Source organism: Stegodyphus dumicola, chromosome X2 (genome assembly GCF_044657685.1).
Source record: "Stegodyphus dumicola isolate Sdum_Otavi_A_Nest chromosome X2, ASM4465768v1".
In the NCBI taxonomy this organism is placed as follows: domain Eukaryota; kingdom Metazoa; phylum Arthropoda; class Arachnida; order Araneae; family Eresidae; genus Stegodyphus; species Stegodyphus dumicola.
In genome coordinates, this window is record NC_140781.1 from 105,631,375 (window position 1) to 105,775,553 (window position 144,179).

At 32.8% G+C, this 144,179-nt stretch overlaps 2 protein-coding genes and 1 long non-coding RNA gene across 5 annotated transcripts; all 3 read right to left on the reverse strand.

Annotated features, from left to right (window-relative positions):
- Positions 1 to 1,022: 1,022 nt before the first annotated feature.
- On the reverse strand, positions 1,023 to 9,983 carry LOC146992867 (uncharacterized). The gene is made up of 3 exons (XR_015039219.1): positions 9,228 to 9,983; positions 8,176 to 8,723; positions 1,023 to 1,432 (listed from the first exon to the last, which is right to left on the reverse strand). It is a non-coding gene; the product is annotated as an uncharacterized LOC146992867 (long non-coding RNA).
- A 523-nt stretch (positions 9,984 to 10,506) lies between these two features.
- On the reverse strand, positions 10,507 to 74,305 carry LOC118192896 (uncharacterized). Of its 3 annotated transcripts, XM_085809951.1 has the most exons (8): positions 73,903 to 74,305; positions 69,973 to 70,075; positions 66,032 to 66,134; positions 11,519 to 12,217; positions 11,083 to 11,442; positions 10,903 to 10,960; positions 10,715 to 10,793; positions 10,507 to 10,614 (listed from the first exon to the last, which is right to left on the reverse strand). In XM_085809951.1, exons 3-6 carry the CDS (start codon positions 66,057 to 66,059, stop codon positions 10,956 to 10,958), a joined length of 1,092 nt encoding a protein of 363 aa, XP_085666077.1. In that variant the 5' UTR covers positions 66,060 to 66,134; positions 69,973 to 70,075; positions 73,903 to 74,305; the 3' UTR covers positions 10,507 to 10,614; positions 10,715 to 10,793; positions 10,903 to 10,955. The 3 variants fall into 3 exon arrangements, with proteins under 3 accessions (XP_085666077.1, XP_085666076.1, XP_085666075.1); XM_085809950.1 differs by lacking the exons at positions 69,973 to 70,075; positions 73,903 to 74,305 and adding an exon at positions 62,063 to 62,165; XM_085809949.1 differs by lacking the exons at positions 69,973 to 70,075; positions 73,903 to 74,305 and having other exon boundaries at positions 66,032 to 66,344.
- Positions 74,306 to 116,893: 42,588 nt separating this feature from the next.
- Positions 116,894 to 126,645, reverse strand: LOC146992868 (uncharacterized). Its single transcript, XM_085808817.1, has 2 exons — positions 117,442 to 126,645; positions 116,894 to 117,282 (listed from the first exon to the last, which is right to left on the reverse strand). The coding sequence occupies exon 1, from the start codon at positions 126,643 to 126,645 to the stop codon at positions 124,897 to 124,899; it is 1,749 nt and encodes a 582-aa protein (XP_085664943.1). The 3' UTR covers positions 116,894 to 117,282; positions 117,442 to 124,896.
- Positions 126,646 to 144,179: the final 17,534 nt, after the last annotated feature.

Consider the following 144,179-nt stretch of genomic DNA (forward strand, 5'->3'; position numbering starts at 1 on the left):
TAGATACACTATTTTACTTTTAAATATGTCAAGAAACTTGTAGTGATCATCCAGCTAATTCAGTTTGCTTTTAAAAAAGTGTGCATTGAAATAAATAAATAAAAAAAAAACAAGAATTTAAAGAAAAAAGAACAAGAGCTTTTCATTATTAAAAACTGTTATGACCTAGAAGAAATCTAATCATATCCTTTGACATTACCATCCATGCACACCAATCACATAATCATCCAGCTAGTTGGAGAAAATGGTTTTAGGTAATGAATGTATTTTGCTTTTTTAATTCCCCTGATATGAAACTCAGCCAGATCAGGTTCATGAATTTAATTGTAAAATACGGGTATTGAGAAGCAACTGTCATTGGTGAAGGGCTTGGGCATACTTTAGATGACAGTAGGAATCTGCCCCATAGTTATCCCTATGGGATGGATGGATAGAGGACTAATGTCAATTTCAAAAATATGTCTCTGCAGTAATATTTTATTAAATTAATTATGTGAGGTTTGTTTGGTGCATTATGAAAAATGAGCACTATTTATGAACAACTTAAGATACTTAACAGTAAATTATCATCACATACATCACAAAAAAGAAAAGTATCTCTTTGAGTGCGCATATAGTGAGCTTGGATATATATATATATACTATAAAAGTATATTTTATTTAGTATTATAATATATTATTCTTTTTCATATTTTTATGTTAAATGATAATTCTTAAATAGATAAAAATGAATGAATTTATAAAAACAATCATCTCAACCTTTATAATAAATGACACCTAAAGGTTTCCTCAAAATTTAATACAGTTATTCCCATACATGTTGATTTGGCATCCATAGTTGTTATGGCCAATCTATTATAATGCAAATAACAGAAGAAAAAAAATACAAAATGCATTTTAAATGAGAACAGGCCACATCATAATAATCAAAATAGTTTGTACTAAAATTCCAATCATAAGCAAAAATATACAAGTATAAAGTAAAAAATAAAAAAATATATTGTTCTGACATCAAATACAAAACTGCTTACTTTGCTTATAGTACTTAACATTTCATTCAGGGTTAAATTAAAACATCAAAATTCTCAACATTAGAGATACAGAAAATATATTAAAAAAATGTATATGATATAGTATACAATCTCAGCATGCACAATTTATCAATTAAATTTGACTTCCTTTATACGTATTTTTCAAATCATGAGAAACAGTTTTTGGCTGATTTTTGTGATGAAACATTAGAAGATGTTTTCCAAGAAGGGATGCTTTAAGGCAAACTGGCTTGCATTCATCACGTGGAAAAATCATGACGACGCTTATGCAGGCAGTCCATTCACCAGGATTCAAGCTATTAGTGTTCAGCTTCTCACCAGCTTGTCCACTGGCACACAACAGCCTCTTGTAATACATTATCTGCAGACATGAAATCCTTCTGTATTTATATGAAAAGAAAAAGTTATACATTCAATATTAATTACAAAACCCATTTTCATACATGCCTACTGACAAATTATAAGTAATCCGCAACTCATGATGAGTATTGTTCCAATAGTTCCATCATAAGTTCATACTGATGTAACTCAGGGTCTTAATAAAATTATACCTTGGTATGTTTTATTATATTGTTATGAATAAGGCTTCTGTTTCACATGAAAATGGTTTAAGGAGGTATAAACTTATGTGACATTTATAAACAATTTATTTGCATACATTCACATGAATTTTATAAAATTAATACATATACATCCCTTTCATTAGTTGATAAGAACAAAAATATATACAAAATTCTTTTAGTTAAAATAATGGATAAGTAACTGTTACTTATTTGAAAGAATTACATATTGTAAAATACAACTTAGTGAAAAATTATTATTCAGGTATGATCAGAATCCTATAAAAACAATGCACGTATGCATAAGCTGTTTATATTTTTCGGTAAAATAAACATTTGATCTGGACAACTGCATACTTTTATTTCAAGATGCTTTTTTAGTTAGGACTACCTAATATACACTAATGTTTGTGAAAATCACAACCATGAAGGAATTATGCACTTTGAACCAAACTTACATGAAATGTAAAGTGAGTTAAGACATACAAATGATTAGAATTACAAAGGGATTATGCATGCATGAAATGAGAAATGGCAGTTGTAAAGGACTGTAAAGTTGTGCTGAAATCTGTTTATCATCCTCCGTCTGCAGTGAACATTTAATTTGTGCTCAGTATGCCTCGTCAACAGCAGAGGATGCCATACCAACAAGTTTGAACGAGGCCACATCGTCTGTATGCAAGAGGGTGGAGTTTCATATCGAACAATCACAGCCCGCACGCAGCACAATGCCACAACAGTGATGCATGTTTGGAAGAAATGGACAGCGAGAACCAAACAAGGTGAAATCCTGGCAATGGGTCACACAACAGCACAGGACGACAAACACCTCATCTGCATGGCTGTGATGGATTGTAGAGCATCCTCTCGTATGTTAGTACAATATTGGAGCACCGTTACAAGTGTTCGTCGCTGTCTGCTGCAACATGAACTACATGCAAGGGTTCCTCTACGCAGGATTGCCCTGTCGCTGAGTAACAAATGCCTTCGACTTCAGTGAGCACTGCAACTCAGTGCGTGGCGTGCTCTGTGGCAACAAGTTGCTTTCTCCAACAAATCTTGCTATAATCTGGAGTATAATGATGACAGAGTATGCATTATTTGATGCATTTCAGGCACTATATTTTAGGGAAAAAAAATGCCTGTGCACAAGCCTTCTTTAAGGTACAACAGGTTTTGCATCTTCCTCAGATATGTTGCTCAATCAGCATGCCTAGGATTTCATCGGTCAGCGACTCGCACGTACAGCTAGTGGGCCACACACTGAAACTGAACTTTCACATCAAGTCAAAGCCATTCCCCAGGATTACATTCAGAACCTATACGATTCAATGCCACGATGTGTACAGGCTCTCGCTCAGCATGACAGAAACCCAAAATACTGATTTTCCAACTTTCGTTTTTTTTTTTTTTTTTTTTTTTTGTTTGTTTGTAAATGTGGTCGTTTACTTGTATCACTATCAGTAATATGCGGAATAAATTTCATTCATTTCCGACAATTCCTTCATGGTGTTGCATTTTTCACAAACATTAGTGTGTCTACAGCTTCCAGTGCCTGCTCAGCATCCTCTCGTATGTTACTGAAGATAAATGACTAACTGAAGACAATTTTTAATCTCTATTGAAATGCCCGTAATGATTCATTGCTAAGCACAGAATCTTAAATAACACTTGTAACTCCTAGCAATGCCTCATTCTGCCTCTAGTCCACCATCAGAAAACTCCATCAACCTGCTGAGGAGGAAGCTCCACGTTTATAAAATCATTGCCATCATCTTCAATGGCAGAATTACAGAGGTTCTGGGAATCCCATATTATCTTTAAATTCTTTCAAAGCTTTTCTCAAGCCTTTTCTTGTACAATGCAATCATAAAATGCTTGTTGAAATTCTACTCAGTATCAACTGTAATCTCCAAATGCGGCTTTATGAATTTGTGTCCATCATCTATACAAATTACACTGACCAAAAAAAAAAAAAAAAAAAAAAAAAAAAAGCATTATCTAATTTTTAAAATTACATTATCTTTCGGCTATGCCGAACTGGATGACGAAAGGGGCAATTCTCAGAACCCGCACATTTCCAGGAAACCCGTTTAGCTAGGTTACCATTTTCACTTACTACAAAGACAACGCCAAACAATAATCGATTATCGCTCAGATTGGGACCACGTGATCCTTCAGAAGCAGAACTTTCATCTGATTGGTTCATTTCTACCCTGGACAGAGTTTCAGCTGAAACATTTTTGGCAAGGTTTGAAGAAATATCACATAGCCGCTACATTGTTTCTGTAGCTAGGTGGGATTCTTTTTTTTTCTAAGAATCCTCCCATTTAAACCAGTGCTACCAAAAACTTGTTTCTCAGGAAAGTCCCGTCTAGCAGGGACTGTTGATAGAAGTAAACAACCGCTTTAATCAACACTCACTAATAATATAGTAAAAAACAATGACCAAAATTAGCCTCAATCCACTATGTCTAATCCGTTTTCAAAACACATGTTTCACTTTTGTGATAAGAGGAGATTGGAATGTGGAAATAAACATGAGCTCAGCATTAAGAGCGTATAGGTAGTGATCACTTTAGGTTTTCTACAAATGACATTCAGTGGATGAGTTGAATGTTGCCTTTTTTTACCTCCGAGATAGCTAAATGGTGTTACTAGGTGGCTTAAAGTACAGTCAAAAGTCTTTAATCTGGAATGATCTATAATCCGGACCTCAAAGCTACAAACTTTCTGCACATGTTTAAACGCATGCGCATATGCGTTTAATGTATAATGGAAGGTATAAGCTAAGCTAAAATTATCTATTTCAGTTAATGTTGCAGATCGCGTCGTTCCTTATTCTTCTAATTGGATCCGGCTTATTATTTTTTGCAGACTGTTAGAGCAATTTTATAAAAAGGAAGCTTGAACTTCGATTATGTCAAAAAGAGTTTCCGATTCTGGAGATATCAAAGGATTTACAAGCGAAAGCATGTTTTGATGTCCATGAAACAAAAAGTGGAATTGCTGCAAAAAATGGTTAAAGGCATGAAGAAAGTGACAGAGAGGTGATTTGTTTCTCTAACCATTCCGAAATCTGTTTATCAATTTCGCGCTGCTCTGCGGGAGAGGAGGGGGAGCGTTGCAGCGCACAATGAACTGGAAGTTGATCTGTCAGCACTATCCTCATCTTCAGGGCAGATGTTTTTATTTTATTCGGCTTATAATTCCTCACTAAATGCAGTATTTCATCTCGATGTACTCCGTCTTTGATATGATTTAAATCAAATTCATCATTATAGATATCACGAATACACATGAAATAGTTTTCTGGTTGCAATTTTCTAATTTGAACTATGCGTAATGTATGCTTTACACATGTGCACGTTGAAAGAAAAGTTTATTAAAGTAAACAAATAAATATTAAACTTTTTTTTGTAAATTTTGATACCCTTTAGATCATAATTGCTCTTTATTTCATATTTTTAATTTTATAATTTCTCCATGCCATCTAAAAAGATTTAAACTGATGAGCTATAATACAAAAAAACCGATAATCTGAAATCGCTGAAGAGTCCAAATTAAAGACTTTTGACTGTTTATGATAACCAAATGAGCACCACAGCATTTAATGGGTTAATATATGACATAATTACACAGATTGGAATTTGCTAGCAAGTTTGCCCTTGAAACAGAAAAGAAAATTAAAAATCCTGCTCCAGAGGACATTCCAGCTGGCAACTTTATGAAATTTATATACTACTGTTACGAAATAATTTGATCCAGTTTTGTGAAATTAACAAAATATATGGCATTAATGAACTATACAATCATCTGATGCATATTTTAACTTTGAATGTCAAATCAGAATAGGGATTTTTTTTTTTTTTTTTTTTTCACTGTGGCTCATTCTTACCTTTAGTCATAAAGATGGCTATTATGATGCATGTTGCTTTATCGAAGACCTGCCAATGATGGATTACTATATTCCTGCCCCACTTTACAGTGCTGAAATTTATTAAAAATATTTCCCTCATTTTCCACTTTTTTCAATAAATTAATTAGAATGAGCTTTCCTATAGTTTAAAATGTATTTGTTGATGTCGTAATCATTGTCTTACTTACAAAGACAAAATCCCATAAATACATACAAAGGTTACATTGAACCTTTCTTCTTGTAATTTTTTACCTTAATGCCAACTTAACACAAGAACTGTTGAAACACAGTGAAGCAAACTCAAACTGACATTCATTCTATGATTTCAGCTGCACACTCAACTTCTCGCCTACGACTCTGCAGTTGTGCAATTCTAAGATGTTTCTTCAAGTAAAAAATTGGTCGATGTGTACATGGATACCGAGGATGTGTAATTCTTAAAAACGCACCAAGCAGTCGGTGATTTTTCATTGTTTTTCTTGAAGTCCTGTTTTAGATATTTTTGCATGTTTACAGAATTAATTCAAATTTGTAACCGGCGATATGATGAGTCAGTGATTTTCTAAAACACACGAAAACAATCGATTTGGCGACTTGGCAATTTTTTTAAAACTCGCCAATCTGGACCGTAATATCTAGTTTTACCATATTGCTGTTGTGAAAAGACATGTTTGAAGATGAATACAAGTTTAACAATTTAAAAATACTGTAATCCTAAAAACAAATCATATGGACCATGGTAGACAAAAAAATAAGAAAGGCACTGCAAAAGCATATGGTTAGACATGGCCAGAATCTCATAAAAAATAGCAGACATTAGCTTCTTGGCAAAACATACTTTGGCTCAACTTCGATGTTAATGTTTCTGGTTAAGTAGAAGCAACATTAAAACTGGTTTGCAGTAAATGCTGCCAAATGAACACATAACTGAAATATTTGCTGATATTAAGAAAAATATTAATTTGTTCAGCTAGACATTTAGCACCAATGCTTATCTAATAATAACAACAAAATTATAAATTTGTTCACAGAATGTAATAAGAAATTTGTGTAAATAAGTGCATAAGCAGCAACAACAACAACAACAACAAAAGGCACATCAATATCACTGCCACACCATACAATTATGTTTGAATAAGAAAACAGAGTTATGCGCACAGCATTGAAAGAATACCTTTGAAGTACACCATATTCATTTCTTACCCTGAATCGAGCAGAACCATGTAATTATTTAATCTGCAACTACATTTTGAAATTTAATAATACACACAAATTATATACATTTAATACACATTTTGTACCGAAATTAAATAATTACAAATATAGTTATTACTAACCTATACATGCAGAAATTCAGGGAAAAAAGATCGCCAGATCGCATTTACCAGTTTGCTTTAAAAAAATGAATTAACATAAATAATTACAATTGAAAACCTATTCATTTAAGCAAATAATGGATTATAAATTTTAATTTTACCTTACAATCAAGAATGAGAATAGCAACATCACACCCAACAGGCAAGAGAACATTAACTGGGCTGAATAACAAAACAACCATCACAGCAAAAGCTACTGCTTCTTGCTGCAATTTTTAATTTCGCTACAAATAACAGAATAATACTAGAATTGCTTACAATAAGTGTACATAGAATGTTAGGCTTTTGGTATTAATATTACACACTCTAGCTCGGCTGAAGTTAATATGTTAATGTTTCTGGCTAAGCATGTTCAACTAGATGCATTATTAAAGCTGATTTCGGCTCATTTCGGATACCCGGCTCTTGGCTGAATTTGGCCGCCATCTTGGATTTCAGAAATGCGCGAAAAAGCGCATTTCGAAATCCAAGATGGCGGCCAAATATTGTTTTCCCTATCCGAGGGAAGTGGACAGGGAAAACAATTCTGAACAACCAAAAGGAAAAATTGAACTTACCCTTGTTCATGTTGACATGATGACGCCTGACATTCCCTATTTCTTCAATGTTGTACAACATAGTTAATGTTATATTACTAAGCATGATATGATAACTTCCTAATTGTAATTCAGTCTAAAGTAATAGAACAAGAAATTTTAATTAACGTGTACTTTAACGAGTGAAATGTTTTGCATGAAACGCTATAGAGCGTAGAAGTACTTAGGCTCAAACTGTAAACAATCGATTTAAAAGAAAGCTTCCAACCTAAAAATTTGACTTGCATGTAATTTCGGCATTATATTATTTGGCATTTAAATTAATAATGAATTTATATTTAAATTAATTATGTTATGCAGGTAAGTGTATGATAGTTAAACATGATATATATGGACGAGAAATGAAAAATTAGAACATTTATTAAGCTATTTGTAATATATGCTAAGTTCTTTTTAAGAAACTTATTTTTCAGTATATAGCACTCATTTTTTTTTTATTAATTAATCAATTTGAACATATATTTTCTATTTTTCCCTGTGTTAGAATTTCAACTCTTTTAATTAATAAATTTAAACATATATTTTTTAAGTTTTGTTTCAATATGTAAGAATTTCACCTTTTTTAATTAATCAATTTAAACATACATTTCTTAACTTATGTTTCAATATGCTAGAATTTCATATTTTTTAATTTATCAATGTAAACATATATTGCAAAATGAAGGTACTTACCCCTAGATGATATTGCTTGTACAATCTTTGTCTTCTTAAATTATGTTATTTATATTTATATAAAAATTTCACTTTTTAACAAGAAAATTTTTATCCAGGTTATCACAGTTTCACCTTTTCACAAGAATATTTTTATCCAGGTTCTCACAGTTTCATCTTTTCACAAGAAAATTTTTATCTTGTTTCTCACAGTTTTGCAAGAAAATATGTATCCAGTTTCTCACAGTCAACAAGTTCACAAGTAACTGTGTATATGATAACCAGGGCTGGAAAGGGGGCATATGTCCGTGGGCACATCATCCAAGGGAAGCCAAAATGATGTTACGAATTTTTAGAGTTGAATGTTTTCCATTTTTGGCCAGTAGTCGGGAGGGGCACAAAATCTTCAGTTGTCCCTGGGCGCTGAAAACAGTAACTATGGCTCTGCCGATAACTTATAAAATTTCATTTTTTCACAAGAAAAACTGTTATAGATTCATTCCTTGTTAAAATCCAATGCTTCGTTTCACTGAAGTCCACTCTTATAGATCGAGGCCTGTTCATCAGATCTGAAAAAGAATAATTTTTACAAGCATTTTGAAATTAGAAATGATTCCATTTCCACATCACCTTAAGACTTACACGTACTTAAAAAAAGAAAAATCTTTTCTTCTGCTTTTTGACTATTCATTTTAATTGAAGCATTACCAAATTTTGTAAATTAGAGTTTTTATAATTATATTTAAATCAGTTATTTATAAAAAATATTTATGCGGGTATTATCATATAATTTCGTTTAAAAAATAGGCACTATCTATTTTCACATTACTTGACGTTACATGCAGGTTAAAGTGATTTTTAATTAAATCTAAATTTGATAAAAAAATTAGAAACAGTAAGAAATGTGATTAATGATATTAGTGAAACAAAATAGTTACAAATAATCCCAATTTTTAAGCTAGTATGTGTAAGACTAGGAGATAGGAATCCTGATGCGTTTTTTTTTACGAGGTTTCGCTAGGAGCCATAATCCTCTAATTTTAATGTGCACACATATATTTTATATTACTTACCATTCAGCACCATATTTTGCATTTTTCAGCAGTATTACTTGGCAGTTCACTATTTGGAGTTTTTGTAGAGAAAATATCCATGTTATATATGTTCAGAATACGAGATAAATAAACAAGATTTTAAATTTCATGATCGTTGAGATTTCCTGCAGTGGCAGCAGTTGCTCAGTTCCTTCGCTTTCAGGTGTGGCCCACATCGGTCGTTTCAACTCGGATGTGTTTCTTGAAAGAAAAACCTGGCTATACCCCCAGGTACTGGGTTTGTCATCCGAGTTGATTTCTCTATCTGCTTCTTCCCTCGTCTAAATGGCAGCAAAATGTTATTTTTGAAGTCCCTAAACAAAATATCCATATTATGCATATTCAAAATACAAGATAAGTAAACAAGATTTTAAATTTCATGATTGTCGAGATTTCCTGCGGTGGCAGCAGTTGCTCAGTTCCTTCGCTTTCAGGTGTGGCCCACATCAGTCGTTTCAACTCGGATGTGTTTCTTGAAAGAAAAACCTGGCTATACCCCCAGGCACTGGGTTTGTCATCCGAGTTGATTTCTCCATCTGCTTCTTCCCTCGTCTAAGTGGCAGCAAAATGTTGTTTTTGAAGTCCCTAAACAAAATATCCATATTATGCATATTCAAAATACAAGATAACTAAACAAGGTTACGATAATGAAAACATAGTTAGCGTATATATAAACACTTTTATTAAATGTTTTAATATTTTTCTAAAAGTGTTCTTTCTGTTGTTTAGTTTTAATCTTTTGTTAACTACATACTCTTTTTAACTAGAAAATAATAATTGAACATAGTACAAAAATACACAATTACCACAAAAGGGTGGCAAGTTTAAGAAATTAATAATGTAAGATTGAATCCTTATATTTAAAATAATAAATAAACGGTAAAATTAAAATAATAAACGTAGTATGAAAATACATAATTAAAATAAACAGGCTGGAAACATTAAAAGTAATGAATTCACCTGTATATTTTCTGATTGAAGATTCATTTATCATTTCTGCAATATTCTTTACCTGAAAGGGGTGATAAATTATCCTTAACAATAAAATGTTTTCTGGTAAGAAGTAGGCTGGAAACCTTTAAATTAATCAACTCACCTCTATGTTTGTCAATTTATCTGCCAAAATTAGTTTTCTTCTTTCTTTTATTTATTTTTTTTTGGATTACCTAATTTGCAATAAAGTTTTTTTTACTGAAAAATAAGTAGGTAAACTTATACTAATAATAACTAAATAAATTTTACAGTTGCTTTTACTGAAGGAGTAGTATTAAAATAAAGTGAAGCACTAATTTGAAACATAAGCTGTGAATGGTTAAAATTTTGTCTTACCTCTGTCATAGTATTTCATGACATTTTGGATCTGCAGCTGTGAAAGAAAGTTTATTTTAATGAAGGAATAACAAAATATATAAAGAATAGCTCTCATGTCAAAATAAAAGTTGAGAATAACTGAAATACACATTTACCTCTTTATGTAAAAGATATGCAACATTTTCGCAACATTTCCATCCTTTTGTTTTCTGGACTCTGTTTTTTGGTTGAATTCTAAAAGGAAATAAAAAAAAACAATTTCATGTAGTGAAAAACAAAAAGGTATTAAATCAAAATTTATGGACCATCTGAACATTTACACAAATTATAGTAAACAATTTACTTGTATGCTTTTCTTATCATTTATTCCAGTTTTAAAACTTGGCCTGTGTTCCCTTACTCTGAAAAATAAGCACATAGATTATAATGGTATGTAATTTAATATTTAAATGCAATTTTTGTATGTATATATATGTAAATAAATAAATTATGTCAAAAATAAAGTTATATTTGTTGGTTTTACCCCATTTATCATCATCTTCCTGAATGAATGGTATATCATCATCTTGTCGGGCAGATTTCTTTGGAGGCATCAGGTCCTCAATTCCTTCGCTTTCTGATGTTGGTTCGTCCAACATTTTAAGTTCAAGGCCGACTTTTCCATGGCCTGGATACACAGCTTTAATGTCCTGTAGAAACTGAGCAAGTCTTTCTCCATCATAAGTAAAGGGCTTCAAGCGGAACCGCCTGTAATAATGTACAGCCATGTACTGCGTGCAAATATCATCTGTTCTCTTGCTCTTTATAGACCTCTTAAAAAGTTTGTTTTCACCCTCAAGATCATTTATAGTGTTCTGTTTATCATCGGGATCTACGAATACGCCTGTAAATAAAGGATTAATGAATGTTAAGGATGAAAAAAAAAATGTCACTCATTAAAAAAAAAGACACATATTTACCTTTCTTGTGATTGGTAGTTTTATGTGTTGCTGCCGGAAATAAATTTTCTATCCTTTTATATTGTGGAGCAGAGTCAGTGTATATGAAGGTGGTTTCTGGGTGAACATGACGTTTAATGCAAGGCCACAAATGGCTTTTGCTTTTTCCTTTAACCTTGAAAAATAATCCTTCTTTGTCTTCTCGACAGTAGATGCCTAAAACTACGATGGTCATATTTTTGGTTACCCTGCCGCGGTTGTACTTGCGGCGGGTCAAAAATGTTTCATCAATTAATATAGATTTTCCTTTACCACCTAACATTCTGCTATGATGAGAGGCAAAAATTTCGCATACCTCACGAGAATATGATAAAAAGTCAACAATAGTCTCATTTGCAATTACTGGTAATTTTTGCTTTTCCCTCCATAGCTTTAGCTGCTGATTTATGTAGCTGAAACTGTGATCTGGAGCAAAGTACACAGTTATGACTAAAGCTTCCCTTATTGGGATTTTTGTACCTTCGAAAAATGTGTTTTCAATGGGGTTAATCATGCCAGAGCAGTTGTTGCGATTTCTCAGGCTGCAGACCCAACGCCATCCCAGCTTTGATTCCTTTCTCTTGTTGCTTCTCATCGGTGCCTGGCACTTGGGGCAAGGTGGTGCCTCATCCTCTCTGGGAAGAAGTCCAGCATCGGTGGCAAACTCGAGTGCAGCTGCCTCTGTATTAATTAAATGCATGTCAGTAATTAAACAGAAATATTTCAGTTTTTCATGCAAAGAAGCCATATTCAAAAAAGTCAGTACAGTGACAGAAATAGATTAATGAAATTTATTGTTAGAAATTTCAGAAATTTGGCAATTATGCAAAAGTCAAAACTATCAGAAATAAAAAAGTTTAATAAAGATGAAAAGTAATTATAAGTTTAATTAAACAATATTAGTTCATTATAGGAAGATAGAGAAGTGAAAAGTTCAAACTAGAAAGTAGTGTTACAAAAAAAATAATAATAATAATAATAATAGTTTAACGTACATAACATTTATGCAGATACTGTGATAAAACAACGGTACCTACAGCTATGAAATTTTGAATATGTACGTCACCACCCGAATATGGGCATCTGAAAACTAAAATTTGTAATTTGTTTTATTAACTATTTAACATTTTGTAAAGCATTTATGTGTTTTTGATTAAGAAACTCGACGATTTCTAAGCGAGCAATGGCAACACTGTTCGGCGCAAGACTGTCTATCGGAAATTCTAAAGATATGCTCTTCTTTTAAATGTTTTGTCATATTGCTGCTTAAGAGAGAAGACAGTTGGGATGTACAAAATTTAAAGACCGCATGTCTGTTGATTTTGAAAATTCATTTCCAATGAATTTAACAATTGTTTTCAGTTGGCGAGAGGTATACATCTCTGTTGTACACTATTATTGGTAACCTTTAATTGTTGGTTATTTGTTACATTTTTTTGTCTTTCATATTGCCCTGGCTGCATTGGAAATTTCGTGGTTTTCCTCGTGTGTATACGAGCCAGTACAATTACACTAATGAATCATATCACTTAAATAATGTGAATAATTATAGAATTATTATATAAGTGTAGAATAATTGGGTTGGTTGTTATGTTCACGAGTTGTGTGTAAATGCGTGGCTTTGTGTGATTATGTAATTAATTAATGAAGATTTCAGCAGCGGCCTGGCGGTAAAGTGCGTGAGCACTGGTAGTTCTGTCCGAAGTTCGAATCCCGCTAATGCGCCGGTTGATTGTTATGTTCACGAGTTGTGTGTAAATGCGTGGCTTTGTGTGATTATGTCATTAATTAATGAAGGGTTTAGCAGCGGCCTGGCGGAAAAGTGTGTGAGCACTGGTAGTTCATCTCATTACACATATACTAGCTACGCATATATACATTATAGACAGTGGTGTAACTAGAATTCTTGGTCCCGTATGCAAAATAATTTCCTGGGTCCCTAAACCAATAAATTTAATGTGCTTAAAAATAAAAATTAAACTAAAGAAAAAAACGTGAAAAGTAAAAAAAAAATCAAGGATTCCTGGAGCCTATGTTTTCATGATTTTTATCACATCTGGATTAATTGTTAAAAAATAAAAGCACGTTCTTAGGGAACCATTTGAAAGTTATGTAATATGAAGAAAGAATAAAAAGGAAAATATTTCCCCTTTGCTAACTGGTGAAATGCAAATTTGCTTTAGTCTGGGTATTTGTAATAAATAAGAACTTTTATGATGTAAATGATACATTTGTTAAATATAAAACATATTTATCATAAACTTCATAAAGAAAACTATTTGAATATACAATTTTAGTTGAAAATATGTAATATTTTTGCTGTCCTTTTAAAAATCCTTTTGGTACACTAAACTACTTGAATACATCATTTTTATAAAAAAAACATGAATGCTAAAGATTTTTCCTGTTTCTTTTTAATTTTCCCTCAGCCCGTACTGCTGTTCTTCTCTAATCCCCCCCTCAATAAGTGTAATTATAACACTGGTGACCGAAATTCATCATAAAGACAAAAATCTTTTTTATTAAAATTTGCGTCTCCTAACCTTCATTTCCGCAAAATTATTTATCAATACCTGGACGTCCATTTTCACAGCCATTTCAACTTCAACGCTCAATAGTGATAGGTTTAACAACCAATCTTGTATCATAGTGTTTCTTAAATATGTTTTTATTATTGAAAATGACCTCTCTCTCGTGGCTTTGGTTACAGATAATGAATGATAAATACAATATAAGTTAATTGCACTCCCGATTAACTGCTTGTCATGTCATAGTATTTTACCGTTGCTAATTTAGTTAAATCCTTATCGGATTTCAAATTTTGGATATCTGTTCTGAAAGTATTTATAAATAATAGAAGTTGTACTTCCAGTACATTAGCAAAGTCTTATTTATATTTTTTCTGTATTTTTGAAACATTATTAATAATTTCCGTATTTGTTAACAATGACAAATACGGAAATTTAAGTTTAAAAAATGAAAACATCATTGCGATTTTTGTTATTCCAGTCATTCTGTATTTTAACTGAGTATTTAAAATGTCGAGAGCAGCATAAAAAACTGTTACTTTAAAAGACATTTCGGAATTTTCAAGCCTGTTATCCTCACATAACTCATCAATATTTTCTTGTCTTTATTTTCTTCTATTTTTCAAATTTAGTTTCTATGTCCCATTTATTTTATATACAAAAATTTGTATATAAATGTATTTGTATTTTTGTGAATATACAAAAATTGTATATTGAAAACTCTGCTTCTTTCATAATGTCTTCAAACTTCTTTCTCATATCTTGAATATTAATAGAAACGCTTTTTACATGTTGGTGAGCTCCATTCAAGTTGATTGATTTTCGATTTTCGAGTCGATTGATTGATTATAGATCCTGCAGATACAGCGCAGGACGTGTTTCTTTTTAATTTTTGGCATTTTGCCAGAAATGTTTAATAATTTGTAGTTAAGCTCATCGACACAACGTATATTTCAAGATGAGAACTCACACTCTGTCACATGGATTTTAAAAGTAGTACACATAAATACTTGTTTTATACTTTCCTAAACAAGTATAACGTTTCTTCATAATTAGTTAAAATAAAGTTGTATGAAACAAGTTTTGCGTACTTTGCAGAGAAATGCGCAAAACTTCATTTAATGAAAATAGGTTTGTGGTGGATCAAAAAGCAAAAATCAGATAGGAAATGCAGATATATTTTAGGAGCATTGATATTTATGATTATTGTTATCTGCTTTATTTGCATCTTGAAAAACTATTAATGTCTCGGAAATTAATGACCTCATATTTCCAGTTTTTACGCTGCTTATAAATTAAGCAGTATCAATTTTTTTTATCTATCTATCATTAATTTATTAAAGACAAAAATATAAAAAAATAAATATAATGTATGGGAACATATATTAACGGAAGCTATTTATGTCTTAGAAAAGTTATGCAGTGGTTCTGAAATGAAAGATAGTAATGTACAAAGGGATTATATGAGTGAAAATCGCTTCATTTATTATTAAAACGTATTAAATAAATTTTTTAATTTGCGAAAATTATTGAAATATTGCAATAACGGGGGAGAATTCTTTTCTGAAATATTCCATTCGTTTGTGTGGTGAAAATAGCAATGTAATTCGCGCTCTTTCAAATGTTGAAATGCAACTTAAAACTATTAGGTCCAACACTGCCATTGATATGCTTAATTTTTTCAGTAATTAATTTATCGAAATTTATGAAGTAGTATATACTTTTAGTTGTGTGATACCATTTTTATTATCATTATTATATTATTATTGACGGTTTCACGTACTGAAGGCTGTAGAAAGTAAATTAAAAGCAAAAGTAAAGTAAATTGTAAAATTTAATTTCAAATAACAATTAGAAAGGCGTTCTTGCCCTTCGGCTTAATAGTGTAAATAACAGAGAAAAAATATATCTGCCTTTAACTTTGCCATTTTGTAATGTCAATCGTAATTCTAAATCCAAACTTTTTCTGTCCCTAACCACAGCAGTACTTTTGAAACCACTATGAAGCAACAGAACTCTAATAAATCTCAGACTTCTGATAATTATAGTGTGATTAACAGTTCAACCTCAATATTACAATACAATATAGAGAAAGCACCAATTCAGACACTTCAATATGAAATTCAAAACCTACGAAATTAATGCACAAATGCTACCCTAAACATTAAAACATAATGTGACATGTTCATGTAAAATAAATAACTAGTAAAGCTCCAATATAAAGCAACATGTGAAAAGGGATGTACAAATTATAACATTCAAGTATTTCTAGTGGAAATAAAGTTGATATAAAACAAGAATTATCAGCCACAGATGTCTTTTTGCTCTGCATTATTCATCTGTTCTTTTTCTTTCACGATATCATGTTCTGCATTCCAAGAGTGCACAAAAATGATCACAAATTACACTAAAAGGGGAAAAAAGGAATCATTAGATTTTAACTACTTTGATATTAAAGAATAATTATACACAAAGAGAAATATCTAATATTGTTTCTTAATATATAAAACTTCAAGAGTCGCCTTCTTTGTTTTAAACTCCAGCAATGTGCTACATTGTTACTAAAAGCATGACTGCAATCAATAGAAAAGCTGATTTTCCTAATACGACAGAAGTACAGTAAGCGAAAGGGGTTTTTAATATATGGGTACAACATGAATAATGAAAGAAAAAAAAATTAGACAGTTATTACGGATACACAGAATAAAAGGGATAATGATCTTCGAGAAGAGTAAATATTTGCAGTGCTGGTAGAAAGATGGCACCAAAAGACAAAGACCAGGTAATTTTAAATCACAAATAAACAAAATAAACTTTACTGCTAGCTTTGAAGCAGGTGTTATATATTAGACTATCTTAATTCACACACAATTATTGGTATAACAGATCAAAATAGAGTAATCAAACTCGCAATACATTAATATTAAAAGAGCTATACATATATAGATTTTTTTTAAAAAAAAAGGGCACAAAAACACCTCTCTAAAACCAGACTTGGAAGAACATCTTGGAATCAAAAGTCGTATACCATAAAAGAAATATTTCATTCAGAATTTTAACGTAAGAACCATTTCTAATTTTAAGTTCTCTACTTAGGTACTCTCATCCATGAGAGAGGACAGCTTAGTCCGATATACCAGAAATTATCTTGAAATATTACCAAGTGATTTTAATGTAATTATAGAAATATTTCACTCAGGGAAAGAACATATTGTCTAGCTGCCAGGGTTCGAGCCCAGCTTTAATATAGCAAGCTAAAACACATCAAATGCCATTGAATGATACAGCATTTTGAAATGTTTCAAAAAATTTAAATGCTATTTCGTGGAAGAGCTATTGCAATTACCTACATACTAAAATTTTGACCAAAAATTCAAGAAAACTAAGATACTCCTTTTTCTTTCGAAGGAATCAAAGTCATATACTAATGTAGGGATGCTCAACCTATTGTACTATGAAACCTACACATAGGAATGAAATTTTGTCAGCTATGTGAGATGTCCAATACCGAGAAATTCCGTAAATTGTAGAATAGAACCTGCGTCTGAAAACAGACAAAAGGTAGAACACTATTCAAATACTTTACCTTTAGCCTTGAAGCAGGTGTTCTATATTAAACTGTGTTAATTCACATACAGAATTAGTAATATAATAGCTCAAAATATTTTAAGAACCAAACACGCATTAAATAAACATTAAAAAATCTATATACATTTATTAGTGTTATGAGGGTTTATTCTGAAATATTATCAGGTCACTTTCAAAGAAATGATAGAACTTTTCACTCAGGGAAGGGACATTCTGTCTGGCTGCCCGGGTTCCATCCCAGCTTCTGTTACAAAAGTTTCTTAGAAGAATTTTAAAAATCCAGAAACAAAACTTATGAAGAAATTATTGAACATACCTGGTTCTATGATTTAGCCATTCTTACAGACATAGTAACTAAATCTTAAATTTGAGGGAGGGGGCGAGAGAACTAAACTAGAGTCTTTGAATTAAAGGGTATTATAAATTCATTTTAAATCAAAATTAATTTTGTGAAAATATTACACAAATATGAGGAATATACATTTTTACCATAATGTAATGTATGTTTTGCCCCTTTGAAAATCTGGAGAACTAAGGGGTGAAATATAAGAAAACTGATAGAATCATTTGGAAAATCTCATCAAGCTTAAATTAGTTTCTAAATTAATTGTTTTGAGTGTATTTAAAATTAGGCTAACTACTTCATTCACTTCAAACTCATTACATAATACTAGTATTTAAGAAAAATGGTAAAAGATTGCAAATATGTTAAATAACAATTCTATTGATCTAGAAATGGAAATAACTGATTTTCATCCTAATTAAGATCAACAATATCACAAAAAGCCATTTGAATAGTCCTAGAACAGAAACATCATCAACAGTTAAAATTTTAAAAAGATAAATTCCTGCTTCCAATCTACTTAAAAATGTGAAAGAGGATTTTCAACAATGAACTTGTTAAAATCAATGTTTAGATACAGGATAACAAATCAACATCCCAACGACTGCAAGGATTTAGCCATAACATCGCATGTATCAGAGGCAAAAAAAAACTCGCAGAAGAAATGCAGTGTTAAATTTCACATTAAAATACGATTTCCCTGTATTTAACTTTCATCTTGCTGAATTTTTTGTAAATAATACAAAGAGTATACCTTTTCTTTAACATATTATACCACACATTTTTATACTTTGTGTAATGTATTTATTACTGAAATATTAAAAGTGCACTAGATACTTGTGCTCGCCAAAATTTTATAAACTGAAAATTGGCTCCCTTTAAGTTAAAGTTGCACATAACTGCACTAAGGGAAGGAATGCAATTTTATTTCTTTGTCTGTATTTTCTTTGTCTGTTGTTTCATTTTCATATAAAAAGAGTTAAAAATAGGGTTATCTAATTTTGTTATCTAGGTAACAAAATTTAAACACACATTTTCAGTAAAAATTACAGAATAAAAGATTTTGTTTCCCTGAAGATGCAACACCTCGCTATTCCAGGTATAGTACAGACTGCATACTGTCAGAAAGAAATTCCTTTCTTAAACAGGGAATCCATATACTTTAATCTGTTTTTACACAAGTACTGTTTATGTCCAGGAGTAAAATAATTTATAGTTAATCCATCTAAATTTTTATTATTTCCCGTCATCTGTATAGACTGTTTATTTATCACGACTAAACTACCAATCTGCATTCTAGATACCTCATATGATTCTTCAAGTCACGTTTCGTTCAGGCCTTTTAATTTTTAATATGGAAATTCTTCCTTTTTGAATTGCGTTATATACCAGGCTCTGTTTTATTTCAAATAAAATTTAAGAAGTAAACATTATTTGCCGATAGCTTTGAGGGAACGCTTTGATGATTAAAAATGTCTTATTGCTACATAATCTCTCTCCAAAAATTCAAAATATTTTAAAACGCCGCAAACTCTTCCAAGCCCGCATCTGTTAACATAATTAGTACCTAATTTACCTGCTGAAATCTACATGTGTGTGCAAATTAAATGCCCATCACTTGAAACTGTACGTTGCTAAAAACGAAGGATCAAATATTTCGAATCATAAATTCGTCACAATCAAGAATAACGCCATAATAAAAAAAAAACTGAATGATTTTTTTTTAAAGTACAAATTTGGTAAATTACTTTAGAAGTTCCAAAAACTCTTGATTTGGAATATTATTTTTCGTCCTATCTAACGGTACAAAAATCGTAATTCTGCACTGTTTAGAACAAGGATATGAGAGAAAATACATTACCCAACATTGTAAAATGCAGCACCAAGCAGGACAGGCCTAAAAATTACGCAAATTTCAAGGTAGACGCACCTCACCGAATTATGCGAATGATGTGAAATGTGCAGCTCTCCAACGCAGGTTGAAAAAGATATAAGGGAAGGAACCTGCAGAATGTTCAACTTTAGTGCCGTTATTTCTGCTAGGGAAATCATCGTACAAAATCTGTTCTTATCTTAGGGGACGCGTCTAATAGCAGAGAATGCCAGAATGGGTAGAACTCAGTACGCGTTATTTCGTTTAACTTTCTGTAATCAATACACGGCCTAGGATCCCTACCTGGTGCTTCAACAAGGATCATGGGTGAAGTATACTCAGAGGGTCCTGGTTCAATAATCTTGTATTTTAACATTTTTTCAATCTCGACTTTCAAGAAATCAAGAATTTCGTTCTGTCGATTTGTCATTCTATAAGGCTTATGCTGTACGCGTTTATCACTAATTAGTTCGATATCATGTTCGACTAAATTTGTTTTCCCTGGAATATTCGAAAATATAGCAGAAAACTTTACCAACAACTTTCCCAACTGCAGGATTTGTTCATCACTAAGTCTTTCTTTAAGATTATCTTTTGCTATTATTTCATTAAAATCAAACACATTGGGGTCGGTTAACATATAAGGAAAATCCTCCTCTAATTCCGAGGGTTCAATTATCTCCTCGTTGTCAAGGAGCACCATATTCAAAAGTTCAGGTCTCTTATGATAAGGTTTTAACATATTGATGTGATACACTTTATTCCCTTCCTGATTCCCTTCAAAACTAACCACATAGTTTGTTTCTGATAATCTTTTCTCTATTTTTCCCGGCCCTTTCCATTGAGGAGCGAGTTTATGGGGTTGGTTCACTGCTAATACTAATACAGAATCTCCTTGCTGGAATTCCCTTTTCACGGCATTTTTGTCATACCATTTCTTCCTTTTGTCTCTCACCTCTTCCATTTTCTCTGTAGCTAATTCTCTACTTTTCTTTAACCTATTGATTAATTCGAAAACATATTCTATTACGGTATCTTCTTTTTCCTGGGGATCTAACCATTTCTCATACAATAATGCGACAGGTGTTCTGAGGTTGGTCCGTACACTAATTCAGCTGGACTAAATCCTGTACTATCATGCGTTACTGTCCGCAGGGCAAAGAGAGCAGCAGGTAATTGTACTTCCCAATTTGGGGCAGCTTCAATACATAATACCTTTAAGACCCTTTTTATTGACCTATGGAACCGTTCTACAGGATTGCTCTGAGGGTGGTAAATCGAACTTCTGGAAATTTTTATACCAAACCTCTTCAAAAATTCAACGGTTAAGCGACTCATGAAAGATTTTCCTTGATCAGTTTGAACCTCCCTTGGAAAACCCATCCGACTAAATACCTGCAAGAGTGCACTTACAACAGATTTCGACGTTATATCCGGTACCGGGACGGCGTCAGGATATTTAGATGCTAAGCACATAACTGTAATAAGATATTTATTACCTTCAGTAGATGTAGGCATAGGCCCGCAAGCATCTACATTAACCTTACTAAAGACTTCAGATATCACAGGTACTATTACCAACGGTGCTTTCTTTTTGTCACTTGCTTTTCCTACACGTTGACAGGAGTCGCATGTTTTAACGAATTCCTCAATGTCTTTATAACAATTTGGCCAGAAAAAATGTCTTAGTAACCGGTCTTTTCTTTTCAGAACTCCTAAGTGACCTGAAGTTCCTTCATGACAAATTGCTTTAATTTTCTCTCTGAGGTTTTCTGGAACAACAATTAAATGTTCTTCTCCTCCTAACTTATTTACCTTCTTTTTTACTAAAACCCCATTTTTAATCCCATAACTTGTTTTACTTCCGCTTTTTACTAGTTCTAATAAAGGCGCAAGTTCTTTACTTTTTTGTTGTTCATCAATAAAAGTACTTGAGTCTATTTGAATCGCAGGACTTGTGGGGACACAAAGGTTGACAGGAGGTAATATCTCTCTGTTTTCAGACCTCTCATGAGCATCGTCCTCCTCTTCCAATTCTAACTCATTCCGCTCAGAATTTTGATTCGTCTCACTTAAATTTTCCGCTTCCTTAAATTGTCGTGCTTGAGATCGAGTAACGACCGCATTAACATTACCGACATACGACGAATAATTTTTCTCAATTCCTCTGAGAAGAGCCGCTGTCTGGTTGCCTAATATATATCGTCCTTGGTCTAAGTGGTCTCCTATAACAGCTGCTTTGGTGGTTACTGTACCCAAATCGCATTCAATATCTACTTCAGCAACATGTAAACAAGTCATATGATCATCCAACAAATGTCGAACCCACACGTGTTCTCCCTTCATTAGATCTATGTCTACATATTTCTGACAAATAATATCTACCGTTGCTCCTGTATCTCTTAGAATAGGTACTTCAAAACCATTTACTCTTCCATTTAACGTATAGGGATCTAACAGATTCTTCTCTGATCTCCCGCTTATCCGATACAAATCTGCCTTTTTAGTTTTAAAATTAGGGCACTGAGGACGTAAATGGTCAAAAGATCCACATTCATAGCACTGGAGTCTTTTTCTCCTATCAAAATTCGAGTCTGACTTTTTCCCAACATTGCGTGCATCATCATCTTTTTTAAATTGTGTACCTTGAGGGTTTTTTCTATTTTTGAAAACGTTACCAGTGGACTGAAAAACACCCATTTGTCTACCTGATATTTTCGTTTTCATTTCACCCAATTTCGTTTTCCCAACCATCGTCTTTTTCGCATCTTCAAATTCCTCTATTTTACCCACCAACTGTTTTGGTGAAGTGATCGTGGCCCATTCATCTATAAAATGTTCCTTAAACTCATTAGGCGTGCGCCTTTTAATCTGATCTACCAACATTAAATCCTTGAGTTGGTCAAATGTTTCGATTTTTAATCCCTTGAGCCACCCATCTAAAAATGTTTTAATTTCGTGATAAAAATCGTACCACGTAGAATCCGGATTTTTTTTAGTCTTAACAAGAAGTTGCCGAAACTTCTCCGCACTTAACTTAAATCTTTTAAGTAGTAATTCTTTAATATGTTGGTAATCTCTAGCCTGTTCTTCAGGCTCCCTAGCAATTATATTATTTACCTCAACCGGAAGGACACCAATGAGATATGACACCCATTGATCCGTGGGCAATTTTAGAACTTTAGCTTGCCTCTCAAAAAGTTCTAAGAATAAACTGATATCATCAGTTTTTAAATTAAACTTGGGCATTAGTTTCTGAAAATTCTGATTAAATACCGTTTCACCTCCAGGTTTAGCAGATTCAGTGTTCTGTTTTGCTTTAAGGCATTCTAGTTCTAACTGTTGCTTTTCAATTTCTTTATTTTGTTGTAGTATCTGAAATTCCCTCTCCCTAGCTTCCTGTTCTAACTGTAATTCTTTCGCTTTTGTTTGCTTCTCTAAGTTTTCCTTTTCTATCCTATCAGTCATAATACTTTCTAACAAATTTTTAACAAATTCTTCCTCATAATTTTTACTATTCGTTATTAAATGTTTTAAATCTATCACTTTCATATCTTCTAAAGCTATTTCCCCAAGTTCTGAAGCGACAAGGAATAGATCCCTTTTCTTAGCTTTCCCCAAAAATGCCATTTTTACAAAAGTAATTGCTCAAAACAAATAAGAACTCAAATAGTTATTCACAAGTAATACACATAAAAATATATCAGAGATATAAAAAACACTTTCTTCTTTCTTACAAAATTAGGCAAATAAAAATAAAAGGTTAATAAAAGCATTAATCATTTCCATTCAAACATAAAACGAATAAACAACCTTACTGAATACTTCGTATAAAAAATTAATAACAAATTCTTTTCATTTAGTACAGCCAGACAGAAAAAAAACCAGAGTGGCGCCAATAAATATAAACACCTTTAATTAACTATCGTTTCAGATACTTCCGTTAGCAACCACATGGCCAACGCAAATACTACGTAAATTCGATAGGCGCAGGTTTAAATCAGAACACTATTAGAACTTTTCTTTACTGCTCAAAGCTTTAAAATGTAAAATGAAATGATAAAATTTAACATTCTACTTCTCAGAAAATACGCATCCTATTAAAATACAGCACTGGTGTGCTTTCATGAGAAAACAAAAGTAACAAGTTTTTAATATATTCAACAACTTATTTCTTTCATAAGAATTTAACATAAATTTTCTTCTAATGACTTAGAAATGAAAATTGCAATATTGCACTGATGTGCTTTCACATATACACAAAATAAACAGTTCAGATTCTATCACACCAATTTATAGCGAAACGTTAAACATAAATACACTGATGTGCTGTTTATTTATGGGAATGGATTTTCGCCATTATCATACAAAGGAAAATATCTCGTTAGATATATAAATGCAACACTTTGATTGTTTTAAAAAAAAACTCTTATGCACTGACGTGCTATAAAATGCACTGATGTGCCACGTGTTAATGGGAAAATGTTTTCCCGAATATACCACAAAAGGAAAATATCTTGTTAGATATATAAACCAAACACATTGAGTGTTTAAAACTCTTATGCACTGATGTGCTACTTCTGCTTTGGGAATTGATTTCCCGAATAAATAATAAATAACTATATTATACACTTCAGGCCTGGAAATGAATATTGTGGAGAACACATACCTGGTCTCTTGTCACACATATCTCGGTTGGAACCTCCAATTTTTATTTTCTTTTCGTCTGTGACGTCGTGGATGCTTCAGTGGGAGTAGAATACCCAGTAATTTGTCAAACGAAAATTTTTCGTTTTCAATAACCTCTGTGTCACTTTCTTCACTATCGGAAGCGAATTATAATGAGGAGGAATTTGATTTAAATCATATCAAAGACGGAGTACATCGAGATAAAATACTCATTTAGTAAGGAATTATAAGACAAATAAAATAGAAACATCTGCCCTGAAGATAAGGATAGTGCTGACAGATTAACTTCCAATTCATTGCGCGCCGTGTCGTTTCCCTTCCCCCGCAGAGCAGCGTGAAATTGATAAACATATTTCGGAATGATTAGATAATCAAAGGATATGCCTTTATCCATTTTTTGCAGCAATTCCACTTTTGGTTTAATGGACTTCGAAACATACTTTCGCTTTGTAGATCCTTTACATATTAGTAAATATATATCGGAAATTCTATTTGACATAATCGAAAGTTCAAGCTTACTTTTATGAAATTGCTGTAACGGTCTGCAAAAAATAATAAGCCGCATCCAATTCGAAGATTAAGGAACAACGCAATCTGCAACATTACCTGAATTAGATAATTTCAGCTTAACTTATACCGTCCGTTATACATTAAACGCGCTTGCGTAAACGTATTATGCGCATACGCACACGCATATTCGCAGCCGTAAAAATCTTACGCGCATGCCCAGAAAGTGTGTAGATTTGAGGTCCGGATTACAGATTATTCCGTATTATGGGTGTCCGAATTAACGACTTTTGACTGTATATAAAATTACATAATTAGTACAGCATTTTTTACATTGCTATCTATTCTGTTTCTTTGATATTTGCTATTTTTTAAACATTTCTCAGTTTATAAATATAGATCATTAATTGTAACATAATTTTTCTGAATATATAAAGCTATGATTGAACATATTATAAGTGTTAGAATGTTGTGATTTGAAATATTTATCTTCAATGAATATGAAAGCGTATAAATATCATTAATTTCAATAAACATAAGGGTATGCCTCTGCGTAAGGCAAAAAAATATCTACGTAATGCTCTACTTAGTTAGAGTCAGCATTGCGATATATGTTTTAAAAATTCCTCACTGTCACCTCAAAAATATGTATTGATATTTATAATTATAAAAACACATAATTTCTAGACCTCTCACCAGAAAACGTTGAGGCATTATTTCCAATTCAATCAGTTCTTATGATTCAGAGAACGTAAAGAGATAATATAAAAATCAGCTCTGTGCTTCAAATCCCTAATGCATTATTTATGGAACTCCTAAATGTATTCTTTTCATGTGGTATCTATTGTCATGACTTTGAGCACACATGTTTGGGACAAGAATATTTGCATCTGATAAATGTTTGTTAATATAAATATTCATTTTAAATTGAATTTTCAGAATATATTTTCATATGTGAAATTTTCAGAAATTTTTATACATGGAACATACCGTCATCCACATTAAGAAACCTTATAATGTATTTTGCTTATATCATTTAATGACTATTATCTAAAAATATGTCGCATTACTTAGCATTCCTCACTGCATAACTTTTCTTCTGTTTTATCTTCTCAGAAACAAAATAAATCATTATATTTTAATGCTTTTCTGCATAAATTATTTTCTTTTATTTAGTCCCAGAAATAAAATAAACCAACTTAATTTAATGTTTTTTTCTGAAATTATTTAAAGTAGTCTTTTAGATATTTTCAGTAACAATTTGGATATAAAAGTTCAGCTGAACTTTGGGAAGTGGCCATTACATGTTTTGCTATGCTTTTGTACACTAATGCCTACATTTAATAATTTTATTGCATCGAATCTACTGTCTCTTATTTTAGATTACAAGTGAATCATTTCTTATGGGATTCACGATTAGGCCTTTTCAACACTAGATTTTTTTTCCACTTGTTGTAATCTCAACTATTTCTACATGTTAGGTTAGGTTATTTAACTATGGCAAAGCCTTGAGGGCTATCTGCCTAAGGGGAGGGATGCCTTTGTGGAGGACTTTCTAAGGAAAACTGGCTTGTATACACGTTACACATGGGTAAAACCATGAAAACGGCCATGCAGCCAACCCATTTGCGGGATTCGAACCTTGGACCGAACTACCAGTGTTCAGCGACTTTACCGCTCGGCCGCTGGTGGGCCCCTATTTCTAAATAATGTCATCTAATGTGACCGTACAGATTCTAGTGCCAGCTCTCATGAGGTTTCAGGTGGTTTTTAGACGTCTTTTATTTCCTTTCAGAGGCAGATGTAAATGCTCCAAGTCCTTATATGCATCATAAGAGAGTGATTTTTTATTACTGAAAAACAGCTAAAACAGAAGCAAAATGCATGGTCTTTTTCTTCACTATGATTAATTAATTATGATCTCCATTGTTCAAGTCCCTGATGCAATGATTTGGTGAATATTTTCTAAAATAAAATAATTATCCCCTTTCTCTAGCAGATCTTTCAGTTCTTTGGCATCACTTACAGAAGGATTCTATCTTATCACATCAATGTTGAAGTACATTACTCAATTTCTTTTATGAAGAGAAAAATGCTAAAGCAATGCAATTATTGCTCTCATTATTACTAATGTCAAAATTACTAGGATAACACGTCCTGATTTTGGTGGGACAATCCTGCTTTTTGGAGGACTATCCCGTGCCCCACAGATTTTTAAAAATGTCCCGCTTTTTTAGAAAACATCTGCATTTCTTATTTTAAATGTACTGTTAAAATATATTACCTATTATTTATTAATTATTATAGTAAATATAAAGAAATAAAAAATACATAAATAAAAAAAACACATAAAATGTATGCAGAGTACACTAAAATAGGCGATGTAACGAGTTAGATTTACTCGGTGGTGTTCGATCATTGTCGTTACGTCTCGTCAAGGAATATCTATTGTTAATGGAGGAACAGCTAGCATTAGCTCAAGGGCTATTTGCTTTCCACACTATAAACCACAATCAAAGTTTCAGATCAATTGATTGTACATCGTGTATGATCAAAACATTGTACGACAAAAAATTTGCAGAAGCAACGACAAAAACTGAAGCAATTATTTGTAATGTTTTTTGACTATATTCGTTTTCACAATTGCAGAAACAATTAGATTTTAAATGCACATTTATATCCATATATTATGATGCTTCCTACCACAAAAATTTAAAATTATTTTCCACAATTGTTAAACTTTTTGATCTAGAAACAGAAATTAAAATTAGAATATTAGATTTTATTTCACTGCCGGGTGAAACTTCAGAAATAATTTTTGATTCAATAAGTACTATTTTAAAAAATAATAATTTGAACTATAAAATTATTGCCTATTATGAGGATAACACTAATGCAAATTTTGGTGGAAAAGCTAGAAGAAGCATCAATAACGTTTTTATGAACTTAACGAACATTTGAACCACAAAATTATTAGAGTAGCTTGTTGGAAAGAAGGAACGGAAGACACTCAGATGTATCCCCAGGGGTGTTCTCTATCAAAATTTGGATGGCTGCAGCATTAACGCAGTGGAATTATACCTGTATGACCAACAGTTTAATTCGCATATTCCACCACATGATGAAATGATGCTTGGTACTGAATTTGGAAAGAAATGAAGGACAGAAGATATGCTTCTAGTTCCATATAATTTGATATTAGTCTAACACTGACATACAGTGTGTTCATTTTAAAGCAGGTAAGAAACAAAATCATTATTTCAGTCTTGTATCTCTATTATTACAGTTGTTTTAAAGGGAGAATCAAGTAATAGAAAATAAAATAAAAAATAGAAATGCAAAACTCAAGTAATGATTTTTTTAAATGATCTGTCTTATAATAAATGCACTGTGTTATGAATAACACAACATATTGCATTACACATTACTCATATCTCATCACAAGCAACTTCAGTCCCGTCTTCCCTAGGATACTATGTTCAGCTGTTTCTTTGTAATATACATGTCAACAACCTTATATTTATGTTAGAAGATAGGGATGTAAATGTATTGATGTATGCTGAAAATTTGGTGACATGGTCTTCCATCCTCAAAAAAGGTACACAGAAATAGTTAATTAAATGATGTCATGAAGACTTGAGTACTTGGTGCCAATTAAATAACATGCATAGAAACAGAAAAGCCTGCCTGTATAACTTTAATATTGTGTCACAAGCCTTTTGACTTGGAGTTTTATATAATAATATCCATGTGCCTCAATACTAAACTTTTAACTAAATGGGAATTGTCTTAAATAGAAATTTGTCTTGGAAGTAATGGATTGGATGAATTATCATTGAAATAATTGTTTCTAAACTTTTAACTACATGGTAATTGTCTTAAATAGGAATTGGTCTTGGAATTAATGGGTGTAGGAATTAATGTTAAAGATAAATAATTTTTTCAATGTCATTAAACAACAGGAGTAAGGTGGGGATTTGCGACTTCCACTTTATTTACAACTTACAAACCTACTTACTGTTATGAAATATTCCAGCACTCAATTAATAACTGCCTTTGAGGATTTGAAGAACAAATTGGAACAAATGCAAAATCAGATTCTTCGCCTTGACTGGCATTGAAAAAAACAACCCTAAGAGTTACTTTTATACTGAACTGGACAACTGTACATGTCTCATGAGATACAAATTTCCAACTCAAGTTTCAACAACATTCTTAGACTTTCATAGATGTCTCAGATAAACTTTGAGCCACGAAGCTTAAAATTCAGCAGGGTTTTGTTTAATTTACATTGAGGGAAAAACAAGGATTTTAATGATTTACTAGACTGGTGCCCTTGTGAAGATACAATAGTTGTGTTTTGATTAGCAGTGGAATATCATTGCTGGGCTGTCCACATGAGTAAGACTGGAATTTTTAATAGTCTTGATTATCTCTGCCATTCTGGCTTTATGGATAGTGATCACTTCCTTCTTTGTCCTGCTCTAACAAAGAATTCTCTACTTAAACATAATTGGGAAGCTCGAAATAACATGAGACTTTTTTCACACTATTTTAAACTTTAGTAATTTAAATTTAGCATTTTAAACTTTAGTAATTTAAATTCTGGCTTGGATATTGAATTCTAATTTTATGCTTGTATGCTATATTTTAATATTGTTTTATCACCTAAGGACAAATTTTCAAAGGTTTTTCTTTTTAAGTATATAGTTTACGAAATTTAACTCATAATATCCTAAAATATGATTTCAACTAACAAGGAATAAATAACATTTTTATGACTTGAGTATCAAGTATAATAACTGAAATTCAAATATTTCTTATTCGTAACATATTTTACTTGTATTCACTATCAAACATGCCAAACTTGAATAACACTGAATCTTGAACAATCTTAATATCCAGTACTGTAAGCCTGAATACAGATGATACTGTAAGCAGCTTCTGTTTTATTACTTGATAAATACAAAGTTCTAAGATTGAATACGAGGAAAAAAAAAAAAAAAAAAAGATTAAAAACCTAGGAATTGAAATACCACAACATATAAGGTAGAGTTAAATAAGCACGTAACTAAAAAAATAAGAAAACTGTAGCATGTTTTTCTTTAGTACTACTACTTTAATACACTTTACTACCTGTTACAACAAGTTTGATTGTTATGGCATTTGGATTTACAAAGTAGATCAGCTGATTTGCACAAACAGATGTTCGTAGTACACTTTTTTTAACAGCTGCATTTTCTAAGTCCTTGTACCCCAACTAAAGATTTTTTTTTTTTTTTTTTTTACTATTTTACATACACTTACTTCTTCTATACCAACTTCTTCAATGTTAAAAAAATTTTTCTTTACAAAAAATAAACTGCTTTCCTGTTTACGATTTTAATTTACCGAACTTACTATCAAAAACATAAAAACTCATCATCTTAAATATCTCTAATAACAGTTATTATTGATTTTGGATCCAATTTTGATCTATCAATATCAGGTACTTTTATTTTAACATTTTTCCAAAAGTATTTGTCCAAATGTAGGTTTCGGAAAGTTTTTAGTAGACACAGTCTTCATCTTTTTTGCCTGCTTCTGAAGTCCTTCCTTAACTGTCTCTCGAAACACTTTCACATTGTGAGTTTTCTTGATAATTGCACCCGTTGTGTCAGAGCATATATCTGGTTCTTTCATTTCAATTCAAACTTTAGTATCTGCTTCCATTGTTATGTCTGATTATTTTTCATATGCATTATTATTATCTTGCAATTCTAAATCAACTGTTGATTCGAGATTAGTTTTCCCATTTTCTGTATTAATCACACATTCATTAGTAATACATACTTATAACTTTTTTCTAAATCCTGTTCAGTGGTCATGTTACTAATCAAATTATGTGGCAAAACTGAGTTAGCAAGTCCTAGCTTCATAAGACAACTTTGCAGGACATCACAGGATAGCTTCATTAAGATGAACATTTGAATCCTTCCTGATATGCTTTGTTTTTTATTTTTAAACAAATTTTAATCCTTCTGACCAATTTCCTATCTTATTTGTTTCCAACATGTTCTCAACATCTTGGTTCACCCGTTTGACAGAACTTTGTGACTGACTGTGTCTCGGTTTTCGGTGAGCTATTTTTATATCACTCCACATTTCACATAAACTGTTTATGATTTGATTTGGTTGCAAAATTCCCTCCTATTATCAGAGTGAAGAATGCTCAGGGCTCCAAAAGCTATGAAAATATCCAGAAAGTGATATGCTACTTCAACAATTCTTTTACTGTGTAAACATCGGAGTAGGACAAATTGTGTAAGATGATCTTGATGCACTCAAATGAATTTCATATCATGATCAGTATTGGACTGCATATCTATTAGGTTGACTTGGCATCGAGAATTCATTTCACTATGCACAACTGATTTAATTACAATCCCATCTTTCACAGTTTTTTGTTTCTTCTGATATGGTTCGCATAGTGTTAAATATGTGAAAATAGGTTCTACTGTTACATTCTTGTACTTACGATTCAGTTCATGCAAGTTCTTTCACCATGGCCAATTGCAATATGAGTGCTGTGTTGAAGACTTCATCAGTTGTAACATAATATAGGATTTTTGCAAATAGTGATATTATAAGTTTGTCCTTTCCTCCAATTAGAATATGACAGCATTTCAACACCTTCTGTAATGAACTGTTTGTTTCTCCATCACATATTTCTCACTTGTTAAATAAAAGCAGTTATCAGGCTTATTTTTTACAAATTCAGACAAAATGTCATAATCTTTTTCCGCATTACATCACTCATTTCCCATCAGCAAAATAAAAAAAGCAAAGTATGTAAAAATGGACACAAACTTCAGGGAAAGTGCAGAATCACCCCTGCTTAGTGCATTTCTCAAAATCGCCAACTTGAAAATAACAAGTCTAAGAATTGCACAAACTCAGTGTCCATGTACACAACGACCTATTTTTGCTTAAAATAACATCAGAGAATTACACAAACTTGGCACTACGCACTCCCTTGACTTTGTCCATATGAACACCGATAAGTGGACGATTCTGCACTTGCGCCCAAACTTCTTCTTTTTTAGATCGTAGCTGCTTACACTTGTTTAAATTATGTCCAAGTTAGACTGCGAATGGTGCAAATAAGGAGAGGCAGGAACAGAAAAGTGTCATGACGGAATTTGTGTGCGGAGGCTTATTCAAGGTTGATTTAAATCCCTCGTTTCAGGATTTTACCAGAAGGCATTGGTAACTCTTCGGTTTTACCTCAAAGGCTGAAGTAAAATCATATTAAAGCATACTTCGAGCTTTTAACAAGCTACTTTGGTAAAAGCTAGGTTTTACTGGTAAAACCTAGGATTTACCAGACTTTAGGATCTTACAGTAACATATCTCCATTCATACTGCGTATAATATTTTACTCGTAAAATGTATACGATTCTCTTATATTCTTATATATATTGATTCAAATAATGAATAAAACTTAAATGCAATAATGAAAAACAAGTGCAAATAATTTTTTAAAAAGTACGTAGCTTTTTCATATTTATTAAATTATAAAATGAAGAAATATAATTTTTTTACAACTTTTATTTATTAAATTATAAAATGAACAAATATCATTATTTCACAATTCACAAAATTACACATATATACAATAGTTAATATATATTATTAGTAATCTTCCTTTTACTTACTGTTTATTCCTAACCTACTTTTTTTTTTCTTTATTACAGATACTTTAATAATCCCATTAAAATATTCTCGTGCTTTCATGAAAAGCAGTATTCAGCAGAATTACTAGATTTTATTTTAAATTATATTTTATTTTAAATGATGTTATGATCATCAGTTATGTTATGATCATGTTATCAAAAACAGCAGTAATATTAAAGAATATGAAGATCTAATAATTTTTAAATCTTCATATTATTTAAAATTCTATTCATACTTAAAAATTATTAGAACACTGCTCGTATTTTGTTATACTTCTAACTCGGAAAAAAAAAAAAAAAATCTTCCGGATTCTACAATTCTGAAGTTTTAGTTACATGCTCCATTACATAACGCATTTGTAATCTAAGTTTGTTTTATTTGGTTACTAATGCTATATGTAATCATGTTATATGTAATCATGTCGAAACATTTATCAATACGTAATGGATGTATTTACCAAATAATTTTTTGCCATCGGTGTTTGTTTACATCATGATATTAAGGATTTTCTATAAACTAAACTTCTCGAAATTCACATAAAAATGTGAAAACAGCCAATTATAGTAACCCAGACAAATAGTTTGTGACGTATTGTTGCCACCAGTCACGTGAGACTCGCTAACTTCCGTAAACCGTCAGCGTTTGTAGTCACATAATTGTAACGGACTTATTCCTCAGTTAAGTCGTTGCCATTCACAGTTCTTTAAAATAGGCGTTAAAATGAATTATAGTACTCGTAGTGTGATCTCTAGTCGAGAGCATCATAGATCTTTCTAGTAGAGAGTTCAGGAGCGTTCGTTACAACAGGTTCAATCCCAGCAGCAATTGTGGAACGCTCCACTGCGCGACATCATGGTTTGGGGGCCAACTGCTTACGATTCCAGGTCACCTCTAGTTCGTATTCAAGGCACTATGACGGCCCAATGATACGTGGATCATGTGCTGCGGCTGCTGACACTTCTGTACCTTCAGGGAGTGGCCAATGCCCTCTCTCAGCAGAACAACGCCCGACCACACACTGCTCGCATGAGTCAACGTATTCTGAAAGGTATCTTTTTGTTGGTCAAATTGCGCTTTGCGACGCTGCAAAACGGGCTCACAGGCCACAGAACAACCCTCTTTTCGGCCTGTGTTATTGAAGTAAATCCACTTTTCATCACAAGTGACGATCCGGTCCAGAATTTTGTCCTTGCGTTGATATTCGAGCAGATTAGTGCAGGCCCGAACACGTATATCCTTATCTTTTTTAGACAGTTCATGTGGCACCCAGCGATTGAACTTATACGTCAAGTTTATGCGACGTATAGCGCGGCTAATGGATATGGGACTAACGTCTGACTCCTTAGCAAGCTCTCGATGAGTTCTATACTGATTTTCTTCTACAAGTTCTCGCAAGCGGGCCTCATCAACGTCAGTAGACCTGCCAGAGCGCTCTGCTTTTGAACCCAGTCCTTGTTTTTGAACTTTCGGTTCCAAACCTTCACAGTGTCATATGTTACGACATTAGTACCTAAATCTGTAGCACATGATTTGGTGACATTTTGTAGCTGACTTTTAGAAACAGAATTGGAAGTAAATGATGGTTCTAATCTGGTAACGTGATAGTTCTATTTCAGACACATTGTACTTAATAGTAACGATAATTTTTTACAAATTTCACAACACAGTGTATAAGCTAGTTCTCCCGCCTTATTAGCATGCCTTCGCGGTGTAGTGGTCAGCACGCTGGGAGCGTATTCCAGAGATCCGTGGTTCGATTACCGGCGAAGGTGTTGCTCATTTTTAACTTCTCTTGCTCCCAAAACATACCTAATATCTCTACAGTGGCGCCCGAACTAAAAGGGTGGTTGATGATGATTCTCCACACCCAGGATTTGGCGATTGGGTCCCCTAAAACCCCAGACGCCCTTTAAAAGGGAGAGTATATAAAGAATTTCTCCTGCCTTCGTAGTGTAGTGGTCAGCACACTCGGCGAGTATTCTAGAGGTCTGTGGTTTGATTCCCGGCCAAGGTGCTTGCTAATTTTTCCCTTGTTCTGCTTCCAAAAAATACCTAATATCTCTATGAGTGTTCTAAAACAAATTTCTTTTTTTCAAATGCCAAAAACCGTTTGACAAAATATGATTAAACACGCCAGCGTATTATGTTTGTGAAGACGATATTTGCGATGCCGGGAAAGTTTCGTTAAAACCCAATATATATGTATATTATTATGATTCCCCTTAAAAAGTCGGGATCTGTCCATGGAATCAGCAATAATTCTTCTGCTTTACTCTACTATTTAGTTTTTATTTACACTGCTGTACCTTTATTTATAATCTGGTAGCTTATATTCAAATCTAAAAATGCTTGCTTAATTGCCAATTATTACCACAATAGCCCACTTTTGCATTCTAAATTTCATTTCGAATTTCCCAGGAGAAAATTTCCTTTATTTTGCTTTGTTATTCTCCCTCCTTTCAGCATGCCTTCGTGATGTAACGGTTAGCACACTCGTTTCGTATTCGAAAGGACGAGGGTATTTCTCATTTCCCATATCCTCTTGCTCGAAAATAACCTAATGACTCTACAGTGGCCCCGACCTAAAAGATGGTGGATGAAGATTCTTCGATCAGGATTTGGCGATTGGGATCCGTAAGGTATTTTCCCCCCTCCTTTCTGCATGCTTTCGTGGTGTAATGGTAGTACACTCGGTGCGTATTCGAGAGGTCTAGGTTCGAGTCCCGGCGAAGGCATTGCTAATTTTTCACATCTCCCATATCAAAGAAATCCTGACAATCTACAACTGAATTGAATTATTTATATAAATATAAAAAAGAGGGATTGTCATTGATTAGAATGAAGACATAAAATTATTTCTGAAAACATTTTTTAGAAATTTGATATTTAGCTTTAAATATAAGTAACCTAATCTGAAGAGAAGGTGAAAATGTAATAAATTGATAAAAGAACTAATTTTGTAGGGGGGGGAATTCTCGTAGTAGAAATGAAAGAAGTAATATACGTTTTAATCTTACAACAACAACAACAAAAAAAAAAAAAAAAAAAAAAACTGAGATATGTAAATTTAACGAGTTATCTTTTGATTTTCATTTTCTAATCAGTGAAAAATTAACATTAATAAAATTTAAGCTATCCAAATGAAGAAGCTTATAATTTAGTATTTAAATACATAAATGATATAGAAATAAAAATTTCATCACAACTTTCTAGCTTTAAAAACCAGTTATTTGAACAGTAAGACTGCTTTAAATCTTTTGAAGATAATTCTCTAATTACAGCCTAGTTCAGTCATAATGAAATTTGAAGCTGAAATAAGGCTAATATTCCCAGTTACTGTTGCTGATGGTAAGAGAAGCTTCTATAATCTTAAAATAATAAAAAATTATGAAACATCTTCATCTATTCTCTGTATAGAATATGTATTAAGCTATCGAATTCCTTCTGGAAAAAATATTGATGATTTTGTTCTATAAAGGTAAGGAGAATTAAATTATATACAGTCAAAAGTCTTTAATCTGGACTCGTCGGGACTTCGGCGATTCCGGATTATCGATTTTTCCAGATTATAGATCATCAGTTTAAATCTGGTAAGATGGCATGCAGAAGTTATAAAATTAAAAATATGAAACCGTAATTTATGAAATAAAGAACAATTATGATCTAAAGGATATCAAAATTTACCAAAAAAAAAAAAAAAAAAGCTTAATATTTATTATTTTCTTTTTTTAAACATTTCTTTCAATGTAAGTTGTTTAAGTTGCTTTGTTTTATGTGATAATACTTTCTCTTTAATTCTATAAACAGACATAATTTCTTCTTTAGATACAAAGTTCCGCTGGTCAAGTCCTATAATTGCTGTGTCGAGAATACCGACTAATTTGTCAAACGAAATGTTTTCGTTTTCAATAACCTCTGTGTCACTTTCTTCACTATCGGAAGCGAATTATAATGAGGAGGAATTTGATTTAAATCATATCAAAGACGGAGTACATCGAGATAAAATACTACATTTAGTAAGGAATTATAAGACAAATAAAATAAAAACATCTGCCCTGAAGATAAGGATAGTGCTGACAGATCAACTTCTAATTCATTGCGCGCCGTGTCGTTTCCCTTCCCCCGCAGAGCAGCGTGAAATTGATAAACATATTTCGGAATGATTAGATAATCAAAGGATATGCCTTTATCCATTTTTTGCAGCAATTCCACTTTTGGTTTAATGGACTTCGAAACATACTTTCGCTTTGTAGATCCTTTACATATTAGTAAATATATATCGGAAATTCTATCGAATATATATATCGGACATAATCGAAAGTTCAAGCTTACTTTTATAAAATTGCTGTAACGGTCTGCAAAAAATAATAAGCCGGATCCAATTCGAAGATTAAGGAACAACGCAATCTGCAACATTACCTGAATTAGATAATTTCAGCTTAGCTTATACCGTCCGTTATACATTAAACGCGCTTGCGTAAACGTATTATGCGCATGCGCACACACATTTTCGCAGCCGTAAAGGTCTTAGGCGCATGCGTCAAAACTACGCATGCGCAGAAAGTTTGTAGATTTGAGGCCGGATTATAGATCATTCCGGATTATAGGTGTCCGAATTAACACTTTTGACTGTATATAAAATTACATAATTAGTACAGTATTTTTTACATTGCTATCTGTTCTGTTTCTTTGATATTTGCTATTTTTTAAACATTTCTCAGTTTATAAATATAGATCATTAATTGTAACATAATTTTTCTGAATATATAAAGCTATGATTGAACATATTATAAGTGTTAGAATGTTGTGATTTGAAATATTTATCTTCAATGAATATGAAAGCGTATAAATATCATTAATTTCAATAAACATAGGGGTATGCCTCTGCGTAAGGCAAAAAAATATCTACGTGATGCTCTACTTAGTTAGAGTCAGCATTGCGATATATGTTTTAAAAATTCCTCACTGTCACCTCAAAAATATGTATTGATATTTATAATTATAAAAACACATAATTTCTAGACCTTTCACCAGAAAATGTTGAGGCATTATTTCCAATTCAATCAGTTCTTATGATTCAGAGAACGTAAAGAGATAATATAAAAATCAGCTCTGTGCTTCAAATCCCTAATGCATTATTTATGGCATTCCTAAATGTATTCTTTTCATGTGGTATCTATTGTCATGACTTTGAGCACACATGTTTGGGACAAGAATATTTGCATCTGATAAATGTTTGTTAATATAAATATTCAGTTTAAATTGAATTTTCAGAATATATTTTCATATGTGAAATTTTCAGAAATTTTTATACATGGAACATACCTTCATCCACATTAAGAAACCTTATAATGTATTTTGCTTATAACATTTAATAACTATTATCTAAAAATATGTCGCATTACTTAGCATTCCTGACTGCATAACTTTTCTTCTGTTTTATCTTCTCAGAAACAAAATAAATCATTATATTTTAATGCTTTTCTGCATAAATTATTTTCTTTTATTTAGTCCCAGAAATAAAATAAACCAACTTACTTTAATGTTTTTTTCTGAAATAATTTAAAGTAGTCTTTTAGATATTTTCAGTAACAATTTGGATATAAAAGTTCAGCTGAACTTTGGGAAGTGGCCATTACATGTTTTGCTATGCTTTTGTACACTAAAGCCTACATTTAATAATTTTATTGCATCGAATCTACTGTCTCTCATTTTAGATTACAAGTGAATCATTTCTTATGGGATTCACGATTAGGCCTTTTCAACACTAGATTTTTTTTCCACTTGTTGTAATCTCAACTATTTCTAAATGTTAGGTTAGGTTATTTAACTATGGCAAAGCCTTGAGGGCTATCTGCCTAAGGGGAGGGATGCCTTTGTGGAGGACTTTCTAAGGGAAACTGGCTCATATACACGTTACACATGGGTAAATCCACGAAAACGGCCATGCAGCCAACCCATTTGCGGGATTCGAACCTTGGACCGAACTACCAGTGTTCAGCGACTTTACCGCTCGGCCGCTGGTGGGCCCCTATTTCTAAATAATGTCATCTGGTGTGAACGCACAGATTCTAGTGCCAGCTCTCATGAGGTTTCAGGTGGTTTTTAGATGTCTTTTATTTCCTTTCAGAGGCAGATGTAAATGCTCCAAGTCCTTATATGCATCATAAGAGAGTGATTTTTTATTACTGAAAAACAGCTAAAACAGAAGCAAAATGCATGGTCTTTTTCTTCACTATGATTAATTAATTATGATCTCCATTGTTCAAGTCCCTGATGCAATGATTTGGTGAATATTTTCTAAAATAAAATAATTATCCCCTTTCTCTAGCAGATCTTTCAGTTCTTTAGCATCACTTACAGAAGGATTCTATGTTATCACATCAATGTTGAAGTACATTACTCAATTTCTTTTATGAAGAGAAAAATGCTAAAGCAATGCAATTATTGCTCTCATTATTACTAATGTCAAAATTACTAGGATAACACGTCCTGATTTTGGTGGGACAATCCTGCTTTTTGGAGGACTATCCCGTGCCCCACAGATATTTAAAAATGTCCCGCTTTTTCTTATTTTAAATGTACTGTTAAAATATATTACCTATTATTTATTAATTATTATAGTAAATATAAAGAAATAAAAAATACATAAATAAAAAAAAACACATAAAATGTATGCAGAGTACACTAAAATAGGCGATGTAACGAGTTAGATTTACTCGGTGGTGTTCGATCATTGTCGTTACGTCTCGTCAAGGAATATCTATTGTTAATGGAGGAACAGCTAGCATTAGCTCAAGGGCTATTTGCTTTCCACACTATAAACCACAATCAAAGTTTCAGATCAATTGATTGTACATTGTAAATGATCAAAACATTGTACGACAAAAAATTTGCAGAAGGAACGACAAAAACTGAAGCAATTATTTGTAATGTTTTTTCACTATATTCGTTTTCACAATTGCAGAAACAATTAGATTTTAAATGCACATTTATATCCATATATTATGATGCTTCCAACCACAAAAATTTAAAATTATTTTCCACAATTGTTAAACTTTTTGATCTAGAAACAGAAATTAAAATTAGAATATTAGATTTTATTTCACTGCCGGGTGAAACTTCAGAAATAATTTTTGATTCAATAAGTACTATTTTAAAAAATAATAATTTGAACTATAAAATCATTGCCTATTGTGAGGATAACACTAATGCAAATTTTGGTGGAAAAGCTAGAAGAAGCATCAATAACGTTTTTACGAACTTAACGAACATTTGAACCACAAAATTATTAGAGTAGCTTGTTGGAAAGAAGGAATGGAAGACACTCAGATGTATCCCCAGGGGTGTTCTCTATCAAAATTTGGATGGCTGCAGCATTAGCGCAGTGGAATTATACCTGTATGACCAACAGTTTAATTCGCATATTCCATCACATGATGAAATCATGCTTGGTAATGAATTTGGAAAGAAATGAAGGACAGAAGATATGCTTCTAGTTCCATATAATTTGATATTAGTCTAACACTGACATACAGTGTGTTCATTTTAAAGCAGGTAAGAAACAAAATCATTATTTCAGTCTTGTATCTCTATTATTACAGTTGTTTTAAAGGGAGAATCAAGTAATAGAAAATAAAATAAAAAATAGAAATGCAAAACTCAAATAATGATTTTTTTAAATGATCTGTCTTATAATAAATGCACTGTGTTATGAATAACACAACATATTGCATTACACTTTACTAATATCTCATCACAAGCAACTTCAGTCTCGTCTTCCCTAGGATACTATGTTCAGCTGTTTCTTTGTAATATACATGTCAACAACCTTATATTTATGTTAGAAGATAGGGATGTAAATGTATTGATGTATGCTGAAAATTTGGTGACATGGTCTTCCATCCTCGAAAAAGGTACACAGAAATAGTTAATTAAATGATGTCATGAAGACTTGAAGTACTTGGTGCCAATTAAATAACATGCATAGAAGCAGAAAAGCCTGCCTGTATAACTTTTGTATTGTGTCACAAGCCTTTTGACTTGGAGTTTTATATAATAATATCCATGTGCCTCAATACTAAACTTTTAACTAAATGGGAATTGTCTTAAATAGAAATTTGTCTTGGAATTAATGGATTGGATGAATTATCATTGAAATAATTGTTTCTAAACTTTTAACTACATAGTAATTGTCTTAAATAGGAATTGGTCTTGGAATTGATGGGTGGAGGAACTAACATTAAGGATAAATAATTTTTTCAATGTAATTAAACAACAGGAGTAAGGTGGGGATATGCGACTTCCACTTTATTTACAACTTACAAACCTACTTACTGTTATGAAATATTCCAGCACTCAATTAATAACTGCCTTTGAGGATTTGAAGAACAAATTGGAACAAATGCAAAATCAGATTCTTCGCCTTGACTGGCATTGAAAAAAACAACCCTAAGAGTTACTTTTATACTGAACTGGACAACTGTACATGTCTCATGAGATACAAATTTCCAACTCAAGTTTCAACAACATTCTTAGACTTTCATAGATGTCTCAGATAAACTTTGAGCCACGAAGCTTAAAACTCAGCAGGGTTTTGTTTAATTTACATTGAGGGAAAAACAAGGATTTTTATGATTTACTAGACTGGTGCCCTTGTGAAGATACAATAGTTGTGTTTTGATTAGCAGTGGAATATCATTGCTGGGCTGTCCACATGAGTAAGACTGGAATTTTTAATAGTCTTGATTATCTCTGCCATTCTGGCTTTATGGATAGTGATCACTTCCTTCTTTGTCCTGCTCTAACAAAGAATTCTCTACTTAAACATAATTGGGAAGCCCGAAATAACATGAGACTTTTTTCACACTGTTTTAAACTTTAGTAATTTAAATTCTGGCTTGGCTATTGAATTCTAAATTTATGCTTATATGCTATATTTTAATATTGTTTTATCACCTAAGGACAAATTTTCAAAGGTCTTTCTTTTTAAGTATATAGTTTACGAAATTTAACTCATAATATCCTAAAATATGATTTCAACTAACAAGGAATAAATAACATTTTTATGACTTGAGTATCAAGTATAATAACTGAAATTCAAATATTTCTTATTCGTAACATATTTTACTTGTATTCACTATCAAACATGCCAAACTTGAATAACAGTGATATCAGTGTTATAGCTAGAGACGGGCGAGGGTGGACAACTGTCCCTGGGCGTAGTGTCACGGAAATGCCAAACTGACGAAGTTTTAGAATGAAACAGTTTCCATACTTAGAAAACAGAAGGGTGTATGAAATCTGCAGTTGTCTTTAGGCGCTGAAAACTATAGCCAAGTCTTTAGCCATATTGGATGTCCAGTAATAGATTGCATGCATCTTAGGATGTCACCCACTGTCACCACCACCAGATGATGGGAGTCATTAGCATAGATATCGCATCATCTAAAGACGGCTCTCCAGTGGCCGAGGGGTAAAGCCGATAAACTCGGGCCGGGGCTCGAATCCCGGCGAGCAGATTGGCTGCTAACTAAGCGTTTTCATGGTTTCCATATGTGGAACCTATATACAGTCCAATTTCCCTTAGAAAGTCTTTCACGAAGCCATCCCTTCCCTTAGACAGGTAGCCCTCGAATGTTTCGCCATGACTAAATAAACTGAACCCAACTCATCATCTGTAAGAGAAGATATCAGTTCTTCATATCCTGGCGTGGTTGTTTGTGGAAAACCACTACCAGAGTTGGATTAGCCATTAAGGAAAGTAAGCACGTGCTTAGGGCATCAGGTAAAGGCAGCGTTACAAAAAGGTGCTTAAAGATTCAAAGAAAGAGTGCAAAGGGTCCACAAAAATAAAATTCTCACTGCAGATTTTAGAAGATACCTAGTGCACTTAATCCAAGCCCGAGAAAGAGGGAATGATGAGAAAGAGGCGTTATACTATAGATGTATGTGGAGGCAGCAAAATCTTTGAAGTGCTACGGGCATATAAAAGTCTAATTTGGCAATGAGCATTACTAAACATTCAGATAGCTGCTCTCTTTGTTCGAAATGTAATCCAAACTACTGACATGATGTGTATAGTCGCACTTTGGCCTTCTTTCAAACTTCCAGACAAAGTCGTCCAGATATTGTCTATAGAACTGTCACGCTGAGACTACAAATCGATGTTGTTAAAACCGAATGTACCATGCAGTAGCTTCCGTTCATGTTTTGAGCATACACCATGCTTTATACCCTCTCCTACACCCCATAGATGTCATGCTACGTATATGTGCATGCTGTACAATACCGGACCCTAAGTGATCTCCTAATTGATCTTTTTGTTGCATCTTCTTGTTTGTACTAACGTTACATTAATTTCTCCATTTCATTCTTAATTTTTATTATTTATATAATTGCAGAACTGATCAGCTATCGTGGATGACTTCTTAAATCGCAATATTTTACAGGAGCGGAAGCACGCTATCCACTAGGAAGGTTGGGATTTATGCTACTGACCGGGAAATTCGCTTAGCTACATATAGGAACTGTGTGCAGCCAAAATAAGATAAGATACTAAGTCACTAATTTTCTCTTTCCTTACCGCTTGGCTTCGTGTTCTAATTAGAAGCACGTTCGGCTGGCAATAGGGAAGTCCAGAATGCAAATCCTGGGGCGGTCATTCGCTGATATTTTCTATTTCAAATAAATAATTAAATGCTCAACCAACTAACCAAGTGGTTCCCAAACTAAAATGTGGTAGATGATAATTCTTCACCACCAGCAGGTGGCGATTAGGTTACCACCTCCCCAACTGCCTTTTAAACGGGGAAGAATGTACGGAATTTTCTTTTTTCTCAATGCTTGCTTTCATGATGTAATTAGAAGCACTTCTGGATGGCAGTCTTTAAGCCCAGATTTCGAATCCAGGATAGGTCATTTCTAATATTTTTTTTTTTTTTTTTGGCTCCTAAATAAACCTAATATTATACATCACCGTTCTATGGTGCTCTACACTCATCTACAACAGCACAATCTCAAATAGAGCTACCAGTGCTTTAATATCGAGATTAGTGTACATAGTGACTCTGAAATTGCAGTTTCGATGGTAATGGTTTAGAGGCACATGTTCTACTGTAGTGTGGATTAGGTTAACATGTCTTTCTGGAGCTGTTTCCAAAGCAGAAGAGTGCTGATCATTCTATAGATTTAAGGCAAATGATAAGGCCTTTACCAAAGCTTATAAGTTGGGTAAATCAATGTCTACATGATATTTTTTCTGATTACATACTTTTTGTTTTGTGTCATATGGGGACAAACTGTATACTAGTTTTTATGCCTGCTTTGAATCAGACACTAATTTTTGTTTGCAGCACCACTATAGGGTTTGCAGTCATACCCTGCTACACGACACTTGAACCATTAGCATCTATGTTCACATATTGCTCAACTGATTTATTAGTTATAGCTTATGTGCATACATTTCTTTGTCATATGTGTATGTATTTTAATATGAATCTTTTGTAAAAAATAAATTAGACTTGCATATATGCATAGGCAAGCTAGTTTGCTATACGAAAATAAAATAAAATTAAAAACCCTGTTCCTTAGACCATATCAACTGGCTGTTTACCCAATTCACATATATTGCTATAGCACCAGATGTTAAATTTAAATCGACCACTTCATTTGAAAGTTATAAAATGGACATTTGTATACTATGTTATCTTTTAGTACATGCTCAGCTGTTGAATTTTTATGGCAAAGGTCCTGAGGGCTATCTGCTTAAAAGAAGAGATGCCCTTCTTTGAGCACTTTTTGAATGAAACTGACTTGTATTCGTATTAAACATAGGGAAAACTGTAAAAACTGAGATGTAGCTAACCCACTTGATAGAATTCAAACCTAAATTGTATCACCAGTATTCTGTGTCTTATCTATTCGAGAACCGACACCGGTGGGTATTCTTCTAAAGCAAGATTTTGGTTTATGTTTGCATATAGATATTACTTATGCAGTAGATCATTATCAGACATATCAAAATAGTGATATCATTGAATGAAATTTAAAAAAATAATAATTCCATTTTGCTACAAACTTCATACACAGGAAACAAGAGAAATAATGCTTTGAATTTTGCTCATCAGAAGAAGCATTATATAATACAGCACTTTTGATGAGCACAGTTAATTGGTGTGTATATGTATTTTAATCAGTGAGCTGTTCTAAAAGATTTTTCATGGAATGGTCAGACTTTCTTAATTTCTCAACCAGACTAGCAGCATTGTTCATCTGACATGAGACAAACTTAAATTAAGATATACATAATTTTTAAAACAGGGCACATAAATTTCTATATAATGGCTCACATAAATTATATTTTATGTTAGCCATTATATAGAAAACTGGCTAAATAAACAGAAAATCTAAAAAATACAGCCGCCTATTCCACAAACCAAAAAAAAAAAAAAAAAAAAAAAGGACAAATAATCTTAAAATGAACTCAATGATTGCAGACTATAGTAATAACAATTTATTCAAAATGAATGTAGATACACTATTTTACTTTTAAATATGTCAAGAAACTTGCAGTGATCATCCAGCTAATTCAGTTTGCTTTTAAAAAAGTGTGCATTGAAATAAATAAATAAATAAATAAATAAAAAAAAAAAAAAAAAAAAAAAAACAAGAATTTAAAGAAAAAAGAACAAGAGCTTTTCATTATTAAAAACTGTTATGACCTAGAAGAAATCTAATCATATCCTTTCACATTACCATCCATGCACACCAATCACATAATCATCCACCTAGTTGGAGAAAAATGGTTTTAGGTAATGAATGTATTTTGCTTTTTTAATTCCCCTGATATGAAACTCAGCCAGATCAGGTTCATGAATTTAATTGTAAAATACGGGTATTGAGAAGCAACTGTCATTGGCGAAGGGCTTGGGCATACTGTAGATGACAGTAGGAATCTGCCCCATAGTTATCCCTATGGGACGGATGGATAGAGGACTAATGTCAATTTCAAAAATATGTCTCTGCAATAATATTTTATTAAATTAATTATGTGAGGTTTGTTTGGTGCATTATGAAAAATGAGCACTATTTATGAACAACTTAAGATACTTAACAGTAAATTATCATCACATACATCACAAAAAAGAAATGTATCTCTTTGAGTGCGCATATAGTGAGCTTGGATATATATATATATAAAAGTATATTTTATTTAGTATTATAATATATTATTCTTTTTCATATTTTTATGTTAAATGATAATTCTTAAATAGATAAGAATGAATGAATTTATAAAAACAATCATCTCAACCTTTATAATAAATGACACCTAAAGGTTTTCTCAAAATTTAATACTGTTATTCCCATACATGTTGATTTGGCATCCATAGTTGTTATGGCCAATCTATTATAATGCAAATAACAGAAGAAAAAAAATACAAAATGCATTTTAAATGAGATCAGGCCACATCATAATAATCAAAATAATTTGTACTAAAATTCCAATCATAAGCAAAAATATACAAGTACAAAATAAAAAAATACAAAAAATATTGTTCTGACATCAAATACAAAACTGCTTACTTTGCTTATAGTACTTAACATTTTATTCAGGGTTAAATTAAAACATCAAAATTCTCAACATTAGAGATACAGAAAATATATTAAAAAAATGTATATGATATAGTATACAATCTCAGCATGCACAATTTATCAATTAAATTTGACTTCCTTTATACGTATTTTTCAAATCATGAGAAACAGTTTTTGGCTGATTTTTGTAGTGAAACATTAGAAGATATTTTCCAAGAAGGGATGCTTTAAGGCAAACTGGCTTGCATTCATCATGTGGAAAAATCATGACGACGTTTATGCAGGCAGTCCATTCACCAGGATTCAAGCTATTAGTGTTCAGCTTCTCACCAGCTTGTCCACTGGCACACAACAGCCTCTTGTAATACATTATCTGCAGACATGAAATCCTTCTGTATTTATATGAAAAGAAAAAGTTATACATTCAATATTAATTACAAAACCCATTTTCATACATGCCTACTGACAAATTATAAGTAATCCGCAACTCATGATGAGTATTGTTCCAATAGTTCCATCATAAGTTCATACTGATGTAACTCAGGGTCTTAATAAAATTATACCTTGGTATGTTTTATTATATTGTTATGAATAAGGCTTCTGTTTCACATGAAAATGGTTTAAGGAGGTATAAACTTATGTGACATTTATAAACAATTTATTTGCATACATTCACATGAATTTTATAAAATTAATACATATACATCCCTTTCATTAGTTGATAAGAACAAAAATATATACAAAATTCTTTTAGTTAAAATAATGGATAAGTAACTGTTACTTATTTGAAAGAATTACATATTGTAAAATACAACTTAGTGAAAAATTATTATTCAGGTATGATCAGAATCCTATAAAAACAATGCACGTATGCATAAGCTGTTTATATTTTTCTGTAAAATAAACATTTGATCTGGACAACTGCATACTTTTATTTCAAGATGCTTTTTTAGTTAGGACTACCTAATATACACTAATGTTTGTGAAAATCACAACCATGAAGGAATTATGCACTTTGAACCAAACTTACATGAAATGTAAAGTGAGTTAAGACATACAAATGATTAGAATTACAAAGGGATTATGCATGCATGAAATGAGAACTGGCAGTTGTAAAGGACTGTAAAGTTGTGCTGAAATCTGTTTATCATCCTCCGTCTGCAGTGAACATTTAATTTGTGCTCAGTATGCCTCGTCAACAGCAGAGGATGCCATACCAACAAGTTTGAACGAGGCCACATCGTCTGTATGCAAGAGGGTGGAGTTTCATATCGAACAATCACAGCCCGCACGCAGCACAATGCCACAACACTGATGCATGTTTGGAAGAAATGGACAGCGAGAACCAAACAAGGTGAAATCCTGGCAATGGGTCACACAACAGCACAGGACGACAAACACCTCATCTGCATGGCTGTGATGGATTGTAGAGCATCCTCTCGTATGTTTGTACAATATTGGAGCACCGTTACAAGTGTTCGTCGCTGTCTGCTGCAACATGAACTACATGCAAGGGTTCCTCTATGCAGGATTGCCCTGTCGCTGAGTAACAAATGCCTCCGACTTCAGTGAGTACTGCAACTCAGTGCGTGGCGTGCTCTGTGGCAACAAGTTGCTTTCTCCAACAAATCTTGCTATAATCTGGAGTATAATAATGACAGAGTATGCATTATTTGATGCATTCCAGGCACAATATTTTAGGGGAAAAAAAAATGTCTGTGCACAAGCCTTCTTTAAGGTACAACAGGTTTTGCATCTTCCCCAGATATGTTGCTCAATCAGCATGCCTAGGATTTCATCGGTCAGCGACTCGCACGTACAGCTAGTGGGCCACACACTGAAACTGAACTTTCACATCAAGTCAAAGCCATTCCCCAGGATTACATTCAGAACCTATACGATTCAATGCCACGATGTGTACAGGCTCTCGCTCAGCATGACAGAAACCCAAAGTACTGATTTTCCAACTTTCGTTTTTTTTTTTTTTTTTTTGTTTGTTTGTTTGTAAATGTGATCGTTTACTTGTATCACTATCGGTAATATGCGGAATAAATTTCATTCATTTCCGACAATTCCTTCATGGTGTTGCATTTTTCACAAACATTAGTGTGTCTACAGCTTCCAGTGCCTGCTCAGCATCCTCTCGTATGTTACTGAAGATAAATGACTAACTGAAGACAATTTTTAATCTCTATTGAAATGCCCGTAATGATTCATTGCTAAGCACAGAATCTTAAATAACACTTGTCACTCCTAGCAATGCCTCATTCTGCCTCTAGTCCACCATCAGAAAACTCCATCAACCTGCTGTGGAGGAAGCTCCACGTTTATAAAATCATTGCCATCATCTTCAAAGGCAGAGTTACAGAGGTTCTGGGAATCCCATATTATCTTTAAATTCTTTCAAAGCTTTTCTCAAGCCTTTTCTTGTACAATGCAATCATAAAATGCTTGTTGAAATTCTACTCAGTATCAACTGTAATCTCCAAATGCGGCTTTATGAATTTGTGTCCATCATCTATACAAATTACACTGACAAAAAAAAAAAAAAAAAAAGCATTATCTAATTTTTAAAATTACATTATCTTTCGGCTATGCCGAACTGGATGACGAAAGGGGCAATTCTCAGAACCCGCACATTTCCAGGAAACCCGTGTAGCTAGGTTACCATTTTCACTTACTACAAAGACAACGCCAAACAATAATCGATTATCGCTCAGATTGGGACCACGTGATCCTTCAGAAGCAGAACTTTCATCTGATTGGTTCATTTCTACCCTGGACAGAGTTTCAGCTGAAACATTTTTGGCAAGGTTTGAAGAAATATCACATAGCCGCTACATTGTTTCTGTAGCTAGGTGGGATTCTTTTTTTTTCTAAGAATCCTCCCATTTAAACCAGTGCTACCAAAAACTTGTTTCTCAGGAAAGTCCCGTCTAGCAGGGACTGTTGATAGAAGTAAACAACCGCTTTAATCAACACTCACTAATAATATAGTAAAAAACAATGACCAAAATTAGCCTCAATCCACTATGTCTAATCCGTTTTCAAAACACATGTTTCACTTTTGTGATAAGAGGAGAGTGGAATGTGGAAATGAACATGAGCTCAGCATAAGAGCGTATAGGTAGTGATCACTTTAGGTTTTCTACAAATGACATTCAGTGGATGAGTTGAATGTTGCCTTTTTTTCCCTCCGAGATAGCTAGATGGTGTTACTAGGTGGCTTAAAGTACAGTCAAAAGTCTTTAATCTGGAATGATCTATAATCCGGACCTCAAAGCTACAAACTTTCTGCACATGTTTAAACGCATGCACATATGCGTTTAATGTATAATGGACAGTATAAGCTAAGCTAAAATTATCTATTTCAGTTAATGTTGCAGATCGTGTTGTTCCTTATTCTTCTAATTGGATCCGGCTTATTATTTTTTGCAGACTGTTAGAGCAATTTTATAAAAAGGAAGCTTGAACTTTCGATTATGTCAAAAAGAGTTTCCGATTCTGGAGATATCAAAGGATTTACAAGCGAAATCATGTTTTGATGTCCATGAAACAAAAAGTGGAATTGCTGCAAAAAATGGTTAAAGGCATGAAGAAAGTGACAGAGAGGTGATTTGTTTCTCTAACCATTCCGAAATCTGTTTATCAATTTCGCGCTGCTCTGCGGGAGAGGAGGGGGTACGTTGCAGCGCACAATGAACTGGAATTTGATCTGTCAGCACTATCCTCATCTTCAGGGCAGATGTTTTTATTTTATTCGGCTTATAATTCCTCACTAAATGCAGTATTTCATCTCGATGTACTCTGTCTTTGATATGATTTAAATCAAATTCATCATTATAAATATCACGAATACACATGAAATAGTTTTCTGGTTGCAATTTTCTAATTTCAACTATGCCTAATGTATGCTTTACACATGCGCACGTTGAAAGAAAAGTTTATTAAAGTAAACAAATAAATATTAAACTTTTTTTTGTAAATTTTGATACCCTTTAGATCATAACTGCTCTTTATTTCATATTTTTAATTTTATAATTTCTGCATGCCATCGTAAAAGATTTAAACTGATGAGCTATAATACAAAAAAACCGATAATCCGAAATCGCCGAAGAGTCCAAATTAAAGACTTTTGACTGTTTATGATAACCAAATGAGCACCACAGCATTTAATGGGTTAATATGTGACATAATTACACAGATTGGAATTTGCTAGCAAGTTTGCCCTTGAAACAGAAAAGAAAATTAAAAATCCTGCTCCAGAGGACATTCCAGCTGGCAACTTTATGAAATTTATATACTACTGTTACGAAATAATTTGATCCAGTTTTGTGAAATTAACAAAATATATGGCATTAATGAACTATACAATCATCTGATGCATATTTTAACTTTGAATGTCAAATCAGAATAGGGATTTTTTTTTTTTTTTTTTTTTTTTTTTGCACTGTGGCTGATTCTTACCTTTAGTCATAAAGATGATTATTATGATGCATGTTGCTTTATCGAAGACCTGCCAATGATGGATTACTATATTCCTGCCCCACTTTACAGTGCTGAAATTTATTAAAAATATTTCCCTCATTTTCCACTTTTTTCAAGAAATTAATTAGAACGAGCTTTCCTATAGTTTAAAATGTATTTGTTGATGTGGTAATCATTGTCTTCCTTACAAAGACAAAATCCCATAAATACATACAAAGGTTACATTGAACCTTTCTTCTTGTAATTTTTTACCTTAATGCCAACTTAACACAAGAACTGTTGAAACACAGTGAAGCAAACACAAACTGACATTCATTCTATGATTTCAGCTGCATACTCAACTTCTCGCCTACGACTCTGCAGTTGTGCGATTCTAAGATGTTTCTTCAAGTAAAAAATTGGTCGATGTGTACATGGATACCGAGGATGTGTAATTCTTAAAAACGCACCAAGCAGTCGGTGATTTTTCATTGTTTTTCTTGAAGTCCTGTTTTAGATATTTTTGCATGTTTACAGAATTAATTCAAATTTGTAACCGGCGATATATTTAGCACCAATGCTCATCCAATAACAACAACAAAATTATAAATTTGTTCACAGAATGTAATAAGAAATTTGTGTAAATAAGTACATAAGCAGCAGCAACGACAACAACAACAAAAGGCACATCAATATCACTGCCACACCATACAATTACGTTTGAATAAGAAAACAGAGTTATGTGCACAGCATTGAAAGAATACCTTTGAAGTACACCATATTCATTTCTTACCCTGAATCGAGCAGAACCATGTAATTATTTAATCTGCAACTACATTTTGAAATTTAATAATACACACAAATTATATACATTTAATACACATTTTGTACCGAAATTAAATAATTACAAATATAGTTTTTACTAACCTATACATGCAGAAATTCAGGGAAAAAAGATCGCCAGATCGCATTTACCAGTTTGCTTTAAAAAAATGAATTAACATAAATAATTACAATTGAAAACCTATTCATTTAAGCAAATAATGGATTATAAATTTTAATTTTACCTTACAATCATGAATGAGAATAGCCACATCACACCCAACAGGCAAGAGAACATTAACTGGGCTGAATAACAAAACAACCATCACAGCAAAAGCTACTGCTTCTTGCTGCAATTTTTAATTTCGCTACAAATAACAGAATAATACTAGAATTGCTTACAATAAGTGTACATAGAATGTTAGGCTTTTGGTATTAATATTACACACTCTAGCTCGGCTGAAGTTAATATGTTAATGTTTCTGGCTAAGCATGTTCAACTAGATGCATTATTAAAGCTGATTTCGGCTCATTTCGGATACCCGGCTCTTGGCTGAATTTGGCGAGTTTTTGGCCGCCATCTTGGATTTCAGAAATGCGCGAAAAAGCGCATTTCGAAAACCAAGATGGCGGCCAAATATTGTTTTCCCTATCCGAGGGAAGTGGACAGGGAAAACAATTCTGAACAACCAAAAGGAAAAATTGAACTTACCCTTGTTCATGTTGACATGATGACGCCTGACATTCCCTGTTTCTTCAATGTTGTACAACATAGTTAATGTTATATTACTAAGCATGATATGATAACTTACGAATTGTAATTCAGTCTAAAGTAATAGAACAAGAAATTTTAATTAACGTGTACTTTAACGAGTGAAATGTTTTGCATGAAACGCTATAGGGCGAAGAAGTACTTATGCTCAAACTGTAAACAATTGATTTAAAAGAAAGCTTCCAACCTAAAAATTTGACTTGCATGTAATTTCGGCATTATATTATTTGGCATTTAAATTAATAATGAATTTATATTTAAATTAATTATGTTATGCAGGTAAGTGTATGATAGTTAAACATGATATATATGGATGAGAAATGAAAAATTAGAACATTTATTAAGCTATTTGTAATATATGCTAAGTTCTTTTTAAGAAACTTATTTTTCAGTATATAGCACTCATTTTTTTTTTATTAATTAATCAATTTGAACATATATTTTCTATTTTTCCCTGTGTTAGAATTTCAACTTTTTTTTAATTAATCAATTTAAACATACATTTCTTAACTTTTTTTTCAATATGCAAGAATTTCAACTCTTTTAATTAATCAATTTAAACATATATTTCTTAACTTTTGTTTCAATATGTAAGAATTTCACCTTTTTTAATTAATAAATTTAAACAAATATTTCTTAACTTATGTTTCAATATGCTAGAATTTCATATTTTTTAATTTATCAATGTAAACATATATTGCAAAATGAAGGTACTTACCCCTAGATGATATTGCTTGTACAATCTTTGTCTTCTTAAATTATGTTATTTATATTTATATAAAAATTTCACTTTTTCACAAGAAAATTTTTATCCAGGTTATCACAGTTTCACCTTTTCACAAGAATATTTTTATCCAGGTTCTCACAGTTTCATTTTTTCACTAGAAAATTTTTATCTTGTTTCTCACAGTTTTGCAAGAAAATATGTATCCAGTTTCTCACAGTCAACAAGTTCACAAGTAACTGTGTATATGATAACCAGGGCTGGAAAGGGAGCATATGTCCGTGGGCACATCATCCAAGGGAAGCCAAAATGATGTTACGAATTTTTAGAGTTGAATGTTTTCCATTTTTGGCCAGTAGTCGGGAGGGGCACAAAATCTTCAGTTGTCCCTGGGCGCTGAAAACAGTAACTATGACTCTGCCGATAACTTATAAAATTTCATTTTTTCACAAGAAAAACTGTTATAGATTCATTCCTTGTTAAAATCCAATGCTTCGTTTCACTGAATTCCACTCTTATAGATCGAGGCCTGTTCATCAGATCTGAAAAAGAACAATTTTTACAAGCATTTTGAAATTAGAAATGATTCCATTTCCACATCACCTTAAGACTTACACGTACTTAAAAATAGAAAAATCTTTTCTTCTGCTTTTTGACTATTCATTTTAATTGAAGCATTACCAAATTTTGTAAATTAGAGTTTTTATAATTATATTTAAATCAGTTATTTATAAAAAATATTTATGCGGGTATTATCATATAATTTTGTTTAAAAAATAGGCACTATCTATTTTCACATTACTTGACGTTACATGCAGGTTAAAGTGATTTTTAATTAAATCTAAATTTGATAAAAAAATTAGAAACAGTAAGAAATGTGATTAATGATATCAGTGAAACAAAATAGTTACAAATAATCCCAATTTTTAAGCTAGTATGTGTAAGACTAGGAGATAGGAATCCTGATGCGTTTTTTTTTACGAGGTTTCGCTAGGAGCCATAATCCTCTAATTTTAATGTGCACACATATATTTTATATTACTTACCATTCAGCACCATATTTTGCATTTTTCAGCAGTATTACTTGGCAGTTCACTATTTGGAGTTTTTGTAGAGAAAATATCCATGTTATATATGTTCAGAATACGAGATAAATAAACAAGATTTTAAATTTCATGATCGTCGAGATTTCCTGTGGTGGCAGCAGTTGCTCAGTTCCTTCGCTTTCAGGTGTGGCCCGTATCAGTCGTTTCAACTCGGATGTGTTTCTTGAAAGAAAAACCTGGCTATACCCCCAGGTACTGGGTTTGTCATCCGAATTGATTTCTCCATCTGCTTCTTCCCTCGTCTAAGTGGCAGCAAAATGTTGTTTTTGAAGTCCCTAAACAAAATATCCATTTTATGCATATTCAAAATACAAGATAAGTAAACAAGATTTTAAATTTCATGATCGTCGAGATTTCCTGCGGTGGCAGCAGTTGCTCAGTTCCTTCGCTTTCAGGTGTGGCCCACATCAGTCGTTTCAACTCGGATGTGTTTCTTGAAAGAAAAACCTGGCTATACCCCCAGGCACTGGGTTTGTCATCCGAGTTGATTTCTCCATCTGCTTCTTCCCTCGTCTAAGTGGCAGCAAAATGTTATTTTTGAAGTCCCTAAACAAAATATCCATATTATGCATATTCATAATACAAGATAACTAAACAAGGTTACGATAATGAAAACATAAGTTAGCGTATATATAAACACTTTTATTAAATGTTTTAATATTTTTCTAAAAGTGTTCTTTCTGTTGTTTAGTTTTAATCTTTTGTTAACTACATACTCTTTTTAACTAGAAAATAATAATTGAACATAGTACAAAAATACACAATTACCACAAAAGGGTGGCAAGTTTAAGAAATTAATAATGTAAGATTGAATCCTTATATTTAAAATAATAAATAAACGGTAAAATTAAAATAATAAACGTAGTATGAAAATACATAATTAAAATAAACAGGCTGGAAACATTAAAAGTAATGAATTCACCTGTATATTTTCTGATTGAAGATTCATTTATCATTTCTGCAATATTCTTTACCTGAAAGGAGTGATAAATTATCCTTAACAATAAAATGTTTTCTGGTAAGAAGTAGGCTGGAAACCTTTAAATTAATCAACTCACCTCTATGTTTGTCAATTTATCTGCCAAAATTAGTTTTCTTCTTTCTTTTATTTATTTTTTTTGGATTACCTAATTTGCAATAAAGTTTTTTTTACTGAAAAATAAGTAGGTAAACTTAAACTAATAATAACTAAATAAATTTTACAGTTGCTTTTACTGAAGGAGTAGTATTAAAATAAAGTGAAGCACTAATTTGAAACATAAGCTGTGAATGGTTAAAATTTTGTCTTACCTCTGTCATAGTATTTCATGACATTTTGGATCTGCAGCTGTGAAAGAAAGTTTATTTTAATGAAGGAATAACAAAATATATAAAGAATAGCTCTCATGTCAAAATAAAAGTTGAGAATAACTGAAATACACATTTACCTCTTTATGTAAAAGATATGCTACATTTTCGCAACATTTCCATCCTTTTGTTTTCTGGGCTCTGTTTTTTGGTTGAATTCTAAAAGGAAATAAAAAATAACAATTTCATGTAGTGAAAAACAAAAAGGTATTAAATCAAAATTTGTGGACCATCTGAACATTTACACAAATTATAGTAAACAATTTACTTGTATGCTTTTCTTATCATTTATTCCAGTTTTAAAACTTGGTCTGTGTTCCCTTACTCTGAAAAATAAGCACATAGATTATAATGGTATGCAATTTAATATTTAAATGCAATTTTTGTATGTATATATATGTAAATAAATAAATTATGTCAAAAATAAAGTTATATTTGTTGGTTTTACCCCATTTATCATCATCTTCCTGAATGAATGGTATATCATCATCTTGTCGGGCAGATTTCTTTGGAGGCATCAGGTCCTCAATTTCTTCGCTTTCTGATGTTGGTTCGTCCAACATTTTAAGTTCAAGGCCGACTTTTCCATGGCCTGGATACACAGCTTTAATGTCCTGTAGAAACTGAGCAAGTCTTTCTCCATCATAAGTAAAGGGCTTCAAGCGGAACCGCTTGTAATAATGTACAGCCATGTACTGCGTGCAAATATCATCTGTTCTCTTGCTCTTTATAGACCTCTTAAAAAGTTTGTTTTCACCCTCAAGATCATTTATAGTGTTCTGTTTATCATCGGGATCTACGAATACGCCTGTAAATAAAGGATTAATGAATGTTAAGGATGAAAAAAAAAATGTCACTCATTAAAAAAAAGACACATATTTACCTTTCTTGTGATTGGTAGTTTTATGTGTTGCTGCCGGAAATAAATTTTCTATCCTTTTATATTGTGGAGCAGAGTCAGTGTATATGAAGGTGGTTTCTGGGTGAACATGACGTTTAATGCAAGGCCACAAATGGCTTTTGCTTTTTCCTTTAACCTTGAAAAATAATCCTTCTTTGTCTTCTCGACAGTAGATGCCTAAAACTACGATGGTCATATTTTTGGTTACCCTGCCGCGGTTGTACTTGCGGCGGGTCAAAAATGTTTCATCAATTAATATAGATTTTCCTTTACCACCTAACATTCTGCTATGATGAGAGGCAAAAATTTCGCATACCTCACGAGAATATGATAAAAAGTCAACAATAGTCTCATTTGCAATTACTGGTAATTTTTGCTTTTCCCTCCATAGCTTTAGCTGCTGATTTATGTAGCTGAAACTGTGATCTAGAACAAAGTACACAGTTATGACTAAAGCTTCCCTTATTGGGATTTTTGTACCTTCGAAAAATGTGTTTTCAATGGGGTTAATCATGCCAGAGCAGTTGTTGCGATTTCTCAGGCTGCAGACCCAACGCACATCCCAGCTTTGATTCCTTTCTCTTGTTGCTTCTCATCGGTGCCTGGCACTTGGGGCAAGGTGGTGCCTCATCCTCTCTGGGAAGAAGTCCACCATCGGTGGCAAACTCGAGTGCAGCTGCCTCTGTATTAATTAAATGCATGTCAGTAATTAAACAGAAATATTTCAGTTTTTCATGCAAAGAAGCCATATTCAAAAAAGTCAGTACAGTGACAGAAATAGTTTAATGAAATTTATTGTTAGAAATTTCAGAAACTTGGCAATTATGCAAAAGTCAAAACTATCAGAAATAAAAAAGTTTAATAAAGATGAAAAGTAATTATAAGTTTAATTAAACAATATTAGTTCATTATAGGAAGATAGAGAAGTGAAAAGTTCAAACTAGAAAGTAGTGTTACAAAAAAAAAAAAAAAAGGGGGGGGGAAATAAAAATAATAGTAATGATATGTATCTATGAAAACAAAGTATTAAAACAAATTTCAAGTGAAAAATAATATTAAAAAATGTAATGGATGAAAATAGATTAAAAGTAAACTTAGCTTTGGCAAAGTCCAAACCACGTAAGTACCAAGGTACTGATTTTTTTCAGTACCTGACAGACAGACAGACAGCTGCACGGGCTTAACCGCGGCAAAATATGATCGCGAAAAATCTTCTTTTTTAAATTTATTTAAAATATTTTCGAAAAAAAAAAAATTTTACTTTACAAATAAATGTTTTTCGGTACACATGTTTTTTTAAAACATTTTTAAACAGAGATGCAGAAGAATAATAGGTATTGTTATTTTTGTGTGCAGATATGCGTGCGTGATGAACTAAAAAATGATTTTGAAGGTTTCGTGGCATATTTATCCTCTCAAAAATATGCAACTTGCTCAACTTTTCGATTTTATTAAATTAAATAAGGCCTATCGATTTTTTTTTTTTTTTTAAAGCACTGACAATGAAAGCTGTTATGTTCTATTTTTGCGTTTTTATCCCAAAGCGCGTTAGCCCAGAAGGGCTATTAATTTCGTTTTCGCATTTTGCGTTGAACTGTTTCTACCGAATATTATCACTGTGTGTTATATTTAAAGATATTTAATAATAAAGAATCAGCATAAATATACGTATGTTTAACGTACATAACATTTATGCAGATACTGTGATAAAACAACGGTACCTACAGCTATGAAATTTTGAATATGTACGTCACCACCCGAATATGGGCATCTGAAAGCTCAAATTTGTAATTTGTTTTATTAACTATTTAACATTTTGTAAAGCATTTATGTGTTTTTGATTAAGAAACTCGACGATTTCTAAGCGAGCAATGGCAACACTGTTCGGCGCAAGACTGTCTATCGGAAATTCTAAAGATATGCTCTTCTTTTAAATGTTTTGTCATATTGCTGCTTAAGAGAGAAGACAGTTGGGATGTACAAAATTTAAAGACCGCATGTCTGTTGATTTTGAAAATTCATTTCCAATGAATTTAACAATTGTTTTCAGTTAGCGAGAGGTATACATCTCTGTTGTACACTATTATTGGTAACCTTTAATTGTTGGTTATTTGTTACATTTTTTTGTCTTTCATATTGCCCTGGCTGCACTGGAAATTTCGTGGTTTTCCTCGTGTGTATACGAGCCAGTACAATTACACTAATGAATCATATCACTTAAATAATGTGAATAATTATAGAATTATTATATAAGTGTAGAATAATTGGGTTGGTTGTTATGTTCACGAGTTGTGTGTAAATGCGTGGCTTTGTGTGATTATGTAATTAATTAATGAAGATTTCAGCAGCGGCCTGGCGGTAAAGTGCGTGAGCACTGGTAGTTCTGTCCGAAGTTCGAATCCCGCTAATGCGCCGGTTGCTTGTTATGTTCACGAGTTGTGTGTAAATGCGTGGCTTTGTGTGATTATGTCATTAATTAATGAAGGGTTTAGCAGCGGCCTGGCGGAAAAGTGTGTGAGCACTGGTAGTTCATCTCATTACACATATACTAGCTACGCATATATACATTATAGACAGTGGTGTAACTAGAATTCTTGGTCCCGTATGCAAAATAATTTCCTGGGTCCCTAAACCAATAAATTTAATGTGCTTAAAAATAAAAATTAAAATAAAGAAAAAAACGTGAAAAGTAAAAAAAAAAAAAAAAATCAAGGATTCCTGGAGCCTATGTTTTCATGGTTTTTATCACATCTGGATTAATTGTTAAAAAATAAAAGCACGTTCTTAGGGAACCATTTGAAAGTTATGTAATATGAAGAAAGAATAAAAAGGAAAATATTTCCCCTTTGCTAACTGGTGAAATGCAAATTTGCTTTAGTCTGGGTATTTGACGTCAGATGATTTTAATTCTGTAATTTAAGACTTTTTGTGTGCGTGCGTATGAGTGATAGGTAATTGATATTGACAGACAAGATAATTGATAAACGTACAGAAAAAATATTACATCAATAGATAGTACTCTGTGATTTACTCAACTTACAAACATAATTTATGCAATAATATACAAGTAATAAATAAGAACTTTTATGATGTAAATGATACATTTGTTAAATATAAAACATATTTATCATAAACTTCATAAAGAAAACTATTTGAATATACAATTTTAGTAGAAAATATGTAATATTTTTGCTGTCCTTTTAAAAATCCTTTTGGTACACTAAACTACTTGAATACATCATTTTTATAAAAAAAAACATGAATGCTAAAGATTTTTCCTGTTTCTTTTTAATTTTCCCTCAGCCCGTACTGCTGTTCTTCTCTAATCCCCCCCTCAATAAGTGTAATTATAACACTGGTGACCGAAATTCATCATAAAGACAAAAATCTTTTTTATTAAAATTTGCGTCTCCTAACCTTCATTTCCGCAAAATTATTTATCAATACCTGGACGTCCATTTTCACAGCCATGTCAACTTCAACGCTCAATAGTGATAGGTTTAACAACCAATCTTGTATCATAGTGTTTCTTAAATATGTTTTTATTATTGAAAATGACCTCTCTCTCGTGGCTTTGGTTACAGATAATGAATGATAAATACAATATAAGTTAATTGCACTCCCGATTAACTGCTTGTCATGTCATAGTATTTTACCGTTGCTAATTTAGCTAAATCCTTAACGGATTTCAAATTTTGGATATCTGTTCTGAAAGTATTTATAAATAATAAAAGTTGTACTTCCAGTACATTAGCAAAGTCTTATTTATATTTTTTCTGTATTTTTGAAACATTATTAATAATTTCCGTATTTGTTAACAATGACAAATACGGAAATTTAAGTTCCAAAAATGAAAACATCATTGCGATTTTTGTTATTCCAGTCATTCTGTATTTTAACTGAGTATTTAAAATGTCGAGAGCAGCATAAAAAACTGTTACTTTAAAAGACATTTCGGAATTTTCAAGCCTGTTATCCTCACATAACTCATCAATATTTTCTTGTCTTTATTTTCTTCTATTTTTCAAATTTAGTTTCTATGTCCCATTTATTTTATATACAAAAATTTGTATATAAATGTATTTGTATTTTTGTGAATATACAAAAATTGTATATTCAAAACTCTGCTTCTTTCATAATGTCTTCAAACTTCTTTCTCATATCTTGCATATTAATAGAAACGCTTTTTACATGTTGGTGAGCTCCATTCAAGTCGACTGATTTTCGATTGTCGATTCGATTGATTGATTGATAGATCCTGCAGATACAGCGCAGGACGTGTTTCTTTTTAATTTTTGGCATTTTGCCAGAAATGTTTAATAATTTGTAGTTAAGCTCATCGACACAACGTATATTTCAAGATGAGAACTCACACCCTGTCACATGGATTTTAAAAGTAGTACACATAAATACTTGTTTTATACTTTCCTAAACAAGTATAACATTTCTTCATAATTAGTTAAAATAAAGTTGTATGAAACAAGTTTTGCGTACTTTGCAGAGAAATGCGCAAAACTTCATTTAATGAAAATAGGTTTGTGGTGGATCAAAAAGCAAAAATCAGATAGGAAATGCTGATATATTTTAGGAGCATTAATATTTATGATTATTGTTTTCTGCTTTATTTGCATCTTGAAAAACTATTAATGTCTCAGAATAATGACCTCAGATTTCCAGTTTTTACGCTGCTTATAAATTAAGCAGTATCATCTTTTTTTAAATCTATCTATCATTAATTTATTAAAGACAAAAATATAAAAAAATAAATATAATGTATGGGAACATATATTAACGGAAGCTATTTATGTCTTAGAAAAGTTATGCAGTGGTTCTGAAATGAAAGATAGTAATGTACAAAGGGATTATATGAGTGAAAAATCGCTTCATTTATTATTAAAACATATTAAATAAATTTTTTAATTTGTGAAAATTATTGAAATATTGCAATAACAGGGGAGAATTCTTTTCTGAAATATTCCATTCGTTTGTGTGGTGAAAATAGCAATGTAATTCGCGTTCTTTCAAATGTTCAAATGCAACTTAAAACTATTAGGTCCAACGCTGCCATTGATATGCTTAATATTTTCAGTAATTAATTTATCGAAATTTACGAAGTAGTATATACTTTTAGTTGTGTGATACCATTATTATTATTATTATTATATTATTATTGACGGTTTCACGTACTGAATGCTGTAGAAAGTAAATTAAAAGCACCACAGCAGTACTTTTGAAACCACTACGAAGCAACAGAACTCTAACAAATCTCAGACTTCTGATAATTATAGTGTGATTAACAGTTCAACCTCACTTCGAATATTACAATACAATATAGAGAAAGCACCAATTCAGACACTTCAATATGAAATTCAAAACCTACGAAATTAATGAACAAATGCTACCCTAAACATTAAAACATATTGTGACACGTTCATGTAAAATAAATAACTAGTAAAGCTCCAATATAAAGCAACATGTGAAAAGGGATGGACAAATTATAACATTCAAGTATTTCTAGTGGAAATAAAGTTGATATAAAACAAGAATTACCAGCCACAGATGTCTTTTTGCTCTGCATTATTCATCCGTTCTTTTTCTTTTACGATATCCTGTTCTGCATTCCAAGAGCGCACAAAAATGATCACAAATTACACTAGAAGGGGCCAAAAGGGAAAAAAAGGAATCATTAGATTTTAACTACTTTGATATTAAAGAATAATTATACACAAAGAGAAATATCTAATATTGTTTCTTAATATATAAAACTTCAAGAGTCGCCTTCTTTGTTTTGAACTCCAGCAATGTGCTACATTGTTACTAAAAGCATGACTGCAATCAATAGAAAAGCTGATTTTCCTAATACGACAGAAGTACAGAAAGCGAAAGGGGTTTTTAATATATGGGTACTCCATGAATAATGAAAGAAAAAAAAAATTAGACAGTTATTACGGATACACAGAATAAAAGGGATATTGATCTTCGAGAAGAGTAAATATTTGCAGCGCTGGTAGAAAGATGGCACCAAAAGACAAAGAGCAGGTAATTTTAAATCACAAATAAACAAAATAAACTTTACTGCTAGCTTTGAAGCAGGTGTTATATATTAGATTATCTTAATTCACACACATAATTAGTGACATAACAGATCAAAATAGAGTAATCAAACTCGCAATACATTAATATTAAAAGAGCTATACATATATACTTTTAAAGATTTTTTTTAAAAAAGGGCACAAAAACACCTCTCCAAAACCAGACTTGGAAGAACATCTTGGAAACAAAAGTCGTATACCATAAAAGAAATATTTCATTCAGAATTTTAACGTAAGAACCGTTTCTAATTTTAAGTTCTCTACTTAGGTACTCTCATCCATGAGAGAAGACAGCTTAGTCCGATATACCAGAAATTATCTTGAAATATTACCAGGTGACTTTAATGTAATTATAGAAATATTTCACTCAGGAAAAGAACATAATGTCTAGCTGCCCGGGTTCGAGCCCAGCTTTAATATAGCAAGCTAAAACACATCAAATGCCATTGAATGATACAGCATTTTGAAATGTTACAAAAAATTTAAATGCAATTTCGTGGAAGAGCTATTGCAATTACCTACATACATAAGTTTCATAGAAGAATTTTAAAAATCCAGAAACGAAACTTATAAAGAAATTATTGAACATACCTGGTTCTATGATTTAGCCATTCTTACAGACATAGTAACTAAATCTTAAATTTGAGGGAGGGGGCGTGAGAACTAAACTAGAGTCTTTGAATTAAAGGGTATTATAAATTCATTTTAAATCAAAATTAATTTTGTGAAAATATGACACAAATATGAGGAATATACATTTTTACCATAATGTAAAGAACGTATTGCCCCATTGAAAATCTGGAGAACTAAGGGGTGAAATATAAGAAAACTGAAAGAATCATTTGGAAAATCTCATCGAGCTTAAATTAGTTTCTAAATTAGATGTCTTTAGTGTATTTAAAATTAGGTTAACTACTTCATTCACTTCAAACCCATTACATAATACTAGTATTTAAGAAAAATGGTAAAAGATTGCAAATATGTTAAATAACAATTCTATTGATCAAGAAATGGAAATAACTGATTTTCATCCTAATTAAGATCAAGAATATCACAAAAAGCCAATTGAATAGTCCTAGAACAGAAACATCATGAACAGTTAAACTTTTAAAAAGATAAATTCCTGCTTCCAATCTACTTAAAAATGTGAAAGAGGATTTTCAACAATGAACTTGTTAAAATCAATGTTTAGATACAGAATAACAAATCAACATCCCAACGACTGCAAGGATTTAGCCATAACATCGCATGTATCAGAGGCGAAAAAAAAAAAAAAACTCGCAGAAGAAATGCAGTCTTAAATTTCACATTAAAATACGATTTCCCTGTATTTAACTTTCATCTTGCTGAATTTTTTGAAAATAATACAAAGAGTATACCTTTTCTTTAACATATTATACCACACATTTTTATACTTTGTGTAATGTATTTATAACTGAAATATTAAAAGTGCACTAGATCCTTGTGCTCGCCAAAATTTTATAAACTCAAAATTGGCTCCCTTTAAGTTAAAGTTGCACATAACTGCACTAAGGGAAAGAATGCAATTTTATTTCTTTGTCTGTATTTGGTTTCATTTTCATATAAAAAGAGTTAAAAATAGGGTTATCTAATTTTGTTATCTAGGTAACAATATTTAAACATACATTTTCAGTAAAAATTACAGAATAAAAGATTTTGTTTCCCTGAAGATGTAACACCTCGCTATTCCAGGTATGGTACAGACTGCATACTGTCAGAAAGAAATTCCTTTCCTAAACAGGGAATCCATATACTTTAATGTGTTTTTACACAAGTACTGTTTATGACTAATGGTCCAGGAGTAAAATACTTTATAGGTAATCCATCTAAATTTTTATTATTTCCGGTCATCTGTATAGACTGTTTATTTATCACGACTAAACTACCAATCTGCATTCTAGATACCTCATATGATTCTTCAAGTCACGTTTCGTAGCCTATCATTTCTAATACAACAGGTACTTGCTGAGCGCAGACTTGTAAAGCGTGATTTCGCGTATAGCAGTACCTTACAGGATTCCATTTAATTTGTCCACTGCTAGAATTTCATTCATACGTGGTTCAACATTCATCCATCAATACCAGAAAGAATTCATCTGCTACTTTAAACAATTTCCATAGACTGAAAATGAAGTTCAAAAAAATCTTACAAATCTCAAATGCAAAGCATTCCGAAGAATTTTCACATATGGAAGATAAAGAAGTCAAACAATGAATCAGAAAATTACAAAAGAAGAATTGGGAGCTTATAAAACCCCTTGATAATAAAAGCGCTCATTACGAGAAACAGCTTTTAACTGAAGATTACATGAAGGAATCGTTAAATAACAGAGAAGCAATGTCTGATCTTCTAGTGGAGATGGACACAATTAAAGAAAAAAACGGACACTTTAAAAGAGCTACTGGGAAATATGTGCTCTTTACAGCGACATGGTTACAGTTGCATCAGTCATTCTTATAAGCAAAAGACATCAGCTTTTTCAAAAAATAATTCTGTCATGTATTTGCCAAGAGAACGAAAACAAGTCCTAAAGAAACTTTCAGAGTGCTTTTCAAAACCAAGTTGAAAGTTAGTCTGCAGAATTTTACTTCGATAATAATAAAACATCTCTGATTTTATTTCAAAATGAATATTCTTTTATCGATTTTAAAGAGATCTTCGCAAATTGGTTCATAAAACTTCACAATATGCCAAAATTGTTCGGATTAGGGACAAAATATAATAAAGTATGCTTAAAACAACTAAGAAAAAGCACATTTTGAGCATCCTTAACAGAAGACAATTTGGCTCCACTAACTTTCTTTACGACTATACATTAAATTTTTATTTACATTTCTTTTTTATTCAACACTTAACTTTCAATGGTTTTAAGAGAAACAGCACTTGATAGAGAGACTCTAAATTCGGAAAAAACTGAAACAAAATTGGTTTATACCCAGGCAGTGCAATTACACTGGCCTGTTGGGAAGAGAAGACCCCGTTGGACATGGAAAATATTAGGCCACACAGAGAGGAAAATGTTTAGTCTCCTCCTCGTAATGCGAAAGGAGGCCACTTGGGAAAAAATTACATCACAGCAGTACTTTTGAAACCACTACGAAGCAACAGAACTCTAACAAATCTCAGACTTCTGATAATTATAATGTGATTAACAGTTCAACCTCACTTCGAATATTACAATACAATATAGAGAAAGCACCAATTCAGACACTTCAATATGAAATTCAAAACCTACGAAATTAATGAACAAATGCTACCCTAAACATTAAAACATAATGTGACACGTTCATGTAAAATAAATAACTAGTAAAGCTTCAATATAAAGCAACATGTGAAAAGGGATGGACAAATTATAACATTCAAGTATTTCTAGTGGAAATAAAGTTGATATAAAACAAGAATTACCAGCCACAGATGTCTTTTTGCTCTGCATTATTCATCCGTTCTTTTTCTTTCACGATATCATGTTCTGCATTCCAAGAGTGCACAAAAATGATCACAAATTACACTAGAAGGGGCCAAAAGGGGAAAAAAGAAATCATTAGATTTTAACTACTTTGATATTAAAGAATAATTATACACAAAGAGAAATATCTAATATTGTTTCTTAATATATAAAACTTCAAGAGTCGCCTTCTTTGTTTTAAACTCCAGCAATGTGCTACATTGTTACTAAAAGCATGACTGCAATGCAGGTACTCTCATCCATGAGAGAGGACAGCTTAGTCCGATATACCAGAAATTATCTTGAAATATTACCAGGTGACTTTAATGTAATTATAGAAATATTTCACTCAGGGAAAGAACATATTGTATAGCTGCCCGGGTTCGAGCCCAGCTTTAATATAGCAAGCTAAAACACATCAAATGCCATTGAATGATACAGCATTTTGAAATGTTACAAAAAATTTAAATGCAATTTCGTGGAAGAGCTATTGCAATTACCTACATACTAAAATTTTGACCAAAAATTCAAGAAAACTAAGATACTCCTTTTTCTTTCGAAGGAATCAAAGTCAAATACTAATGTAGGGATGCTCAACCTATTGTACTATGAAACCTACACATAGGAATGAAATTTTGTCAGCTATGTGAGATGTCCAATACCCAGAAATTCCGTAAATTGTAGAATAGAACCTGCGTCTGAAAACAGACGAAAGGTAGAACATTATTCAAATACTTTACCTTTAGCCTTGAAGCAGGTGTTCTATATTAAACTGTGTTAATTCACATACAGAATTAGTAATATAATAGCTCAAAATATTTTAAGAACCAAACACACATTAAATAAACATTAAAAAATCTATATACATTTATTAGTGTTATGAGGGTTTATTCTGAAATATTATCAGGTCACTTTCAAAGAAATGATAGAACTTTTCACTCAGGGAAGGGACATTCTGTCTGGCTGCCCGGGTTCCATCCCAGCTTCTGTTACAAAAGTTTCATAGAAGAATTTTAAAAATCCAGAAACAAAACTTATGAAGAAATTATTGAACATACCTGGTTCTATGATTTAGCCATTCTTACAGACATAGTAACTAAATCTTAAATTTGAGGGAGGGGGCGAGAGAACTAAACTAGAGTCTTTGAATTAAAGGGTATTATAAATTCATTTTAAATCAAAATTAATTTTGTGAAAATATGACACAAATATGAGGAATATACATTTTTACCATAATGTAAAGAACGTATTGCCCCATTGAAAATCTGGAGAACTAAGGGGTGAAATATAAGAAAACTGAAAGAATCATTTGGAAAATCTCATCGAGCTTAAATTAGTTTCTAAATTAGATGTCTTTAGTGTATTTAAAATTAGGTTAACTACTTCATTCACTTCAAACCCATTACATAATACTAGTATTTAAGAAAAATGGTAAAAGATTGCAAATATGTTAAATAACAATTCTATTGATCAAGAAATGGAAATAACTGATTTTCATCCTAATTAAGATCAAGAATATCACAAAAAGCCAATTGAATAGTCCTAGAACAGAAACATCATGAACAGTTAAACTTTTAAAAAGATAAATTCCTGCTTCCAATCTACTTAAAAATGTGAAAGAGGATTTTCAACAATGAACTTGTTAAAATCAATGTTTAGATACAGGATAACAAATCAACATCCCAACGACTGCAAGGATTTAGCCATAACATCGCATGTATCAGAGGCAAAAAAAAAAAACTCGCAGAAGAAATGCAGTGTTAAATTTCACATTAAAATACCATTTCCCTGTATTTAACTTTCATCTTGCTGAATTTTTTGTAAATAATACAAAGAATATACCTTTTCTTTAACTTATTATACCACACATTTTTATACTTTGTGTTATGTATTTATAACTGAAATATTAAAAGTGCACTAGATCCTTGTGCTCGCCAAAATTTTATAAACTCAAAATTGGCTCCCTTTAAGTTAAAGTTGCACATAACTGCACTAAGGGAAGGAATGCAATTTTATTTCTTTGTCTGTATTTTCTTTGTCTGTTGTTTCATTTTCATATAAAAAGAGTTAAAAATAGGGTTATCTAATTTTGTTATCTAGGTAACAAAATTTAAACACACATTTTCAGTAAAAATTACAGAATAAAAGATTTTGTTTCCCTGAAGATGCAACACCTCGCTATTCCAGGTATAGTACAGACTGCATACTGTCAGAAAGAAATTCCTTTCTTAAACAGGGAATCCATATACTTTAATCTGTTTTTACACAAGTACTGTTTATGACTAATGGTCCAGGAGTAAAATACTTTATAGGTAATCCATCTAAATTTTTATTATTTCCGGTCATCTGTATAGACTGTTTATTTATCACGACTAAACTACCAATCTGCATTCTAGATACCTCATATGATTCTTCAAGTCACGTTTCGTAGCCTATCATTTCTAATACAACAGGTACTTGCTGAGCGCAGACTTGTAAAGCGTGATTTCGCGTATAGCAGTACCTTACAGGATTCCATTTAATTTGTCCACTGCTAGAATTTCATTCATACGTGGTTCAACATTCATCCATCAACACCAGAAAGAATTCATCTGCTACTTTAAACAATTTCCATAGACTGAAAATGAAGTTCAAAAAAATCTTACAAATCTCAAATGCAAAGCATTCCGAAGAATTTTCACATATGGAAGATAAAGAAGTCAAACAATGAATCAGAAAATTACAAAAGAAGAATTGGGAGCTTATAAAACCCCTTGATAATAAAAGCGCTCATTACGAGAAACAGCTTTTAACTGAAGATTACATGAAGGAATCGTTAAATAACAGAGAAGCAATGTCTGATCTTCTAGTGGAGATGGACACAATTAAAGAAAAAAACGGACACTTTAAAAGAGCTACTGGGAAATATGTGCTCTTTACAGCGACATGGTTACAGTTGCATCAGTCATTCTTATAAGCAAAAGACATCAGCTTTTTCAAAAAATAATTCTGTCATGTATTTGCCAAGAGAACGAAAACAAGTCCTAAAGAAACTTTCAGAGTGCTTTTCAAAACCAAGTTGAAAGTTAGTCTGCAGAATTTTACTTCGATAATAATAAAACATCTCTGATTTTATTTCAAAATGAATATTTTTTTATCGATTTTAAAGAGATCTTCGCAAATTGGTTCATAAAACTTCACAATATGCCAAAATTGTTCGGATTAGGGACAAAATATAATAAAGTATGCTTAAAACAACTAAGAAAAAGCACATTTTGAGCATCCTTAACAGAAGACAATTTGGCTCCACTAACTTTCTTTACGACTATACATTAAATTTTTATTTACATTTCTTTTTTATTCAACACTTAACTTTCAATGGTTTTAAGAGAAACAGCACTTGATAGAGAGACTCTAAATTCGGAAAAAACTGAAACAAAATTGGTTTATACCCAGGCAGTGCAATTACACTGGCCTGTTGGGAAGAGAAGACCCCGTTGGACATGGAAAATATTAGGCCACACAGAGAGGAAAATGTTTAGCCTCCTCCTCGTAATGCGAAAGGAGGCCACTTGGGAAAAAATTACATCACAGCAGTACTTTTGAAACCACTACGAAGCAACAGAACTCTAACAAATCTCAGACTTCTGATAATTATAGTGTGATTAACAGTTCAACCTCACTTCGAATATTACAATACAATATAGAGAAAGCACCAATTCAGACACTTCAATATGAAATTCAAAACCTACGAAATTAATGAACAAATGCTACCCTAAACATTAAAACATAATGTGACACGTTCATGTAAAATAAATAACTAGTAAAGCTTCAATATAAAGCAACATGTGAAAAGGGATGGACAAATTATAACATTCAAGTATTTCTAGTGGAAATAAAGTTGATATAAAACAAGAATTACCAGCCACAGATGTCTTTTTGCTCTGCATTATTCATCCGTTCTTTTTCTTTCACGATATCATGTTCTGCATTCCAAGAGTGCACAAAAATGATCACAAATTACACTAGAAGGGGCCAAAAGGGGAAAAAAGAAATCATTAGATTTTAACTACTTTGATATTAAAGAATAATTATACACAAAGAGAAATATCTAATATTGTTTCTTAATATATAAAACTTCAAGAGTCGCCTTCTTTGTTTTAAACTCCAGCAATGTGCTACATTGTTACTAAAAGCATGACTGCAATGCAGGTACTCTCATCCATGAGAGAGGACAGCTTAGTCCGATATACCAGAAATTATCTTGAAATATTACCAGGTGACTTTAATGTAATTATAGAAATATTTCACTCAGGGAAAGAACATATTGTATAGCTGCCCGGGTTCGAGCCCAGCTTTAATATAGCAAGCTAAAACACATCAAATGCCATTGAATGATACAGCATTTTGAAATGTTACAAAAAATTTAAATGCAATTTCGTGGAAGAGCTATTGCAATTACCTACATACTAAAATTTTGACCAAAAATTCAAGAAAACTAAGATACTCCTTTTTCTTTCGAAGGAATCAAAGTCAAATACTAATGTAGGGATGCTCAACCTATTGTACTATGAAACCTACACATAGGAATGAAATTTTGTCAGCTATGTGAGATGTCCAATACCCAGAAATTCCGTAAATTGTAGAATAGAACCTGCGTCTGAAAACAGACGAAAGGTAGAACATTATTCAAATACTTTACCTTTAGCCTTGAAGCAGGTGTTCTATATTAAACTGTGTTAATTCACATACAAAATTAGTAATATAATAGCTAAAAATATTTTAAGAACCAAACACACATTAAATAAACATTAAAAAATCTATATACATTTATTAGTGTTATGAGGGTTTATTCTGAAATATTATCAGGTCACTTTCAAAGAAATGATAGAACTTTTCACTCAGGGAAGGGACATTCTGTCTGGCTGCCCGGGTTCCATCCCAGCTTCTGTTACAAAAGTTTCATAGAAGAATTTTAAAAATCCAGAAACAAAACTTATGAAGAAATTATTGAACATACCTGGTTCTATGATTTAGCCATTCTTACAGACATAGTAACTAAATCTTAAATTTGAGGGAGGGGGCGAGAGAACTAAACTAAAGTCTTTGAATTAAAGGGTATTATAAATTCATTTTAAATCAAAATTAATTTTGTGAAAATATGACACAAATATGAGGAATATACATTTTTACCATAATGTAATGTACGTATTGCCCCATTGAAAATCTGGAGAACTAAGGGGTGAAATATAAGAAAACTGAAAGAATCATTTGGAAAATCTCATCGAGCTTAAATTAGTTTCTAAATTAGATGTCTTTAGTGTATTTAAAATTAGGTTAACTACTTCATTCACTTCAAACCCATTACATAATACTAGTATTTAAGAAAAATGGTAAAAGACTGCAAATATGTTAAATAACAATTCTATTGATCAAGAAATGGAAATAACTGATTTTCATCCTAATTAAGATCAAGAATATCACAAAAAGCCAATTGAATAGTCCTAGAACAGAAACATCATGAACAGTTAAACTTTTAAAAAGATAAATTCCTGCTTCCAATCTACTTAAAAATGTGAAAGAGGATTTTCAACAATGAACTTGTTAAAATCAATGTTTAGATACAGGATAACAAATCAACATCCCAACGACTGCAAGGATTTAGCCATAACATCGCATGTATCAGAGGCAAAAAAAAAAAACTCGCAGAAGAAATGCAGTGTTAAATTTCACATTAAAATACCATTTCCCTGTATTTAACTTTCATCTTGCTGAATTTTTTGTAAATAATACAAAGAGTATACCTTTTCTTTAACTTATTATACCACACATTTTTATACTTTGTGTTATGTATTTATAACTGAAATATTAAAAGTGCACTAGATCCTTGTGCTCGCCAAAATTTTATAAACTCAAAATTGGCTCCCTTTAAGTTAAAGTTGCACATAACTGCACTAAGGGAAGGAATGCAATTTTATTTCTTTGTCTGTATTTTATTTCATTTTCATATAAAAACAGTTAAAAATAGGGTTATCTAATTTTGTTATCTAGGTAACAAAATTTAAACATACATTTTCAGTAAAAATTACAGAATAAAAGATTTTGTTTCCCTGAACATGCAACACCTCGCTATTCCAGGTATGGTACAGACTGCATACTGTCAGAAAGAAATTCCTTTCTTAAACAGGGAATCCATATACTTTAATCTGTTTTTACACAAGTACTGTTTATGACTAATGGTCCAGGAGTAAAATACTTTATAGTTAATCCATCTAAATTTTTATTATTTCCGGTCATCTGTATAGACTGTTTATTTATCACGACTAAACTACCAATCTGTATTCTAGATACCTCATATGATTCTTCAAGTCACGTTTCGTAGCCTATCATTTCTAATACAACAGGTACTTGCTGAGCGCAGACTTGTAAAGCGTGATTTCGCGTATAGCAGTACCTTACAGGATTCCATTTAATTTGTCCACTGCTAGAATTTCATTCATACGTGGTTCAACATTCATCCATCAACACCAGAAAGAATTCATCTGCTACTTTAAACAATTTCCATAGACTGAAAATGAAGTTCAAAAAAATCTTACAAATCTCAAATGCAAAGCATTCCGAAGAATTTTCACATATGGAAGATAAAGAAGTCAAACAATGAATCAGAAAATTACAAAAGAAGAATTGGGAGCTTATAAAACCCCTTGATAATAAAAGCGCTCATTACGAGAAACAGCTTTTAACTGAAGATTAGATGAAGGAATCGTTAAATAACAGAGAAGCAATGTCTGATCTTCTAGTGGAGATGGACACAATTAAAGAAAAAAACGGACACTTTAAAAGAGCTACTGGGAAATATGTGCTCTTTACAGCGACATGGTTACAGTTGCATCAGTCATTCTTATAAGCAAAAGACATCAGCTTTTTCAAAAAATAATTCTGTCATGTATTTGCCAAGAGAACGAAAACAAGTCCTAAAGAAACTTTCAGAGTGCTTTTCAAAACCAAGTTGAAAGTTAGTCTGCAGAATTTTACTTCGATAATAATAAAACATCTCTGATTTTATTTCAAAATGAATATTTTTTTATCGATTTTAAAGAGATCTTCGCAAATTGGTTCATAAAACTTCACAATATGCCAAAATTGTTCGGATTAGGGACAAAATATAATAAAGTATGCTTAAAACAACTAAGAAAAAGCACATTTTGAGCATCCTTAACAGAAGACAATTTGGCTCCACTAACTTTCTTTACGACTATACATTAAATTTTTATTTACATTTCTTTTTTATTCAACACTTAACTTTCAATGGTTTTAAGAGAAACAGCACTTGATAGAGAGACTCTAAATTCGGAAAAAACTGAAACAAAATTGGTTTATACCCAGGCAGTGCAATTACACTGGCCTGTTGGGAAGAGAAGACCCCGTTGGACATGGAAAATATTAGGCCACACAGAGAGGAAAATGTTTAGCCTCCTCCTCGTAATGCGAAAGGAGGCCACTTGGGAAAAAATTACATCACAGCAGTACTTTTGAAACCACTACGAAGCAACAGAACTCTAACAAATCTCAGACTTCTGATAATTATAGTGTGATTAACAGTTCAACCTCACTTCGAATATTACAATACAATATAGAGAAAGCACCAATTCAGACACTTCAATATGAAATTCAAAACCTACGAAATTAATGAACAAATGCTACCCTAAACATTAAAACATAATGTGACACGTTCATGTAAAATAAATAACTAGTAAAGCTTCAATATAAAGCAACATGTGAAAAGGGATGGACAAATTATAACATTCAAGTATTTCTAGTGGAAATAAAGTTGATATAAAACAAGAATTACCAGCCACAGATGTCTTTTTGCTCTGCATTATTCATCCGTTCTTTTTCTTACACGATATCATGTTCTGCATTCCAAGAGTGCACAAAAATGATCACAAATTACACTAGAAGGGGCCAAAAGGGTAAAAAAGAAATCATTAGATTTTAACTACTTTGATATTAAAGAATAATTATACACAAAGAGAAATATCTAATATTGTTTCTTAATATATAAAACTTCAAGAGTCGCCTTCTTTGTTTTAAACTCCAGCAATGTGCTACATTGTTACTAAAAGCATGACGGCAATCGATAGAAAAGCTGATTTTCCTAATACGACAGAAATACAGTAAGCGAAAGGGGATTTTAATATATGGGTACAACATGAATAATGAAAAAAAAATTAGACAGTTATTACGGATACACAGAATAAAAGGGATAATGATCTTCGAGAAGAGTAAATAATTGCAGCGCTGGTAGAAAGATGGCACCAAAAGACAAAGAGCAGGTAATTTTAAATCACAAATATTCAAAATAAACTTTACTGCTAGCTTTGAAGCAGGTTTTATATATTAGACTATCTTAATTCACACACATAATTAGTGACATAACAGATCAAAATAGAGTAATCAAACTCGCAATACATTAATATTAAAAGAGCTATACATATATACTTTTAAAGATTTTTTTAAAAAAAAAGCACAAAAACACCTCTCTAAAACCAGACTTGGAAGAACATCTTGGAAACAAAAGTCGTATACCATAAAAGAAATATTTCATTCAGAATTTTAACGTAAGAACCATTTCTAATTATAAGTTCTCTACTTAGGAACTCTCATCCATGAGAGAGGACAGCTTAGTCCGATATACCAGAAATTATCTTGAAATATTACCAGGTGACTTTAATGTAATTATAGAAATATTTCACTCAGGGAAAGAACATATTGTATAGCTGCCCGGGTTCGAGCCCAGCTTTAATATAGCAAGCTAAAACACATCAAATGCCATTGAATGATACAGCATTTTGAAATGTTACAAAAAATTTAATTGCAATTTTGTGGAAGAGCTATTGCAATTACCTACATACTAAAATTTTGACCAAAAATTCAAGAAAACTAAGATACTTCTTTTTCTTTCGAAGGAATCAAAGTCAAATACTAATGTAGGGATGCTCAACCTATTGTACTATGAAACCTACACATAGGAATGAAATTTTGTCAGCTATGTGAGATGTCCAATACCCAGAAATTCCGTAAATTGTAGAATAGAACCTGCGTCTGAAAACAGACGAAAGGTAGAACATTATTCAAATACTTTACCTTTAGCCTTGAAGCAGGTGTTCTATATTAAACTGTGTTAATTCACATACAAAATTAGTAATATAATAGCTAAAAATATTTTAAGAACCAAACACACATTAAATAAACATTAAAAAATCTATATACATTTATTAGTGTTATGAGGGTTTATTCTGAAATATTATCAGGTCACTTTCAAAGAAATGATAGAACTTTTCACTCAGGGAAGGGACATTCTGTCTGGCTGCCCGGGTTCCATCCCAGCTTCTGTTACAAAAGTTTCATAGAAGAATTTTAAAAATCCAGAAACAAAACTTATGAAGAAATTATTGAACATACCTGGTTCTATGATTTAGCCATTCTTACAGACATAGTAACTAAATCTTAAATTTGAGGGAGGGGGCGAGAGAACTAAACTAAAGTCTTTGAATTAAAGGGTATTATAAATTCATTTTAAATCAAAATTAATTTTGTGAAAATATGACACAAATATGAGGAATATACATTTTTACCATAATGTAATGTACGTATTGCCCCATTGAAAATCTGGAGAACTAAGGGGTGAAATATAAGAAAACTGAAAGAATCATTTGGAAAATCTCATGGAGCTTAAATTAGTTTCTAAATTAGATGTCTTTAGTGTATTTAAAATTAGGTTAACTACTTCATTCACTTCAAACCCATTACATAATACTAGTATTTAAGAAAAATGGTAAAAGACTGCAAATATGTTAAATAACAATTCTATTGATCAAGAAATGGAAATAACTGATTTTCATCCTAATTAAGATCAAGAATATCACAAAAAGCCAATTGAATAGTCCTAGAACAGAAACATCATGAACAGTTAAACTTTTAAAAAGATAAATTCCTGCTTCCAATCTACTTAAAAATGTGAAAGAGGATTTTCAACAATGAACTTGTTAAAATCAATGTTTAGATACAGGATAACAAATCAACATCCCAACGACTGCAAGGATTTAGCCATAACATCGCATGTATCAGAGGCAAAAAAAAAAAAACTCGCAGAAGAAATGCAGTGTTAAATTTCACATTAAAATACCATTTCCCTGTATTTAACTTTCATCTTGCTGAATTTTTTGTAAATAATACAAAGAGTATACCTTTTCTTTAACTTATTATACCACACATTTTTATACTTTGTGTTATGTATTTATAACTGAAATATTAAAAGTGCACTAGATCCTTGTGCTCGCCAAAATTTTATAAACTCAAAATTGGCTCCCTTTAAGTTAAAGTTGCACATAACTGCACTAAGGGAAGGAATGCAATTTTATTTCTTTGTCTGTATTTGGTTTCATTTTCATATAAAAACAGTTAAAAATAGGGTTATCTAATTTTGTTATCTAGGTAACAAAATTTAAACATACATTTTCAGTAAAAATTACAGAATAAAAGATTTTGTTTCCCTGAACATGCAACACCTCGCAATTCCAGGTATGGTACAGACTGCATACTGTCAGAAAGAAATTCCTTTCTTAAACAGGGAATCCATATACTTTAATCTGTTTTTACACAAGTACTGTTTATGACTAATGGTCCAGGAGTAAAATACTTTATAGTTAATCCATCTAAATTTTTATTATTTCCGGTCATCTGTATAGACTGTTTATTTATCACGACTAAACTACCAATCTGTATTCTAGATACCTCATATGATTCTTCAAGTCACGTTTCGTAGCCTATCATTTCTAATACAACAGGTACTTGCTGAGCGCAGACTTGTAAAGCGTGATTTCGCGTATAGCAGTACCTTACAGGATTCCATTTAATTTGTCCACTGCTAGAATTTCATTCATACGTGGTTCAACATTCATCCATCAACACCAGAAAGAATTCATCTGCTACTTTAAACAATTTCCATAGACTGAAAATGAAGTTCAAAAAAATCTTACAAATCTCAAATGCAAAGCATTCCGAAGAATTTTCACATATGGAAGATAAAGAAGTCAAACAATGAATCAGAAAATTACAAAAGAAGAATTGGGAGCTTATAAAACCCCTTGATAATAAAAGCGCTCATTACGAGAAACAGCTTTTAACTGAAGATTAGATGAAGGAATCGTTAAATAACAGAGAAGCAATGTCTGATCTTCTAGTGGAGATGGACACAATTAAAGAAAAAAACGGACACTTTAAAAGAGCTACTGGGAAATATGTGCTCTTTACAGCGACATGGTTACAGTTGCATCAGTCATTCTTATAAGCAAAAGACATCAGCTTTTTCAAAAAATAATTCTGTCATGTATTTGCCAAGAGAACGAAAACAAGTCCTAAAGAAACTTTCAGAGTGCTTTTCAAAACCAAGTTGAAAGTTAGTCTGCAGAATTTTACTTCGATAATAATAAAACATCTCTGATTTTATTTCAAAATGAATATTTTTTTATCGATTTTAAAGAGATCTTCGCAAATTGGTTCATAAAACTTCACAATATGCCAAAATTGTTCGGATTAGGGACAAAATATAATAAAGTATGCTTAAAACAACTAAGAAAAAGCACATTTTGAGCATCCTTAACAGAAGACAATTTGGCTCCACTAACTTTCTTTACGACTATACATTAAATTTTTATTTACATTTCTTTTTTATTCAACACTTAACTTTCAATGGTTTTAAGAGAAACAGCACTTGATAGAGAGACTCTAAATTCGGAAAAAACTGAAACAAAATTGGTTTATACCCAGGCAGTGCAATTACACTGGCCTGTTGGGAAGAGAAGACCCCGTTGGACATGGAAAATATTAGGCCACACAGAGAGGAAAATGTTTAGCCTCCTCCTCGTAATGCGAAAGGAGGCCACTTGGGAAAAAATTACATCACAGCAGTACTTTTGAAACCACTACGAAGCAACAGAACTCTAACAAATCTCAGACTTCTGATAATTATAGTGTGATTAACAGTTCAACCTCACTTCGAATATTACAATACAATATAGAGAAAGCACCAATTCAGACACTTCAATATGAAATTCAAAACCTACGAAATTAATGAACAAATGCTACCCTAAACATTAAAACATAATGTGACACGTTCATGTAAAATAAATAACTAGTAAAGCTTCAATATAAAGCAACATGTGAAAAGGGATGGACAAATTATAACATTCAAGTATTTCTAGTGGAAATAAAGTTGATATAAAACAAGAATTACCAGCCACAGATGTCTTTTTGCTCTGCATTATTCATCCGTTCTTTTTCTTACACGATATCATGTTCTGCATTCCAAGAGTGCACAAAAATGATCACAAATTACACTAGAAGGGGCCAAAAGGGTAAAAAAGAAATCATTAGATTTTAACTACTTTGATATTAAAGAATAATTATACACAAAGAGAAATATCTAATATTGTTTCTTAATATATAAAACTTCAAGAGTCGCCTTCTTTGTTTTAAACTCCAGCAATGTGCTACATTGTTACTAAAAGCATGACGGCAATCGATAGAAAAGCTGATTTTCCTAATACGACAGAAATACAGTAAGCGAAAGGGGATTTTAATATATGGGTACAACATGAATAATGAAAAAAAAATTAGACAGTTATTACGGATACACAGAATAAAAGGGATAATGATCTTCGAGAAGAGTAAATAATTGCAGCGCTGGTAGAAAGATGGCACCAAAAGACAAAGAGCAGGTAATTTTAAATCACAAATATTCAAAATAAACTTTACTGCTAGCTTTGAAGCAGGTGTTATATATTAGACTATCTTAATTCACACACATAATTAGTGACATAACAGATCAAAATAGAGTAATCAAACTCGCAATACATTAATATTAAAAGAGCTATACATATATACTTTTAAAGATTTTTTTAAAAAAAAAGCACAAAAACACCTCTCTAAAACCAGACTTGGAAGAACATCTTGGAAACAAAAGTCGTATACCATAAAAGAAATATTTCATTCAGAATTTTAACGTAAGAACCATTTCTAATTATAAGTTCTCTACTTAGGAACTCTCATCCATGAGAGAGGACAGCTTAGTCCGATATACCAGAAATTATCTTGAAATATTACCAGGTGACTTTAATGTAATTATAGAAATATTTCACTCAGGGAAAGAACATATTGTATAGCTGCCCGGGTTCGAGCCCAGCTTTAATATAGCAAGCTAAAACACATCAAATGCCATTGAATGATACAGCATTTTGAAATGTTACAAAAAATTTAATTGCAATTTTGTGGAAGAGCTATTGCAATTACCTACATACTAAAATTTTGACCAAAAATTCAAGAAAACTAAGATACTCCTTTTTCTTTCGAAGGAATCAAAGTCATATACTAATGTAGGGATGCTCAACCTATTGTACTATGAAACCTACAAATAGGAATGAAATTTTGTCAGCTATGTGAGATATCCAATACCGAGAAATTCCGTAAATTGTAGAATAGAACCTGCGTCTGAAAACAGACGAAAGGTAAAACATTATTCAAATACTTTACCTTTAGCCTTGAAGCAGGTGTTCTATATTAAACTGTGTTAATTCACACACAGAATTAGTAATATAATAGCTCAAAATATTTTAAGAACCAAACACACATTAAATAAACATTAAAAAATCTATATACATTTATTAGTGTCACGAGGGTTTATTCTGAAATATTATCAGGTCACTTTCAAAGAAATGATAGAACTTTTCACTCAGGGAAGGGACATTCTGTCTGGCTGCCCGGGTTCCATCCCAGCTTCTGTTACAAAAGTTTCATAGAAGAATTTGAAAAATCCAGAAACAAAACTTATGAAGAAATTATTGAACATACCTGGTTCTATGATTTAGCCATTCTTACAGACATAGTAACTAAATCTTAAATTTGAGGGAGAGGCGTGAGAACTAAACTAGAGTCTTTAAATTAAAGGGTATTATAAATTAATTTTAAATCAGAATTAATTTTGTGAAAATATTACACAAATATGAGGAATATACATTTTTACCATAATGTAATATACGTTTTGCCCCTTTGAAAATCTGGAGAACTAAGGGGTGAAATATAAGAAAACTGAAAGAATCATTTGGAAAATCTCATCGAGCTTAAATTAGTTTCTAAATTAGATGTTTTCAGTGTATTTAAAATTAGGTTAACTACTTCATTCACTTCAAACCCATTACATAATACTAGTATTTAAGAAAAATGGTAAAAGATTGCAAATATGTTAAATAACAATTCTATTGATCAAGAAATGGAAATAACTGATTTTCATCCTAATTAAGATCAAGAATATCACAAAAAGCCAATTGAATAGTCCTAGAACAGAAACATCATGAACAGTTAAACTTTTAAAAAGATAAATTCCTGCTTCCAATCTGCTTAAAAATGTGAAAGAGGATTTTCAACAATGAACTTGTTAAAATCAATGTTTAGATACGGGATAACAAATCAACATCCCAACGACTGCAAGGATTTAGCCATAACATCGCATGTATCAGAGGCAAAAAAAAACTCGCAGAAGAAATGCAGTGTTAAATTTCACATTAAAATACGATTTCCCTGTATTTAACTTTCATCTTGCTGAATTTTTTGTAAATAATACAAAGAGTATACCTTTTCTTTAACATATTATACCACACATTTTTAGACTTTGTGTAATGTATTTATAACTGAAAAAGTGCACTAGATCCTTGTGCTCGTCAAAATTTTATAAACTCAAAATTGGCTCCCTTTAAGTTAAAGTTGCACATAACTGCACTAAGGGAAGGAATGCAATTTTATTTCTTTGTCTGTATTTGGGTTCATTTTCATATAAAAAGAGTTAAAAATAGGGTTATCTAATTTTGTTATCTAGGTAACAAAATTTAAACACACATTTTCAGTAAAAATTACAGAATAAAAGATTTTGTTTCCCTGAAGATGCAACACCTCCGTATTCCAGGTATGGTACAGACTGCATACTGTCAGAAAGAAATTCCTTTCTTAAACAGGGAATCCATATACTTTAATCTGTTTTTACACAAGTACTGTTTATGACTAATGGTCCAGGAGTAAAATACTTTATAGTTAATCCATCTAAATTTTTATTATTTCCGGTCATCTGTATAGACTGTTTATTTATCACGACTAAACTACCAATCTGCATTCTAGATACCTCATATGATTCTTCAAGTCACGTTTCGTAGCCTATCATTTCTAATACAACAGGTACTTGCTGAGCGCAGACTTGTAAAGCGTGATTTCGCGAATAGCAGTACCTTACAGGATTCCATTTAATTTGTCCACTGCTAGAATTTCATTCATACGTGGTTCAACATTCATCCATCAACACCAGAAAGAATTTATCTGCTACTTTAAAGAATTTCCATAGACTGAAAATGAAGTTCAAAAAAATCTTACAAATCTCAAATGCAAAGCATTCCGAAGAATTTTCACATATGGAAGATAAAGAAGTCAAACAATGAATCAGAAAATTACAAAAGAAAAATTGGGTGCTTATAAAACCCCTTGATAATAAAAGCGCTCGTTACGAGAAACAGCTTTTAACTGAAGATTAGATGAAGGAATCGTTAAATAACAGAGAAGCGATGTCTGATCTTCTAGTGGAGATGGACACAATTAAAGAAAAAACGGACACTTTAAAAGAGCTACTGACAGACAGACAGACAGACAAAGTAGACAGATGTCTTGTTTTGCACCCGGTAAGTCTTTCTGCACCGATGGGCGAAAAATCAAGCATAGGTGCGAAGGAAAGGTATATAGAAAGAGGGCCAATTTCGCATTTGAGGAGAGTAAAAAGGAACTTCGTACATATTGTACGAGTTCAAAAGGCCAGGAAGAAAAGATGGGACAAAATAAAATTTAAAATAAATGGCCCAAAAATAATAGAGGGAAAAAGAAAAGAAAAAGGGGGGGCCTATAGAAAGAAAAGGAAAAGAAGTAGAAAATATCCTAAAATACGATTGTGTCCATGAGTGTAGTTAAAAGGAGAAGAAACTGTCTTCATTTACAATAAATAGTGTCTCACAGGTGTGTTTGTGTAGTGAGTGTGTTTGGTAATGGTGAATAGATGTGGTACTGGGGAAAAAACAAATATTGACGGTGTTAAAATGCTTCGTATCAAGGTATTTAGCATGGAATATAAAGTAATATGTACGCTTGCATCCTGAGATATCAACAAAGGTCATCAAACAAAAGTATATATTAATTTAACCAAAGTAACTTATGCTACTTTCATTCTCAACATTTTCATACATTTTTCAAAAAGCAGCAGCAGACTAACAACATAGAACCATATACAATACAAGACCACAACCGCATACACCCAAAAAAATAAATAAATAAATAAAATAAAAATATATATATATATATATTTATGTGTGTAAATAACTGAGTATATGTATTAAAAACACAAATTAAACAGTATTTATTAATTTAACTATCATAATTTATTACAAGATTAATTATTTTACTATCATAATTTATTACTAGTTAAATAATGTTAATATAACACAATGAGGCACACTGTTATTTATATAAGCTCATAGTTCTAAAAATTCATTTAAGGCGGTGAAGAATAAACCATCCCTTACATATGGACATTTAACAGATAGCAAAGAACAGTATGAGAAAAAATCGGTGAGGTATAATATTATTTAAAGGCGAAACTATATTCAAGCGATCTAGAAAGAAAAGAGAATCCAGAAGATCCGAGAGGGAAATAGCGCGATGCCCAAATTATCCGGCTCAGTGTGCTGACCACTACACCACGAAGTAACCCCTGTCTTTGGCAAAGCTTTAAAGTATACATATACAATGAACTGTCTGGAAAATTACCACCCATGGCCCCAGATAATTTTTCTAATGTGTAGGTAGTTAGTTGTCTGAAAGAAACAATGTTCAATATAGATATTGACCTCAGAAATATTCAAAAATCATTTTTCAGGATTATTTTGGATTGATCAGATAATGATAAAGCACATTAGGACTGTCTGATAAAGGACAGAGATATAATCATGGGGCCTCTTAAGGGAAGCTGGTTGTATTCATATTACACATTTAGAAAATTACATGAACAACTGTGCAGTTAGCAATTTTGCAGGGATTTGAACTGGATCAAACTACCAGCGGCTGCTTGGATTTATAAATAGAGAAAAGTTCTTACTGTTGAGTGATAACTACTACCGACGTGCCTCTTGAAACATATAATAAAAAATCAGGATACTTGTTTTGCATGCTCTAGTTCATCTGCCTTACATCTTAGACACAATAACATTGCTTTAAAATATTTCAGTATTTCTAACATTTCTTAACTGTGAAATATTTTGAAATATGTTAAACAGTATATTGAACAATATTTGGCTTCTAAGTCACCTATAAGCTGATTTCCAGATGAGAAAATGTGAGAATGATGGTGATTACATAAGTTGTTGGTGCTTTCTGTATGAAGTAATTTTAAATTCAGCCACTAAAAATGACAGAATTTTTTTTAAATGACCCACTATGTTAAAAACAACTATAGACTTCCTATTCTTTTTTAACATATACAGGTTAAAATTGGTTTTCATAATACTATATATATTTAACAAGATGCTGATTCAAAATTGCAATATATGTTTATTACATATTATGAAATTAACATATTGTTATTAGATAATGGATTATTAATTCCTTTTAATTTTTTATAGAGCTTTTTTATGAATGGTTACATGATGAGGAAAGAAATACCAGAACATCCTTTGTATTAAATAGCTCATGGGGGGAAAAATTCAAAAATCCCTTCTTCTCTAACTATGACAGGTAGCCAAAGTGGATTTTATAAATCTGAAGGGAAAAGAATATGGCAACTAAAAGCTCAAGGTTTGTGTAGACAAAGCTCAAAGTGTGGACAGACATGTACAGCTAGCATAAATATTAAAATTTATGAAAATAAAATTTCAATACAGTACTACAACACATACTACAAGCATAATTTTAATTTAGGTCATGTTCTTATTCCATCACCTCAAAAAGAAAAAAATTGGTACGGAAGTAATGATTTAATCTTTTTTAAAGATTAATTAATGGTAATGATTTTAATCTTTTTTATTCTATATAATGTAATAGTTATTCATTTTTTGTAGTTATCACAGTTTATTTCAAAAATCCCTCCTTAAAATATATTAAAGTTTTTTCCGTCATAATACGCATCTGTTTCCCTTTCTCACTTTCTACGCTGCTGGTATTCAAAATGCAATACCATGAATGAAGGATCTAATAATCTTAAAATCTTCCTGTTAGATGACTTAGAATAGACTTTGATGGAATATGCAGATAATTAATATTGCAGTGTATACTCATATCACGTACTCCAGTAATGCTATGTAGAAAGACTAAAAAAGAAAGAACTATAGGTTGTTTCAATTACTGAAATTATATGTTTTGCCACTGCTCCTTTATGTGGGAAGTTTGAGCATTACACAACATTCTTTTCAGACAAATCTCATTTTTGCCTTACCATTACGATGGTCTTATCTTAGTCTGGGGACATTTTAATACCAGATATCATGACCCTTGCATTATGACTTATCCTATCAGTCTATCACTAATGGTTATAGTTTAGGGTACCATTAGCACTGTTACTCATGCCTAATATACTACATTACAGGCACTCTCAGCAGCAATCACACATTACAGGCACCTTCAGCAGCAATCACTACATCTTAAAATTTTGCGCCCTGTTGTCTTCCCTCCCTTTCAAGATAGCCTGCTGCTGAGTTTCAATATGATCGCAATATTCAACAGTTTTTCATTGCCTATTAGGTCATTATGCTGCCTTGGCAGAATTAAAAAAAAAAAAAAAAACACAAAGGCAAAATTACAACAAAAATCTCAAATACTTATAAGGCCACACAAAGACACAAAATGTTTACAGTCTGAGAAGATTGATGACAGAATATTTAAATTTAAAAGTAGCTCATTAAGAAGAATCTATTAGGTCAAAAAAAATTCAGAGCATGATTGTAACAAACCACTGTTTGAAAATGTATACACAGTGTAGTATTAGCATGCAAGCATATACTTGTGAATGTATTGACCTTAGTATTCAAAATAATTTGTGCAAACACATTCTTTCAGCAGTAATGTACAACAGACGTGAAACAAGTTATTCTGGAGCAATCATTAACTTCTGAAAAGAAGGAGTACAAAATTTAGAAAAAACACACATAAACTTCACTTCTGAGAAATCAACTATCATAATTTTTTTTTAATCACTAGTAAATGAAAATAAAAATTTCCAGACTACATTAACAGACAAAATATTTCAGCAAATCATGCAACATTTAAATGCCGTTCAAAAATTATTACAGTTGACAGAAAATTACGACACAATAAATCAAAAAATATATATGCACTAAATTTGAATCTACAAGTAAAAAGATTATTCTACAAAAAATATTTTTCTCAACAAAAATTTGTAAAATAATGAAAACTGAACAAACCTACAGCAAATGAAACTGAAAGGTTCACAGATATTTTATTAGGACAGCCTGTTAGCAAAGGAAATGATTATAACAATTCAATACAGAAACATCACTAATTAAGTGAACTTTATTTTGTTTGATAAAGAAATTTAATCATACAAGCTGATCATTACTTTTACTGTTAACTGCTCTTGTAAGTTTCTTTCTTTCTATATTATTAATTTAGGACAAACTATGAGAGATTAAATGATTATTTCAAGTGGCTTTAGAACTTTTAAGATGTTTCATCCAGGAAATCTATTTGCTAAATGAAAGTGTGCTATGATTAAAGAAAACATTTGTAAATAATCAAACTTTTGAAAATAACATCTGACTAATGTAATATGTTTTGTCAATTACATCATAACTATGATTTTACTTTTTTTTTAAAATTTTTTGCTGTAAATATTATTTTTTGAATATTTTAAAGATAATAAAAATTTTGTGCATGCGCTTAATGTTGTAGGTAATTTCGAATGCTTCATCCCAAAACTTTATTCAGAATTCTTTATTCAGATTTGTGAGAAAAGAAAAGAAAAAGAAACTTAACATTTATTAATAATAATGTGCATCCAACTTTTTATTAATTTCATAGAAGAATTTTATCTAGAATGTTGAATACTTGTAAATGCATTCATAGTCATCTACTTCCTTTTTTTATTAACGAAAAAGCTCATTAAGCTGTTCATTCATAGAATGCTCCAAAAACGTCATCCTTATTACAAACAATGCATATTTTCCTATAGCTTTAAAATTAGTTAAATTATTTCCTTATACAAAATAGTTCCTTATGTTATCTCAAGAACGAAAACAGCAACTTCATACGGCACTGAACTGTAGTTCAGAATTAATCACTTATAAAATTTCATTATGCAATAAATCTTTGTTTTTTATTGTATTTTGATAGTCATTCTGTATAAATTGTGTTGAAACTAAATAACGTTTGCATAATCCGAGTTCAGAAAACAAAACATTTATTTTACATATTTTAAAGAAATAACGTTCTGAAACTACATGTTTCATCTACACAATCAATCGACGCTCTCACCCATTACGCCATCAAACTTGGCACACATCCAAAAGTTCAAATTGAAGAATTACAGAAGCGTTGTTGCCACACAAGAAAAGACATATAGTTACAACTTCACACAATAATAAAACAAAAACACACTTTTGAAAAATAGACAATAATAATAAAAAATAGTAATAATAAAATTCTTAACAATATTTTCTCGATTATGCAACATCCTCCCCCCTTTTTGAGTCAGTGGCAAACGACTCAAAAACATATGTTATCCTATTAAAAAGGTCTAGTACATTAGGCTTCTTAACAAGCCGTCCTGACGACGTAAATTTCTGTTTTATATGCTGTACGTCAGTCTGATCGTTTTTCTTATCGTCGTTAACGTTAGGCTCTTCAACTAAATAATTTTCATCTAGTTGTATCTCTAGTGGATAAATACGCTGAACGGGCCTTGTGAAAATCCCATTCTGAGTTTTTAGTTTAACTGTTCGAATTTTGCCATCCCGACCAGGAATTTTCTCTATAATTTTACCCAAAGGCCAATACAAGCGTTTTTTGAAATCATCGCCTATTAAGACTATCTCCCCAATTTTAGGCAACCGGGTTACTTTATTTTGTGGTTGTTTCATTATTAATTGCCCCAAATATTCTTTTCGGAAACGGTTCCTTAAATCTTTAAGAAGTTTTGTGCGGTATTTAATTCTTCTCAAAAAATGCTGAGAGTCAATTTTATCTATATCTGCTACATTCGAAGTACAATTTTCAATTAAAAACATTGACGGAGTTAAAGGGATAGCATCTTCAGAGTTCTCCGAAATATATGTTAAAGGTCGAGAATTAATTACCGACTCACAATCGCAAATGAAGGTTTCCAGTTCTTCATAAGATAAAACCGATTTTCCCAAAGAACGTCTTAAAAGTTCTTTAACCATGCGAACTAGCCGTTCCCACCAACCTCCCCACCAGGAGGCTGTTGGTGGATTGAATTTCCATACTATTCTCTTTATTTTTGCCTCATTCTCTATTATGTCCCAGTTAAGTTTAGACATTTCGTTATACGTTCCTCGGAAGTTAGTCCCATTGTCAGAATAAATGGTTCGTGGTCTGCCACGTCTGGCTATGAATCGTCTTAAAGCCAAAAGAAAAGATTCTGTTGATAACGAAGTCACCAGTTCTAGATGGATTGCTCTGTACACAGCGCATGTGAAGAGTGCCATCCAAACCTTCTTACCGTTTTTCAAAAACAATGGGCCAGCTAAATCTACTCCCAAAATTTCAAAAGCCCTATAATCTCCTACGCGATCTTCAGGAAGAGGAGTCACTTCGCAAGACATCGGTTTCGCTTTATATCGTTGACATATTACACACCCTTTTAACACATTACGCACAGTTTTACGTTGTTTTAGTATCCAGAATCTTTCTCTTAAAATAGATTGAAGCATTTGAGTTCCAGCATGACAATGTTTCTTATGAACTGACTCAATTAACAATGTAGTAAAGATACATTTACTCGGTAACAAAATTGGTGTTAAAAATTCAGAATTGTCTTTGCGTTCCAATATTCTAGTTTTAACTCTTATAATTTTTTCATTATCAATGAATACATCAAGTGGATTAAGAGCTCCAATGTCAGGGAAATTTGAGCTTTGAACCAACCGAATCAAAACTTTTTCGGAATTTATGATTTCAGCAACAGTTAGTTTAGATTCTTTACACAAATTTGACTTCTTCCTACAGTTAGAAATAAAACGTAACACCCAACCGGTTACACGAATCATTTTTTCATAATCAGAAACTCTTTCTGCATACCAAGGAGTGGTATCCTCTGAAAAGTTAACATTAATAAGTTTTACCTTCCTCTTTTCCAAGTCAGCTTCGCTCGGCTGACAAACAATATTGGTAGGCCAAAATTCAGGGCTTTCTCTTAGCCAGAGAGGTCCCTTAAACCACTCCGAGTTAATCATTTGTTTAGCAGAGCAACCTCGAGATAACACATCTGCTGGGTTCATATTACCAGGCACATGCCTCCATGATTCAGGTTTTGTCAACTTAGTAATTTCTTTAACACGATTGCTTACAAAGTTTGACCAATTACCAGGATTTCTGATCCACCATAATGCGACTGTGGAATCACACCATAAAGTTACATTTATATCAAAATCATTAAGAGCTTTACAAACAGAATATAATAATCGGGATCCAATGCAACAGGACATTAATTCCAATCTAGGAATCGTCAAATTCTTAATAGGAGCTACTCTAGATTTTGCTCTTAAGAGAGTAATTTTTACACTGCATGAATCAACACTTCTCGCGAAAATACATCCTGCATAAGCATATTTGCAGGCATCGACAAATACATGCAATTCAACTGTTGCAAAGGTTCCAATGAATCGGGGTATTGCCACATTTTTCAACAAAAGTATATCAGATAACCACACAAAAAATTTACTTACAAAATCATGAGGCAATACCTCGTCCCAAGAAAATTTCAACTTCCATGTTTCTTGTAACAAAAGTTTTGGAAGCAAAGTTATTGGTGCAAGTATTCCAATTGGATCAAAAATTGATTGTACAATAGACAGAATCAGTCTCTTAGTTACCTTAGTATCACAAGTTATCATATTTACATTTATATTACACCTTAAAGTATCATTGTCTAAATTCCACAATATTCCTAAAAGAGGTGTGTCCCCAGAATGTTTTGTAATATATTTGGAAGCAACATTGCTCTCCCATCCCCTTAAATTAAATCTGCCTCTCGACATAAGACTTTTGGCCTTTTGAATTAAATCCTCTTGTTCCTCAATATTGTAAACACCCGTAATACAATTATCTACATAGAACGAAATTTTTAATTTGTCAGCCACATCTAAAAAGTCAGATGGACAATTATTCAAGAGATATTTAATAGACGCACCTAGTAGATAAGGGCTGCAGGAAACCCCAAAAACTACTCTGCAGTGCCTATACACTATTTCTCCCTCATCACTTGGATAGAAAAATCGCAAGTAATCTCTATCCTTCGGAGAAATTCCTAACTGCAAGAATGCTTTCTCTATGTCTGCACTCAGACCAATAGGAAAAAATCTCATTCTGTCTAAAATATCAGGGACTAATTCTATTAAATTAGGTCCTTTCAATAAACACTGATTCAAAGATGGTTTTCCCTTTTCACAAGATGAAGCATCAAAAACGGGTCTTACCTTAGTGCTTTCACTATTCATCTTAATAACCGGTCTGTGTGGTAAAAAGTGGCATTTATTGTTTAATTCCTTTTCCGGAACCTTTTCTATAATATTTAAATTTTCCCACTCTCTAAACACTTCTTGATATTCCTTCAAAGAATTATTTTCTTTTGCCCTCTTTATCATTTTTTGATGACGTGTGAAAGCAATGCTTTTATTATCTGATAAATTGGTAGATTCGCTTTTCCAGGGTAATTCTAATTCATATCTACCATCGGGCCGAATAGATAATTTATTCTGAAAATCAATCTCGTAGTCGCAATGAAGATTTTTCGTTTTACTATTTTCCGTCGGGTCGGAAATACCCAAAACTTCAAGCTCCCATAAAGATTTCAAAGAAGCATTATTTACATGTAAGGAAAGACTTATTAGGGCATTATCCCTGACAGTATCATTTTCTTTACCCATAACCGTCCAACCCAGTTTTGTTTTGACTGCAGTTAAACCAGAGGGTAATTCTAGGTATTCGTCAGTTAACAGTTTACCAATGACATCTGCACCTATCAATAAATCAATTTCACTTTCCTCGCAAAATGCGTCACTGACCTCAATTTTCCTGCTTTTCAATTCCTCTATAATCTCAGCATTTTTGATTGTTGGAACAAATCCACATATCTTTTTTTCAGAAAAAGCTTCAAAACAACACCTAAAAGTGTTATCTAAACTGCTTATGTCAATAGCAAAAACAGAATGGGTTACAGGCGCAGTTTCCCTCCCCCCAAACAAACCATGAATTACTTTCTCCTGTCGAATAGGATCAGCCTTCATTCGCTTCATAATTTTCTCCCCAACGTATGATCGTTGGGATCCCGAATCCAAGAGAATCCTAATTTTTCTCTCTCGATCTTTAACTTTAATTAGAACACATAAAGTTTGCAAATAAACTTTCTCGCTCTTACTATTATTAGAAAGGGAAACATCCAACTTAGAGTCATTTTGTTTTACAGAACTAACATTCTGAGGACACATAAATTTTATATGATCACAACTGCAAATGGGGCATTTAATATTGGCTTTACATTGGTTTTTTAAATGGCCAATTCTTAAACATGAAAAACAAACACCTTTCTTTTGTACAAGTTGCCTCTTTTCATTTAAGCTTATATTTTCAGCTTTAAAACACTTAGCACTCATATGAGGCTTACCACAAAATATACAAACATTTTGCTTACCTTTACTGGTTTCATTTGTACTTACCAGCGCGGCAGCTGTTGCTAAATCTGAATTACCTGAAATAACACTTTTATTAAGACGCTTAACAGAATGAGTAAATCCTGATTGTGCTAATCTAATCATTTCTTCCGATTCTACTTCATGCCTTAAAAAACACATTAGTTTTTCAAGCGTTCTTTCAGAACTCTTTTCCTGTGTCTGTTCAGAAGTTCGACTCCGCTCCCAGGCACGCAGAATATTCTCAGGTAGGCATGACTCCACTAAAGGTCCCAAGAAATCAGCAAACTTTTCCTTGGTGCGTCCTAAGCTTTCCAGCGCTCGTAATTTACTTTTTATACTATCATAAAGTACTCCTAAGTCCGACGCCGTTCTGCCTGTTGTAGCATTCTTTGTAACAAGCCCAAGCAAATCTCTTACATAGATCTGCACCAGAAGGTCTTCTCTACCAAATCTTTCTTTCAGCTGCTCGATAGCTTTAGGATAATTCGCGGCGGTAACAGGAAAACTGTTCAAAAGTTGAGCTGCCTTTGAGCCAGGTACTGCACTTTGCACTAAGTACAAAAATTTATCTTCCGGCACAATATCCGCATCTTCATGAATTTTGGAGAATTGCCTCCAAAAGCCTAAAAATTCTCTTGCATCTCCAGAAAATTTTTTCAGTTCAAGTTTAGGAAGTTTGAACTTCCTGTTTTTATTTTCTTTAGGATCCGAAATCGAAAGTGAAGCAATATCTGTAGTAACATTCATCGAATTCAATTGTCCAATTTTATTCTGAAGTTTCACCTTTAAAGCTATAAAGGAATCTCTGTATCCTTCAGCCGTATTAAATTCATTCTCGAAATCCGCTTCCTTGGTTTGTTCTAAAACACTGCTTTGAGTACTGTCCAAGCGTTCAAATTTGTCAATTAGTTGCCCCAACAACACTTGCAATCTCTCAGGATCCGTACAAGTAGGCAATTCTTCTGCCACAATCTTCGTAGTTAACGTAAACGAAGTACGTTCACTTTTACGTTTTGCCTTTAACAACTCCATTTTAACAAAACGCCTAAATCAAAACTACTCGAAATCACACAAACGTCCTGTCAAACGGACGCCAAACTTTCATGTTGAAACTAAATAACGTTTGCATAATCCGAGTTCAGAAAACAAAACATTTATTTTACATATTTTAAAGAAATAACGTTCTGAAACAACATGTTTCATCTACACAATCAATCGACGCTCTCACCAGAGCATTACGCCATCAAACTTGGCACACATCCAAAAGTTCAAATTGAAGAATTACAGAAGCGTTGTTGCCACACAAGAAAAGACATATAGTTACAACTTCACACAATAATAAAACAAAAACACACTTTTGAAAAATAGACAATAATAATAAAAAATAGTAATAATAAAATTCTTAACAATATTTTCTCGATTATGCAACAAATTGCATTCATAAACTGATAGAGCTATTGCTGAAGAAATAATAACTAATTGTACAGATATTTTTTTATATAGCGCAGATGCTTAAACAGTGTGATGTTCTATAAATTATTTCATGTATGTTAATATAAAAGTTAACATGTAAAAATATTATTTTTGAGACAACTGGCAAAAAGCCTGCGAATTCACGCAGGCTAGGCCCAGCATAATAACGGTAAATGGAATGGAATATTTTTTTTGAAACTCGAATTAAATAATCAATGATTCAGCAACCGCCAAAATAAAAAAACAAGCAGCACCAGGAGTTACTTTCAGAAGGCATAATAATCTAATATAGTATGGAAAACTTGAGATTATAAAAGAAAATAAGATTAGACTATAAAACTATATGACCACATTCATGTTTACATCGTCAGCCATTCACGATTACTCCGCCTATAAATGACGTCATTTTCAAGTCAAACATAATTGGCCAACATCAGAAGGGTACGGCGCGGAGTCTAGCTTCTCGTCTAAAAAGGGCTTTGAAACGTCGCATTGCATTGAATCACGTGAGCTATTCTACCCCGCGGGAACTGGGTAGTGCTGCGATAGGGAGTTTTGCGTTGCATTTTTGGGTAGAAATAATTCACTTTATTTTGGCTATTATTTTTTGATGCACTGGATTCATTATTAATTTTTCTGTTGCTGTCAGGGCTTAGTTTCTAAAGTCAGAAGGCCGTCAGGAAAACAGGAAAAAATAAAATAAAAAATAAAGAAAGAAAGGAAATAAATATTACAATAATAACATTAATTAGTAATTAAAATAACAAAAAATTACTTATTAAAAGCTTAATAATTAAAATAATAAAAAATAGTGATTAAAATAATGAATAATTAAAGTAACATAATAATTAGCAACTGAAATATAAAATACTTATAAGTACAATTTAATAAAAATTAAAATAATTTTTTAATTTATGATGACTAATTAAATAATAAAGTAAAATACCAGATCTTGTCTTATTGGCTTAGTATCGTTTCGTCCTTTCTCATTTCATCCCCAGCACGAAAAAGTGTTATTTCGTTCGCTGCCTTCCCCCACCAATTCCCTCTTTCCCGTTTCATCCGCTGTTTGAAAAATAGGTGTTTACTTTACGATAAGGCGAACGTCTGTTTACTTCAATTAAACTGGTTTAGAAGAGATGACTGTTTCTACTTCGACTTAGCTTTTGATTTTTTAATATTATTTAATATTTTATGCAGACAAATTATGTTGAGCAGAATAATGAATTTCAGACGTGTTCAAAAGGTGTGTATCTGAATATAATAACATTTTTGTTGTATAGTATCCATTTTTTAAATTTCACACATTTCTAAAGCAACAGAAGTACGTTATCACTATTTTGGCACACACATCAAAAACATGTATAATTAAGATTAATGTTACATTCCTTATTAAAAGTAATGGGTCCTCATTAAATGCAACCATTCATGCTTTTAGAGGATTTTACATGTGGTGGTCTTAAAAAGATGATGTTCACTACCAATGTTTGTTTATGTTCCCAAAAATAGAGATGTCGTAAATAGATGATTTGCTATAATTATTTTCCGATAGATAATGGAATTAATGTAATTTAATGTCAATAACTCGAGGAAGCAAGTTTAAATACGGTGCAACAAAAATACAGAAGTATTTTAAATGACGAAAATATTCATATTTTGTCAATGTCAAATTTAAAAAAGAATTAATTTTGGACAAATTATGAAATCTAACTTTTAATGTCGTCTTCTGGTTTCTATATTTATATCTGGCAAAGTTTTATACTTGTTATGAAAAAATAAAAATACAAGAAGTTTGAGTCCCGTCGGACAAAGATTGACTGGGAAATTTAGTTTCAAAATTTGCAATGTTTGATGCCATTTGTAACTTGCCTTTGGGTATCGCTTAATTGAGTTAGAATAATTCGAGGAAATAAGTTTAAATGAAGTGCAGAAAAAATAAGCATAATTTAAATAGTCATAGAAGGAAGTCATGCGGAATCCATATCAAATTTTCACTTTTTCATAATGACCATAAAACTTTCCCAAATACAAATACAGAAACTGGGAGACCGCATTAAAGATTAGCTTTCGTTATTTGTCCGTTATTCGTTATTTCGTTTGCTGCTTCCCCCATTACCTTCATCAGAACCGCTAATGACGAAAGGGTGAAATTTCCCCGATTCATCCCCTCTCCAAAAACTCCTTTTTGAGACTGTTATTTGTTGAGACAAGGAATGCTATATTATAAATGTCAACTTGCTTTTTACACTTAACAATAAAATCGATAAAAACATTCGCAAATGTATAGCTTAAGTACGAATAAGAACTTGAAAGAAATTTAGAAATCTATAAAAGGTAAGGAAAGTTTTATGTTACTTTATTACAGATAATAGTGAAGCACTAAATATTTCAATCAGTGTTATTTCATAATGCTATGAGTATACCTTTATTCATTTAAGAAATGGCCCACCAGCGGTCGAGCGGTAAAATCGCTGAACACTGGTAGTTCCGACCTGAGTTCGATCTCAGGCAAACGAGTTGGCTTCATAAGCGTTTCGTGGTTTTTTTCCTGTACCAGCTTACAAGCCAGCTTACCACGTAACATACGAGCCAGCTTTCCTAAGAAAGTGCTCTACGAAGGCATTTTTCCATTTAGGCACATAGCCCCAGTGTGTTTTGTCATAATCAACTAAATCAAATCATTTAAGAAATATATCAGTTGATCACTGCTCAGTGTACATCTGCTGTTTGCTTATAAAAACATAATTTAAAGACGTTTCCACTATTTTGCTAATAGTTCTGGAAGGCTCATAGAATCCGAAATTATGTTACACTAACATCCGAAATTATGTTACACTAGCTAACAGAGAACTTAAATCTGCTTAATACAACAAAAATCTGCTTGACTTGCTTTCGTGTCTTTGGGAAACGTAAGTATACGCAGAAATAAATATTAAAATCTATCACGTATATTTGTAAGGATGTAAAGCATACTGTTTTGGTTCACGATAATGATAAATGTGCATCATGTTACAACAGTTTTAAAAGATCACAAATAACTATACATATGCTAGACTTCTAACAAAATTTCTGTTACAATATGAATATGCATTTATTATTATATAAGTCGCAAAACGGCCCACCAGCGGCCGAGCGGTAAAGTCGCTGAACACTGGTAGTTCGGTCCGAGGTTCGAATCCCGCGAACGGTCCGGCTACATGGGTGTTTTCGTGGTTTTCCTCATGTGCAACGTGTATACGAGCTAGTTTCCCTTAGAAAGTCCTCCACGAAGACATCCCTCCTTAGGCAGATAGCCATAGTGTGCCTTGTCATAATTAAATACACCCATACACACATGAGTCGTAAAATTCAGTATTCGTCATTTTTAGATTCTAGGTGTACGAAAAATTTTTTTTTTAATTTTTGTTTTGTTTTTAAAAATTAATTCACTTTATAGCTTTTCTTCAATTTATTATAAAGGAATAGGAGTTTAAATTTTGATTTATATATAATATGATATAAATTCATCATTCATTAATAATATTTTATGTATAACAAAAAATTATCATTAATGTTCCAAATTTTAATTTGTTTAATGATTTGTCTTACATTTGTTGTATATTTGTTGAATAAATAGCTAAATATTTCAATTATACACAATAAAGGTTATGCAGAAAACAATTCAGCTGGCATGATAGCTAATTGCGAAAGAAAAATTAGAGTCTTATTGCTCTTAACTCTTAGTACAAGCAGCCATTTTTAAATTGACAATAAAATAAATTTATTCTATGGTCTATTAGAAAATAACTATACTGAATCATTTATTGACGACTTCTAAGAGGTCGCTTTCTGAAAGAGACCTGTATTTTTGAGAACATAAACATACGTTGATATTGAACATCACATTTTTAAGATGCCAGAGCAAATGCACAGAGCTCCAAAAATCCTCTAAAAGCATAGACGGTCACGTTTTAAAAGGCTGACTACTTTTAATAAAGCCTGTATATATTAATGTTCGTTATACATTTCTCACATTTTTACTTTCTTTCAAAACAGCGATGCTGTGGTTCAATTGCTTTAGAACTATGTGAAACTAATAAAATGTGCCCTATGTTATAAAAACCTAATTATATTCAGATACACACCTTTTGAACATGTTTGAAATCTATTATTCTAATCAGAATACTTTGTCTACAGAAAACATTGAATCAATATTAGAAATCAAAAGCTAAGTGAGATTAAAGTAGGAAGAGTCATATCGTCTAACCCATTTTAATTGAAGTAAACAGGTGCTTACTTTATCGTAAAGTGAACACCCGTTTTTCAAACAGCGAATGAAAAGAAAAAAAGAGCCCACCAGAGCTCGAGCGGTAAAGTCGCTGAGCACTAATAGTTCGGTCCGGAGTTCAATTCCCGGCTAACGGCTAGCTGCACGGGCGTTTTCATTGTTATTCCCGTGTGTAACTTTGCATATGAGTCAGTTCCCTTTAACAAATCCTACACGAAGGCCTCCCTCCCCGTAGGCAATAGCCCTAGTGTGCTTTGCTGTAACTAATTAACCGAAACTGAAAAAAAAAAAAAAAGGGGGGGGGATTGGTGGTAGAAGGCAGCTACGAAATGTTGTTTTAGAAGAATGGGCTACATAACTAAATTTCTATCTATACTCTGGTAAACAGTACATTATTTGCTCATCAAAAGCCTAAATTTAGCTAATGCTCGGCTTAGTTCTTAAACTGCAATTTTAGCCACAGCCCCCAAACAAGACAATGTTTGGTATTTTTTTTCATTACTTAGTTATTCATCATTAATTTAAGAATTAATTAAATTTTCATTTGTCTTTAAATTTTTATTGAATTATAATAATAATCATTTAATATTCTAGTTGCTAATTATTTTATTATTGTAATAGTTATTTTATTTATTTATTTATTTATTCATCTTTCCTGATGGCCTTCCATAGAGCTCCAGCACTTCTAATTTTAAAAATTAAGTCCTGACTACAACCAATGATTGCAAAAATAAAAGTCAAGTAACTTATTTAGTGATAATTAAATAAAATAAAAGCCAAGGCTTTTATTTTCTCCTTACTTGGCTTTTATTTTATATTATATATATATATATATATATATATATAAAATAAAAGCCAAGTATATATATATGTGTGTGTGTGTACTTTACATTTAATTATAAGGACATATATATATGTACTTTACATTTAATTATAATTTATTTGATATATATATATATATACGTTTGGTAGTATTACTGATTGCAATTAAAAGGGAGGTGCACATCTAGATGTTATAACGGACCCATATACAAAATTTCAACGTTCTATAACTAACCGTTTTTGAGTTATGCAAAATGCATACATACGTACTTACACATCACGAAAATAATCCCTTTCAAGTATCAACTTAGAGTCATAATCATTAGTCATAAGTATCAGCTTAGAGTAAATGGGATTACATTTAACAATAAGTTTAAAAAAAAAAAAAAAAAAAAAAAAAAAAAAGAGAGAGAGAGAGTCCTTCATTGTGTTCGTACGAACAGGCGTCAGCCCAAAAAATAATTCACATGGATTCCGTAATCGTCAAAAACGGATATTTCCGTTAAAATATGATACCCAAAAGTGTTCTCGATTACAATAATTACTACCATTTTATTTGATACAAGGAAGTAAAGAACCTATATTAACCTACATATTCTTATATAAACAATACCTAAGTGCAGTATATAAATATTTCAAATCAATAAAATCTGACTATGGCACGCTCAAGGAAAAAAAAAAAAAAAAAAAAAAAGAAGAATCATCTAAATTTTCAAATTACAAACATAAATAGCAATAGTAAAAAGCCATTACAAAATAACGCTTCGCGCTATCAAAATTGCTCATTTCCTTAAATATCAACAACTAAATAGTATTTCAACTAAAACACATAATGTAAACAAGAGTTTGCCCGATGCCCAAAAAAATTCAAAATTATCTATGAAAAATATGAGCGCATTGTGACGCAACCGTATCATTCTAGAGCTACTAGAGATACCCTTTATAGTAGCCTTAGTATCATTCCTATTCGAACAGCAACCGCATCATTCGTATTCGCATAGAAACCGCATTATTCGTACTCGAACAAACCGCATCGTACGACAGATGCGAGTAACGAAATGAATTTGTGAGTACCGAATCGGTACTTCGAGTCAACCGATGTACCCGTTACTCAGTAACGAATACATGCGGTTTGCTCCAGCTCTAGTTGTGATTACCACGTTGTTGTGATAAATGTGTGTATTGACATTATTTTTTGACTAGCGTCTACGGAGAGAAGGCAACTTTTGGGATCGTGATCTGATCCTCCCGTGCGCATCTCAATTTGCGCATATGCTGCCGTGCACTTCGTGAAATTTTGTTTATTTACGTGAAGTACAATGTGGTTTTGAAATTTGCGTCATGTGTTGAGAATGGATGAAATTGTATTACATCTGTATTTGATCTACAGTGAAATACAGTTCAATTAATAAATCGGTGTTTGTTAAAAAAATTAATTTATGCTTGGAGATAAAAAAATAAAATTTTTGCTAATGAAAGTTATTAAGTAGTGCACTTTTCATTAAAAAAGTTTATTTCTTTTTATACATTAAACATTAAATTAATTATATACATTAAATAATAATGAAATATTACCTATGATTGTTGTTAATTAAGTATGCCTATCTTCTGTAAATTATTGCTAAAATGTGCAAATAATGAGGAAATATACGTTATGCTAGTTTATTTCTTAGCAGGTAATCACAGGACCATGATAGAGAGTGTCTATTATTTGTTCCTGAAATTTCTTTATTGCCTATACTAAGCTTATGCGTTAAAGTGTATTAAAAAGCTTATTTACGACACATATGAGCACATTCTGTTGCATCAGCTATGTGATAAGTTGGTGTTACAACTGGCATTTCAACTATGAATTAAACTATTGACATTTCATCATCTGTACAAGAGCAATGAAGTGCACTGTTTTTCGATATATCCTGACTGTACTGTATTTTAATTATATCATTAAGTCGTGCATGTGAGACAAATGCATTAAATTGTTATTACAATAGTGTGAAAACAAGAAAATTAAAGTCAATGTCTTTGAAAAAACTGTTACTTTTTGGAAAAAATAAATACTTTAGACATTCATATTCATCATGTTATTCTCAATATATTTACAATGTCAAGCTAATAATACCTAAGTATTATTTGTGATAATTTATCATTTTAAAAGAGATATATTATATGTCAAGGGCAAGGTTGACAAAGAAAGTATAAGAATTCTTTCTGTAACTAAACATGATTCACTACTCAGTACTAAAATAAAGAGGTTTATCAATCCATGAATAACGTGTTTTTATGTACATCATCTTACTGGATGGTTGCTGCCAATGAATTGACTGTCTGTGTAACAGCTGGAGAACAAGGTGCTCAGAATTATCATTAATGCTCTGTGTTTTGTCTTAAAAAACATACATCAACCTGGATTTTAAAATTAAATTAATAGACATGAAGCTTAAATAGAAGTATCTAATTTTAAAATAACTGTAAGAGCCATAGCTGCAGTTTACTTAATAATTCAGATATTTGTGATTTTATCATTGAGGAGCCTTTCAATGGCTAAGGATTATGTAACATAACAGTATAGTAGTAGACTACAGTTAGTAAATTTGCAACATTTTTATTGCTAGTTCATAGTTGAGATATTAGTAAAGACCATTTCAGGTTGAATGTTAGCTATAACATTCTACCTAAACTGCCTACAATACTTCGATCTTTCATGTATTTTCACTTACTGTCTCCAGAGGCAGTATTTTTTGTTTTTACATCCAGAGCTCTTTGATAGTGTTTTTTCTACACATGACAGTTCAACACAAATCGAAAAGGGGGACACTTCTACATAAAAGAAACATTCAATTGTTGGATGGATAATAGTACTTTGTACAGTTTGGTGGCATTTATGTAAAAATTATGTGTTGGTTATTTTTCAATAACTTGCAACAGTGATTTTGATTATAAATTTGTTTTAGGAAATTCTAAGCTACTGGATAACAAAAGTATAGATTTTAGCAAAATGTTCATGTTATGCGTAAAGAATGAAAAATACCTTAAGATACATTTAAAATGTCAAAATTTCGGAAAAATATAACACTCTTTAAACCTCAGTTTCCTTACATCTAAATAGTATTAAGTGTGAAAATTTGTATAATTTATATATTTTTAATTACTTGTATAATGTATGCATTTGTGAATTCAGATCAATTAGTTGTTTTAACTGTTTTAAAAAATGAAGCAATATTATGCAGAGTAAGGAAATCAAGATTGTGATCCGATGACAATGAGATTAATGTTTAAATGTGAAATGGAAAGTTGTTATTTATTATATTATCAGAGAAATATTAAACTGGGCATAATCGCCAAGGAAGGTATTGAATGCTACGCGAAAATATGTTTACTAAAAAATTTGAATTTCATAATGAATGTATCCAAACACATGTTTTGAGTCAAAAGTTTGAAACTTGATGGCTGAGTGTAAATATAAAATTATGGATGTTTAAATACTTTGTAATTAGGCACATAGGTCAGGTTAATCTTTTTAAATAAGGTAAGGAATGCAAGAGCTATATGCCTAAAGGAAAATATGCCTTCATGGAGGAATTTCAAGGCAAAACTGACGTTTGAGTGCATATTAAAAAATAATACATCTAATTTTCATTCAATTTATACATATTTCATATGTAAAAAATTCTGATATATGCTACATTACTGTTAATTACTTTATTTGAAAAATATAGTAAATACACAGAAATTTAAGATTTGCACATTTCGAAAAATATTAAATATATGAGTATACATTATCCTTGTAAAAAGCATAAAATACATAAATATTTATTAAATTATTATAAATGTATTTGGAAATGAAGGATTTATTCTTTCATAAACTCCTGTTAACGTTATTGTGAAGAAATCTAGTTATTAAATATATCTGAATTTATAATGATTATAAACATTATTTAAATATATAATAACCTTAACATTTAATTGTAAACATAAATTGAAATTTTTTAGCAGGAATTTTTTATTTGCTATTTCAGCAAGAATTATTCATACTGGAAAGTAATCTGTTAAAAAGTGCTGTAAAGCACAGTCTACAAGATGTGTACTTAATTTTATCTATCAAATGCCTGGCTATTGACCATTAAAGTGCAGAGCACATGTCCAGATGAGCAGTGTCCATGACTTGTCCAGAAACACACAAAGTACATAAAAGTGAGGTAGACAGATGTGTACTTAAGGAATTAGTAAAAAATAAATTTTAGAATATGCATTGTTGAAATTAAGGATATAAAAAAATATAATACAGTTAAAAGTCTTTAATCCGGACTCGTCGGGACTTCAGTGATTCCGGATTAGGGGTTTTTCCAGATTATAGATCATAAATTTAAATCTGGTAAGATGGCATGCAGAAATTATACAATTAAAAATATGAAATCATAATTTCTGTGTTGACGCATGCGCAGAAAGTTTGTAGCTTTGAGGTCCGGATTATAGATCCTTCCGGATTATGGACGTCCAGATTAAAGATTTTTGACTGTAAGTATCAAAAGAATTCTTTCCTTACATTTTGTAATAAATCAGTTACAAGTTTTTAACAATATTAAAAATAAACTTTTTTAATCCATTTCAAAAATACTCATAGAAAGTTAAGTACATGGAAATCAGTAGCAATATTTAACGTATTTTACTATGGAAATAACAACTGCTCTAATTTGAAATTAACCGAACTGAGCATTAATTATAAAGTAACTCTGATTTTTAAAGGATGTCTCAGAAGCTAAAAAATCATTCTGCATTTGAGAAGGTATTTCAGGAAGAAGCTCTGTAAATAGGAAAGAAATAATGCATAATTTTGATTTTAGTATTATAATAAACTTTGATCTTAATTTTTGTAATCATTAACCAAATAAAATCAAATTAACTTAAAATTTCTATGTAATGTAATTAACAAGAACTTGTGAAAATATTTCATTCAAATTAAACTTTTCTGGGAAAGTATAGCATTTAATTCCGCTCAGAATAAAACATTGTTTTAAAATATTTTCTTTTTACATACTTATGACTTTGAAGTATTATGGAAAAAGAAAATATATATATTTATATGTATATTTACGATGTAATTACAAAATGTTTAACGCCGATTATGTTAAAACCTATTGATCTTAATGGATAGTCACTGAATAGTTTGGTTTCCACGAGAGGTGCACTACTGCTTCAGGGCAGTACACGAGGAAAACCAGTTAAGACCTCTCCTCTTATTTCTACTTCCATTATTTAAATTGAGGATTTTTGATCTTTAGAGAGTGTTTCTGGCATCTGTGTTGGATGGTCAGATTCTTCCAGCTCTAGTATAATTAAAAGTATCAGCTTTGTGGTCTCATGCCACCGATACTTTAATCTGATGTGCCAGTAAATTAGTGGCTAGCTTAATAATTAACTATGTAGTCTTAGACTACTGATCAACATTTTTCATTTATTTGATTGTTCGCATTTATTTGCATCGCTACTAGCCGTGGTTATGCTCTAAGTTCAGGCCATGCTCTGTTTTGTTAAAAGTTCAGTTTAAATAAAAAGGTTGTTTTAAAATCTTTCATAAAGCTTTTGTCATAATATCCTAAGTGATAATTATATTAGGGTTATAAGACTAAAATTCCATTATTAGACCAAGAATAACCTTATAACTTAATGGAAGTTTAAGATATTCATAATGACTAAATGTGTAAGTTTATTAAAAAGTTAATAGAGACAGAGCTTAAATTGCACAGGAGCCTGGCTCCGGTACTTCTTAGTTTTTGGAATAAATCATAAATATAGCCGGAGACCTAAATAAAAAGGCTCCGGCACTTCTTTTATGCAACTGAACAAAAATTTGATCTCAAAAATTTTATTTTTTGCAGTAAAACTGTTTTACAAATCGCTTATTAAATTTTAATTTATCTCTTTACATTTTACTTAATTTTAATTACTTTAATAATTTAGCTTTTTTAATAATAATTTATTTAATTAAATAACAATCATTAATTAAAAATAATTGATAATTATTAATATTAATTAAATAATAATGAATTAATTTGGTATTAATTAACTATTTAATTGTTAAATTATTAATGATTGTAACAGTCATTTTATTTATTTATTTACTTTTCTTCCCCTTTGCTGACAGTTTAGCATAGGGTTCTGGCACTTCTAAGTTTAGAAATTAAGTCCTGAATAAGGATATTTATTAATTATAGGAACTTGATAAGTAACCTTCACCAGCAATTTAATAGCCAGTTGATTGTGTTGTTGCCAAAGTAATTTTGTCATGATTTGAACATGGTTATCTTCCACTGTCGGGGCCGTTCCTAGCGCGGTGCAGCTGTAAAATTATGCAACAGCTGAACACTCGCGATACCACGACTAAATATTTTTAATTCATTGTACTTGTCACATGTAAATACTTTTTATACAATTTGTCACATATAAGTACTTAGTGAGTATGAAATAAAAATTCAACTAATCATTAAGAATTTTTTTTTTTTTTTAATTTGGGCACTGTATTCTTAGGAAAGTACACAGGCAGCCAAAGGCCTAGGGACGGCCCTGTCCACTGGTGTAAATCTGTGGTGTTAGTCCAGCTGACAAGTATTTCATATTTCTGGTGTATAACTCTCAAGCTACGTTCTGCAGTAGAATTGCTTAAAAGTACGAATGAAACAGGGATAACACATATGTCATTCATTTGCTGCACAAACTCAAGATATTTGAAGTTAAAGCTCTGTTATATTCACTGCATTGCAACATGTCGAGAGAAAGGCAATTTTTATCCTTACCGTCCTACACCAGGGATGGCCAACACACGGCTTTTACTTTTTATGCAGCAACTACAGAAAAGTATATCATTTTTAATAAAATTCCCAGCAAGTCTGTAAATTACTTCCAGAGAACAGGCTCTAAACAATAATGATATTGCGAATATGAGCTCTAAACAATCATGCATACTGCTTTATTTCAAGCCTTTCACATTAACTATTACAGACTTTGGTTTAATATTGAAGCAAATAGACATAGAAGATATGCAAGTTCTAGTGATCTGTTTGCTCTAATGCGTACCAATGATGGTGATATGTTACTTAGGGTTATCATGTTTTAGGTTTGAAAATGCTAGACTGTAGGAATCTGCAGAAACAGGAAAATGAACACTTGCCCCTCCTCCAGAATTGAGTAAAAAATATATTTTTGCATCAACATAATATTGTATATTTCATAATCTGCTATAAAATCTTCAAAATGTGTGCGTGTGATTATGGCAAAGCCTCGAGGGCTATCTGCCTAAGAAGAGGATGCCTTCGTGGAGGACTTTCTATGGAAAACTGGCTCCTATACACGTTACACATGGGGAAAACCACGAAAACGCCCATGCAGCCAGCCCGTTCACGGGATTCGAACTTCAGACCGAACTACTAGTGTTCAGCGACTTTATCGCTCGCTCGGCCGCTGTTGGGCCCAAAAATCTTCAAATTAAGTAGTTAAATAACAATGTGTTGATTTGATTGTTGGAACTGGAATATGGCAAAGATCATGTGGGGGAAGAAATACCTTCATGGAAGACTTTTTAATCAAAACTAGTTTGTTGGTTTGGTTTATTTTATTATGGCAAAGCACTTGACGGCCATCTGCCTAAGGGGAGGGATGCCTTTGTGGAGGACATTCTAAGGGAAACTGGCTCGTATACACATTACACATGGGGAAAAACATGGAAATGCCCATGCAGACAACCCGTTTGAGGGACTTGAACCTCGGACCAAACTACCAGAGTTCAGTGACAAACTGCCAGCGTCCGTTCGGCCGCTGGTGAGCCAAAACTAGCTTGTATTCATATTCATAAATACTTTGGGTGTTAACTGACATACTTTATCTTTCAGATGTGCAAAGAAAACAGACAAGACTTCCTGCTCAGTTCTGTTTGTAATAATAAATGCACAGGGAAAGCCGTGAAGCAAAGCATCAAGTAAAAGCAGTGTGATTAATTCAATTCTGTAACCGTTCAACCTATGTGTACCATTTATACATATATAGTCTGATCCCAACTTCTGAAGAAAGTGCCTCTGGGAGTCATTCATTTTCATTAATGTGAAATCATCATTTTAAAATTCAGGATAACTTTTTAAAATATATTTTAAGGCTTATAAAATAAAATAGAGTTGTTATCCTCACTAGTAATTTCATTAACCCCATTTCATTAACATTTATACAATCATTTTTATGCCTTACAGCATTTGATTGTGGATTATAAGAATTTTCGGTACACTTCTGTTACTGGGACCAGATTCAGAAATGTATACTTTCATATGTACACATATATATGCATACATGAACACATCCATCCAGCCATACATGCATACATTTCTGATTCTGGTTCTGATAACGGAAGAGTACCGAATTTTCAATATTCCATAAATCATTCTTTGTCAAAAGATGCAGTATCATATACAGAATCTTGAATTTTATCTAAAATTTCATCAAAAGATACTTTTCCAGCAATTTAAGTTACATAAATTAACATTAGAATGGTATAACTGCCGTTCTAATTTTGTAAGAGACAGATGCCCTATACCCTTTCTATGACTTGCAATGGGTTTTTTTTATATAAGCAGTACATTTTCCATTATTAAACTGGCTTACTGGGCAATAAGCATTAATTTTGTTACTCCCTTGTATTTTTAAATGTCCCATGCCTTGCACTTTAGATATAAAATAATGTCCTGAATGATGGCATACAAAATAAATATCTTTTACATGTAATGGGTCATGTTTCTTTGTAAATTAAAAAAAATTAGATTATGTTTCCATTTCAAAATTCTCCTTTCACAACATGAAATCATTAAACACAGAGAAATCTCTCTCTTCTTTTTCAATGACTATTTCATGTTCCATTTGCAAATGTAATGAAAAGTTTTCCTTTAAAAAACCTTCATTACATAATGTGCATTTATATAATTTTTTAATGATGAACACTCAAGGGCAGTAAATGCACTATCTGATTGTGAAAATAATAAATTTTTATTATTGTTGAACTGACGACTATATAAACTGCATTTAAATTGGAAAACTTTATTTTTACTTGCTTTGAGTAATGTTGTTTGTTGTGATATATGCAATTTCATGCAGTGACATTTTAGATTGCTGTTACTTGAGAAACATTTTTTTGGAATCAGGGCAGCTAAAACTTTTTTGAAGTTATACTGGATTTTGAAGCAAAAGTATATGAAATCGAATTACCATTGACGACTTTATAAAATGCATGATCTGAATTGGAATTAAATATTTCAGCAGTAGAAATATGCTTTTTATTGGAATGAATGTTCTTCAAATGATGCTATAAATTGCTGGCATTTAAAATACACTTTTTGCAAATAGAACAGTTGTAAGATTTTGAAATTAAAGTTTTCTGAAAGATGTTACCAATCGTAATCAAAGCGGAAATGTGAATTTCAGATCTATTGTCTTGAATGATCATTGATATCACCACCCAGCTCATTTAAATTGGTGCTATATATTCTAATATTCTGAAGCAGAATCCTCACAATATTCCTAAGTATTTGGCCATGAGAAGGGTCTTTTATTGAGAGAATCTTCAGTTCATTATAAATATGTGAAAGCAAAATTCACATACTAACGAAGCATAAAACGCACGAAGTCAAATGCAAAATGTAAACAGACACATTTTTGACATATCTGTTAACGTCACATGATGCGCAAACTGAGATGCGCGTAAGACGGGAGGATCAGATTCATGATCTCAAAAGTTGCCTTCTCTCCGTAGACGCTTGTTATTTTTTGCAAGTTAATACTTTTCCTTTTTATGTGAACGTTGTGCCTTAGCTATGGATATATCAGCACAGAATTTCGAGAGTTATCCACAATCTGTGAATACAGTAGTTTTACCAAATTTAGGGGAAGCTTATAATTCCGTCGATTACATCAAAGGTGTTTCTGCCGTTATTGGTATTGATCATATTTGTAGCATTAATGAAACTGTTAATTCTGTGCAAATTGTTTTGGAAAATGAAGAATATGTAAATACGTTAATTGAAAACGGAATTCGAGTTAAGGGTCGTTTTGTGTCTGTAGATTATGCAGTACCGCCTGGGACACAAATTATTCTTATTGATGACGACTGTAGCATATCTAATTATGAAATTATACAGGAACTTTCAAAATATTGCTGGATAAAATCTCCTATTATTCACATTACTGAATTTAACGAAGAGGAGCTATCACACTTAAGAAATGGAAAAAGGAAGGTCTATGTGGAATTTGTACGAGGCTGTGAAATTCCATCTGAACTGAAATTACTGCACAATGGCACTTATCATCAAATTCGTGTGATGATAAGTGAAAATTCACAGACTAATTCGCAAACAAGTAGTAATAATCCTATGATTCATAATGATGATTCATCTCACATTGTCTTCATAAAGCATGAAATATTGGAAATTGAAACTTCGGAAGGAAGTACCGTTGATGAGTATTTGAACTTTACCTACAGTAAAGACAGTTCTGCAGCACAAACCTCAGTAGGCCAAATTCAGGACTATGCTTCCTGTGCAGCAGTTCCCAAAGATGATAAATACAAGTCAAGAAAAATGGCAAAGAGACCACAGCGTACTAGTAAAAACTGTGAAATACCACGTCAATCAGCAAGTAATCCGACTTTTTCTGATAAGGGTTCTTTTGGTGACAAGGTTCATAATTTTTTAGAAAATGTCAGATTTCGAAGGAATGTCAAAGAGCTGGCAGACATAGCAGTGGCAAAAGGTGAATTTAATTCTTTATCTCATCTTCTCGATGAATTAGCAACGTACACTATCCAATGTGATCTGGCTACTTGTATGAGAATTAATCAAATTATGCAGAAGTTATTGGATGCTGAAGATGAATCTGCACCTAAGAACCGGTAAAGATTGTTTTTAATGTTGTGGAAAAATGGTCCATAGTGGATCATCATTGATGATTGCGTGATTTTTTTAAAACATTTTGATGTGTTGGGTCGTGGAAGGACGACCAGAATGAGGCCTGTTATCTGGTGACATTTAACATTTTTGAAATTGGAAAAGTCACTTAAACCCTCGAGTTTTCCCACATAGCATTGTCATTCTACACTGTCTTTAACATTTCAGTAGTTTCTGTTGCATTTTTTCCCAGCAAAAAACAGAAGTTCTCAGCCTCGTGCTGTTTATGAGAATCCACCATTGCAAAAATAAAGATAAAAAAAACAGTTATCACTATAAACTCCATCAAAATTAGTTCTGACCTTTTTCAGCGATGGCATGCTGACTCAGGAATATTCGCTCAATGTGTTCCTGGCTTCAAAATGACGTAATACAATAGCTCTGCCTCCCCAAATTACTTTGGTTTCTTTTGGGTACCCTCTTGTATATATGTAGATATAGATATATAAGATAAACTGGTGTATCAATAATTTGTTTTTGGTGTATGGAAATAAATATGAAGTAAAGTTATATCTAGTAGATGCAAGAAATGTTATTGTCATATAAGAGCATATTTTACATTGGTCAAAGAATGTGTGAAGAAAGTTTGTATTGTCAGAAAAAGTATTATGTGACATACTTAATCATCGAATTCCATAAAACAATTTATATGTGCTATTTTATATTTGTTTGTTTGAAACTTTTTATTTTTTAAATCCTTTTAATAAAATGTTAAATTTGCTCTAAATCTGCTATTACAAGAGAGTGTTGGTATACTAGTCTGTTTGGATAAAAACATTGCTGCAGTTTTCTTTATTGTAAAATTCTCTCGTATGATGATTCACTACCAAAGTTGTGACTACTGCCATTGTGGGGGGGGCAGAGAGGAATGTAGTGATGTATTTGCATTCTAATAAGAATATTTGTATTTTAACTTGAATGCATTATCCCTGTACCTGTGTGCACTTGCTGTAAGCACGGGTGTAGACTTGAGCTCTTCATTGAGAGACTCGCTTGCACTTGTACTTTACTGTTCCTCATCTGATGTCGGCTTATCTTGTATTTAATTTCATATTTTATACCTTTTAATTTTAAATAAAGTTAATTTTATGGTTTACTACTAAAGTCTTCAGTCTTCCTTTTAATGAACCTTCTGATAGGTTTGAAGTATTTTGGTGTAAACCATCACCGGCTAATCTTTGGAATATGGTAACAGGTAGATTGAAGATATTTTGGTAAGGCGATAAAGGTTCCTAGTTAGGACTTAGCAATAATATGAGGAGTACATAGTTCGAATCACAGATTATTTTGTCTCAGAAAAATGAGAGATCATGAGACATGTCATGTGACATTTCCCGGAAAATTTCAATCATGATTTTAGCTAATAAGCACTTAGAAACAATTTCGCTGCTAAAGTGCAGAATCGCCCACTTATTTGTTTGGCGCTTTTTACAAGAGTAACAAGAATTGGATTTTTCTTAATTTTCTTTGACTTTTTAAGTGAAAAATAGGTCAATGTGTACATGAATAAAGTCAAGAGTGTGCACAATGCCATTTTTGTGCAATTCTGGGATTTTTTTAAAAGTGAAAATAGGTCAACGTGTACATGGATACCACGGTATGTGCAGTTCTTAAAAACACTCTAAGCAGTGGGCGATTCTGCACTTTCTACCAATGTCGCACCTAATCTTCGTCATGATTAAGCACTTTTTTCCATAAAAGTTCTAGCATAAGTGTAATTTGGCTAGCAGATTGTTGGAAAAAATGTTGATTAAAAAAGAAAAAATGCCTTTACTTCGTGAAAACAAAATGGCGTCCAAAAAAAAAAAAAAAAAAACCAGCAGGTTTGGTCGCCAAAAAATCGCCAAGTTACCATAATCCGAAGATTCACCCCATCACCACATTTAGTGACTCAAACGTGATTTGAACATGCAAACTTCTGACTCCAAATCAGAAGGCTCTGTATTCATATCACGTCCAGGTCACCATATGTGATGATGGTTTATGCCGCAATACTGCAAACTTATCAGAAGGTTCATTGAAAGGAAGACTTTAGTAAACCATAAAATTAGCTTTATTTAAAATTAAAAGATAAAATATGAAATTAAATGCATGATGATAAGCCGATGTCAAAGGTTAATCACAAACAAGCAGGAACATTGAAGTACAAGTGCAAGCGAGTCTCTCGGTGAAAAGTGCAAGTCTCTATACTCATGCTATAACGAGTGTGCACAGATACAGTGCAGCAAACATTAAAATACAAATATTGTCTGAATGCAGATACTCCACCACAATATTTACATCATTAGATAAATAGTGCTTTCGGTACAAGTGAGATTGTAATAAATAATTCTTGGATCCTTTACTACTAAGGCTTGTAATTGTTGTTGCTCTTTTATAGCTGATCCATGACAAAAAGAGACTTGACCCCCCCCCCCCACCTGTTAGGAAAGTGAGTTAATTTCGATGCAGGAAGAGTCGTACAGAACTCTTGCAAGGTTGAATCTGAATTTCATTGTTATAAAGTATAAGCCGTTAGCTTGGTAAGGTGTTGGGATTATCTTATGGCGAGTGGTGTAGGTGTGGCCAAGTTTTGTCTTCTGGTGAACAAATTATATTTTTATTATGGCCCTTACAAGAGATAAACTAACCCAGAGGGCGGGGCGCGCATCACCGAGATGTCGGCAAGAAAGAGTAGGGACGATCTGATGTATAAAAATTTTTAAGGAGTCGAAAGTGTTTATCACTATGATGTATTATGAAATATAATTGAAATAAAATTCGTTTATAGAAATTGTGCTATAATACTCATCTATAATTTTAAAAAAGCATCCTAATTTAGAATTTTAAACAAAACTTTTTAAATATTTTAGAACTTTTTACTTATTTACACCAATAAAAAGCATAAAAACTGCAAGAGAAATTTGCTTGTTTGAAATTTTCGATTAGTTCAGATTTAAAATATTATTTTCTAAAAGAAGCAGTTACAAATTTCCTTGCAGCATAGGAAAAGCTAAAAAAATATCCAGCCCTGAAAGCATGCAATAGCTTCATAATTATTTGGAATGTTAATTATGCTTGATAAATATGCTAAATTTTTAAAAACCAATCTCAATTTTAAAAATAAAAATATATAGAAATTCTAATTTGTGAAATGAGGCACTACAGCCAGCTTTTTCTTGACAATTATACACGCTGCAATAGGCAACCAATGTTAAATTTCTGCAAGGCATCCCTACTCCTCCGGATGTGATCAAGGTGACAGCCGGCAACGCCTCAGACGAGGGAGAAAACCTGTTTGGGTTAGTTTATTTCTTATAAGGTCCATGATTTTTATACTGTTTGATATTCACGGGCCAGTGGCATGTAAAGCTAAAAGGCAAATAAATACATGTGATATCGCAAGTACACTAAATTCTGCTAGTAGAACCCATTGCAACTTGAAAATCATAGCTTCATCATATGAAGTTACTAACAAAATGGTTGTTTAATGTAAACAAAGAAGCTTTTTTTTATATAAACCAAAAACTATTATAATTTTTTTTTATTAACTAAAGCAAGGACAGCAGAAAAAATTATGAACACATGACTAGAAATAACTAAAAGGCGATGTTAGAGAGTACTTTGTATTAAATCTTGTATTTAAGAACAGTGATCCAGAAGTGGACGTAATTTACCCCGTTAGCACATTAAGGTTTGAAAGCATATTAAGCTAAATTAAGAGTATTTGCTGTGAAGTGCACCAATCTATATTAATATTAAAAGTTTATCAAGCAAAGCAGTAATAACAATTTTAAAAAAACCAATTTTGGTCTAGAAAACATCTTGCGCAATATGGTGCAAAATAAGTAAAATATAAAAATTGTAGTAAGCTCGCCTAAAAGTTACCAAGAGCTGCTGCTCCAAAAGGTTTAACACGTTTTCAAAAAATTAATACACATATTAATATTAAAAGTTTAATTTAAGAACAACTGGTATTTTTACCAGTCTTTTTAAGTAAAATGAAGTTAATGGAATGAAAAATAAATAGAAACAGGTTTGGATTTCATTTGAAAGAAATGGGTAGCAGTGCACTGATGAAAATGTTAAAGAGGCTAAAATTCAAAATCCTCCCCCCCCAAAAAAAAATACCATAAGTATATCTGACCCCACATTCAAGTATATTTTATTTTAACTTTCTTTTAAAGCATAGTTTCAGCTGAGAGAAAACTAGGGCACTGGAGAGTGTTACCAGGTTGAAAAGCAAATGGAGGGCATTAAGACAGTGCCTGGGAACTTGGCAATGATTTATTTGAAGAGCAAATTCACCAGTATTGCAAGCAAAGGCATACAAGCTGATGCGTGCTCTGAATCAAATCTGTAAGAAGCAGGGATACATTTAGGATTGTCTTCTTTATGCTGCTTAAGCAGCCAAGAAGAATAATTCCAGCTCCCCGCAGATCAAGCTGCCCCAAGGAACTAGCTTCTACAAATATTCAGATAGACTCAGTGGAACATCTGACTACCTCATCTCGGATCTTGCGCCTTATTAACAGTGTCTAGTCTTTACGTAGGTTACGCCAACCCAATTTACAACATATTTCTGCCAACTTTCTCTGATTCTTAAAATTTCTCACGATTTTTCAGTAGTTTGGCTTACTTATTTGCATCAAAAGAAATAATTTTGTGCATCTGAAAGCACTTCATGTTTCTCTATATTCATACCTGCCAACTTTTACGAATTTTTCGTAATTTTTACGAAAATGTGTTTGTCTTTACGATTTTACGATTTTTTTTCCTTTTTCAAGTGTTTTTAGTGATTTTTGTCGAAATTTAAAAATTTTTCGCCAATTTAGCGATTTTCGCCAATTGCATCGTGTTTTACCACCAACTACCGACTACTTCGAATCCAGTAACCTGCGGGTTCTCCCAACTCGCCGCTTAACCAGCCAATCCAATGCGCTGAACTTGTTTCTCCCACTCTTTTCTTTGTGGGCGCCAGATTATTTTTTTCGCGTTCGCTTCAGCAGCATGGAAATTACTCAGCTCAGACTCAGCGAGCGTGGATTGTCGCATTCTGTTTGTTTTTTGTTTGCACGTGCTACGAATTTTCTTAATACGTCGTTGTTACGAAATGAGTTAAAAAAAAAATGTATTCTCAATATTTTCGGCCTGCCTACAAAGCCGAATTTCTAACAATTAAAGAATCATTCAATGGAAATAACTATGAATTTCCAAAGAATTTTTGGCTAAAGCCAAAAAATGCACTCTAAATTAATTGCAATAATTTTTTTGTGTAACATTAAGCTCTTGTTTTATGTTTCCTAATAAATTTTTTAGTTACTACTTAATTGAGATTTACTAATGTAAGTACAATTTTCTTTTTTCTATTTTTACAAATTGTTATTTTGTTAATATCAAAGCATGATACTAATTTTTTGTGTTCTTCTGAATTTGGGGGAGAAATCTTCTGAATTTTTATCTTTAGAGGTTGGCAGGTATGCTGTATTACATTATTGGTAAACCAAAGTTGTTTCATCAGTTACAGATTGTGGCATGCTTTTGCTTTGTCAGTGGAAGGGGTAGAGTAGACTTTAAGGTACAACTTGTACTATGGCGAAGTTGTTGTTTGATTTATCGCCAAGTTGTTGTTTGATTTATGGTAGCCTGAGTAGTTGAATGTTATGGAAACCCTATTGTGATGTAATCAGGTGCATGATTCTGGGAAATTTTGAATGGTGCGATGTTTTGTAAGCATTTCTGTGGTGTGTGTTGCTTTGATTCTTTAGACGGTAGAATGGCCGAGTGTAGTAAGATTAATTTGATGTTTCTGTACGATTTGGAGCGAAAGGGGAAAAGAGCTTTAATTGACTGGCGTGTAAATGAAGGTTTACCGAGTAGCCATTATAAGTGTCCTGTGTGTAGGAAGGATATGCGTCTAGTCGAACGTAAAAAACGTTTCGATGGATTTGAATGGGTTTGTAGGAAGAAAGGTTCAGATGGTCACTATGTGAAGCGTTCGATCAGAAAGAGTACCTGGTTTGAAAAAAGTCATTTGAGTATGATTGATATTTTGATTTTTACGTGGATCTGGGTGTACGAAGCGAATTCGAAAATCATGGTAAGTGAATATTTGCTTTTGGTAGTGCTTAAATGTATAACATGTTTTTCTTTTTTTATGTTATTTTATTGTTTGGTTTAAAATGTATTTTATTGAGATTATGTATTTTTTGTTTGCCTATATTGTAGAATTGGGTGCTCCTTTGACTTTTTAAGTGAAAAATATATCAATGTGTACATGGACAAAGTAAAGGGAGTGCGCAATACAGGTTTGTGCAATTCTGGGATTTTTTTTTAAAGTGAAAATAGGTCGACGTGTACATGGATAAAGTTAAAAGAGTGCGCAATGCCATTTTTGTGCAACTCAGGGATTTTTTTTTAAGTGAAATTAGGTCGACGTGTACATGGATAAAGTCAAAAGGAGTGCACAATTCTGGGATTTTTTTTTAAGTGAAAATAAGTTGATGTGTACATCAATACCGAGTTTGTGCAATTATTTTGTCTGGTTATTTTGGCTTTGTGTAGCGGTGATTTTTGGCTCAAAAATCGCCACTTCGCAAGCCAAAATAATGAGTCACAGAATTGTACAAAATCGGTATCCGTGTGCCGCCAAGTTTCGCCAAGGGGTACCCTAAACTATACTTTTACCAGTAGAAGCACGTGTATCCAAAAACGTCTTGTTCCATTAATCCATTGAGCATCGAATGCCACTGCATCTCATCTGGCGTATATTAGCCAACGAGCACAAAGCAAGATTGAAGTTGTTATTTTGTTCATCTTACCGCGAGTGGTGTGAGTGCATCTGCTTTCAAGAAATAGTTTAAGAACTGAACGATCTTTTGTTTTAGTTGTATATGCAAAGGTAAAATATTCATGAACTTTTTAAAAATTGTACACAGGTGACTTTCTTTGTATTATTTACTCGAGGAAATGCAATACATTTGCAATGTGTACAGTTTGTCATTGCGATTCTTCAATTTTGTATGGTGGAATGGCCAATGTTTTCAAGCATGTGCATAAACAAAAACACAATGACATGAGTTCTTTTGCCCGCCCCGCAAAGAATTGAATTTTTCTATAGAAACAAAGGAGCAAAAAGGTTTTATTGCAGAAATTTCTGTTGTCTGCCTTTTTATTGGAGCACAACCTACCACTGAATGCATCAGATGATGCTGTAGCTTTATTTTGAAAATTGTTTCCCAATAGTGAAATCACTAAGAAATACTCAAATGCATGTTCCAAAATGGCTGCAGTTGTTAAAGAAATGAATATGAAAAATAAAGCTTCAGTTACTGATTCCATTAAAACAGTTCCATTCTGCCTCTGTATGTATGGGAGCAATTCAAAACAGTATTCAATCTTTCTTTCTTTTTTTTTTTTTTTTTTTTTTTGTTAATCCAGTGTCTTCAGAAGTTGAGTATATTTTACTTTCTGTGTGCTCTTTAGAAGGATGTTTGACAGGTTTTAATATAGCACACATAATTATGAAAACTTTTAAAAGAAAATGCAATTCCTCTGCGATAATTGCTTAGGACTTGGTGGCGATAATGCACCAGTAATGCTAGGCTTAAAGACTGGTGTTGCAGCTACTTTAAAAATGGAAAATTCAGATTTCCAAATTATGAAGTGCATCTGTTACCTTAAATTTGGCAGCTGAAAAAAGGGCTGCTTCTTTGCCAGTAAGTATGGAGAAACACATTGTTGGTATTTATTAGTATCTTGAAAGGAGTTCTAAATGGAATGAAAAATTGAAACAATTCCAACAGCTGTGTAATACTGATTTAAGAAAATTTTTGAAACATATATGCACATGCTGGCTATCTTTAAACAAGTGTTTAACATTCTCGACCAATGGAACCCACTTCTTGCATTTTTTAAAGACGTAAGTGTTTCTAGAGTTAAGACTGTGAGACTGTTGAAAGCTGTAAAATGCCTAAAGTAAATGAAGATGTAATTACTACTGCCACTGTTAAAAATAGGTTTCAGAAAAATAATTTCTGCACTGGTGAGCAATTTAATTCACAGTTCTCAAAACAATATTTCAAAATATAAGTGTGAAGCTGATGCAAATTTCTTGCAAAATCAAAAAAAAAAAAAAAAAAAAAAATTGCCCAACAAGGGTAACATGGTTAGAGTAGATTGAAGGGTGCCTCTTGTACAGTAGAATTCCAGAAATCTGCAAAGCTTGGGATCAGAGGTTGTGCGGATTTCAGGATAGAAAAGATAAATCAAAATATTCAGACTAAAAGTGCAAAATAAAATAAATAAGGCGTATTAGATACATTTAATTAAGTTATTATATGCATTAAATTATTATTACATATATAAATTAATTATATTATTAATTGTATTATATATATACACACAGCATAGAGGTTTGCCGACTTCGTCTCACCTCATGCAAAGATTTCTGTGTTAGAATCTCTGTTGCTGTAAAATTTCAACAGCTTTTCTTTATTTTTCCATATATTTTCCTTTATCATACACAATCGTATCATAATTCCATACGATTCTGCCATAAACCGAGAAGTAGCACCTGTCTCCATCTTTTTGCACTTTTTGCATTACTGTCAATGCAACGTGTTTACGTTTTTCAACGTTGCAAGCAGTAAAATCATGAGTTCGTTTCTAATCTGTAATTGTATTAAAAAGGGCTGAAATGTAAAATATCCTTAATTTATTCACAAAATATCACAAATATAAAAAAAAAAAGGCAACACTAAATAATCTCGTGAAGTAACAAAGTTCAGAAAATACAACAACGTGAGTCATGAACTTGAAAGAAAAGTTGATTGAATCGTCTGCTTTCTTACCTAGATGCAGATTAGAGGGGAAAAAGCTTTTATCATGATGTGAATAATTTGGTATTTCCTTTATGACTCATTATTATTCGTTAGTTAAGACGTCATTATTCGGTAAGTATTTTTTCTTTGATAATTCGTACTCAATGTTGCAGTTTCCAGAACCCATAAACTGAATGTTTATATTTTGAGAGGCAACGCAGATTTCATGAGTTGCCGGATTTCAGGTCAGCGGATTTTTGGTCTTTGACTGCATTATCATGAAGTTGCTGTTTCATTTATGGTAACCTGAGTAGTTGAATGTTATAGAAAACCTATTATGACGTAATCGATTGCATGTTGTTGCTATAAATTTGAATGACGGGGTAAAAGATTTGTAAGGGCTTGTGGTGTGTGTTGGTTAGGAAGTACATTGCTTGTTTTTGTGGCTTAGACGGTAGAATGGCTGAATGTTGTAAGATTAATGCAAATAGCTGAGGATGATGGTTCACGATTTTGCAGCTGAGGGTTCATTTGTGCTTTTGCAGCTGAGGATGATTATTCGGTAAAACCATCGAAACTAGTCCTGTGAAAAATATAATGCTGATTTTTGTTGTTTGACGTCTAAATTAATATTTGTTCAACGTGTTATTGTATCTTAATCCACTTACCTTATTTAGAAATTTATCTGTCTTCAGTCTGTGGCACACAGAATTCCTTAACAGCATCCAAAAACTTCCTAAAATTATCTGAACTCGAATCCGTATATCGGCGATGCCACATAAATTCACAAAAATATCATACGTAGTTTTGGACTGTCCGGAAGATGGCTACTAAGTAAGCCTTTATTTGCACACTAGTCAATTAATGCACTTTTCCCCTTTCGTTCCAAATTGTACAGAAACTTCAAATTAATCATACTACATCCAGCCATTCTACCATCTAAACAATGAAACAAGCAATGTACTTCCTAACAACACACACCACAAAAGCCCTTACAAAACATCCCATGATTTAAAATTTACCTGAATAATGCAAACAATTGTGTCATAATAGGGTTTCCATAACATTCAACTACTTAGGTTACCATAAATGAAACAAAAAATTCGAGATAATACAAGGGGTACCCTAAAGTCAACTCTAACCATATATTTTTACCGGCAACATTTTCTGATTACTGTTAAGTTTATCTTGTGAAGAATGGATATTTGTGTTTTAATCTTTGGACCTTAACAAAAGTTTTTTCCTTTTTGTACAATTCATTTGATGTTCTTAATACGGTTATACAAAGCTGAATTCCATTAATTCATGTTTTGCAATCAATGATTTATGATCTATGTAAAGACATTTTATCAAAGTTTGTAAAATCAATTGTTGTTTTGTTTCTAATTCTATGTATGATGTAATTTATGGTGAAATAGAAAATCAGAAGAAAGATGAAGATTTGGTACTAGAGGATGCAACTAACAAAGTAGTGGAAGAACAAAAATAAGTTTAATTTCCACGTTAGAACCTATTTCTACCATGTATGTGATTACATACTATGTAAATTTCCAGTCAACTATGAAATGATTTTACATGAAAAAGTTGTAGATGTTTCTCCTCTAGCAAATGCATGTTTTTCTGATATAAGATCTTTTTTGAACAGATTTCCACTTTACCTTCATTTAGTATGAAGGACGATGATGCAACTGATAAATCACAGTTGCAGTTTACAATTAGAGAACTTGAATAACGTTATAAAACCAGCTAGGATCGATGCCCAGTAGAGTTTAATTGGAAAACTGAAAGGTGCTGATGGAATTTTAAAGTATAATGAACTTTTTAGAATAATGTTGGAAATTCTGACCATTCCCCAAAGTAATGCAAAATGGAGAGGATTTTGGGTATTGTTGCAAAAACAAGGACCAAATTTAGATCTAATATTAGTATAAAACATTAGAAAGGCTTTTATTAGCAAAAGCAGGCCTACATGGCAATTACTGTGAACAAATTATGAAGTTTCTTAATGCAATTTTTTTATTAAAGATGCAAGTGTTAAAATTATTATTATTATTTTACATGTAAGTGTTTTTCTACTGTTCGCATTTGCAACTTAGTAAATATTTAAAGTTAATTCATTATTAAAAAATATATATTTATCAATTAAAAAAATTTTGTTAAGAAAAATTTTTAAAAAAATTTCTTTAAAAAAAAAAAAGCTCCTGATTTTTTAGTGTCCTAGGTTGGCAAGTAAGCCATTGCAGCAGTATCTCGCCACAGCTGGCAAAATCATGCCATAATTCAGTGCATGTGTAGTATCGGTATTGGTAAGAATGTCTTACATTTTGTGCTTCACCAATAATCCATATTAATGCATTAAGTGGTTTTAGAAAATTATTTTTTGTAACTGTCTATAAATATGTTGAAAAGTTAATTTATTTAAACTGTGCCAAATTTTGTATTTCAAGATGGCCGACTGTAAGGAGAAATATTGGCAGTACAGTACTGAGTATTTGAAATACAGATTTACACACTTTCCTACAAGCTAATAATTACCTTTGTGTTTAATTTGCTAAAAAGTTTTTTTTCAAATGAAGCTATTTAGCCTTCTCATCTACAAGAGCATTTGAATAAAATGCATGCTGAAAAACAAGACAGGTTTATCATATTTTCAAGGACAGGAAAAGAATTATTTAAAACGGCAACTGAATCAAACTTTTGCATTGCCTTTTAAACAAGAAGATAATTGACTGGGACCCTTAAATAATGTTTCATTCTTAATTACAGAAGAGGCAAAACCACACATAACTGACACAGAATTAATCTTGCCCATAGTCAGAGAGATAATAAAAACTATTTTTCATCATAAGATACTGTCCGATCTCATCAGAGAAATCCATCTGAGTAATAATTCAATGCAAAAAAGAGTAGATTAAATAGCTAAAGATGCTGAAATATCATTATGCTTGCAAATTTTCCATTCAACTTGATGAAACAAATCTACCAAATAACGAAGCATTATTACAGTCAAAAGTCGTAAATTCAGACACCCATAATCCGGACCTCAAAGCTACAAACTTTCTGCGCATGCGTAGCGTTAAAACGTTTACATATGTGCGTTTAATGTATAACGGACGGTATAAGCTAAGCTAAAATTATCTAATTCAGTTAATGTTGCAGATTGCGTTTTCCTTAATCTTCGAACTGGATCCTGCTTATTATTTTTTGCAGACTGCTAGAGCAATTTTATAAAAGTAAGCTTGAACTTTCGATTATATCAAATAGAATTTCCGATATATGTAAAGGATCTAAAGCGAAAGTATGTTTCGAAATCCGAAATCTGTTTATCAATTTCACGCTGCTCGGCGGGTGGAACGCTGCTGCGCGCAATGAATTGGAAGTTGATCTGTCAGCACTATCCTTATCTTCAAGGCAGATGTTTTTATTTTATTTGGCTTATAATTTTTTACTAAATGTAGTATTTCATCTCGATGTACTTAGTCTTTGATATAATTTAAAACAAGTTCCTCGTCATTATAATTTGCTTCCGATAGTGAAGAAAGTAACAGAGGTTATTGAAAACGAAAAAATTTCGATTGACAAATTAGTCGGTATTCTCGACACAGCAATTAGAGGACTTGAACAGCGGAACTTTGTAACTGAACAAGAAATTATGTCTTTTTAATAGAATTAAAGAGAAAGTATTATCACATGAAACGAAGCAACTTAAACAACTTACATTGAAAGAAATGTTTAATAAAGTAAACAAATATTAAGCTTTTTCTTTTTGTAAATTTTGATACCCTTTAGATCATAATTGTTCTTTATTTCATAAATTACGGTTTTATATTTTTAATTTTGTAATTTCTGCATGCCATCTTACCAGATTTAAGCTGATGATCTATGATCCGGAAAAATTGATAATCCGGAATTGCCGAAGTCCCGACGAGTCCGGATTAACAACTTTTGACTGTATTATGCATTTGTTTCATAAAAGAAAAAGCTCGTAAGAGGTTATTATTTGCTAAAAATTTGGAAACTGTTACAAAGAATCAGTATTTAATGAACAAATGAAGAATTTTCCTTTTTAAAGAAAAAATTCCTTTTTGTAATATTTTGTTCTGTATGAAGGACTGTAATAAGAGTTCATCTGCATTTGGTTGCTAATTCATTGGCTCTCAAACAGTATTTTTCTGAATTTTTTTTTTTCAGTCTATTTGACTCTGTACTGAACTCCTTGAAAACGGAGATAAAAAACTCCATGAAACCTAATTACATCCGAAAACATTGCTTATTTGTTAGAGCTGTTATAATATTTAGTGAAGTCAACTTACAATTGCAAGGCGATCAGTTGAATTTAATTAAAGTGAAAAAGTCATAGCTCTAGTAGAATCATCTTCTGTCAAAAATAAATCCAGATAGAGATGAATAAAGCCACTTTCCCACATTATCAGCTATCTCTGCAGAACAGGAAGATTTACTTACATACTTTCAAGTCAGTTCTTCATACTGATTTTGTGGAGCTGTACCAAGACATTTAAAACACGAATATACTAAGTTGTGTTTTAGATCCTTTCCCAAATGCAAATTCAGAAAAATCATCAAATGTAGAAGAACTTCTAGAACTCATTAATGAAAAACTAAAAGTATAATTTAGAAATGGATACCAAGAAGTCAGCTTCAAAAATCAATACAAGCTCTTTATGGTGGATTGTGCGGAAGATTACGAAAATTTGTATTTGCTTTTCCTTAACTGTATTTGGCTACACATGGGTTCATTACATTAGCTAATTTACTATTTAAGAAAAGAAACTGCTCATTACTGGATGTGAAAATTTGTGACTGATGTTACCAAAACTGAAAGTTCACATTAACAGATTACACCTGCGATACGACTAAACGTCACAGTTGTGGTGCCGTGCGCTACGATATAACAAGCGGTAAAGTGTCTCATTTACGCCGCTCTGCGTCTGCGAGTGCAATCCAGAGCTGTAACTCGAGAAATAAACAATCTAGTTGTTAGACGATGTTTGCACCACGTTATTTTCATTTTTTCGATAAATGCCTATGGACATGCGACATGCGACGGAGGACGTGGGCACCACCCCTCTACCAATACGGTTAATCGGTATAGCGCCACGTCCACCTTTATCTAGATAACCATACGTGTTCATTGTGCTAAAATACTAATATATAAACATACATACAAATTTGGTACTTCATACAGTGGCGTTAAAGCTAATTAATGTTAGACACTGTATAATACATTGCCATGTTACAACGTGTATGCAAAAGCATGGATACGATAGCATATATACATAACGTGTGTACTCATATGTTGAGTACACTATGACCCTTTGAAGCATTATCATTAGATTACAGAAGACATGTACATACTGAAATATTAGGTGCTCAATGTTATGCTGGAATAAGTAATTAGTACAGTGAATTAAAAGTTAGACCCTAGATTAGTACTGTGTAGTACAGTGTCTTTGGTGCAATTAATTTTAGAGTGGGGCTCTAGTTAGTTCTTTGCGATACGGTGCCGTGTTACAGGATAAAATGTGCAGATGCATAGTTACATTATCATATATACAGAACATAAATTCATATACATATATACAGACACATTAGGTACATGATTATTCCGTGCGTAATAGATGTATATTAACTATACAGTGCCAAGATATGTGATAACACTAGTAGATACATGGGTACAATTACATATAAACAAAGACATACACAATTACATATAGACAAAAGCGTATATACGCTTATATTTTGGTACACAATAGTCATTGGTGACATAAACATTTCGTACTTACTTCATATACTGAAACTCTAGATCCATAAAATAATGTTATAACTAGTAATAGGTGCTTATTTAATTTCATAATAGGACACTACGTTGATATTTTGCCTTACTGTGTCACGTTACATAGAAATGTATGCGGGTGCATGGGTACAGCTTCCTATTTACAATGCTTATATCATTCGATTTCATAATCAATAGGTACATGGCACATTTATATACATGAGCAGATGGTACATTGTAGAGTGCCGATGAGGATAAGTGATGCAATTAATTTTATAGTATTTTAAAAATAATGCATTTATACGCAATTATAGGGTGCATAATTGTCATTGGGTACTTATACAATAGGCGCATACTACATATACATATTCATATATTAGTTTCTTAATACAATGCTAGGGCAAGTAATTGGTGCTGTTATTTTTACATGTTACATGATGCTGTAGGCGATTGGATGGATAAACTAATATATATACTAATATACATATACACAACTTTCAGGCACATAATAATCACTAGATTCTCAGACATTAGGTACATGGTATACATATACATATATAAACAGATAGTTCAAAATACAGTGCTATGGAAAGTAATAAATGCAGTTAATTTTATAGTAAAATTCTAGTTTAACACTATGCGAAACGGCTTCATGTTACACAGTGTTAAATACTGACGCATGAATACAGTAATATTTCTACTTGTTAATACTATATATATAAAAATATACAAATATTTTTAGGTGCATACTTAACATAGGATACATAATTATTAGATGCACTATGCATATACGTACATAATACATAAGATTAGTACAATGCTGGAACAATTCATTGGTGCTGTTAGTTTTAGTGTAAGATCCTAGTTTAACGCTATGTGGTACAGTGCCATACTACAGGATGATATGCGCGGAGCCATGGATGCAGTTATATACATACTAAAACACGTATACACAATTATTAGGCACGCAGTAATCATTGGATTTATAAGCATTATATACATGGTACATATACAGACGATACATAATATATAAACAAATATATATATAATAATAATGCTATAGAAGTTAGTTAATGCAATGGGGTTTTTAGAATTAAGACTTTAGATTAACACTATGCGGTAAAGTGTCATGTTGCGTGATGTTATATTCGGATGCATGGTTACATTATCATATATACGAGGATATATATTCATATTATTAGGCACATAGTAATCATTGGGCTCACAATCTTAATGCCTTAGTCTCGTGGACTTGAAAGTACGTAATAAGGTTCAAATGGTGCTATTAATTTGATGATGCTAAATAATATTAATACAATAATGCAGCAATGATTAATACAGTTAATGATCAATACAGTAACATTTATACTAGAACATATATATACAAGTACAAGGCGCATAATTGCATTGAGTATAGAAGCATTGGGTGCATTATACATATACATACATAAAACATAACTACATGGTGATGGTACTTAAGATACATTTATAAACAGGTACAGATGGTCCTTATTTACATATTGCGGTACAGATAATAGACATAATTCGTTTGGTTGGCATAATGCAAATTGATTAAATAGTTTATTCTTGCTATATTACTAGGAGTGTTGGACACTCCTTACGATAATTCACAGTTATTTTGTGGTGTTGGTAGTTGGTGCTAGACACAGAATTACTATTCGTCTATATGGCTAAGTATGGCAAAGGTCTGTGTTAAGATCGGCCAGTTTATCCATTAAAAGCCCTATTTTTCTAACCAAGTGCCTCTGTTTTATCAAAAACTTACAGAAAGCTTGTCGATTGGTCGACGGAAGGTTGATGTGTAGCCCTTCTGTAAGGGGACAGGAGGTTAGATAATGCTCCGGAGAGCCAGTCTGTCCACAGGCGCACTGGCTAGTGTTACTTATCCCGCATTTGTTAAAGTACTCGGGAAATGGTCCGTGACCCGTAATGTATCTTACCAATTGCATGTTTGCAAAATTTTTGGTAGTGTCCACGTAGCTGACATGGTAATAAGTCCGTCGGCCGGTATCGCTGTTATCCCATGTCTGCTGCCATTTCCCGATTGCCTTTAAGCGCAATGTTCTTTTCAGGTAAGACACTGGCCATGGGATGTTGATTTGTTGAGATGTTGCTCCTGTGGCAGCTTCTTTGGCTAGATGGTCAGCCAACTCATTGCCGTGGTGGCCGGCATGCGCTTTGATCCATTCAAGTCTTGTATGGAGTTGGGAATTTTTTCGCAGATCTTCCTGTATTCCCTGAATAATATCGGAGGGGTGGTCAGGGTTTCCTATTGCGTATAGCGAAGAACGACTGTCTGTCTTTATTGTAGCGTTGCGGGAGTGGTGGGATTGCAGGTAGCGGATTGCTTGCGCAATTGCCACTGCTTCTCCCTGAAAAACGCTATTAAATTGCCTTAGTTGACCCTTCCATTGATCTATGACTGTATCTTGCAGCATGACCACATAGGCACTTCCCACGTTTTCGTCTATCTTCGACCCGTCAGTGAAGATGGTAATCTGTGCTGGACGGTGGGCCGTAGTTGGATTGGTAATTATGCTTATTCCGGTGCCTTTGGCTGCTGGATGGATTTTCAGAGGGCAGCATTTAGCTTCATAGTCCTCTGGATTAAAATATTCTTCCTCAAAGGTGACAGGTCTTTTAAGCTGCAGGACGATTTGTCTTGCTGCCTCCTCTTCGACACGGATGTGTAGGGGAAGAAGGCCAGCCAGCACGTTGATCGCGTCTGAAGACGTCGTGCGGTAGGCTCTAGTGATACCCAATGCAAAAGGTCTTTGAATGGTAGAAAGGTGTTTAATTTTCCTGCTTTGCATTGGGTGAGCCCATACTGCTGCTGCATAAGTGACTATCTTTTCCACCACTGTGGTGAAGAGGACCTTCTGAATATGAGGATTGAGGCCCCATTTGTGGCCATGAAATAATCGCATTTGCTTCGCTATTGTCACTGTTCTTATTTTGATGTCCTGGATGTGTGGTATCCAGGTCATCTTGTGGTAGAACGTAAGGCCCAGATATTTTAGTTGATTGACTATTTGTATCCTCTGATTGTTGATCTTAATGGTTGGTCTTCTTGAAAGAGAACCTCCCTTTTTAGGTATTAATAACACTTTGGATTTGTGCTCTGCAATTTTCAGTTTAAGGTTGTCACATAGGGCATAGAATTGTTGGCACACTTCGTTACAGTGAGTCTCTAATTCTCTTCGGGTTCGACCTTTCACTATTAGCGCTGCGTCGTCTGCGTAGGCGTAGATCTTTGTGTGCGCTGGCCATGTAGCTGTTAAAACTTCGTTGAAAGTTAGATTCCACAGGTGTGGACCAGCGCACGACCCTTGTGGATAGCCTCTCGTCTGCTCCTGCTCTATTATGCCTGAGTTGTGAACTGCTAGTAGTCTTCTATCCTGTAGATAGTTGCTTAGCATCTTATACAGGTTGCTCGGACATTTTGCCTTCCGCAGAGCCTGTTTGATAGCCGGCCACTATAATGTATCAAAAGCGTTTTTGAGATCTATGCTTATCATGGCAGTATGGTCGCCGCTATGTCGATTCTCTAAAATTGCTTCTCTAATGTTGAAGAGTAGGTGGACTGTAGAAGTGCCCGTCCTAAACCCGTATTGTCTCGGACTTAAGAATCCTTGCGTGTGTAAATGGTACCGTAGCCTGTTCATGATAATCCTTTCTAGTACCTTACCCATTGCCGATAAGAGACAGATAGGACGAAAGGATGTGGCCTCGGCTGGGTTCCGGTTCTTTTTCAGAAATAAAATAACTTGCCCTATCTTGTATGGTTTTGGGAATATACCTGCTGCCAGAAGCTTGTTGAAATAGTCAACAAAGAATTTAGGGTGAGCTTTGATCGTTGCTTTGGTGATAGCATAGTCCATCCCATCGGGCCCAGGGGCTTTCTTGCGCGGCAGAGTTGCAAGAACTTTTTGAAGTTCATTAATTGTAATATCCGGGTCTGTTGGGGTGTCCAGTGTGGTTGTTACTGTCCTGAGAAGAGCTTGTTCTGTTGTGTCCTGCTGTACATCATCTTTGCAGAAAACTGCGTTTAGGAGCGTACGTAGGGTGTCTGCGTAGGGTTACGTAGGGTTAGGAGCGTACGTAGGCTTCATTTTCTTCGTAAACGTTGTTAATTTTCGATCAGGAAGGTTATAGCGTTTGATCTTGGACACGGAGGTGGTCTGCGATATAGAGAAGGTAATGAACTTGTGATCACTGAGGCTCTCTTCCTCTTCGACTTTCCAGTCCTGCAAAAGAGGTGCTACGCGCAGAGTGGTCAGGGTGAAGTCTGGCCATCCCTGCGCAAAGACCCTGTCGAAGGATGGTGGTGCATCTGCTGTATTCTGGACTATTAGATTACTTGAGGATATGAAGTCCTCTAGTTCTTTTCCTTTCGGGTCTGTAGTTCGATATCCCCAGGCCGTATTATGTGAATTGTAATCGGCTGCGAAGATCATATTTGGGATTTTAAATCTATGTATGACACTTTGGATGAATCTTGTCGTCGGGCCAATATCCGCTGTTGGAGGAGAATAGATCGACGCTAAGATAACAGAGAAGGATTGTACTTCTACGAGCACTGCTACATGATCTTGATCGAGTGAGATAGATGTTGGAGACCAGTCTGGATTACAGCTTATTATTATAGCTCTTGGTGGATGGTCGTAATTGGAACTTTGAAAAACTGTCCATTGCAATGGAAAACCTGCTGCCGCGCCATCGCGGGTATATGGCTCTTGACCTATGATAAAGTCTATTTTATTATCAATTGCGAATTGAACTGTCTGAGCGACCGCAGCCCTGGCTCGCTGCATATTCATTTGTAAAAATCTTATGGGTTCTTCGTTTGAGTTAAACACTGTATTTATCTGAACGTTTTGCGCTTGTTGACTTTCGCAATTACGTGGTGTGTTGTTATTAATATTGGGTGATGCTGCGGATGTAGGCAGCTGCTCGATGGTATTCTACGCATTCAGTTGCGTAGGCTGGGTGCCTACAGTCGTGCATGGTTCCATGTCTATCGTTTGCGTCACGGCAGTTAATACATTCTGGTAGTTCTGCTTTGCAGTTTTTGACATTGTGCGGTCCGGCGCAGTAGGCACAGAAGTTCTTCTTGCATGTGCATTTATTCTGGGTATGTCCGAGCTGCTGGCACTTGTAGCAGCGACGGATGCCCAGGTACTCTGTGATTGCATGTGCGTGCCAGCCTGTGAAAATTCGTCTTGCCCTAAGAACTGCCGGAAGGATGGACGGTTGGCACTCCAAAACCCATTTGACTCGCTTTGGGTTCCGTTCTCGGAGTCTGAAGAGCGCTTTGATGCCTGTGGATGGGATTTCTGCTGTTGCAGCGATTTCCCCGATGAGTTCCTCGGGCATGATGTTGTCCGGGACGCTATGAACTGTGCAGCGTGGCTTTCTTCTTTGCCGTCTTTGCAGATCAATCTCAAGGTTGGCATTTTGTAATTTCTCTTCTAATTGATCTATGTCTTTAGTTGATTTGCAAAAGACCTCTAACTCTCCTTTCGATGTTGAGGAGATATGCTCCACCGCAATTTGTAGGCTGCTAATCGGGGCTTTTTCTTGGAGCTCCTTCCTGAGTTGTGCTTCTCTCTTCTTACCAGTAGGCTTTATTATTAAACTAGGCCTCTGTGTTAGTTTCACTACTTCTGCAAAAGAGCGTGGGGGTGGCTCCTGTATAACTGCTGATGTTGCTGCGTAAGAAACTGATGCACTCAGTGCAGGAAGATCGTTCGAGGTTGTAGAAATCTGTGCGCGTACTGCTTCGCAACAGACGAAGGTGGATGTGTTGACCCCAATTTCAATTGTCTTAGGCTTCAGTGTGTATTCCGGGCCATAGTGTTCACATCGCTCGCGGTTGGAGACAAAAGCATCTCGACGTGCATGGTACGTCTTTTTAGTGCAAGTGGTTAAAACTGCCGGCCTTGACCATATTATTAATTTTTTTATTTTGTTTTGATTGTCTGCATATTTAAAAAAATTTTACTGCTTTTAATGAATTATTTTTTTTAATATTGACTTTGTGATTCTTAATAGATGGATAGGCAGGTAAAATATAGATAATATACAATATTTTAACATTTGGTAAAATTAATTATTGTGGAAGAGGGAGTTGTCAGAATTTTTTTTTATTGTGAAGGGTCAAGGAAAGTTTGGGAACCTTTGCTGTAAAGAAACATAAGTATTCCAATAGAAATGGATGAAAAAATTAGAATCATATAACAATAAAATATTATCAAGGTTAATTCCAAGGAGGGCAAATGGTTTTAGAATAGAACTTACAAATGATGATGTAAATATTGCTAAATGCCCTAACTGTAAAATTAAACAAGAATGCATTGATAATTTGTAAAAAACAAAGCTAGCTCATCATTTTACGTAATTTATAATCACATAAAATGTCGGAACAATTTCGCATAGGAAAGATCTGTATCATTTTCCCCTCTTTTGAAAGATTTAAGTAATTTATCTCTAGATATTGTGAACAAAGTTGTTTTCTTTACAATGATCTTGTATTTGTTTAAATGTATGTATATAAATGTGAGTGTAAGTTAGACAATATATGAAATTGGAAGAGAAACATGCCAGTGTAAAATTTACAATTAGGTCAAAAAAGCAGTCTTAGATTAAATTTTGAATAAAAGTATCAATTTCCAGGGCAATCAAATACAAGTTTTTCTTCTTTAGCTGCAGGGGGAAAAAAAATGGCATATATATTCATGTACTTAATTCTTAGTACGCGAAACTATTTTTTTTTTAATGCGAAACTAAGGGCTCTTTTGTTTGCGTTACTTTATAAAGCTGTTAGGAATTCTCCCACTTAGTATGCAGATGAAAAAAGATAATGAATGCCATAGTTTTCTTCTTTTTTTCATGATTTAATTATAAATGCACAGGGGGGACCTGCAAATTTTAAGAAAACATAGCATGCTTATCTATTATTTTAAAATTAATAAATAAGAATTATTAACTTTTTAAAGGTTATAAATCTATACAATAATATGGGGAGCAGATGTTTTAACTCTGAAACTAACTTATACTTCCTAATAACTTATAACTTATTAGACCTATCTTGGAGTATGGTTTTCCTGTTTACTTCTGTCGTGCAGATTCTAATCTCAGTTAGTTGAAAAGAGTTCAGGTAACTGCGGCAAAAATCATTTCTGGCTTTCGGCATAACTCCCCTAATGTTATTTATTGTTGTATTTGAATGTGACCTTCAGCCATTGAGTTATGAGAAGAAAATTCGTGTTAAATATTATAATAAGCCTGTCAGTTATGATGACCAGAATAGAACCTCTTCCTACCTGAAGAACTGAGTCAATAACTAAAGACTGAAGAGAAACAGTCCCTTTTCTCAAGCAATTTTGCCCCTTGCCGGATTGGACGTCACTGTCTGAGGCCCTGCTTTAGCTCCATCTAAACTTAAGTGGCATCAATTTTCCCACTGAACTTTTGGAACAAGTTCATAAAATTGCTGACAACCCTGAATTCATGAGGCAAATGGTCCTGGAAACGATCAGTTATGCAGCTAAAGATGCTCTTCAGATATATACAAATGACAGTAAGTGTAGTTATGGCTATTCTGGTAGTGATTCCTTCGTCAAGGCTCATACTACTACTTTTAGACTTAGAAATTCAGATTTTTCCTCTGTTTTCAGATCTGAGCTTTTTGTTATCGAAGGAGGCCTGAGCTATGTGGAGAATATTGTTGAACCTTATTTTGTGGATATATGGATCCTAATTGACAGCCAGTTATCAGTTCATCTAAGTGATTAAACAGAGGTTAGGGACAAGGCTGGCATATCTATCTTGAACGTTAGGTTAATTCTGAGGAGCACATCCAATGAAATTCCCTTCCATGTGTGCATTAATGACAATGAGATTGCGGACTGTCTGGCCAAGGCTGCTGCTTTAGAGACTCTCCTGTCAGATATGCTTTGCTTGCACCTAGTGAAGTTGTCAAGTGTAAAAAATCACTTAAGGATATCTGGAGTGTTCTAGTACACGACTGGTACTCAAGAGTTCACTGTAGTGGCACCCTATATTTTGGGGCCATAGAAGCTAGCAGATTTGCATATCATGTTTTGCCAGTGGACACTTGAGGACTGTCTCCTATGAACAAGGATAGAAAGTTTTTTTAAGGCCCATATCACACGGCGTTTGTTTCACACGAACAACTGTTTCGGACAATTTTTCTGCCTGGTTTACTATTGAAAGAAAGACGTGCGACTTTTTCCTTCCTTTCGAAAAAAGTTGCAAGTTGTTCGTTATCAACCAATCAGCTATCAGCGCCGAATGCTGTTAGCTTGTTTGTAATGGAGAACTAGTTTCCTCTGTGTTAACCCCAAAGCGAGCTGTGGTGATTGGCTATTGTGTCAAAGCAGAAAAATTGTTCCAAACAGTTGTTCTTTCGAAACAAACCGACGTGTGATAGCAGCCTAAGACGTGCACCAAGTGTAATGCTGCTGAAACATCACCTGATCATATTTTATCTTGATTTTACGTTAGACAAGTTTTTTTTTTTTTTTTTTTAAACTTCTCTGTTCTTTCTAAACACTCGCATGGCCAGCCACCTAAAATAGCTATCACAAAAAGAAAAATTATACAGTGATTTTAATGAGTCCTGCTAGTGTTATTTCATAAAAATATTGAACATTTCTAATTAAACATCTCATGATTATAATACATGTTATTAAGTCAATCACATCAAAAAGTAGAAAAAGTGTTTTTAGAATTGTGCTTACTGTTTTTAAATCACTTTGCTTATTATTTAGTAACAACCTAGTTTACATTTGAAAGTACCTTGGGCGTAAATAAATGAAGAATTTTGCTTTCAGCAGTGGCAACACGTTGCTTTCATAGAGTCAAGTTTGTTAATTGGATGATAAATATCATACATTTTTCCAAATGGTGACTGCCTCTCGAGCTGGTGATAAAAATGTTTGATTTCGTTGTAAGTCATTAAGTTTGTTAATCAGAATTTCATTAAAGTTTTTCAAAATATGAAATAAATAATAAAACGAATTTTAAATTCAAAATTCGTGCTTCCACATGCGCATACTCTGGTGGAGGATTAATATATTCAAAATTTGATGACTCTAAGGTATGTCTTTTTTTTTCCACAATGCGAGGAACATATAAATTATATAATAACATATATGCAGATCTTTCATTATTTTCTTTCTTTAAAAATAATATAGGGTGTTAATATTTGGTGACAACAATTTGAAAAGTGATACGCTCTTTATAATGAACCAACACAATACACGTTATAATAAACTGTAAGAATCATTCATATTAATAAAATATTAAGATTAATATTAAGATTGATTTTTGGACTTTGGTTAAATGGAAATGCTAGTAATATTATATATGTGAACAAAATTAAACAGTGCAAATGACATGTTCCAAAAATTCAGAGCTGTAAATAACATACCACAATTCCTCTTAATTTTTAAAGCTTATTCCAAATTATGTACCTGAATAGTGTCAAGTTACTTCTTTGATTTATATTAAAAAAATGTCTATTTATTATTCAATAATAATAATGAATTATATAGAAATAAATTAATATATAAAATAATTACATAAAAGTAAAATAATACCAGTGTAGTAAAAAATTATTACACCTGTTTCGGGCATCTTGTATTTGAATCATCATCTACTTGTAATTTGATTAGTCTGTTTTTAACAGAGCAAAATCATTAATTTATTTTAATAAAATTTAATTTTAATGATGTCAGTTTCTTGCAGTTTTTGTTTCACTTTATTAAGAGTCATATAGGTTTACAAACCATTTTCATGTGTATTGAATGCTTATTATGGAAGACTAAATGTTTTATGCATCCCTTGCTTCTTCTATACCGCTAGGAGCATAAAAACTAATTGCTAAGAAAGTATGATTGCTAAAAATTCAAATTTCATCCTGAGTTTGATTCTGGAATGAATATTTTCTTCCATTTTATGCAGTATGAATAAAACCAGTTGTTTAAAAGAATTTGCCCAAATTTTTCTTGTAAAAATTATCAGCACTGAAAGAAGACTGAATATCTATTTCAAGTTCTAAGAGGAGGTTTTCACAAAATTCGGAACGACGGAAAATTTTAATTCGGTTACTGTATAACAGAGAATGTTCAAAAAGGTCTCTGCAGGCTTATTTTGTTACATACTGATTTTGTGCCTATACATCTAAACACAAAATTCCTTGAGATAAGTCATATAATGTTATGAAAATGATTCAGCATAATGAGGAGGGTTGTGTAAATTATTTACATAACCCTCCCCACGCTCTCCATTTCAAAATAATAAACATACTAATGAATATTTTATGGATCTCAAGCGAATTTCTAACTAATAAATCATTTGTTATATTTTAATTAAATAAAAACTTCCATACCTTTATGTGCAAACTTTTCAAAGATTCAGTACCTAACGAATCCCTTTTGATTATTAATGTCCCTAAGTGTCTTTAAGCTTTAGAAGATTGGAAAGTTTGAAAGGGTTTCACTTAAAATGACGGAAAATAAGAACGTGTTTTTTCTATAGCCCTTTGAGCTGGAATTGCAAAGGGAAACTACCAAAGACTTTTGAAACTTTTCCTTTAGGGGGTCGCCTTTGTTAATTTTCAGATAAGATATTAGGGAATACAAAGGAACGTTTTTAGTTTTCCGCTGACTTTTATCCCCAAAATAGGGAAACCTACGAAGTTGCGATTTCATAGTTGAATGATGGAGCATTAACGTTTGCAAACACTGCCTTACTATATTGAAAATAGGCCTTGGTAGCAAATCTTTCTTAGGTTTGCCTAACATCAGTGCATATTTTAACCAATTTTAGTTTGTTTTTGAAATTGAATATAGTTTAGAATTACATATATTGACTGATATTTTTAATTTATGCACACCTATTATGCATTTATTCTTATCTGTCATAGCACTTTTCCTGACTTAATTAAAGATAGAACTGTAACACAATTTGTGTATATAGTTTCTTTAATGGAAACTTTTGTGCCTATAAATCTGCCCTGCTAAAATTTAAAAGCTTCTAATATCCTTAAAAATATTTCTATACGTCCTTCCAATACTTTTTATGCAGTTAAGTGACTTGAGTATTATTAGTATGGAGCGAGATTCTAAGTTTTCATTAATGTTACTTATTAAAAGTCAATCATTAATTTAAAGCATTATTTTAACTGTAAACATACAAAATCGACCTCAAGTGCGTGCAACAGGAATCTAAGGTAACGCTTTTTAATCTTACCACTCTTGCTAAACGCCTTAATCTGCCTCTCTTTGCCATTTCCCCAACTGAGGAAGAATGCATAAAAAAATTACTAAAATCGGCTAAAGAACTTAGTAATGACGAAATCTCGCAAAAATCCGATAACTTGGATAAAAATCAAAATTTGGCCAAAAATCAAAATTCTAAGCAAATACTAAAACCAGCTAAATTACAAGCAGAAAAAATACTAACCAGCACTAAAAAAATCCAGAAGCTAACTCTAAATTCACGAGAAAACTCAGATTTCCCGAAAACTAAAAAGATTAGAAAAATAGACGAAGAAGGTTTTCAGCGGCCTCCTCGCCATCTTGTGGCACGAGGAGCGCAGATTTCCCCAGAAAAACAGGTCCCGAACAATAGCCTGCCTCCATTTTGGAGTGAAAAACCAGAGGAGGAATTGCCCCTCACTCAACCTGCGGTTAGTCCCCCTCAGAGGGAGAATGAGAATGAAGAATCAGTGGAGCAACCCGGCGACGGTACTCCCCCCCCTACTGAAAGCTCTAACAAAGCTAAAAGGAAAATACCTTTCTTCTTTGTTGAACCCAAAGATTTTGAGTTTCTCACATCTCTAGTCCAAGCAACTGTGCCTACGGCTATTTGCAGAATGAAAGGCAAGTTTTTGCGCATTGAAATGCAGTCTGAAGAGGACTATCGTTCGGTGGCCCAAATTCTAAATAATCAGGTCGCCGAATACAAATCTTTTAACTTAAAACAGGATCGGCCTGTAAAGGCTATACTTCGCGGCTTACCTAATTCTGCAAAAGCTGAGAAAATTAAGTCCGAATTACAACTATTAGGATATTCTATTATCAGTGTGACTCAGCTCCGTAGGCACAGGTCCCGTTATCCTATGCCATTATTCTTAGTCCAGCTAAATCCGTCTCTGAATGTTTATGATATTTTTGAAGAGACTTCAATGTTCGGGATTGAAATAAAATTCGAGAAACACATCGGGAAGAAGGGGCCGAGCCAGTGTTGGCGCTGCCAAGGCTTCTTCCACAGTTCCGCAGTGTGCACACTGCCAATCCGGTGTCTGAGGTGCGCCGGCCCGCACTACCCGTACCAATGCACCAAAGACCCGGAGGAAGCCAACACCTGTGCGAACTGCCTTGGGCGGCACGCAGCCAACTGGTTTTACTGCCCCAGAAACCCGGCAAATAAAAATAAACCCCCCCCTATTAGATCGGATAACGGGATGTCAAAATTCGTACCGGCTCCGGTTAAAGCTCCACTCAGCAGCACGGATCCCTCTTTTAGTGATGTCGTTTCCGGACGAAAAAATCCCGGACTACCATCATCTACGAAAGATCCGAAGCAAGCTCCTGCGTTGAAGCAAGTCCCGAAGAAGAGTCCTCTCCTTCCGCCACCACCACCGGCCCAGGCTCCAGCCCAGTCTGTAGATGATGGCAGTTGCACGGATACTCTTAGGAGTGTTTTCCAAATTGCATCTGAATTTGGAATAGAGCATAGAATTCTCCTAGAGACTTTTAGAAATGCTCTCCCAAGGCTCCGAAATGTCTCCACGGGGCCTGAGAGAGCATTTTACATTTACGAGGCATACTGTGGCCTCCTAAACTAAAGGCTTCACATTCAATAGTGCAACTGGTGAAGATTCTCTCCTGATCTCCTACTGGAACGCTAATGGAATCAAGAAGAAGATTCACGAAGTCCGGGATTTTATTAATGAGCATCACATGGACCTCTTCCTCGTTCAGGAGACACATCTGGTTGAGGGACTTAGCGCGAACATCGCGAATTATTTCTGCTACCGAAATGACAGAGAGGTATGCATCAGTGACACTGTTCGTGCTAGTGGCGGTACTAGCATATATGTAAAACGCTCCCTAAAGCATTCTAGGATACCCACGCCACCACTGGAGGCCTTAGAAGCGACTATAGTACAAATTCATATTCCAAATTGTCCCCCAATAGCAGTAGCGTCCTGCTATATGCCTCCGAGACAGGGACCCGCATTTATCTCTGATCTCAGAAAATTAAGTGGTGTTGCAAATAACCTGATTATCGCAGGAGATTTAAATGCCCGTCATAGAAGTTGGGATTGTGTCACTGCCAACAACTATGGCGATAAACTCAAAATTTGGGCTCAGGACGCCCGTATCCAAATTATTGCGCCAAACACACCTACCCATTACCAGTTTCCTGGGGGGTTAGGTGCTCCTTCCATTATTGATTTGGCCTTATTTAAAAATATTCCAGTAGATTATTCGATCGAAGTGATTCCGGAATTGTCCTTTGACCATTATCCGGTTCACCTCACCCTTAAAACGTCCAAAATTAACCAAAATTTACCGGCGCAAGTCTCCACAAATTGGGACAACTTTCGGTATGTCTTGGAAAACGGTATTCTCCCCCCATCAAAATTCACGATAATCAGGAGGTTGACTTAGCCATTGACAGGCTCAACCAAACCCTGGGAAGTGCGTTCACAGCTGCTTCCAAACCCAAATTTAGACCTAACCACTATAAATTACCTGACTTCATTAAAGATAAAATCAAAATTAAAAACCGTCTTCGCAGAGATTGGCAAAACACACGTTTAGAATCCATTCGAGTACAACTGCGAAGAATCCAGAATGAGATCAAGTCTGACATTAAAAAATTTGCAGACGATAAATATTCAAATTACCTTAAGTCCTTAAAGACTTCTGACAATAGCCTCTGGGTTGCTAGCGCATGGCTTCGCAAACCCAAACATGACATTCCCCCCCTAATGGGCACGGTCAATGACCGGATGGCATTAACAGACACTGAGAAGGCTGAACGCATAGCGGACAGTCTTCAAACACAATTCTCATTAAACACTGGACTCATGTTCGATACCTGTGCAACGCACACGCTTGAAGTCCAACACCAAGTTGAAGAATTTCTCTCCTCACATACACATTCTGAGGAACCCATCACCACAACCATGACTGAGATTTCTCCAATTGTCAAAAATCTCACCCCTGCAAAAGCACCCGGCCTTGATAGGATTTCTAATCGCATGATTAAAAATTTGCCTATTAAATTCATATTTTACCTAGCAGTTTTGATTAACTCAATGCTAAGGTTAAAATATTATCCTACTAGCTGGAAGAATGCTTTAGTCATTCCTATTCTAAAACCTGGCATGGACCCTAAGGTCCCTCAAAATTATAGACCGATCAGCCTTCTGTCTTCACTTAGTAAAATCTACGAAGCTATACTGCTTGGATACCTGAATGATTTCTGCCGAAGCCGAAATATCATTATTCCTCAACAATTCGGCTTTCGCGCAAAACACTCAACTCAGACCCAGCTACTGAGGGTAGTAGAAATCATTCACACAGGATCTCGCAGTGGAAAGCCTACAACTATAGTCTATTTAGACGTAGCAAAGGCTTTCGACAGATGTTGGCATATCGGAATTTTATTCAAGCTCATGCGACTTGAAATTTCGGCTAATTTTGTGCACATCATGCACTCTTACCTCAATAATCGTACCTTTTCTGTTAAAGTCAAATATTCTGTCTCTTGTCCTCGCCCTATCCTGGCGGGGGTGCCTCAGGGAGGAATTCTTGAATTCTTAGCGCTACGCTCTTCAACTTGTATGTAAATGACATACCACAATCACCAAGTGTCGATCTAGCCCTTTACGCAGACGACACAGCCATCATTTCTCAGCACCCAACACTTAACGCCACTCTTAATCACCTCCAACTTTATTTAACAGACTTAGAGTCCTGGCTCATTACCTGGAAAATCAAAATTAACGTCGCAAAAAGTGCCGCCACCGTTTTCTTTTCCAGAAAGAGGAATGTCCATAGTCAACTCCAGCCACTCAGGTTATTTGATGAGGAGATACCCTGGGTGGAATCCTATAAATATCTGGGAGTTTATCTGGATGCGAAGCTACTCTGGAGTACTCATATCAACTATACAATAGCCAAAGCACGAACTGTCAGAACTCAACTAATGTCACTTATCAACCGTACCAGCAACCTCTCCCTCAGCAACAAGATCCTACTTTATCGCAGCACCATCTTCCCCATCCTCACCTATGCAGCTATCATCTGGTCAACCGCAGCCAACAGTCACCTAAAGAAACTCCAAGTATTCCAGAGTGTTACGCTTCGCATACTCACCAATGCTCATTATTTCGTCCGGAATGAAGTGCTACATAATGATCTCAAAATTTTACCCCTGGATGCCTTTTTTCGGCAAAATTCGGCAAAGTTTTTCAATAGACTATCTCAGATTGAAAACCCAGTCTTGCACTCACTTCCTGCTTATAATCCAGCAGAGCCTAGCTCTGCTAAGCGACCTAGGAGCGTTCTTGATAGAACATTTAACATCTTTCCTAGGAAGCCAAAGCGGAGGTGCTTGCTTGACTAGGAATTCTTTCTAATTTTTAAAACTAAACTTTAACCAGCACTTCACGGGCCTAACCCGGCGACCCTTAATTAACTCTCTTTTTTACATCACTGCCCGCTAGACCTAATCTGGCCTCGTTTATCGCGACCCACATCTGTACCACTAAACATGACCTCCCCCCATTTATCAGGACCTCACCTTTTCATATATCACGGACCAGACTTATAACATTAAAGTAAATTTTTTAAAAATAGCAGCAATAGTTTAATTATTCAACTACTATTAAATTCATTAAAATTTAGACTTAAATAATATAGCAATAATTAATCTACTCTATAATCATTCCTGCAGTGCTTCCTTTTACCTAACTACAACTTATCAATTCTTTATTTTTCCACAGGTATCACAAGCTTGCATTTCATCACTTCAAGACCTTCTTCAATAATTAAATTTAAATCTCACCTCCTTTAATTCCCCTTACTCCCTTCCTTTGCTCTATTTCTGTCCCTTTAAATCCTCATCTAATAATTTCTCCGTCTTTTTCACAGTTAACTTTCCTCACGGTTCTTTTCCGCTTCAGTAGCTGCTCCTATTCTCCTCTCGCCACGGGCGGTCGGAGAACTTTTCGCCTTCCTGAATAGACTCTCCCCCCCTCCTCTTCGCTCCTTCTTCCCTGGATTCCAGTTTTAGTCGTAAGACTCCTCCCCCCCGCTCATCCCCAAGGCATTAGCTATCACTGCGGCTGTCCGTATTACCTAATATTACCTTTCCCAAGCCCTGGAAAATTATGTTTCCCGGCTGATTGTCTTCCAACCTTTCCGATTCCATTAACGCAATGCGTTCCGGAATTCGCCTCAACCAACTCCTTTCTCTCTTTCAATCTTAAATTACAAGTTGAAAGCAGAGAGAATTGCTCGTCCCATATGCGGACTCCTTATTCATTTCTTTCTGTGTAAACCCTTAATGGTTTGTTCATCTCTCCTTTAGCCATTGCTTTCTCTTATCCAACTCAGTTTCCTTATCGAAGTTGTGGAGGTAATTGCATTAAGTTGCAAAGGTACTCCGGAAGTCAAACGCCTTGGGCCTTGGGCCAAATTATCCCTCTCATCCCCAAATTTTCCCTCTCTCGAGATTCCTTAAGGGCTTTGTAAGTGTTGACAGACGTGAACTGATAACGCTGGCGTCTGTTTCGAGTTGATACACAAAGGAAGCCACAAGCAATGGCAATTTCAAGTATTTTTTAATGCTTTAAACTGATGAAAAATTAAGATTTATTGATTTAAAGGCACTTATTTATAGAAATTTGATTTAGTTTAGATGAAAGAAAAGTACTTATCTTAAAATTCCAGTCTTTTGAAGTATATCCTTACATTGTTCGCTGTTTTATTCTCGTCAACATCGGAGCCGAAATTCATTGGAATGATATAGGTTTTGTAGAGGAAAAATAAACATTTTTCAAAGAAATTTAATTGATAATCACCAAGAGGAAAGGAAAAATTTTCATAGAAGAATTTTAAAAATCCAGAAACAAAACTTATGAAGAAATTATTGAACATACCTGGTTCTATGATTTAGCCATTCTTACAGACATAGTAACTAAATCTTAAATTTGAGGGAGGGGGCAAGAGAACTAAACTAAAGTCTTTGAATTAAAGGGTATTATAAATTCATTTTAAATCAAAATTAATTTTCTGAAAATATTACACAAATAGGAGGAATATACATTTTTACCATAATGTAATGTCCGTTTTGCCCCTTTGAAAATCTGGATAACTAAGGGGTGAAATATAAGAAAACTGAAAGAATCATTTGGAAAATCTCATCGAGCTTAAATTAGTTTCTAAATTAGATGTTTTGAGTGTATTTAAAATTAGGCTAACTACTTCATTCACTTCAAACCCATTACATAATACTAGTATTTAAGAAAAATGGTAAAAGATTGCAAATATGTTAAATAACAATTCTATTGATCAAGAAATGGAAATAACTGATTTTCATCCTAATTAAGATCAAGAATATCACAAAAAGCCATTTGAATAGTCCTAGAACACAAACATCATGAACAGTTAAACTTTTAAAAAGATAAATTCCTGCTTCCAATCTACTTAAAAATGTGAAAGAGGATTTTCAACAATGAACTTGTTAAAATCAATGTTTAGATACAGGATAACAAATCAACATCCCAACGACTGCAAGCATTTAGCCATAACATCGCATGTATCAGAGGCAAAAAAAAAAAAAAAAAAAAAAAAAAAAAACTCGCAGAAAAAATGCAGTGTTAAATTTCACATTAAAATACGATTTCCCTGTATTTAACTTTCATCTTGCTGAATTTTTTGTAAATAATACAAAGAGTATACCTTTTCTTTAACATATTATACCACACATTTTTATACTTTGTGTTATGTATTTATAACTGAAATATTAAAAGTGCACTAGATCCTTGTGCTCGCCAAAATTTTATAAACTCAAAATTGGCTCCCTTTAAGTTAAAGTTGCACATAACTGCACTAAGGGAAGGAATGCAATTTTATTTCTTTGTCTGTATTTGGTTTCATTTTTATATAAAAAGAGTTAAACATAGGGTTATCTAATTTTGTTATCTAGGTAACAAAATTTAAACATACATTTTCAGTAAAAATTACAGAATAAAAGATTTTGTTTCCCTGAAGATGCAACACCTGGCTATTCCAGGTATGGTACAGACTGCATACTGTCAGAAAGAAATTCCTTTCTTAAACAGGGAATCCATATACTTTAATCTGTTTTTACACAAGTACTGTTTATGACTTATGGTCCAGGAGTAAAATACTTTATAGTTAATCCATCTAAATTTTTATTATTTCCGGTCATCTGTATAGACTGTTTATTTATCACGACTAAACTACCAATCTGCATACTAGATACCTCATATGATTCTTCAAGTCACGTTTCGTAGCGTATCATTTCTAATACAACAGGTACTTGCTGAGCGCAGACTTGTAAAGCGTGATATTGCGTATAGCAGTACCTTACAGGATTCCATTTAATTTGTCCACTGCTAGAATTTCATTCATACGTGGTTCAACATTCATCCATCAACACCAGAAAGAATTTATCTGCTACTTTAAACAATTTCCATAGACTGAAAATGAAGTTCAAAAAAATCTTACAAATCTCAAATGCAAAGCATTCCGAAGAATTTTCACATATGGAAGATAAAGAAGTCAAACAATAAATCAGAAAATTACAAAAGAAGAATTGGGTGCTTATAAAACCCCTTGATAATAAAAGCGCTCATTACGAGAAACAGCTTTTAACTGAAGATTAGATGAAGGAATCGTTAAATAACAGAGAAGCAATGTCTGATCTTCTAGTGGAGATGGACACAATTAAAGAAAAAAACGGACACTTTAAAAGAGCTACTGGGAAATATGTGCTCTTTACAGCGACATGGTTACAGTTGCATCAGTCATTCTTATAAGCAAAAGACATCAGCTTTTTCAAAAAATAATTCTGTCCTGTATTTGCCAAGAGAACGAAAATAGTCCTAAAGAAACTTTCAGAGTGCTTTTCAAAACCAAGTTGAAAGTTCGTCTGCAGAATTTTACTTCGATAATAATAAAACATCTCTGATTTTATTTCAAAATGAATATTTTTTAATCGATTTTAAAGAGATCTTCGCAAATTGGTTCATAAAACTTCACAATATGCCAAAATTGTTCAGATTAGGGACAAAATATAATAAAGTATTCTTAAAACAACTAAGAAAAAGCACATTTTGAGCATCCTTAACAGAAGACAATTTGGCTCCACTAACTTTCTTTACGAGTATACATTAAACTTTTATTTACATTTCTTTTTTATTCAACACTTAACTTTCAATGGTTTTAAGAGAAACAGCACTTGATAGAGAGACTGTAAATTCGGAAAAAACTGAAACAAAATTGGTTTATACCCAGGCAGTGCAATTACACTGGCCTGTTGGGAAGAGAAGACCCCGTTGGACATGGAAAATATTAGGCCACACAGAGAGGAAAATGTTTAGCCTCCTCCTCGTAATGCGAAAGGAGGCCACTTGGGAAAAAATTACACCACAGCAGTACTTTTGAAACCACTACGAAGCAACAGAACTCTAACAAATCTCAGACTTCTGATAATTATAGTGTGATTAACAGTTCAACCTCACTTCGAATATTACAATACAATATAGAGAAAGCACCAATTCAGACACTTCAATATGAAATTCAAAACCTACGAATTTAATGCACAAATGCTACCCTAAACATTAAAACATAATGTGACACGTTCATGTAAAATAAATAACTAGTAAAGCTCCAATATAAAGCAACATGTGAAAAGGGATGGACAAATTATAACATTCAAGTATTTCTAGTGGAATTAAAGTTGATATAAAACAAGAATTACCAGCCACAGATGTCTTTTTGCTCTGCATTATTCATCCGTTCTTTTTCTGTCACGATATCATGTTCTGCATTCCAAGAGTGCACAAAAATGATCACAAATTACACTAGAAGGGGCCAAAAGGGGAAAAAGGAATCATTAGATTTTAACTACTTTGATATTAAAGAATAATTATACACAAAGAGAAATATCTATTATTGTTTCTTAATATATAAAACTTCAAGAGTTGCCTTCTTTGTTTTAAACTCCAGCAATGTGCTACATTGTTACTAAAAGCATGACTGCAATTGATAGAAAAGCTGATTTTCCTAATACGACAGAAGTACAGTAAGCGAAAGGGGTTTTTAATATATGGGTACAACATGAATAATGAAAGAAAAAAAAATTAGACAGTTATTACGGATACACAGAATAAAAGGGATAATGATCTTCGAGAAGAGTAAATAATTGCAGCGCTGGTAGAAAGATGGCACCAAAAGACAAAGAGCAGGTAATTTTAAATCACAAATAAACAAAATAAACTTTACTGCCAGCTTTGAAGCAGGTGTTATATATTAGACTATCTTAATTCACACACATAATTAGTGACATAACAGATCAAAATAGAGTAATCAAACTCGCAATACATTAATATTAAAAGAGCTATACATATATAGATTTTTTTAAAAAAAAAGGGCACAAAAACACCTCTCTAAAACCAGACTTGGAAGAACATCTTGGAAACCAAAGTCATATACCATAAAAGAAATATTTCATTCAGAATTTTAACGTAAGAACCATTTCTAATTTTAAGTTCTCTACTTAGGTACTCTCATCCATGAGAGAGGACAGCTTAGTCCGATATACCAGAAATTATCTTGAAATATTACCAGGTGACTTTAATGTAATTATAGAA

Bases quoted from the DNA above. Each gene is read 5' to 3' on its own strand.
- LOC118192896 (XM_085809951.1), bottom strand. From the start codon at position 66,059: ATGCAGAGCAAAAAGACATCTGTGGCTG. The intron at 12,218-66,031 runs GTAATTCTTGTT...TAATTAATACAG, and splicing joins CAAAAAGACATCTGTGGCTG to AGGCAGCTGCACTCGAGTTT. The intron at 11,443-11,518 runs GTAAATATGTGT...CTTTATTTACAG, and splicing joins AACTACCAATCACAAGAAAG to GCGTATTCGTAGATCCCGAT.
- LOC146992868 (XM_085808817.1), bottom strand. From the start codon at position 126,645: ATGCTAAGCAACTATCTACAGGATAGAAGACTACTAGCAGTTCACAAC.